Genomic DNA, 144,179 nt, shown 5'->3' on the forward strand with positions numbered 1-144,179 from the left:
CTCGTCTAGGTTCGTTTTTCGCACCATACGTAAGTTTCAAATTGCGCACCAACAAAAACAGCATTCTCGATGAATAAAAAAATTAACAAATATCATAGCTGTAAATACGGAATTTTATCAATTTTATATGCAGAGCACTTTCTATTCTCTAAATATTTTTACCGATCAGTTTTATTTTTATAATTACGTATGTTTTCGCTTCTTCTCGCGTAACTAGCGTAACTTTTTCTTGAGGTCAGCCACACTGGCGCATGTTCCTCGGGCGGCTACCAGAGGGCAGGGGGGTCGTATTTCTAAAAGTGTTCTGGGGCTCTCTGTTTCAAAGTACGACAATTTATATGGTCCAAAATGTCATATAACTACGTCGTGACGGCCCACAAGCCGACTGGCGTGTCTGCCTGCGCTACAGGTCAGTTAGAAAGCGCTCCATATCCTCGCGGCAGATTGAACGACTTTGCAGTGATGCTCGCCGTTGCGACCTCACTTGATTCGAGCACATGCCTCGAGTCTTGAGACCACATAACCGCATTGCATCGTTGTTGAACATGATTTATGCTTCAGATGCTCACAGTTACTTACAGTGAATATAACAGTCTCCTTGTGAGACTGGTTGGTGCTGATTCAGTGCCCACTGCAGCGTTGAAAACAACGCTTCACCACTGTTTAGCGATGTTTACTGCATACGACCCACCGGTATTTCGCGTCGCTCGGCGTTCTTTCTCTCTGCTCCGTCGCCTGCACGTGAGCAGTTGTTAAGCAGTGATGAATTATTTCGTGCCTGCTCTTGGTTTCCTGTTACAGCGCACCAGTCGAATGCAAGACAGTTAGCCGTCAGTTTGATATTAGCTGTGCTCTTTGCCTCAGACGCCACTGAAAACGAGCGGCGGGCGATGGACATGGTTTATTGATTGTTGCTGCACATTTGTCAGGCTATAGTTAATGTGATAAAATGAAACAAATTTGTTGTGGTGCTTGCTTTCAGTCAGGTGCATTAGGGGGACAATGTTTTGGACCGCCGGCGTAACGAGTGTGAATGTTTCGTTCTAGGCAACTTCACGTCACCGGATGACATCAACCTTATCCTCGCCAAAAACACTCGCCTTGAGATTTATGTCGTCTCCCCAGAGGGCCTCAGACCTGTCAAAGAGATCGGCATTTATGGGAGGATAAGTATTATGAAGCTTTTCAGACCGCCGGTAAGCGCTCTTGTCATTCGCATAACCCACCTGCACAGCTTGTGGAATTTACGTGGGTCTAACGTCTCGGGCGTTGCGTGTTGTCTAGGCAGGGAAGCTTAGTCGTAATTAAATCAAGCTGTGCGACCTTTTTCTTTGCACTAAGAGAATAGCTTATTCATAAGCATTATTGAGATAAACAAATGTTATTGTTGAATGGCCTGTGAAAATAAATGATTAGAAAGAAACACAGGCATTAGGTCTGTAGACGCTAAACATAACCATCTTAATATGAATTAAATGTTAAAAAAAAACCTTTTGTTTCAAAAGACATTCAGGCTTCTGCATTCATTCAACTATGCAATAAGCTTATCTACACACTTGTGTCATAATTGGTTCTTGCTGGGGTGATGGCTGCAGTGTCTAGCACACTTATGTGTTGTGCAAGCAGTTGTGGGGAAATTTATGGCCACTTTACTATGTGATATGTCATGTACTCTCTAGTCTTTGGCCTTCTCTTAACATGGCATTTTATTAATCATGTCACACCATTTAGCCCCGCAGCAACTCTTATCTACTACATCTGTTACATGGGCAGGCTAAGTGCGTTTTGACTTTGTCTTAATTCTTGCCTACCCCAGTTGATCGGTTAGGCCAAGAGCTTGAACACAGTTATTCCATTGTGGCAACTGCATGTGGTACTGTGGTTAGGTTTATGGAGCAAAAGGTGAAGAATGAACTGCTGTAAGTAACCAACTGCGGTAGCACATGGGCGTTTGGCTGCTGAGCTTATGGTCATGGGTTCAATCCCTGCCACATTCTCAAGGGGACAGAGTGCGAGAACACTCATGTACCAGTGGCGCACCGACGGGGGGGGGGGGGTTTCGGGGACCCCCCCCCCCCCCCTGAGGCTGACTTAAGCCCCCCGTTTTGTTTAACCCCTTTTCTTTCCTTGCGCATTTGAGTACTGCAACTAAGATGTAAGACGCGCAATCGTCTGCACACTCGCGAAAAGTGCATTTTTTGACAATTTCCCGTGAAGAAATTGAAATTAGTGCTGTTTTGATGGTATTGGCAAACTGTCAACCCCCCACTGGCAGAGATCCTGGGTGCGCTACTGTCGTGTACCGTGCATTGGGTGCATGTCAAAGAACCAGAAGTGGTTAAACTTAATCCGGAGTTCTCCACTACAGTGTGCTTCATATGAAATCAGATCGTGTGTGTGTGTGTTTTTTTTTTTGGCATGTAGAACCCAAAAATAAATTTTTAAAGCTGTAACTTCTTAGATGGTCATTGACAGCAGTTATCACTCTTTATCATGTGATCTGACCAGGTGAACCTTCGTTGAACCCTAAAAAATACTAGGTTCTCACGTAACTGGGTACAACCATGGTAGGCCGTAACTAAGGTCCAGTCTAAGTGCATTTAGGTAGACTGTGCGACTGGGGTATGCAGCCACCACATTGGCTCAGTGGCTATGGCATTGTGCCGCTGAGCACAAGGTTGCAGATTCTATTCCTGGATGTGGCGGCCGCATTCCAGTGGGTGTAGAGTGTAAAAACGCTTGTGGACCATACTTTAGGTACATGTTAAAGAACCCCAGGTAGTCAAAATTAATCTAGAGCCCTCCACTATATGACATTCCTGATAACCCACTGTGCAGTTGGGGGGGAGGGGGGGCAGCTGTAGTATAAAGGTACATGTAATGTAATGAGAAAAGTGTTCCCTTTTCTAAGGATGGTGCCAAGTTTGATAATATTTACTGAGGCAAGAAGTAACCTCTTTTCGGGTACAAGAAACAAAAATATAAATCTATGTGCACATGGATTAAGGCTTATAAAATTTGAATTCACAGTAAATAATAAAAATGTCGTTGATGCTTCGTACACTTGGAAGCATAGTAGCTGCATTATATATCAGGTGCAATGATTTTCGGTGCATACCTCTGCCCCCTGTTGTTCATTTCAGCTATCGTTTGTTAGTTGAGTGAAGTAAGAATGAAATGAAAGCTGCCTCATTCTTATATATCTGTTGTATACACCTTTTCTAAAGCACTTGCATACAAAACAACATATGTCCTTTCTTTTGCTGCATGACAATCTCATGCTAATTGAAAGTCAGGTGCAATAATGTTGCTTGTTTTTTGCATTTTTTTTTCCTGCAGGGAGAGAAGAAAGACCTACTGTTCTTTCTAACGGCAAAGTACAATGCGGCAATACTGGAGTGTGTCCAATATGGGGACAGCATCGAAATTATAACCAGAGCGCATGGCAACATTGCTGTGAGTTTCTTGTAGCATCTTCATCCTATGTAGCACGACAGGCAGGGCTCAAAATTTGCAACAACGTTTTGGCCATATTTGGTGCCCATAATAGGCTCAGTGGCTTTGTGGGTAACACGTGCCTTCATATTTTTCAGAAGTATGTGTAGCAGAAGCTTCACTCTTTACATGTGTGTTGCAGCAATGAATCACCACAACTGAATTATGGCAGCAGTTTACGAGTGTGAGCTTACTGACCCTGGGAAATTCCTATTAACTGCTTGGCCAGTGGCCTGCTCCTAAGTGGATATGCTATGTTACACCTGCAGTTGAAAGGATGCTCCATATCTGCCCCCTTGTGCATGAACAGTGCTGGCTAGCACTCTCAGGGCTAATCTTGGGCAAATACGAGGTGTGTTCAAAAAGAAACCGAACTTTTGATATAGCGCGCCAACCGGCAGAGGGAGTGCGCTGCGGCTACTGAGCGCATGTAGCGGCAGGTTTTGACAACAGACTGCCATTTGCCACGCTTCACTCTGACCGTTACTTGGCGAGCTGCAGCCGCTGAAGTGAGCACATGAACAAGCTGTTCTTCGGATTGGTGCCAAAGTGACAATGAAGAACAGCGTGTGTGTGTGAAGTTCTGCTACAAACTTGGGAAAACTTTCACTGAGACATTTCAGTTGCTTAGCCAAGCATACGGGGAGGACTGTATGAGTTGCACGCAGTGTTATGATTGGTTCAAGCGTTTTGAAGACGGAGGAATGTCGGTCGGTGGCGATCCCAAGCCTGGACAATCTTCCATATCCACAGATGATGACCACATCGAGAGAGTTCGAACTGTGATTCATGGAAATCGTCGTTTGACTGTTCGAGAAGTCGCTGACGAAGTGGGTATCAGTGTAGGATCATGTCATGAAATTTTGAGTAACAAACTTGGGATGCGTCATGTCAGTGCAAAATTCGTGCCGCGTTTGTGAACTGATGAGCAGAGGCAGACCCGTGTTGAAATCAGCCAGGAACTGCTCGCCGCTGCCAATAACGATGAAAACTTTCTTAAGAACATCATAACAGGCGATGTGACGTGTTTATGGCTATGATGTTGAAACGAAAGTGCAGTCATCGCAGTGGGTGGCCAAAGGTTCTCCTCGTCCAAAAAAAGCACTCATGAGCCGGTCACAAATGAAGGTGATGTTGGTTGTGTTTTTTTACTGCAAAGGCATTGTCCATCAGGAATTTGTGCCACATGGTCAGACGGTAAACAAAGAAGTTTACCAGGGAATCCTAGCACGTTTGAGAGATTCTGTGCGCAGTAAGAGGCCTGAATTGTGGGGAAATCAGGCTTGGATGTTGCATCACGACAATGCCCCGGCTCATGCGTCGCTCCTTGTCCACAGTTACTTAGCGGAACACCACACTCCTGTTGTGCCCCACCCACCATATTCTCTGGACCTAGCCCCAGGAGACTTTTTTTATTCCCCAAGCTGAAAACCACCTTGAAAGGACGTAGTTTTCAAACCGTAGAGGGGAGACCCAGGACAATGCGAGAAGAGACCTGCATGCCATTCCAGAAAGTGCGTTCCAGGAGTCTTTCCAAAAATGGAAGAAAAGATGGGAAGTAGAGGGGACTACTTTGAAGGGGACAGCACTTAAAATGTTCTACCATAAGCAGTAAAGGTGTTATAGCAAAAGTTCGGTTTCTTTTGGAACACACCTCGTACATAAATACCCATGAAAGTGGACAGGAGGATGGGCACTGCAATATTTATTGGTAAAGTACCGCACATGTAATGCAGAAGATGTGGGCTCAGCTCCTGCATACCTGTGGCAAGTTGTGTTTTCGTTGATTTTCATTTGCCTTTTTCTTATTATTTCCTTATTTCAATTAAACATAATTAATCTTGCTGGAAGTTCAATTGTCTGATTGCTGGCCACCTACCTTGCTTGCCAAGGGAAGTAGAATACCATGCTCAGATGACCTTAGGGTGTTTGTAGTATAAAACGAATATTCTGTAGCTGTTCTTAAGCTTGAAACTTGCAAAAGCACACCATGGACAGGATAGAAGCGAACGAGAAATGAATAACGAACATGGCGCTTACTGACCCGCTCAAATTCACACCCTGTTCTTAGGATGTTCTGGCATGGACCATCCTCTCAAACCAGCATAACTACAGTACATGTTGGCATGAACTCTGCTGTGCCAGCTGCTAATACTCGACTTTTCTTTTTTAGGACACATTCTCGAGGCCATCGGAGACGGGCAACATTGGCATCATAGACCCCGAGTGCCGAGTGATTGGCCTTCGACTGTACGATGGGCTCTTCAAGGTTATTCCTTTGGACAGAGACAATAGGGAACTGAAAGCCTTTAACATCAGGTTTGTCTCGTGATTAATTTAGAGTGTGTTGAATGCCCACAACATTCACTTCTTTATTTTGGCTCCTTGGTATCTGTGGAAACAAAATTCATTATTTCAGAGATTGCAGCTTTAAAGGGGTTATTTGGTGGTAACCTTAAACATTACAGAAACTGAAGTGAATTCTGTTCCTCTACATTTGAAACAACTAATTAACCCAATCATGCTTTCACATAGTTAGTTCCACATCAAGGAAAATTAGAACTTTAAAGGGCTCACCTTTATTTCTGGACATTTGTACGAAATAAGATATGTCCTTATTTAAAACTTCGTTACTATAGTAAATTGTTAATTAGTAATTAGTTTGCTAAACTATCCACAACTGAAAACTTGCTCCAGTGTATCAAAAACACTGCATAGGCTGTTCCCTGCATGCCATTAAGTTTCAGTTGCATAAAACAGAATTTTGAGGTATCATACTTGGTGTAGCAAATCTTATATGTTGGGCATTACAAGGTTAAAGGCACCAGGCACCAATGAAAACTTTCATAAGGAGCTTTCTTTTTGGATATGAAACTTGATAGCCACCGTGCTGATGTAGTGGCTTTGGTGTTGCGCTGCTGAGCCCAAGGGTGTCGGATCGAATCCCAACCGCAGCAGCCGCATTTCGATAGGGGCAAAATGTGAAAATGCCTGTGTAATGTGCATTGGGTGCACGTTAAAGAACCCTAGGTGGCTAAAATTAATCCGGAGTCCCCCACTACTGCATGTCTCAAAATCACATCATGGTTTTGGCATGCAAAACCCGAGAATTTAATTTTAATTTTTATGAACTTAATGGGAGAAGGGGTTTGTTACAAAAAATTACCTGTTCAAGTAACTTATTTACAAGTAATACAGTAATAAACATGCCCTCATTTTTCCCAGGCGTTTGTCATTGCAGAGAAAAAAGAATTGCCGTGCTGATGCATGATGGGCTTTATTTCTGAAAAACAAAGGCTTGCTAGATTCCTTGTGCATGTGTGTCACGACATTGTTTCAGTCTCGTGCGTTTATTTTGTGAGCACAGGTGCACTTCAACATTATTTGCGGCATAATGCCTCAGCCTAATGACCATGTGAAAACTTTTATAAAAACCACTCGGCTGTTTCTGCGCACCTTGTGCAGGATGGAAGAGCTAACGGTGCAAGACATGGAGTTCCTGCATGGCTGCAAGACGCCCACCATTGTGCTGCTGCACCAGGACAGCCAGGCACGTCACATGAAGACCTACGAGGTGTCGCTCAAGGACAAGGAGTTTGTGCGGGGCCCCTGGAAGCAGGACCATGTGGAGAGCGAGGCCACCCTGGTGATCGCTGTGCCAGAGCCCTTCTGCGGTGCGCTTGTCATTGGCCAGGAGTCCATCACCTATCACAATGGGGACCAGTACGTCGTCATCACACCACACCTCATCCGACAGAGCACCATTGTCTGCTATGGAAAGGTAGGCTGATGCTCCGATGGTTTGAGGCATTTCAAGACAGTCTGTGAAAGATGCATCTCTCGAGAATGGGAAGCCATGAGGGTAGGGGCAAACCTAACCTTTCAAACAAGGAAGCTACACTAGAGAGAGAGAGAGAGAGAGAAGCAAAAGCTAACCAAGGTCGAGCTGCACTAAAAAACCTACGGTTTTTTGCATATGGATGTCCTGTTTAGGGGATGGGCACCAGCAGGAAGGCTGCTAAACAAACTTCAAAAATGGAGTCTCTTTACTGAGCAAACTTGTGCTTGCAAAAGAAAAGTACATCTGGGAAGTCGCAGCAGCATTTCTGTTAAAACAATTGGCAGCCTTCATGGTGCTGGCGTTCAGCTCATTTAAAGCATCACTGCAGATTCTGGACCAACTGGCAGTCACGATGGCATGCAGTAGCTTTGCCACCGCAACATAATGCAAACAGGGCTGGAATAATGTAGTGATTCTATTCTAATGTTATTCCTTTTTGTACTTCAGTAGCCCACCTACATTATCACCGGGTTTGGCCTGTTGCGAGTCGTGGGTGATAAAAAAGGAATAGAATTAAGTGGAACATTCCTTATCTCACACAAATCATGTCGACGTCACTGTTCCAGTGTGTCCAGCTTACCAAATGTCACCGGGGCACAAAAGTGCACAGCTCGTTGCTACAAAAGTGTGTACAAAACAGGAACAGGAGGGCCAGCGAGTCAAATATGCATCAGCCAGTGGGAGTGCTCCCTGTGCAACGTGACAGCAGCAATGAATTCTGACTGTTTTACTTTTCGCTTACATCTAAGGCTTTTATTTTAGCATGGAGAAATATAGTGATGGAGGCTTCTAATTGCCTGAAGCTGCGATATCTCCTTTTTACTGTGGTACCAAGATGGTGGCACTGTGTCAACAGAAACATTAATGGAAAGCCCCTTGATTCATGTTGCAATGGCACCTCTTGAAACCCAGTTTCCTTACTTTATTTTTGTCAACAGCACACTTTAAAAGTGCAATTTTGTAAATTTCTATTGCATGTGACCTAGAGAAGCAGCTGAGGTTTCTGGAAAAAATAAATAAATGAAACAAATGGAGTGTTCCTTAGTGGGGTAGGCAGCATTTTCTTCTCCACTCACTACGGTGAGAACGCCGGCTTATCTAGTGGTAACTCAACAAAACACCCCCTCTCTTTGTTTCGGTATCGCCAATATTGCCAGGCAGACAGTGTTGGCCGTGAGGGTGGACGACAGTTATAACGTGGTAATGAATATAGCAAAGTAATTTAGGCTCCCTCTTCAACTTCGTTGAAGTTAAGTTTCACTTTATGTGCATGAAACCACCTGCCACTTTTTAAGTTTTCGTTTTCGGAACTTGTCAAGGTGGACGCTAATGGGTCCCGGTATCTGCTGGGCGACATGGCGGGTCGACTGTTCATGCTGCTGCTGGAGCGGGAGGACAAGATGGACGGCACCACGGCTGTCAAGGATCTCAAGCTGGAGTTCCTGGGGGAAATAACCATCGCAGAGTGCATCACCTACCTCGACAACGGCGTCGTGTATGTTGGATCCCGCCTTGGCGACTCACAGCTCATCAAGCTCAACTCGGAGCGCAATGACCAGGTATTTAGTCCTCTGCATGGTTGGGGTTTGGCAGGGAGCTGAGCAAAATGGAGCTAAGAAATCAGCAAAAAAAGCGAAAGCTTGCACTAGACCGTGCAAAGCTCAAGACACAGCGAAGCTGGCCGATTGATTGCGTCTCTTGGTTGTAGCTAGGTTATCTCTCTTTCTCTCGCTTTCTTTCTTTCTCTCTCTCTTTCTTTATTTCTCTCTCTCCTTTCTCTCTCTCTCTTGCTCTCATTTTCTCTCTCTCTTTCCCAACGGAAGTTGTGTTGCAATCGTCAGTACAATGCAACCATATGGTTCCCATAAATGCACGTTCTGCAAACGTAGGTGTATAGCGCAGTGGTTATGACACTTGCCTTTGGACAGTGGGTACCCGGGCTCGAATCCTGCCTTGCCAAAAACGTTCATTTTGTTTTATTTATTTATTTATTTCTCTTGGGCGGCGAGTGCAGACGCGCCAGGATGACGTCACGGCGCATGCGCTGTAGCGCGCAGCTGGTGGGAGATCCGCGGAGCTGTGTCTGTGTGGTGTCACCTGGTTGCCATGGCTACGGTGTGGCAGTTTCGTGCCACACGCACAAATTACGCCTGGCTTAAGCTGTGGAAGAATACGACAATGGTCGAGCCAATGCTGATGATGATAATTTCGTGGCACACGCACAAATTATGGCTGGCTTAAACAGCTTCGCTGTTAAAAAAATGGAGCTGGACAGGCCATTAAATCATAGGGCAGATAACCAGTGGACCATTAGAGTTAAAGAATATGTGCCAAGGCAAGGGAAGCGCAGTCGAGGATGGGAGAAAATTAAGTGCAGTGGTGAAATTGGGAAATTTGCAGGCACAAATTGGAATCAGCTACTGGAAGACGGGAGTAATTGGAGATTGCTGGGGGGAGGCCTTCGTCCTGCAGTGGGCTTAAATATAGGCTGCCGATGATAATAATTGGGGTAGTGTGCCCAGCTTAACATGCAGTCATACACTTCTACAAATGGTTGTTTATAATAAAATGAAGAGGCATTGAAGAGTTGTGAAGCATACCATGTGAAGCATACCTCTACTCTGGTGGTGGCTGCATAGGGCGCGGCTGTGCACGCAGGCTCTATCTTGAAAGTTATCTGCGATGGGGACAGAGTGCGCTGAGTGCTGATAACTTCATGTGCACTGGCTTCTTGCCACTTAGTTCGCGTTGAAGCGAGAGGCAGCACAAAGGTCAATTTGCTCGCTGTTGCTGCCGCACTACCTTAGTCCAGCGGTATGACAGTGTGCGCGGTCATCAAGTGAGATGTGTTCATGTTTGCTTGTTCGTGCGTGACACCATGCTTGTTAATTTAGTTAGCAAGTGAATGTTTACAAGTTTAAACGGTTGCTAAAACTACTGTCCTTACTTCGTACAGGTGTCTACTAATTTGCTATTGCAATTGATGATTCACCTTTCGGGAGAAACTGCCACTTTTTTAGAATAGCCATGGCTGCGCATGGCTGTCAGTGCAGCTGGGCGCATACATAGCTTGCGTGCCCTGTTTTAGAGATGATATGCTACGCGTGTAAAAAGTCCGCGGGCCAAAATGACATGGCATCAGCGTGTGCTGTCTTCCCGCGCATTTGGTACTGAAGATAGCCTAATTTCGAGTTTTGGAGACTCAAAGTGAGAGGCAGACGAAGCATTCGCTCCCCACTGCTGGCACTTTTCATGATACTGTCGTCCCACTGCAGGCGACACTATCAGCTGTTGGGGTGGAGTGGACGCGAAAGCATGGCTGGCTTTGCTTCTCCCGAGCGATGTGAAGATATTGTCGACACGGCACGAAACCAGTGTCTTTCGTTGCTGGCTCTCAAATTCAACAAAATGGATTTATTTCTTATTTAAATTTTGTTTTTCAAATTGCCTGATTATTCGGAAAATTTTGCGGCCCCTTCCGGTTTAAAAGAATCTATCGACGACTGTACTTACTTGCATAAAAATTAAATTTAAATGCAATGAAATTTCATTTCAATGAAGCAAATTGACGACCTTGCTGACTGATTAATCGAGGTTTAATTGTGTATTGAATTGTAGTCTATATCAAACAGTTGTAAAATCCCCATGGAAATGCCATGTAAAACTATGGCAATGTACTAAGCATACATTGAACTCTCGTTCACCGCCACAGTTGATATATTGAACGCTGTGCCCCTGCAAGTGCACTTCTAACGGTGACGAGATCACTTTGATTGCATCATCGGAAATATTAAACGCCGACAACTTTGAAACGGTACTCTTTTGGCAGATTCGGTCGAACAAGAGATTGAGTGTGAAGGGCAGTACATGCCAAGGAGGAAAACTGGGCAGCATGATCTCAGTCTTGCTTACTGCGTACAGTGGAACCTCGTTGATACGATTCTGCGTAATGCATTTTTCAGGATGATACTTTTTCTTTTTTTTTTCTTTCACGATAATACCATTTGGTTGGATAATACGTTGGATTATACGATTTTTGGATGGATACGCTTTATTTTCCGGTTCTCGTGAAGATCGTATGAATGAGATTTCACTGCATATGGAAGACTCATGCAAGCTGCAGCCATTCATTATTGGCAAGAGCAGATCGCCACTCTACTTCAAGAATGCGAAAGGCCTCCCGGTCCGATGCACTGTTCTACAAGAAAGCTTTGATGACGCTTGGAACTTTTCACTGAGTGGCACTGGCATGAGATGCCGAAGTGGAGATGCTGCGCCACTGGGTTTTCTTGTAGACAAGGGCTTTCTGCGAATGGCATTTTAGGATTTTGTGAGTGGCGAAAACTAATCCAACCCCAACCTCCATTTGTGAACGGATCTTTACATTACAGTTTGAATTTAACAAACAAAACCACCGTAATCCACATCTGCACTCGTGGAAAGACCCTTATTGCGGCAGCGGTGCACCAGACTCATCGCTGTGCAATTCACAGGTCTGTGCTGAACGCGTTTCATTCGTGCTTACATGGTCACAAGTGCAGTGGAAATGGGCAAGCTGAAAGCCACTTTTGAAACTAATCGCGTTTGTGTAGTAATGGCAGTCACTGACGCTGGGGCCGGAAGGGATGGGCAGAGAATAAAAGGATGTACCGGCCATGAGGTGTCGGAACGTTGAGCAAGAAGAGACGCGTGGACTTCTTAGGGCGTTCGAGAAGCGAGGATGACTGGTTACAACAGGAAGTCTATTCCGAAACCCGACACAACACTCTACCTGTCTCATTGACCATGTATTACGGTCAGCTGGATTAAACAGAGTATTGTTGGTATTGTAAGGGATACGCTGCCGGGCACGTTTACATGCGATTTACAGTACCAGTGCTCTGATAGCTGCGTGGCACATATCCATACAGGCTAGCTTGCTTATGGAGTGTGTCCATTTCTATCTTATCTTGAATAAAATGTGCAACGACCACTTCGTAGTGTGTGACGCGCACAGTGGTCTCCTGTCCCGTCAATACGTGCGCATGCTTTTAGGGTTTGCATTGCAATCAGTATATCAAGGACCATTCCACAGCGCGAGCGACTTGCAGTGTTTTGTGAGCAATAAATAAAATAAACTTTCGTGTGTTTGACACGGTTTTGGAGAAGCAAATCGATAAGTCCCCGCTTTTCACGATCTCGGGAAACTGTCAGAGACGTGCGGAGATCTCAGATTAACTTCAGGTAGGCATAATGTGTATTTCAAATTATTGATATATTGAACTATCTCGCGATTCCCTTCGAGTTCGATATATTTGGGATCGACTGTATTACTAATTATTGGATATAACAAAGTAAATCTAAGATATTTTTTTTTCTTATAACAGTTATTGGTTGGAGTGAAGATATTTTGTCAAATGCACCTTTGTTATAACGAGATTTGACTGTATAACGTTGGTATTTTTATATCTAATGTGACTTTGTTATAACAAGGTTGAACTGTAGTACAGTATAGACCACTTATAACGTAACCGCTTATAGTGCAGGACCAGATATACTGCGGTCTTTTCAGACTCCCGTTAATTTTCCCATAGCACTCCACGTATACACGTATCGCTTATAGTGCAGTTGCGGGAAACAAAATACTGGTTACAGTGCGGCTGCCTGGGAGTATGGAAGTCAGCGGAGACGGCGAACGCTCCCCTCAAACGGGCGCCCCAAGGAGTGCTCGAGGAAGAAAGAGAGACGAAGTGGAAGAGAAGGGCACGTGGTGCAAACGAACAGCCAGTGAGGCTGAAACCAGAATCTTCAGTGCGAGTCGTGAAATATCACGGCGCGCATAGCGAGAGAGGGCCACGAAACTGCCAACACCGGCCAACGCTCGCTTCACGATAACGGCAGTAAACGAAACTTCAGGGAGCGGGTGGCGCCGGCACAGCACGGCAAAGGGCGCACGCGGAGACCGTGGAATGTGAGGGAGGAGGGCAGCAGGGAAGCGTATTTTGCCTCGGCTACTCCGCCGCTTCGGTGGCTCCCCTCGCCCTCCCTCGTAGCTCCCACACTTTCGACTGTCACCGTGCGCACCTGCCGTCGTGCAGGCGCCGCCGCTCCAGCCGGCCCGGCGCCAGCTCCCCGTAGTTTCGTTTTCGGCGTTATCGGGAAGCGGGCGTTTGCCGGCGTGGGCAGTTTCGTTGGCCGGCCTGGGGCAGCGCCGCTGCTTCCCTCTGCGCTGTAGCCGCAGCGTGCAAGGTCAACACGTGACTAGAAAGTAGAGGAAGCATAAAGGAGAAAGAAGGGTTCACTGACATTTTCTACGCGTGGCTACGGTAGCGTGGCTGAGACGTCGGCACGTACATGCATGTTCCGGCGCAACGCAGAATCGGTGACCTTGCCGTTTGAGAGAAGGTGAAATTTCTGCCGCGTTTTTGTTTGTTTGTTTGTTTTGTTCACGCGCGACATTAAGGGGTCTCTCCTAAGCTTTTACTCTATGGCGGTGCCAGAGCAATGCCGGTCGGAGGCGCCGCCGCGTGAGTTGGTTCGAATTAACGAGATCCGACTGTAAATTGAATGCAAACGTTCTAGCTGCATTCCTCGACTGTCGCATACGCGTGGCGGCTCGGTGCACATGTTTTGCATATGTGCGGGCCTTGAAAATTGTTGCTTTGGTTATAGTGCGGTACCGCTTATAGTGCGGATATTCGCGATTCCGGCGACTTACGTTATAAGCGGTCTACACTGTATACTAGTTGCAACTTACTACTACTACTACTGCTGCTTTTACTTTCCTTGTTTCTTCGGCATATTTAATAAAAGAAGGATTTGATTGCAACTTTCCATCCTTCCGGCAATAATACAGGGTTCATACGTGGAGATCATGGAGGTGTTCACCAACTTGGGTCCCATCGTAGACATGTGCGTGGTGGACCTGGAGCGACAGGGGCAAGGCCAGCTGGTGACATGCTCAGGAGCCTTCAAGGAGGGCTCCCTGCGCATCATCCGCAATGGCATCGGCATCCATGAGCATGCCAGTATTGACCTGCCGGGCATCAAGGGCATGTGGCCCCTGCGGGTGGGGCCCCGCGCGGCACCCCAAGGTGGGGATGGCAAAGACCCTGGGGACAGCACCGAACGTGACAACACGCTTGTGCTTTCCTTTGTACGCCAGACCAGGTACGTTGTGCCAAGTCTGCCCCTGTAGTCAACTGCAGTGTTGGTCCACAAACGCTGCAATCTTAGGCCATAAATTCAAACATTCTTCTCTTTGTTTTTGTGCTAAATTGAAATGCTCTTGAAATGCTAGAGCTGTCTGTACAGTCATTTCTCTTGTTTAAATTTAGCCATAACACTACATACTATAGAGTAGTTTGGAAACTTGGTTTAACAGCCGATGGCAACATCTCCTCAGAGTGTCTTCGAAGTCATACAGTGGAAACCGGTCGACACGTTCCTTGCTTTTTCATTTCCCCAACTGCTACGTTGGGTTTTCGCGGTCCTTACCTAAATCCAAATGACTCCCGTGTATTATATACCCGTTTGATATGTCGCCATTCTGTAATGTTCCGCCATCTCACATTGCTTTTGAATGCAGCAGTCATGTAAATTCATCGGTGTAGAGAGAAATTTGCTCTCGCACCTTGCTACAAATATGATAAATGTATATGCCGCTATGACCGGTATATCTTAACAAGTGAGTGATACGTTGCAACATACTCGAAGTTTGCAATAAGAGACTGAGCTTGCACAGGCATATCAGGAGGAAACGTGCGCAGAGCATTTGTCAAAAACTTGTTGAAGCACCCGAGGGTATGTGCACGGGTTGAAACCTACTAGGGACCGAGTGCAGGGCTACGTTTTTTTGGGGCAGGCAAGGGTGCATAATCGCCAGTTCTCTTTAGTCAGCTTCACTGCAATAGAGCCGTGTTATGCGGGGAAGCATATGCAGAATATTGCGGTGAAGCATATGCGGTGAACATCGTACACGTCCCTTAATTATACCACGTGCGCATGTGCACTCCCTGATCACAGTATGTACGCCAAGACGTCTAATAACTATTGGCAGCCATTCACACCTGTTTCTGATGTTGCTGTGGTGATTTGCGGTGTTCCTGATTGTTACATTTCCCCTGCTGTTACATTTTTTTTTCTGCGACCTCATGAAAAACGTATTGAAGGGGTTCCATTGCATGTTCCATTCCATCGCCTTTAGCTGCAGTAGTGTTCAGCCGACCCCACTTGTAATGATCCCAGATATAACAAAGTGTTGATTGTAACAACCACATTTCACTGCACTTAAAATTTTCTGCCCCCCCCCCCCCCCCCCATGGAAACTACATCCTGATATTGTGAATATTTTAAAAAATGCCATACTATTACAAAGAACACTTCAACCCCAGTAAAAGGAGGCAGGATGCACGCAGAAGTTTCGAATCGCAGAGGCGTGGCTGAACTAGGCACAAGGCAGAACGCCACTTGCTATTCACAATACAGTTGCGAACATGGCGCAGTGCATACATTTAGGCCGACAATTACAGAAATACAACTTGAGTTACATTATTGCAGATGCGTTACTTTCTGGTGGCACGAAAATGGTCTTGTGCCACTGACTTTTTTTTTCTTTTTTTTCTTAGGGTTCTCATGCTGAGCGGTGAAGAAGTGGAAGAGACAGAGCTGGCTGGGTTCGACACGTCCCAACAGACTTTCTTCTGTGGCAATGTTCGCAACAAGCAGCTTATTCAGGTCTGTCTGTCTCTTCCTTGGGGCATCATCCTGAACTGAACATGACACACTGCATTATTGGAACTCATTGCTTGTCTGGCAAGAATGTCATATAATGTTTTTCAGTGATAGCCAACAGACTGAGCACTAGATGTAATATGGATCACCTGTGCCAGAATAAATGTATGCATGTGGCATCCCTTTTAATCAGTGCATTGTAGCACTATGGTGAAAAAAATTGAGCTCCTCAGATCCCTTTATTCTTGCTCATTGTATAGCAAGGGCCTCAACATTGGTAGCCTTGATGCTATGAGGTAGCGTACGGAGGGTTTCCTGGCCATTTGGCCTACGTTGAAAAGGGTGTTCCATATCTGCCAGCATGACTGTGAAGGGGTGCTTGCCAACACTCGGAAGGCTAATCTTGTACACATACGCAAATACCCAACAAAGTGGACTAGAGGATGGTCGTCACAGTAGTTCAATTAAATAATGAGCTGGAGGTGTAATGCGGAAGGTGTAGATTCAACTCCCACCTGCAGCAAGATATCTTTTTGTTCTCTTTCATTTCCCTTTTTCTTATTATTTCTAGATTTAAATTAAAGCATAAGAATTAATTTCCCAATGTTTTCTCTGGCTTCATTGTCTGTTATCTTTGTATGGTTATGCCGTATTTATTCGAATATAAGACGAGGTTTTTCCACAATTTTCAGCCTTGAAGTCAGCCCCCACCTTATACACGAATTTTGCCTTTAGGTGTGGCTTTACGGCAGCGCAAAATTCACCTGACAGTGTTGCTTTACGGCAGCCGTGATGCCGTGAAGCCGCACCTAAAGACAAAATTAGCTTATAACCCTCACTCTGCGTCTTGAAGCTCCCTCCTGCCCCCCCTCCTATTTCAAGGTCGCCATTTGGCATTTTAGCTGTGTAATGCAGTATTTCAGGCGATCTCCTCTGAATCTCGATAATCCGTCGGCTACTCTGTATCGCCTTTATATTGGTGTGTGTACGCACGTTTTTTTTTCTTGGTCCCCCCAGTTGTACCCTCGCCTTATAATCATGACCACCTTATAATCGAATAAATACGGTAACTAGCAAAAAGCCAGGCCCCTTGGATTTTCTTATTCCTGTCGCTCACGGTGATACTGACAGTGCCAACAATGGAGTTATTGTGATTGCTGTAATCGTGCAGGTCACTGCAGCAGCTGTACGTCTTGTGGACAGCCAGACCAAGCAGCTCCTGAATGAGTGGAAGCCACCAGGTGGACGTAACATTAGTGTTGTGACATGCAACCAGAGCCAAATAGTGTGCGCCGTTCGGAAGGAAGTGTTCTGCTTGGAAATCGGCGATGGCGTCCTGAATCAGATCAGGTATTCAGTGGGATCTGTATCTTTGTAGGGAGAAAGCTCGACTCGCATATGGGGGAAGGGATATTGGGGCCAACTCAGATTTCCTGTTAAAGCAATGCTGAAATGTTCTCTGTAGACTAGCTGAATTGAATTAAAACTGCGGCATTTTAGAGCTATATTTTGACTTGTAGTGTAGTGACTTTTAGAAGAGTAAGTGGAATTTTGATTTGTGGCCTTTTTTGTTTTACGAAAGTTGCAAAAAAAAAATTGGTAAAATTATGACTCGGAGTGTAGATCTCTGTAATGCTAGTCTAGAAACGGATATGATTCTGTAAGCTTTACCTGTTATATCGCCTAAAGAAAATAGGGTGCATGCATTAGATTACGGCTTACATGAAATTATTACAATATTTAGGCAAGCTTTACAGAAGCTTGCTCACAGATAGTTGTATATTTTGTTGTTGTGTATAATCAATTTTGCCTGCTTTAGATGTCGCAATAGATGCAGTTTACAGAATTATGATGTCATTTTTTATTGCAGAATTATAGGTCTATTCTTTATTTTTCTTTTATTAAAAATAATCTTCTGATTTTCAGCTAGTTTTGTAAAAAAATTGCTGACCCAATGTTAAAGCTTGTCCCAGCAATTGGCAGACTTAAACATTTTTTAAAGCAACAAGGGCACCTAACTGACCGAGCAATACGATTTTTTCGTTACTGCTTATACGAGGGCCCTTTGCCCCTATTTTATTAGCCAACATAAGGTACATACAGGTAATATATGTAGGGTAATATTACATATATTACCAGGTAATACTATTCTACCTACTTTACAACATTTTTCCACATAGTCCCCACACCGGTTCAGACATTTGTTCCATCGCAGCACTAAATTTGAGATGCCCATGTGGTGGCATTCAACCGGCTGACTGTGGAACCACCGTCGGACTGCTGTCTTGGCTGTCTTGGCACTTCTCAAAGGGAGACAGGGAGACACCGTTTCCCATACGTAGGCTGCATTTCTCTGTGGATTTCGATGGGTGTTTGTCCCTTGCTCCATAGAAAACAAATCACACTTCATTGCTCGTATGCCATGGAGGTGTAAAGCACAACCGCCATCTTCAACAAGTGACAGCAGCGCCGTGCCGCGGAGCTCTCGGCAGATAAGGCTTGACCAGTGTGATGATTTAGTTTTGTCCAAGAAATGTCCACTGCTGAGAGTGGATGTGTTGACTTTGCATTTACAGCCGTAATTTGGCTAAAAAAAAATAGGGGCAAAGACTTTCCGATTCGCCCTCGTATGAACGAGAGCACCTGAGGTAAAGCTTCTCTTTAAGGCACCTCACTGGTGGCAGTGAAAGCGTTAATAGTTGCTGGAAAGGTTGTCTTATGGCCTACTTCTAGGCTTGCTGCCTCTGATGCAAAATGGTTAACCTAGGTGTCAATGGTTTCTTATTTAGATGTACACAAAAGGGCAAGTCAACTACATGGCTCCTAGGATGGGTAGCCGGGCTAGTTGGTATTTCAACATTGGGAAACTATGGTGCTGGGACAATGAAACATGAAGAAAGAAAACATATAAGTGCTTGTATATGCCCTCTTTCTTTGTGTTTCGTTGTTCCAGCACTCTAGTTTCCCTGTGGTAAACGACTCCCTTGATAAAACCTTGATTGTGTCTTTTTGGGCTGCATGCATCTTTCACTCTAGCTAAACTTTGTTCTAATGAGGTACTCTCTAATGAAGTAATGTGTATTACCAAACTAAATATCCCATGAAACTTAATGAAGAACAAAATGTTTGATTTCTCTTATTAACAGAGTGGTAATATCCTGTCAGTAATATCCTGTCAGTAATATCCTGTCAGTGGATTTAACGAGCAATTTTTGTCCAAAACTAGAAGTGTCAGTCCACTTCACATCATGTAAATCGTTCAATTTGAAGCAGTTTTTAAGATCATGTAGGGCTGTTGGCAGATCATCACACTGTAGCTTGTTTCATTTGATCTGCATTCCATGAGGGCTATTCACATAGGTTAATTATCCAGGGCATCAGGGAAAGGGTTATTGAGGCATTGTATGTAGCAAGTGCATGCACAAAGACTCTGCAGCTAATCCCTCCCGAGCTGTGGAAATCGTTCGTAGCTTTTGAACGTGTGGCACTCTTAAAGGGGAGGGCTCCAAGTTTGTGTGCTTTTCACGAAGGTGTGGCGTCATTGTACATATTGCAGTGGGGAGGGAGACCTTGTGTGACCAGTCCTATGAATTTTGCTCATGCAAGTGAAAAAAAATAAATGACTTAGTTGTGAGGACATAATTCACAATAAAATTATGTACGCTGTATTCGGGCCTTATGTATTGCAGGATGACAGGCAGCATGAACTCGGACATTTGGCAATCCAACTTCTAACTTCAGTATCACTTCAGTGCACATGAAAACACCAAGGTCTGTCTTGAGGTAGCAGTTGCTGCTCATAAGGCATCGCTTCAGGTTGAAAATGTCATTGTGCATGTGTTTCGCTTGGGCATCTTTTGCACTGCTGTATTGTTTCTGGTTGACCGGCTGTGAGCTGGATGCCTGGTAATATATGATTTATTCTTGGTTGAGGTCGTGTTGAGGTCGTGTGAACAGTGGTTGAAGTGAGGTAACTGCACCACTATTTCGACTTTGTCGTTAACAAGGTTTAACGGTACTCCTCTCTGTTAGGTTGTTCCTTGACAATGTGATCTATGGGTAGAAGTGTGATGGATAATCATATACGGTTTGAACTGAATTGGGGCAAACAGCTTGATAACGGGACTTACGGGTAATAATGTGAGGGAATGTGATGGATAATTGTGTACTGTTCAAACTGAATTCGGGCAAATAGCTTGAAGCAAGCACCCTGCTTGTGGTTTGCAAGGATGATTGATGCTAATAGGATTAAATTAAGAATATCCTAGGTGCAGCACCGAATTATTGAATTCTAGCAGTAGATCCACTGGCAGTGTGTGTGCAGTGAAATGTTACTAGAAATGCACATTTGAAAAGCATTTAATCTTTTAAGGGTAAAAGTATTCTCAGGTAGAAAACGGAAGGCTGCATTGGGGGTAGGACCTGCTACTCCGTGCTGTAATACAGTATTATTCGTTTTATTACTTCCTGGTAGCACCAATCGCTGTGTCGCACAAAGGGTGAGGTCACAAAACATATTACATTTCGCTATGCTTCCTGGGTAAGTGTGATCAAGAGTATGACAGAATCCCGTCTGGTCAGGTAAGAGCATGTTGAGCAGAAAATTGGTTCGCTGACCAAGTAATAAAGTAATTTGCAGGTCCGACAAGCACACACCTTAGACAGGACAACAGAAGGTAGACATAAGGTTAGCGCCAGTCCTGTCTACCTGCTTTTGTCCCGTCTAAGGTGTGCATTTGTCAAACCTGCAAATATGAACCAACTAGTCAAGAAGCAGCACATCTTAGAAAAAGTATGCAATGTTTCTAGTTTCCTGTGGAACCCTTGTCCACAATCGGATCTGTTCACAATCAAAGACAGGGTTCCATAGGCAGCTCGAAATATCAAGACATTCTTTTTTTACTTAATTAGTGGCCCAATTTTCTGCTCAACTTCCTGGGTGTGTGTATCATAATGTGGTTCAAGCTGCATGGCATAGATGAGTTTCATGTTAGGTACTTCAAGCACTCATTATTAGCCCTCTTCGATTTGTCGTCCTGGACTGACCAGGACTGCCCGAGGCGTTGGATGCACAACATTCATTGGCTGAAAGCATCGCCTCGAGCAGTCCGGGACTGTGAGGGACGGATAATTGAAGAGGCCCATTGAATATGCCACAGTGTGCCAGTAGAGGAGGACAGAATTTGTAAAGTGGAGAATCTGTCCTTTTGCCACAGTAATGCAGAGCTGGAAAATGAGGTGGCCTGCCTGGACATTACACCCCTTACGGAGGGGGCTGAAAAGTCAACATTATGTGCGGTGGGCCTCTGGACGGACATTTCCATTCGCATCCTCAGTCTGCCCTCTCTTCAACAACTTCAGAAGGAGAACATTGGAGGCGGTGAGGGAATGTTCAGTAGATCCTTTACTCACTCTCTATGCTTGTTTTGCCACGTGAAGTGCAAACGCGGGGAAGGGTTCATCAGACTGTCTTGCTCATTGCAGAGATAGTGCTATTTGAACCGAGTTACAGATTCTGCTTTTAGCAACTCTGAGAGCTTGGTAAAAGTATGACACATTTGTGTTCAGACCAGATTCTCAGTGACGGTATAGAAGCGCGTGTGTGAATGAGCAATTCCGTCATGAAAGTATAATATGGACTCATGGACGAACAAAAATTCTCAGTTATTTGAAATTGTGCTCTAGTAAAAAAATGTTTGGTAACTTTGGGCATTGCTGAAATTTTATCCTGCATCCAGCTCATCACAGCTATGCCATGTGTGCCTGTATTGACAAAGCTTCTTTACCTTATTGTAGCACAAAAGAGTGTTTGTTTGTGGCCTGGTGTTTGGGCATTGCCCACACATGATGGCAGTTAGCACGAGAAGAGGATTGCCACAACGATAACCAAATGTGGGAAATGTTTACATGAAAAATCTTTTGTTAATATGGGCTTTGATATAGAGCACTTGGTCTCTAGATATTAAAAAAAATGAACATTCATTATTTATTTTACAAAGAAACAGCAGCTGTGTGTAACTGTTATGTGCCGTTCACATTCTCTAAACAACCATATGGGCAGGCAGTTGCCTAACACGGACATTCATCATGGCAACCATATTTGACTTCCACAGGTGTGTTGTCAGCTTTGTTCACTGTGCATGTTTAGTGAAATTATAATTGCAAAGTGCATTGTGTTGTTAGAAATTTTTCAGGACGGAAATCTCTGAACTACATTTGTGGGCATACAGATAAAGAATGCATGATTTCTCACCTGACACCTTTTTCTTGCTTGCTTGCTGTTACTGAAATATGTTTCTGGGTTTTGCCTAAAATCGCTGTGAAATTTTTAAAAAATGTGCATATTTATAGCAATCGTGCTTTGTCGTCACGCTTTTTCTATCGGATGAGGAATAATAAAGCTGTGGCAACGGTATCACAGTGTGCAGCTGTATTGGAAAATGCGTACTTGATTGTGATTGCTCTCTGTGATTTATAAACATCGTGATTGCATTGGGGTGGCCTGGCGCTCTTTCGCCATACCTGGCCCTTGCGCCATTAAACACCATACATCATCATCAGTTACAATATGATTTCAATGCTGTTTTCATAATTCCTTTTTTTGGTCAAATCTGTGGCTGTGCAGAGATAATCCCAAGGTCGATACTGATCACAACATTTGAAGCCATTCACTATCTCCTGTGTGCCCTTGGAGATGGCTCTTTATTCTACTTCCTACTTGATGCCACAACGGGTGCCCTTACGGACAGGAAAAAGGTGAGCAAAGAGCATTTCTTTTTAAGATGTTGCTAAAGCTCATGCAAATTTTACAGCAGCTTGTAACAACACTTGAGTGTGGTCTTTGCATGGCTCACAACTGCAAGTAAAATTCAAGGAAAGACAGTAACCTAAACATTTTGTATTGGCAGTCGTCCAGACCCCTTTGTTATAGCACATCATGTAATTTGCATTAATTGTTAAATGAGACTACAAATGTTGAGGGTGAAGGTTGTTATGAAGAGTCATGGGTCTATACACCAAGAATTCAGCTTGTAGCGTAGCAGGGTTTACACTGTAAGTGTATTATCTTCAGATGGTAGTTTGCATTCTTTTAGCTGCCGAGGGCTCCACAACCAGAAACTTCAAATAAGGAATTGGCAGAACATTAGTTCAAAGTTTCTTTTTTATCTGTTGCACACTGTTCATTAAGCAGATTTGAAATTCCCTAAGGTATTCCCTAAAAAAAGCATCTTCCGGAACGTTCATAGGTGGTGATGATCTGGCCGGCTGCCTTGTTAGAATAGTCTTCAGAAGTAGGGAAGTTTTTCTGGCCTTTGTGCCTTTCCACACACGCACACTCGTGTCGGCCACAGTGCAGGCTATGAGCAGTTTTTAAATTATGATATGTTTGCCACACTGGTATGTGGCACTGCCATCATTGTTTCATTAATGCAGTATCCTGCTGGCAAAACTCTAGTCGATGTTCTTTACGGTCATGCTGTTGCCGTTTGCAGGTTACCTTGGGCACACAGCCAACAGTCTTGAAGACGTTCAAATCGCTGTCAACGAGCAATGTGTTTGCCTGCTCTGACCGACCCACAGTAATCTATTCGAGCAATCACAAGCTGGTGTTTTCCAATGTGAATCTTAAGGAGGTCAATCACATGTGCCCTCTCAACTCTGAGGGTTATCCGGACAGGTGACTGGTGTTTAACTGACTTTGATATTGTTGTTCTTTGGCTTTGTGTTGTTTCACGCTTTTGTATAAGATCTGGGCCGTCTGCCTATATGTGGAAAAGCTTGCTTGTGGGGCCAATTTCAATATTGCAGAATACAAAGATCATAAAGGTAGTTCAGTGGCTCTCACAAGTGGCCGTGGTAATAACGTCTAAGAGGAGAAAGCAGAAATTTCAGTTTTTTTTTTTTTTTTTTGAAGCATGAATGATTGAATAATGATTATAATAATACTAATAGCATGAATAATAACTGTAGTATGGGCTTTGGCTAACATTTCACCTGATTATGTCAATTGGTCAGGGTGCGTACAGGTCCTTGAAATCCTTGAAAACCCTTGAAATTGAAAAGTGCGTTTTCAAGGCCCTTGAAAGTCCTGGAATTTTTTTTTCCTTCCTTGAAAATCCTTGAATTTCGTGAGCAGTGCACTCCGATATCGACATTGCGACCTCCTTTCTGTGGTAGATCGGCGTCGATCTGACAAACTCCAAATTTCAGAAACAATACGCCGTCGGGAGCACACATATGGTTCGGTGACCGCACGGAAAAAGTAAAAGGCTTCATCGCGTCAAACCGCAAACGGAGTGAGAGACCCCGTGCCGCGCTTCGCGGTGCTGGCTCGGCTGGCTGTGTTTACGCTGCTTTCCTCACCCTATCATTCGTTTCACTCCTTGCCCGTCAGTCTGCCTTGTCCCGCTTTCACTCTTGCGCGAGGTGAAGTTAGTGAAGCTAAAGAGAGCTACAGTCGAGCAACTTTACCACTGATTCTCAGTGCCTTTGGGTGGAGGTTTGTTGTAATAGTATTTATGATAATATAAGTGCAATAACATTACCGTATTTTCCATTCTATAAGTGGCACCGGTATATGAGACGCACCTGTTCTTTTGGTAAACGATTTAAAAAAGTTAGTGACGTTTCGCTGCGTGAACGCGGGTCACGCGCAAGCGTATAGGTGCCATATATTTCCACTCCAGGGGCATTTCTGCCGTTGTGGCTGCCGCTATGTTCCGTATAAAGTCTAATGGCGATAACATCGTCCCCGCGCGCCGTGTGCTGTATGTGTGAGTGAAAGCATACGACGGTGAGCCGAATCGCGCACAAGGGAGGAAAGCGGGAAGGCTGCCCGGGAGGGAGGAGGGGCTGCCTGTACTCTCGTAGCAACTGCGTAGTTTGCGCAGCGGCGCGCGCCTTATCTTGACAGCGATCTGCAGATGTGACGACTTCGGGGTCGATCGACTCGCGGTCGGCCTACAGCCGCTTGCGTTGCTGCTCCATCCTTCTCGCACGGCGCTCAGGAACTCGATCACAAGAAGAACCCGGCACCTCGATAGTGCGCACAGACCCCGTAGCAATTAAGTCAACCAGCGCGCTTCACGTGGCCATCAGATCCGATTTTGACGACAGTCTTTCCGAAAAAAAAAAAAAAAAACTTGTCTTATGCACCGGAAAATACGATATGCTGAATGTTTTGGAAATGTTAGGTGAACCAATCCAGTTAATACTGCAGAAGCCTGAGCAGCTGTTGTGAGTGTTCGCTGTGTTAACTTTTAATATTGCGGACTTGAGAAGTGATAAAGACAATGCATATTTTACAAAATTGCAATATACATCTATTTATTATAATTTAATGGATGTGTAGCAAGACTACACCGAATGGTTTGGAAATGTTCGGTAAACTCGCCCAGATAATACTGGAGAAGTCAGAGTAGCTGTTGAGAGCATTCATTGGTTTTGTGAACTTTTTTTTTTTTTTTTTGGTATTGTTGTGAACTTGCAAAGTGATCAAGGCTAGACATTATTAACATCATTGGGATATACATTTATTTCTTTTTGTTTTAGTGCAATAACCCTATGCTGAATGTTTTGAATAATTTTAATTGGTTCAATTTATCCAGCCTATACTAGAGAAATCTCAGCGGCTGTTGTAAGCGTTCATTTTGTTTTGTGATTTTATCAAGACTAGACATTTTTATTTTAATTGTGATACACATTTATTTATTGTAAGAGCAATAAAACTAATCATTTTTGGGAATGTTAGAGTAAAGAAATCCTACTTTGGATGCCGCTTTGAGTGCTTGAAAAACCTGTGACAGGTCCTGGAAAGTCCTGGAATATCCTTGAATTTTTGCCTTGGAAACATGTACGAACCCTGATTGGTGTTTCTGAATAGGAGCCTAATTGATGTCTCAATGTGGATTAAGTTATTCAGGCATTCAGTCTATGACTTGAATTTTTATGGGAGCAATGACCGATAAAATGCCGACAAATACTATCAACCAGTTGAAGCAAAACCTGATTGTTACAGTGTTGCAATTAACAGCCCTTTGATATATGTGAGGAGCAAGTATTATTTTTATGCTGCTGTTCAGAGCTTTGTAGTAATTCTTGCTGCAAACAGATGAGACAGGCTGTTAATGACATTGCACATTGTTTATATAGCAGACCTGCCACATCTAGCACAAAAATGTGCCAGACAGCTAGCATACACAAATATGACTGCTATTGTTAGCTCACAGAAGCATGTGTGTCTGTCTGACACTCTTGCAAGCATCTCCAAAAGCACTTCATGTGGAATATATGCGTCATAACAGAGTACTGATCTGACGTGTAGTACCACTAGGCATATTGCTTGTTAGATTTCGTGCCTAGTGCAGCATTTCTGAGTGCCTTATTTGTGTTCTATTACATCGATCGCTACTTATTACATCATTGCTTTCTTTGATTAAAGGTGCAAATCAAAGATAGGGAGCCATGTCTGCCATATGACATTCTGAAAGTGTAAATCCGGTTCTTGCATGACAACAGTTGGCCACCTCGAAAGCCACATCCACAGCCCATGATTGTAGACAGAATGTAATATTGCAGGATGGACATGTTGACAATGGATGATTTTGAAGCCGAACCATTCTTAGCCATTGTACGATTGTTGTGCAGGAAAGATGAGACTCTGCAGAAAGCTTGAGGGATCCCAACGCATTAGTGCAGCCAAATACTTGTTTTCTTGCATCAAACTAAAGATCTCTTGTCTCTCAGGAGTTGGCAAAGCTGAGAGAGTTGGTGTCTTTGGATGCTTCCAAAAAGCAGGATTAAAATCAGAAGTACTCAGAACTGATTGCTAAAGTCTTTCAAAGTGGTGGGAGTAGAAGGTCTTCCCTCAAACCTTTCCCTTAATTTCTGAAAAGGTAGCTGCAAGTGTAAGGCACATTTTGTGGTACCACTACTGAAGTAGCCATCCCATATAACCATTTGAAACTTCCTCACGCTGTAGTTCACTGTTACTTTTGAAATCTTGCTCCTCCATTTAGTATTACACAAAGTGCTGCTACTTTTATTTTCTTCTTTCTTTTGTGAAATTGCTTTGACCTTTGTAGCCTTATCCTGTTCTATAGTTGCTTGACCTGTTGCTGCTTTCATCCACAGCCTTGCCCTTGCCAATGACAACACCCTCCTTATTGGTACCATTGATGAGATTCAGAAGCTCCACATTCGAACTGTGCCTCTTGGGGAGCTGCCAAGGCAAGTTGCACCCCCCTTTTTGCATCTCATTTTTTCAATTTATTTTTATTTTTTGTTTTTTACAGGAGAGAAAAAATAGCACCCCGCTTCAAAACCATTGTCATGTTTACGGAGTGTTCTCTGTGTTTTGAAGCCACTGTCTTAACTCGTGAACATGGCCCCAAATACTGTTGGCAGTTTCACCCAAAGCATGAAGCATTGACAGCAATAGCAAGGGTTAGCATAGCACTGAGGCTCCTTGAATGGTGTTCTATCAAAATGCAGGGGCGACATGTTGGCACTATGGAACATGTGAGGTTATTGCTACTGCACAACAGAAACAGTGCCCTGGGATCTACCAGGCATTTCGCAATGTGGTCTGATGAGTGCTGCCAAAGGCATTGCAGGCGGCGTTGTGCATCTATTGTGCATGAAATGAGACCACCGGAACACCGTTCATGTTTGCCAGCAACCAATGAAAGTATTAGATAGCTTGGCTTGATGTTTACGGTTTACTTGATGTTTACTCAGCACGATGCTCATGCCAGCAGCTGATTGAACTGACTGTGACAGTGTGTCCACTTGGCTTCATCATTTTTGCTGCCAAACAGACTGCGTGTCGCTTGCATCTCTGGAAACTTAATGTGCTTATCAAACAAGGCACCAGCCTTCTCGCATCCACAGCGGATCATGTGACCTCCAATTCTTAGTGCTTGGGCTGCACACACGTCTTCAATACTAAGACAGCATTGTGGTAGTGGTGCTGACTGGGTGATTGTGCCTTGAGTGTCCATATAATTGCTGTCACAATAATTTGCAGTTGGTGGTAGGGCTTTATTCTATCAACTATGCTGTAGCTGTTGTTGCTTCTTTCAAGCATATTTGATATTTCATGAATGTTTGCCTATTGCAGAGCATAGTACAATGATATGGGCATAGTGCCATTAGCATTGATATGAGCATAGTGCCATTAGCATGGCTGTGAAAATTTGGATGTTCAAGTGAGCACTGCTTTGCTTTGAATTGGCTGTCTAGGGAGTCACTGTTTTATAGCCAGGTGTGGTGTTTGTGTCAATACCCGCTAAATAGGTACCTATTTATCCTTGTGAAAACAAGAAACAGGTTATGAACAGGCAAAAAACATGAAATCAACACCAAGCTGAAAGCGTCCCCCAAAAATAAGTCATGGCTACACCACTGTCAGGAGCAGAGTTGGAGTTTCACTGTTCTGGTCTATCCTTACCCAGTGGAACGGGCCACCTGTGCTATATGATTTGTGGAGCTTACAGTATCCACTTTACGATTTGAAGCTCTGAAAGTAGTACAGTTGAGCGCCTCTACAATGAAACGACCTGTATAACGAAGGAGTAATTCGGTCCCGGTTCTATTGCGAACTGTGTGGTGCGTGATCTTTACAATGAAGGGACCTGTATAACATGATTTCGGAGGCCCCAAGGACTTTATTATAAAGGCATTCGACTGTACATAGTTTCATTAAGGCTTTTGTGCTCCTGTGACTATGAAAAGCAGTATGATAAGAATTAAATTTAATGGTGTGCAAATATTCGTAAGTTCTAATATTCAATTTGAATCGGTTAGTATTCAGTTCGATTCGGAAAACACTTGTATTATTCAAAATATTACAATAGCAGATTGTTACGCCTCATGAGTTGCATTGTGTGCCACAATGGGGATAGACGATGGGTACGTGCTGGTAACAATGGCCATCTCAGCAGAGATGCTTGCACTTCTGAAGTCAGCCATGCCACTTGTGTATCGTAGCCACAAAGTTGTTTCAGGGGCTCAGCAGAATCAACATTTCTGATGGCACTCCCAATTTGATCGTTAGCACGACTTGATACTAAAACTAGATAAACACGGAGAGCGTAAAAGACGTGTCTTTGATATCAACGAGTTAGCTGCATGACGTAATGTAATCATAACGCTGTGGTCGCTAATGAATGTCGTCACCTTCTTAGTGAGCCGTAACAGTAGCTGTAAACAACACATGTAATATGCTTTTGTTACGGGCTATGGTTCAATTCACGTTTGGTGCTTAGTCAAACAGAGTACATTTCTCTGTTTCATTACATGTACATATCATGGAGCACATTGTGTGTGCTTTTGACTTTTTTGTCCGCCCTTAGCCAGCACAAGACGCCATGTCCAGATACGCAAGAAATATTGACGTATGGTGCAGCACAAACCATCCTTCATCGTTCAGAAGCATTAATGTCCTCACCTGCTTCTAAATAAGCAGCAAACTGAGCGAAATGCCAAATGCTGGTTTCCTTCTTTGCTACGAACTGGAAGTTTGAAGTTGTAGTTTATGTAATGCAATGTGAATTCACGCTGTCTTCAACACCATAGATCACATGCCACAGTTCACTCACCACCAGTCCTGTAGTAAAAACCTGAACCACAACTAAAATTAACCAACTCTTCTGCTGTCAAAGTAATGAGCGTAGAAGCTAAGCAGACCTTACGCTGATGCAGGGATTCTCACTAATTATCTCTGTCTGTAATATGCGCATGCACCGTGAGGACAAGTTGATAGTACTATGTGGCAATATCCATAGGGCAGCATAAAATGGACTACGCCAGACCAGTTTATGAACCGGTTCAGTGTTGTGAACCGTTATAAATTTTTATTACTCCGTACCGGAACTGAATGGGAACAAAATTGGAGCGTGCTCAACCCGAACTGAACCGATGTTTTTTTCTTTTAGACACCCTGTTTGAAACTACATTTAGTTAGCACTTCCTGTGTCACTGATGGTGCTCATATTTTTGTGCACAGGAGGATTGCTTACCAGGAAGCAACGCAGACGTTCGGGGTTATCACCATCCGCAACGATATCTTGGGCAGTAGTGGCCTAACACCTGTGAGGCCCAGTGCAAGCACACAGGCACAGAATGTTACCTACAGGTCCGTTCCTCTACTCTGTCTTTGCAAGGTCTCACAGTTGTAATTGTATTGGAGAAAGTTTTCTTCAATCCTTTTTCTGTGTCCAATTTTACATTAGCTCCTTTTCTTGTGTTTGTGTGTGTGCACTTTTGCGAGTCCTGTCTGCTGTTCCCTCTTACACTTTTTGCTAACTTGAAATGAATTGAGATCACATACTTACTGCATACTGGTGCAGCTCCAACATGAGCTCTGTGTTCAAGCCCGGAGCAGTGAGTACTGGCAATGACCAGCTTGGCCAAGAAGTTGAAGTTCACAATCTCCTCATCATCGACCAGCACACCTTCGAAGGTACATCTTTTCATGTGTACAAGGTTCTTCTTTTGTTCTAATTTTCTTTTGTTGTGTACCTTCCAAAAAGCTGTGATGTTGAAAGAACCAGTCCTTCTGCTACCATACTTGCTGGAATGGAATGCAGGATTTTAATGTGAACTTACCAGCTTGAAAAGGCATCTCATTATATTTTACATCATGTTACATCTATAATTCGTAAAGTTTTTCTTCCCGAGTTCATACTCGCCACATGGCAAGCTAAAGCACTAGGCGCAACTGATGATGAAAGCCAATTCCTCCACATCTTCGATCACAAATGCTCCCTGGTGGAAGATCAGCTTGAAAGCAGAGGTGCATCAATGTTTATATGTAGCTGCACAGCAAAACAGCCCATCCCACTATTGCACTGCATGGAAATGCAGCTTCATCTGCGTTAATGCAGCCAGCCCATTGCGCTAATGCAGCCAGCCCATCTGGCTGCTCTGCACAGTGCTCATGACCCTGTTAGTATGTACTACTAATGGCATGATAGGCAACTCGTTACTGCAATGTGTGCTTATCCAGACATGTAGATCTGTAAAATTTGACAGTGGGCTATAAAATTTGCGCAGAAATTTAAGTATCTGCTTGTAATTGAAGTAACTCGTTCTTTTATTGCAGTGTTACATGCCCACCAGTTCATGCAGACTGAGTATGCAATGAGCATCGTGTCGACTCGACTGGGGAACGACCCCAACACCTACTACGTTGTTGGAACGGCAAATGTGCTGCCTGACGAGTCAGACCCTAAGCAGGGTCGCATAATAGTCTTCCACTGGGTGGATGGTAAGTCGTGCTTGTGTATTGATGCTTTGCCAGATGTATTGTCGGTGCACGTGCGTTTATGCTTTAATTTCTTTTTCTTATTTCTTTAAATGTCTGTTATCAGCAGGGGTTCGAAATTCCTCTTATCATAATCATCCTTCCTTAAAGGGCCCCTAAATCACCTCCAATATTTTTTAAGCATTTCAAGTAAATACGTGCATTGAGTTCAGAATGCCGTCACAATCAGTGATGCCAAACGCTCCAGTACCCCCAGTGGTCGTCGTGATGTCACCAGGGTGCATCTGGTGATGTTACCAGGAGCAGACGATGTCGATTGGTCGAACAAGAACATACGACTTCCGGTTAGTCTGCTAGTAGGTACGCACGCTCCCTGCTCTTCCTCGTTGGGTTGCTCACTTGTGTGCACTTGCGAATTGGTAACTACAGCCCGCAACACAAGTGCCAACTTGCTCACGTTCCAACACAGTCGTGTGTAGCACTCTGATTAGCTGCGCAAACAGAATCCGACAGTGTTGGCCTTTGTAGACTTGCGCGCAACACAGGATCCATAGTGGCACGCTTTGCATGAGCGTGGCACCGACCATAGCGGAGCGCTGCGGTGTTCGTGGGCGCTACAAGATATTTTACTCGCACGTTGACTGTTCAATTTGAATTTGAATATTCGAGTATTTGCACACCCATACCTAAAGGAATTCCTGGAATATTTCTTTTGCTAGTCTTGCAAGTTTTTGTACATAAAGTTGCGCATCTTGCAGGATCTCGATGCTCACACCTGTATAAATGTGCAGGCAAACTGGAACAGGTAGCGGAGCAGGAGATCAAAGGAGCGCCTTACTCCATGCTGGAGTTCAACGGCAAGCTTCTGGCCTCTATCAACAGCACGGTGCGCCTGTTTGAATGGAATGCGGAAAGGGAGCTGCGGAACGAGTGCAGCCACTTCAACAACATCCTGGCACTCTACTTGCGTGCCAAGGGGGACTTTGTGCTCGTTGGCGATCTCATGCGATCCATGTCCTTGCTGGCGTACAAGCCCCTGGAGGGAAGCTTCGAGGAGGTACGACAACTGCTGTTTTGTCGTGTCTGTAGTGCCATGGTTTGAACTGAAAGCTCTTCTGCCCTTAGTTCGTGCAGCTTTTTCCATGAGAGTGGAATCCTTATTGCATTTTTTACAAAGTGAGTGAGTTACTGGTTCAATTCCTGGCTTCGTTTCCATGAAGATGGAATGCAAGAATGCTCGTGAGATTTAATTTAGGTGCACGTTAAAGAGCAGGGGTGGGACTCCTGCGGCAAACACAGAAAATTGACCAAAATTGCGCCAGAACGGCTTCAGCAGTGGCCGCGAACAGCGAGCCGATTCGTTCTCCGAAAAAGAGTGCAGCCATTCACATTATGCACAACCCGTGACGGCACCTCCCGCAGAGTTTCTCGTAATTTTCGCATTTGTAACACTGGACTTTTCAGCGCTTCCGGCAAGTGGCCGGCGCATGCGCAGCCACTGCCGGCTGTTGTCGGTGTTGTCGGAACGGCTAGCACAGGTGTGTTCAGAGTGTACTAGAATATGGTTTAGTGGGCAGAGTGGCACAGCGCTCCCTAGCTGAGATGAAAAATAACAAGTAGGCTGAGAGCGCTGTGAGTGAACTAGATATTTCGGAGGCACGCGCTGCAGTGGGTGAAGCTGGCGGGCGTCTGTGTCCCCAAAGCCGGTATAACATAAAACTATTCCAATCTGTTTTTATGCCCATATGGGTGAGGCATGAGCCATTTTGACCTATCACGAAGGGCTAATGGCAAATTTGGAATAAAACGCCGCAGTATCGCCTGAAAGACGAAGCATCGATTGCGATAGAAAATTAGTAGACAGCTATAAGAAGCAAGGATAATATTTTTATCGGCCGTATGAACTTATAAACATGTGTTCACTCAGTAAATTAACAAGCATGGTGTCACGCGTGCACATGCAAACATGAACACGTCTCACTGGATTACCGCAGAAACTGACTGTGAAAACGCTGGAGTGAGCAAGCGCGGCAGCAGCAGCGAGCGAACTCACCTTTGTGCTGCATTGCTTGAACGCGAACTAAGCGGCAAAAAACAGCACACGCGAAGCTATCAACACTCGCACTATGTCCCTATCGCAGATCGCTTGCAAGGTGAGGCCCGCGTGGTCGTGCCATGTGCAGCAGCCGCTGGAGTGGAACGAACCCCTCCCCCCGGTGCCTTGTGTGCGATTTCCTCCCTCGCGCGCGCGAGATTGAGCCGCCATCGTCGGCTCATCCTCATGCTTTCACTCGAACATACAGTGTACGGCGCGCGGCGATGATGTTATCGCCCCTGGACTTTGTGTGGAACAACACGGCGGCGCCAGAAATGCGCCTGAAGTGCCCATATATTGCAACAAAAACAGATTGGAATAGTTTTACATTATACCAGCCCTGGGTTGATTGCGGCTCTCTTGATCTGCGGTGACATATGGTGACAGAGAAATTATGTTACAGAATCGATCGGACCACATAATTTGACATTTTCCGCTATCATCATGAGCATAAGCGCAGAAATATATAGTTTGATTGTTGTGCAACTGATGTTTCCAGCTTTACAGGAAAGCATGTGCCGAGCGACCCGCTCTTCCATATTCTAGCACGCTATAGCTACAAATTGCGCTTCTACTACGAGCTTCCTGTTGGTTTATTCTGTGTTTCGTCGTGGTTTCGAAGTGCACTGCCCTATTCTATTATTCCACCAAAATTTAGATTGGCCTGCTCCAAACTGCTTCAAATTGAAATTTTATCAGCTCCAAATTGCTTCAAAATGAAATTTAGTCTGCTCCAAGCTGCTCTAAAATGCTATTTTGTCTGCTTCAAACTGCTCCAAAACGCATTTTGACCTGCTCCAGAAATTGTGCCAAAATTACTTTGGACAGTCCCACCCCTGAAAGAGCCCCAGGTGGTCAAGTTAATCTGAAGCCCTCAACTGCAGCATCCCTTATAACGCATTGTGCAATTTTAGGTATTAGTTTGACCCACAATTTAGAAGGTGAGTGGGTACATCTGAATGCTGATACGTATTGCACAGAGCCCTTGCTTATAGGCTTATAAGACTTATAGGCCTTTAAGACTACTGCTGTCTTCCTTTGTTTCTATGCATTTCAAAAATCATCTGATTTTTGTAATGTTTCTGCTTGTGATAGCCTTTCTGCTGCAGTAGTGTCTGTTGCACTGTGTATAAGGAACATTTCAAAGAAGAAAATCGTATCCTGCCCGTCCCTATGCTAAGGGTTACATGTCACATGAATGACCTACTTTTCTATCTTGTGAATGTAATCCAGGGCTGCATTCTGTAACCGATTCTTTTTATTTTAGTTTCATTTCCCCTTTAATCATTGGCTGGCATAACAACATGCCTTCATTATCACCAGTATCGGCCACACACTGTGATGGGCGACAAGAGGTGAATAGAATCATTGGAAAAGAATCCTTGCTTGATACGGCCCCAGATCTTTCAACTTCCTACATAATGACACATCTATTAGCAATGTTGGCCGACATACCGTATTTACTCGAATCTAGGCCGACTCCGATTCTAAGCCGACCCCAAAAAGTTCGAAGTCAGAAAAAAAAAAAAACTTACCTCGAATGTAGGCCGAACGATAAAGCAAGGACAGCATTCGCAAAATGAAACAGCATTTATTAAATATGAACATGCCGAGCTCATTCTATGTCACCATCGCTGCTAGCCTCGTCGCTATCTTCCTTGCTGGCATATTTAAACAGTGCGCTATATTCAGTACCATCCAGCGCATTAGAGATGCTACATTTTTGGAAGGAGCGCACGTTGCGGCGCACGCAGAAACCATCTCCCGTGGCCCCCTCCAACGACAGACCGATATCGAAGTTCCACCCGGCTTGAACGTTTGACGATGCCTCTACGGCTAGCACAACTACTGTATTTACTCGATTCTCACGCGCAGCCGTTTTCCGTGAGGAAAAAGTCCTTTACCAGTACCGCGCACCTCATGCTTTCAATCTGAAATTGGAAAAATAATTTCCTCCCGATGCACTGATGTTGCGATGAATTAAAAAAAAAAAAGTCGCAGTTTCGCCTGATAGGCGATGCATCAAATGCGGTAGCAAATTAGTAGACCGCTATTAACAAGCACGGTGTCACGCGCACTCAAGCTAACATGAACACATCTCGCTCGTTGACCGCGGAAACGAACTGTCAAAACGCTGGAGACGAAGCGCGCCTTCGTGCTAGCATGCCTCTCGCTTCAACGCGGTGAAAACACGGCGCGCGGCGGACTTTACCCGTCGCAGATTGCTTTCAAGATAGGGCCAAGGCGATCGTATCGCCGGAGTGGATCGTCGCAGATTACGTCCTGCTTCGGTCCACTGAAACCGTTCCGCATTGCTTTGCTGGCGAAAATCCTCTCCTTCTGGTTGCGCCAGTCCCGCTCGCAAGTTTCGGATTCTCCGAACGCCCGTGATGCGGCCCGATTTCCGTCCGTCTCCGCACAGATGATCACTTTCCTTTTAAATGCTGGCATCATGATGAACTCGGTACTTCATGCTGATAGATAGAACAGACGCTGAGAACGTGAAGACAAGACGGTAGACTATTGCCTAAGCACGTGTACTGCAGCACACGGAGGAAACTTCCGCATGCTACAGTAGCTAGGCTCGACGCGCGTGCGATGCGGCCATTCTGAAATGCTGACACAGATTTAGGGTCGTGTTGAAAGTGCGCGTTAGATTCGAGTAAATGCAGTATTCGTTTAGAAAGCGGCACTATAGTGGCATCGCCCATTTGGTGCCATTACGATAACGCCACACCGCGCGCCGATGCTGCACCATACCGATACTACCGATACGACGCAGGTCAAAATGGCGACATCGCTCATGCACTTCAGTTGGCTACTGGCGCGGCTAGTAGCGGCTGTGATACTGACTTTTCTAGATGGCGCTAACTATGCACCATATTTATCAGTTTCAGTTAAAAACTGGTGCGTTTTTTAAAATCCTCGAATCTAAGCCGACCCTAGAGTTTCGTATGTGATTATTTGAAAAAAAACTATCGGCCTAGATTCGAATAAATACGGTACATTTTAAAAGGTTTACTGCTTATAATTTGCTTCTTTTTTGTAAAAAATGGAAGCTAGCGCCATATCAGTTTAATATGTAGAAGGAAAGGGATTAATTATAAAATTGATTTGAAATAAACACGTGTCTTTTATGAAAAAATGTGCACCCTGTTTTACATCAGTTCGGCTGTTTATTGTTCGTTCTGGTCTTACAAATATTACTAAAGATTTTTACTGTAGAGTGCATTCCACATCAATAAGGACCTTAATGTTCCCACGCTGAGTGGCTGAACATTGTTATAAACACAATATTAGGATTTAGTTGCACTTAGTAATCTAGGATAGTGTGATAGAAACTGCAATATGTCTTAACCTAGTTGTCTGTTTTTCTTAAATGTATCTGCACCCCTTATATACATGAAAAATGGAAGGTCTGAAATTTTTTTGATTGATGCTGTAATAAGGCGTCTGAATGGGCTAAACTAAATTCCAGATTGCAAGAGACTATCAGACCAACTGGATGACCTCTGTGGAGATCTTGGATGATGACACTTTCCTCGGGGCAGAGTCTACGACAAATCTGTTTGTTTGCCAGAAGGACAGGTAAGATACTTCTACTGGTGAATGTGAAATTGAGTGCAATGTATCGTCTATACGTAGTGGCTTAGCCTAGCATTCCATCTTTGCCTATTTACAGTTACTGCTAGTTTTCACGCACCCTCTGTGTAGCAAAAGGCGTACTACTCTTGCTTGAAGGAAATGTGTGCTGACTTAGTGAAGCTTACTGAATATGTAGATTGCAATAAAGTAATCTTATTTCCTATTTGTGTTTGCTACAGTGCAATTTTCATATTATATTTGAGGCCGCTCTGTTTGCTGGGAATCAAAGGTGCTAGTTACTACAGAGAAACCTCGTTAATATGTAGCTGGCAGGAGCATGGCATAAGTATGCACTAAACCATAGCACGCACTAACCGGCAAATACACATTTGCATTCCTTTATTATGAATGCTGCTGCCAGCAATGAAATGCAACACCATAGTAAAAGTCACCTAAAATATGCACTAAGAGGTTTCTTTTTCCAAAGTGGTGAAAAACAATTCTGCCTCTTTCACAGTACTCTGCAACAGAGCATGGGCAGTGCCAAGTAGCATTTCAAAACTTTGAAAGAGAGCAAAGTGCAGTGACAGACCAGACAATGTATCAACTCGTCAAGCTTTCCCCAATTTGCGTGTGTGTGTTTGTATAACAATCTACTGAGTGAGAATTGGTACACCTTCTTCAAAACTTGCTGTCTCGTGGGACCAATCATTCTGTGCGATTTATGTGCAGTGTGTCAGTATTTGCTAAGCACACGCCATCCTTGTGCTGGGATGCTTGCGTGTTTGCTAGAATGTGTGGGTTTTTGCTGCCAGACAGCATTGCGTTTCGTGGGAGTGTCTCTACAGGGAGCTGTCTTTGTGCCTGCATCACTCCTGGCTATGTGCATGGTGCATTAGTGTAGCACGTAGCTTGTTGAGTCAAGACGGCGACTGCAGGCTCATTTAGTTTCTTCAAGTGATGCACACTTGGGCTGATCCCACTCAGAGGCAGCAGAGAACAGTGGTGTATTTGGATGATTGCCAGGGTTCTCCCCACAGCTCCAGTTTACCGCCCACCGCTCCGGTTGACTGGTCAAAGTTTCCAATATGAGAAAGAAAAGTGACGTAGAAGTTGAGACAATCGCACTTTTCTAGTGCACTGTCGACAAAAATTAGGTAGGAAATCTGGCATCGGGACGTGTCATCGCATTGCGAAGTACGGCTTTCCATTGAGGTAATGCCGCCATTCTGGAACCATCTTAAAGAGGAGAGATCTTACCTTCAAATAGCCAGGGTGCCATATTTCGCAGTGCAGAAATAAAATTGCCGCTGCGCGCTGTGTGCTGTTTGTGCGAGTTAAAGTGTATGAGGGTGAGCTGACGATGGCGGCTCAATCTTGCACGCGCAAGAGAGGAAAGCAGGGAGGAAGCTCGCTGTCCTCTGTCGCACACAAGTCACCGGGAAGGGGGCACCGACCTTGAAAGCAATCTGCGATGGGGACGGAGTGCGCCAAGTGCTGATAGCTTTGTGTGTGCTGTCCTAACCTAACCTAACTTTAGTTTGCATTAAAATGAGAGGCAGCATTAAGGTCAATTGCTGCTGCTGCTGCCGCGCTTCCTCACTCCAGCATTTTGACAGCGAGTTTCTGGTGTCATCGAGTGAGGTGTGTTCATGTATGCTTTTGAATGCGTGCCACCATGCTTGTTAATTTAGTTGGTAACCGAATGCTTACAAGTTTACACGGCCGATAAAACTACTATCTTTACTTCCTATAGCTGTCTACTAATTTGCTATCGCAATCGAAACTTCGCCTTTCAGCCGAAACTGCGACTTTTTGTGTTGGGTGTGACTTTATGTTTAGGTTCGACTGTATTGTAGATTTTTTGTCTGCTGATTGATGTCTGAGTATGCCCATCTCCACTGTGCATGCCATCAGTGCGGCCACGACCGATGAAGAGCGTCAGCACCTGCAGGAAGTAGGGCAGTTCCATCTTGGGGAGTTTGTCAACGTCTTCCGGCATGGTTCACTTGTTATGCAGCATCCTGGTGAAACGTCCTCGCCCACACAGGGCTCCGTGCTTTTTGGCACCATCCATGGTGCTATAGGTGGGTCTACATTCCTTTACATTTTTTCTGCCTGCCTATTTGCTTCTCTTTCTGTGATGTAATGTGATATGTTATGGCACACAGCACTGCTATGAAAACAAAAAGCCTGTAGTTGCAGGAGTTAAAGGAATGGTCAAATTTTAGGAATGAATTGAAGGTGAAAACACACACTGGTCTTGCTAGTTGCAAAAAAAATCTCTTTAGATCTGTGCTTAACCTTTTGTCTAAGCATATAACAGTTGAGCCTGACAGATGTGAATTCTGTCATTCCTGGCACTACCTGAGGCTTTGACAAATTTCAGTGCTTGCAGCTTTGCAGTAACAGAATAGCAGATCTATGCAAGCTCTTAGTAGGCTTGCATCAAGAGCAGTGCCAGCTGAAAGCAAACCCCCAAAGGCCCACAAAGATTTACAGATGCAATCTTTAACTGATGCTCCTCGGTGTGCCCCCTCTGATGGAGGACACAGATGACTACTAAATAGAAGACTGTGAAACTTTCGATCCTTTGCCAAAATACCATAGCTTCCAACATAACGGGAGCTCAGTTACCTGTGCAGTGCAGGGACTGCAATTAAATATGCTTGCGCATGCTTGTTGAGTGAGGGGCTGCTTATCAAACCAGTGCCCCCGCTTAGAAAGGTGGCAGGCATCCTACTCATTGTAAGCACATTTTTTTAAACAGATTTATTCATAACATAGTGCAGATTATGTTGATATCACTTGTATACTGAGATTTTGGTGGATGCTGAAGAACCCCTGGTTGTTAAAATTAATCCAGTGCCACTCACTACAGCATCCGACATAGCCAAAAATGGCCTAGGGATGTAAAACACCATCGCTCAATCAATGTCCTATTGGTACTTAGTGAATGAGTGTCCTCTGCTTTGCTGCAGAGTTGACGGAATGTGTTGAGATTGGGTCAACCTTGCTGATTTTCCTGTTTGACACTGGCTTGAGCTGTTTACATGTTACCTCAGAAAATGCAGAATGTTAGCTTGCACCTACCGGACATTCTGAGCTTAAGTTTCACATTGCTGTTTGGTGCTGTCTCTGAAATGTGTAACTAGCGTTGCTGTTTCTTTTTTGTCTTTAGGTCTTGTGGCCCAGCTGCCTTCAGACTTCTACAGCTTCCTTCTTGAGGTCCAAGAAAACCTTACAAAAGTGATCAAGAGTGTGGGAAAAATTGACCATGCCTTATATCCTTTTGCGGGTCTAAATTTAGCCCCTGGGATACATGGGAACAGGTTACTGGAATTGAAGTCATGCTGCATTTGGGCAGATAAGCATGTTGTTTTTCTTTAAAAAACTGCACAAGGGATGAGGAATATGCTTGCAATCCTCTGCTAACGTCACTTGTAACACTCACTTGCCCGGCACACATTTGGCTGCCATTTGTGCTATAAAGAGAACGACCCCTGTTTACATTTTGAGGGTAACTGCTGTGCAAAAACTGTTACAGGAATAAGTCCCAAATGGTCAGACTGCAAGTTTGAAATAATGTGCCTTGTTGGAATGAAGCACCAGTGCCTTAAAGGGGCTGCCACATCCTGGCTCCCACTAGAACTGTTTCTCTAGATCACTGTGGTAGCTAAAGGTATCCATGCTTCACCTTTTTTACACTGGCCACGACACAAAACTTTTGAACCTGAATTATGCATTTCACGTTAAGCCACACGTATCCCACAGCAAGCTGGTGAAATTCGAGTGCATTTGGTGTGATAGAAAGGTTGTATTTTAATTTTTCTATGTCGCAATTGAACCGCACAGCATTCTGGCTGACACCCTCGGAAACAGTTCCCTTGGGTAACGAAAGCCGGTCTCATAGTCCATGATTTGTGTGTACTGCAAACACCGGAAGTGATTGCAGGATCATGAAATATGTCATGGTCACCATGCATCGTTTTGTTTTTGCGTGCGTGTCTTGGCGATTTGCCGCATTTTTATTGTATGAGTGAAGGAATTCCGGGTACAATTCAACAGCAATGCCCTTGCTGCACCATTGGGTGCCAGAGTGTGTGGAGCAAGACGTTTTATGTCGTCTTGCACTGTTGCAAAGCAGACGACACAGTGGTGGCCTGTTATTTGCTGACATCACAGAGTCCGTGTCAAAATGACTGACACTGACGGTTGGAGGGGTTTCGAGGCAACAATTTCAAATCGAAATTTTGAGTTAAAATGTGCACCGAAAGCACGTTTTTTATTGGGCCCAATATGGCCCAATAACTATATTGGGCCCTCTGCTCTCAGTTACAATGATAAACTGTAAATAATCAGACAACCGTATCATGGTCTCTTTATTTAATGGCAGATGCTCACGCCCATGTGCTTTGTTCAATCACGCATGCTGTTTATAGTTGTGGGAGTCACAAGAACGAAATTCTTTCTCGTTATTAATCTAGCAACACAAGCTTTTCAAACAAGCGTAGAATGTAGCGACGCTACCGCTGCGCTAATTGCGCTGCACTGCGCCAAGACCCTGCTACATCCGGCTACATTTCAGCAAAATATGAATTATCTGCGCCCACCCTGCACCAAAAGGGTTGCTCAGTCTTTCGAAAATGGAATTAAGTCCTCAAGCGCCATTTCTCTGTGCAATGCAGTTGATCGAATACGGCATGGCGTGGACCAGCAGCTGCTGCGTAAACTCCGTAGTGGACCAAGTCAAGCCTCTACAATTAAGCCTGCTTCTTCTGTGGGCTATTATTTAATTTTGATACCTTCTATACCGCAGCTTGCGGGCAACTTAGGCAAATTGAATGATGAATATCTTGGAACAGAAGCATTCTTGAAGAATCAAACAATATAAAGTTCTCTTCGAATTCATCACTCAAGTTTTTAATATAGACAGGTGTACCATAAATCGTGAAATAAATATTTACTAGCTCTACTACTCGTTCACAAAAACTGTATCTGCCAAAGCAGATAAACTACCTATGCAAGCAACCATTTGCATAGATAGCATTAGTTTTATCAAAATTACCAGTAACTTAATGTTAAAGGGTTTCTATTGACACTTTTCGCAGCGATCCTGTGGGCGCTGCCATGTTTGATCACGTGGTGACGCGTCCATTGCTTGCCTCAACTGCCTCCGTTGCCTCCGTGTTTACAATGGATGTGTATGACACCAGTGCAGCTTAACAAACCTCTGTTTCGGGAGATATCGTAGACGGTAACTGGGTGGACGACACGCAGCTTTGGCCACAGTTTCAGAGAACATACAAAAGCGCTTTCGGAGCTGATTAAGCTATGTCCTAACGGTGCGAGCAGTGTATGTGGTGCTTCCTCTAAAAGTGGTGCTAAATATGTGTTCGAAGCTATCCAAACTTTCCGCTCGTGAATTGAATCAGGATTATATTGTTTTGGTCTTCGTTCTTTATTTGGCGAATACAGTAGAACCCCGCTGTTACGTTCCCGGGTGCTGCGTTTTCCCGGCTGTTCCGTCGTTTTCGGCCGGTCCCGGCACAGCTCCCATAGAACCCAATGCATTGGTAACCCCGCTGTTACGTCGCAACTGTGGGACCGTTCCCGCATCATACGTTGCGAACTGCCACACCGCGCCGGCCCGAGCGGCCATTTTGACTTTTTCATGTCGCTTGGCTTGGTTGCTTGACGATGGCATTGGCCGCCCAAAGTGCTGGGGGCGATATTTATTATGTATTTTCGGTTTCCGCCAGCAAAAGTATGGCCTTTGATATCCACTTTTGCTATCTAAAGATGATGTCTATGACGCGTTGCGGCCCTAAAATTGGTTTTGGCTCATAGATGTTCCATATAAAGTCCAAGGGCGATAACGCCGTCGCCGCGCGCCGTATGCTTTCTTTCGCGCGCGAGACGCAGTCGTCGGCTCCCCTCGCACGCTTTCACTCGCACATACAGCATACGTCGCCGCGCGCCGTATGCTGTATGTGCGAGTGAAAGCGTGCGAGGGAAGGCGCGCGGCCGTATGCTGAATGTGTGAGTGAAAGCGTGCGAGGGGAGCCGACGACCGCGTCTCGCGCGCGAAAGAAAAGCAGAGAGGAAGCGCGCCTCCTTCCGTTGCGCTCGAGGCACCAGCGAGGGAGCGAGTGGGGGGGGGGGGGGGGGGTAGCGGGCAGCGTTGCGCTCTGGCATCATACTGCGCGGCGGCGCGCGCGCGGTCCCGCGGGCCCTATCTTGAAAGTGATCTGCGTGGGGGTAGATTCCACGCAGTGTAGGTGCGTCGGCGGCTCGTAGCTTTGTGCGTGCTGCGTGTTCTCGGCGCTCAGTTAGGGTTGAAGCGATAGACAACAGCACGAAAGTCACTTCGCTCGCTTCTGCAGCGGCGCTTAACTGCGCGTGTTCGCGCTCATCGAGTGTAATGTGTTCATGTTTGCCTGTGGGCGCTGACACTGTTTGTTAATTAGTTAATAACCGAATGTTTAAAAGTTTATACAGACGATAAAACTACTATTCTTACTTTGTATAGCTCACCGCAATCGATACTTCGGCTGTCGGGCGAAACGACTTTTGTCGCACGTAAGAATTAAAATAATATTGTGTGCAGTTCAACACTACTCCCATTTCTCAATTTTTCCTGTTTCCTGGCTCTTGCGTTTCCCGGCTCTTAAGTTTTTTTTACGGTCCCGTGAAAAACGTAACAGCGGGGTTCTACTGTATATTGAAGCAGCGGCTTGTCATGTTTCTGACTCGGTAAGGTTTTTCGGTGCGGTCACTGATTATTTTCTGCCTAATCGCTCGTGGGTGTGCTCAGTTCCGTTAGATTTGTTCTTGCTGCGCACAAGGCTTGAAACGTAGTTATTCTGTACATTGTAATATCTTGTAGCAAAGATGTAGTATTATCGCTAGTAACTCGCTTACTCTTGTGGACCATCACGAAACATTCAGCTTCGACCATTCGTGCGCTATCGGTGTAGTACCGTCACTTATTGTGCGTATATAGTGTGCATATACAGTATAGACCACTTATAACGTAACTGTTTATAGTGCAGAACTGGCTACAACGCGGCCTTTTCCGACTCCCGTTTACCCTCCCATAGAACTCCATGTATTCGCATACTGCTTACAGTGCAGCCACACGAGACGAAATGCCGGTTATAATGCGGCTTCTGCGGGAGAATCTCGCCAACAAGGGCGGCAGCGAGCACGCTTCTCAACAAGGTGCATGCTCTCGGCCGGCGTTTGCATTTTTCAATGCAATCAAACTCTTGTTAATTCGGACTTATTTGGCCGCACATCGGTTACTTCAGACTACTTTTGGAGCTCGGTGAGTGGAGAGCGCTGCAAAATGTGCGACGCAAAAGAGCAAGAACGGTGCTAGTGTCCAATCGAAACGAAGCGGCAGAGTCCGCATCGCCACAGCCATCAGTTGAAATTGTACGTGAATGACAGCAATGCCGGAACGCTTCGAGCCTATTTGTGTCTTTAAAGCCTGTATTCTTGCGTTTACCGCTGCGCATAACGCCGCGTTGGCCGCGGGCTTTCATAACTGCGTAGTTGTCATCCACAATCGCGTCGATAGCGGCCGCGGTTTTCTCCGCAGCGGTTGCGGCGAACAGTAGTTTCGTTTTTACTCGGTACGCGCGTCGGCCGCGTGCCTAAAAAACTGCCTAGTCACCATCGATCATCGCATAGATAGCGACCGCGGTTTCAACTGCAGTTGTTGCAGTGTATGGTAGTTAATTCGTCCAGACTTGCTGCGTGCGTCCGGCGCGTGCCTTCAGCGCCGCACAGTCGCCGCTCATAATCGTGTCAATAATGGTCACGGTTTTTTCCGCAGCAGTTGCGGCAAACAGTAGTTTCGTTTTGACTCGGTGCAAAGCTGTCGAACTTGAAGAGCACCGGCTACATCGCGATTATGTTTCGAAAACGTAATCACGATGTGCCCGCGATAGTACAAAGCGTGACTACATGCTTGGTCTACATGTTTAAAATACGTGCAGGGCTTGAAAAAAATCGTTGTTTTGGTTATAGTGCGGTGCCACTTATAGTGCAGATATTCACGACTCCGGCGACTTACGTTATAAGCGGTCTACACTGTATTCAAGTGTGCGCCCATCCTCTTATTATTGACACGTTGGCGAAAGAGTGAGTAAGTTTCTGTGCCGGTTGGGGTAGATGTATGTAGATACTGTGCACGAAACTTACTATGACAGGAAGCGGCTCTACTGCCTTTATCATTGTTTAACGAGCGATACTTATTCTTGCCGACGCACCAGGGCTGAAGCCCTTTCTTTGTAGGTTAATGATACAACACTGGCGGATGAATATGTGAATATGTGTATCCTCGAGGAAAGCCGTACATCTCAGAAGTGCCGGAAACATGTACGGACAGTTGCAGCAGCGGTCCGCAAACTTGGCCCCACATATTGATTACATTCCTTAATATGCCAGTCACTATTTTTGCAGCCAACTACCGCACAGGTCTTCAATCCACATGATTCAAACCAGCATGAATGGAGCACAGTGCGCTAGCGAAAACTCAGTTGCATTTCCGACAGATAATCACACAGAAACAAGGTAGAAGCAGTAATGGTTTCGTATTCGTGCGCGGTCGCTGCGGTGAGGTATGGCGCGCCGCCGTAAGTGCCATCTCGTTTCTCTAGAACAAACTGCTTCGCGAAAAGGGTAAATAATCTGGAGATAACGGTGTTGCGAGAACAACGCAAAAAAATATATACAGTGTAGACCGCTTATAACGTAAGTCGCCGGAGTCGCGAATATCGCATCATAAGCGGTACTGCACTATAACCAAAGCAACAATTTTCAAGGCCCGCACATATGCAAAACATGTGCACTGAGCCGCCACGTGTATGCGACAGTCGAGGAATGCGGCTAGAATGTTTGGTAGACAGTCGAATCTCGTTAATTCGAACCAAATCACGCGGCGGCGCCTCCGACCGGCATTGCTCCGGCACCACTATAGAGTATGAAAGCTTAGGAGAGACCCCTCAAGGCTCAATGTCGCGCCCGAACAAAACAAAAAAAAAGAAAGAAAAAAAAAAACGCGGCGGAAATTTCACCCTCTCTCAAATAGCAAGGTCGCCGATTCTGCGTTGCGCCGGAACATGCGTGTACGTGCCGATGTCTCAACCACGCTACCGTAGCCACGTGTAGAAAATGTCAGCGAATCCTTTTTTCTCCTTTATGCTTCCTCTACTTTCTAGTCACGTGTTGACCTTGCACGCTGTGGCTACGGCGTAGAGGGAAGCAGCGGCGCTGTCCCAGGCCGGCCAACGAAACTGCCCCCGCCGGCAAACGCCCGCTTCCCGATAACGGCAGAAAATGAAACTTCGGGGAGCTGGCGCCGAGCCGGCTGGAGCGGCGGTGCCTGCACGGCGGCGCGCGCGCATGGTGACAGTCGATAGTGAGGGAGCTACGAGGGAGGGCGAGGGGAGCCACCGAAGCGGTGGAGTTGCCGAGGCGAAATCCGCTTCCCTGCCGCCCTCCTGCCTCACATTCCACGGCAGTCTCCGCGTGCGCCCTTCCCTGTGCTGTACCGGCGCCTCCCGTTCCCTGGATTTTCGTTTACTGCCATTATCGTGAAGCGTGCGTTGGATGGCGTTGGCAGTTTCGCGGCCCTCACTTGCATAGGCGCGCCGTGATATTTCACGACTCGCACTCTAGATTCTGGTTTCAGCCTCAGTGGCTGTTCGTTCGCACCACGTGCCCTTCTCCTCCACTTCGTCTCTCTTTCTTCCTCGAGCACTACTTGGGGCGCCCGTTTGAGGGGAGCGTTCGCCGTCTCCGCTGACTTCCGTACTCCCAGGCAGCCGCGCTGTAACCGGTATTTCGTTTCCCGTAACTGCACTGTAAGCGATACGTGTATACGTGGAGTGCTATGGGAAAATTAACGGGACTCTGAAAAGACAGTACTATATCCGGTCCTGCACTATAAGCGGTTACGTTATAAGTGGTCTATACTGTATACAGTGGAATCTCGATGATACGATCACGGCTAATACGAATTTCCGGATGATACAAATTTTTCTGAGGTCCCGGCCGAGCCCCATTACTTTGCAACGTGCTAGAGAACGGTTGCTACGAATCGATTTTCGACCCGCGTCGGTTGATACGAATAAACGCCGCCCCATCAACGGCCGCGAAAGAGAACAGCGCGCAGTCACGCGCGTTTTCCCTTTCTCTTTTGGTGCAGAGGCACGGACGCGGCGCCGGACAGTGCGGAAGCCGCGACTGGGCGCGAGAAGTTTGAAGCGGTGACGCTTTTGTGCTTTTCTTTTTGTCTCTTCGCTCGGCCCGGCGGTCGCCGCAGCAAGTGAAGGTTCGTGCGGTCAATCGCTTCTACGGAAACTGAGCGGCATAAGCACAGCGCTTACAAAGGTCAGAGCCGCGTGGAGATCGCTTTCAAGATACGGTGCGCGCGATAACACCGACAGCCGGCACAGGCGCAAAGTACAAGAACGCATTTGTTGGCAGAGTAGGAGCCGCCCCCCTCCCACTCCCTTCCTCCCACACTACCTTCCCGCTTTGCTCCTTTCGCGTTGGGAGATTGCGTCGCCAGCTACCCTTGCACTCGGTTGCAAGGTACGCATGCGGGGGGGGGGGGGGGGGGGGGTGCGACGCCGCAGCACAGCGTCGCCCCCCTCCCTCCCTCCCATACCCCCATGGCCTTTCGCGCAACGGAAGTCGCGTTTGCTCTCCGCTGTGCGTTCGTTGTCCGTGAAGGCGCGCGTCCCCCGTGTGCTTTCACTCGCACATACGGCGCGCGGTGACGACTTTATCGCCCTTGGACTCGTACTCCTCGTCTCATGCTCCTCCTCCGCATCGCCCTCGTTGATCTCCTCTTCCATCGGTGGGTGCACCTCGTGCTCGCTACCGCCCTTGTCGGCGAGATTTTCCCGCGGAAGCCGCAATTTTGTCTCACGCGGTTGCACTGTAATCGGTATGCGTATACATGAAGTTCTATGGGAGGGTAAACGGGAGTCGGAAAAGGCCGCGTTGTAGCCAGTTCTGCACTATACACGCTTAGGTTATAAGTGGTCTATACTGTAAATGCTTTTACGTACGTGTGCCTGAGTGAGTTCGCCTCTAGACTTTAATTTAGCTAGTTTTAATTGTGTTTCGATGATACGAATTTCGGCTAATACAAATTTTTTTCGTGACCCCGTGAGATTCGTATCATCGAGATTCCACTGTATACGTAGAGTTGCCAATTGCATTTAGGGAAGTGAAGAAGGAGAGTCCACCTGTTACATTAGCTTCTGCTGTATTATCAACATACCTTTTTTTTTTTTTTCGCAGAGTGCTTCGTGTTAATACATTTATACTAGCAGGGAGATCACACTGAAGGTTCTCAAAAGGCCTCTGAATCCTGCACGCAGCATGTCCAAGTGCTTCCGTTCTTTTCTAAACCAGTGAAGTGTTTTTTAAGCACATCTTAGGACAACACCGCTTCATCGCAGTCCAGGCAATGAAGGGGAGTCGGGGCCACTTTTAGGGCTTAGATTGAGTTTATGAACCTGCGAGAACTTACTGCTTTTACATCTCTTGCCACTGTAAAAGCTCCATATAATATAGTTTGCAATCGCTTTCATAAACCTGCTCTGGAAGTCCATTTTACGGCTCCAAAATGCATTTTTGACTGCTCCAAAAGCTGCTCTGAAATGACATGGGCCAGTAGTATCACTGAGAATGTTTTCATTAACTCGCATTTGAATAACGGTCCTCTCTGTCTTTCTGCCACTGTAGACTGATTGACACCGACCTACATACAGTTGAACGCCTTTATAAGGAAGTGCTTGGGGCCTCCGAAATCATTTGCTGTACAGGTCACTTCGTTGTAAAGGTCACGCACCGCACAGCTCACAATAGAACTGGGACAGAATTATTCCTTTGTTGTAAAAGTACTGAAAGTTGGGCGAGTTGGTAGCTATTCATCTTGAAACTGCAGCGCGCACACAAGAAATGAGGACAATAAGGCAATAACACAGCGCCTGTCTGTTACCTTCACCTTATTGTCCTCGTTTCTTGTGTGTGCGCTGCAGTTTCAAGATAAATGTTCCTTTGTTGTACGAGTCATTTCGTTGTAGAGGCACTCGATTGTATTATGTTGCTTTGTTTTGCCAGAAATCACCAGACTATTTATCTTTTAAAAAGTTAAGGCACATGAGTGAGTTGGCCCTGTGTCAAGGTATATGTGTTTTTGTTCTTGCATCATCGATGGAGAAACTTCCTTGACAGTTTTCTGTGCACCTGGCGGTCGTTTTCAACGGAGAGGAAGACAGAACAGGCGATAGGTTTTATCGATGGCGACCTCATCGAGAGCTTTCTTGACCTGAGTCGGGACAAGATGCAGGAGGTTGTTCAAGGAATTCAGGTGAGCTATTAGGTTAGAATGAGGCCGGCAATGTTCACTGTGCTGCTGTGATGTGAAATCTGCAACATCTCTTGACACCAGCTGCCCCGAACTGTTCTTGTTACTCATGCTGTGTTCGAATGAATGCAGAAAGCTCCGAGTCCAGAGAGCGTCTAAGGCAATTTAAAAACACTTTCTCTGGGCACATGGAATGACCTGAGCATCTTTATTGACTGGTTCATCTATATTGAATACAATCGAGCCCACTTATAACAATCCCAGATATATAACGGATCTGTCAGATCTAACAACCACATTTCAGTGCATCTATGATTTTCCGACTCTGCCTATTGAAACTGCTTCCAGATAAAACTAAAATTTTTTAAATCGCCGTACTCTTACAACGAACGCTTTGAACCCGGTCACGGTTAAAAGAGGGCACACGAGAAGTATCAAAGCACGGCAGTGCATGCCTTGCTCCAGTCCAACCATGACCATGATACGACCTTCGAGATAAGTGAGCAACTGCCACGCGCACATTTTGGAAGCTACGAAGAAGGTCACACACTTTCAAGGAATGCCTCCAGGGAGGAGGCGTACAGCATGGTGTGGGGTGTGCACTGCCGCATGCGCCGGTGCAATATCGGATGCCACAATGGCGTCACTCTCGTTTTTGCACAATTGTCCGTGTGGCGCCATGTGCATTTCGTCTGTTTCAACAATTTGGAAGGCCATCTATGTCCTTCCAGCATGGAAATGGGAGCCGCTCAAGCGTACCTGTTGACACGGCCCAAGTCGGCAAGAACACTTCACTACGCGCTGCTGCCATGCAATATTGCAAATGATCGGCGGTTCCTACGCCATTATCAGGAGATCAGGTTCAGCGGTGCTTTGTTTACACTTTGCCGATTGCTGATAACGGTTCGCAGTGACATTTTACATTTCGAACATTGAATTTTTTTGGCCCAAAGTGATACAGATAACGTAATTTTATGGCTCTTGGGTGGCTGACACACAGTCGTAATGCAAAACCATGATGTTGGAGACGTTCGCATAATGGCGGCATGCCACAGTAGTTTTCGAAGTTTACGCTTCCGGCCAGCTAGAACGCTTTGCTATCTTGTGCAGAATACAGTCGTGTCCTGCTGGTAGTAAAATATACCACAAGCTCTCGAATAAAAAATGGCGGCTGCACTCACAGTTTTGAAATGACAGGTGATCAGAACCGGGCGCCGTTTGGAAGAGCTATATGACGCTGCATATCATTCTTTAGATGGACGTTTCTGACGAAAGTTTGCAGCTCGGCATGAGAATGTACCGGGAACAAAAATGACACTGAAAATCTGGTTTTTGCACCAAAGTAGTGCCGAATTGTAACTGCTGATGCCAGCTTCAATGCAGTTAGTTTTGAGCGGTTTTAAGGGCTAGTTCATATATAATGAACTGCTCATATAACAAGCACTTTTCAAGGTTCTATTATGTTCATTACAAACGGGTTCAAGCTGTATACGTGACAGACTGTGCGAGTGTGCCTAAAAATGAGAGGTGTGTGTAATTAAGAGACTCTTAAACACAGACGTACAAGCTCTCCACATATCTGTAGAATCAATTATTGCAGTGTGATTAAGGTTGGAAGCAATGGGAGAGGTGATGCATGGGCTGAGTCACAAGCATGGGTGTTGGTCAGGTGCATTATTGGGGAATAGCGAGTTTCAGTAACTTGGCCCATTTTGAGCCTGTATGCAGTGCAAGAGAACTACTCGATGTGGTGGGTTTCAGCCTTGTACATATAGAGTACTGTGTATATACTTTCAAAAACGTGCTGGTGAATTGTAAGGTGAATTGTAAGATAGTAGTGTAAGGTGTAAGATAGTGTTGAAATTGTATTAAATTGCATTTTGTTTGTGGGCTTGCTGCAAGGTCACACAAGTTTGTTATGTTTTTGTCACATTTGTGTTCACTACCTCACAATCAATGGGTACTGAAAGTGATGTCCTTGAATATTCTCAGTTCAAATTGCTGCTTGCTGGTCTTAATCAAATGAAAGCTGCTATAAAAGGCACTGCTACTGCTTTAGTTCGTGGAAGTTCTACTTTGTGTACTTTTATTTGGGACTACGGGTGCTTGCATTTCGGTGCACGTGTAACATTGCTACCGTACTCACTTCACAAAAATATCTGGTCAAAGTTGATAGAGAGATTTGGTCATCTCTGGACAATGAGGATGATGTGGAAAAGGCTGAATGCTGTCTATGACACCATCTTTGTTTCTGCTTTGTCTGCACTGTTGCATAAAAATGATAGTGTTCTTGTTGGTCTTGCGGCATTATAATGAAATAATTACTAAACCGGGTTCTGGTAGTTGTCAGTTATGTATGTTTTCAAGATAACTTCATAGCCAGCCTCCCCCCTTTTCCCATTACAGTCTAATCTCGTTAATTCGAACACGCTTAATTCGAACTGCCGGTTTATTCGAATTGATGCTCTGGTCCCGTCGAAAGTTATGTGTATTTCAATGGACGAAAAACGCTCGGTAATTCGAACGCGAAAGCATTTGCGACGGTTAATTTGAACATACCGCGGACCGACAATGCTCTCAGCAGTGCGCCGAATAACGCGGCGGCGCCCCCGACCGGCATTGCCCCGACACCGCCATAGAGCAAAAGCTTAGGAGAGACTCCTTCATGCAGCGGCGGAAGCCCAGTCCGGCCAACGAACTGCCCACGCCAGCAAACGCTCGCTTCCCGATAACAGCAGAGAACGAAACTTCAGGGACCGGCCTAAGGGTACGGCCACGCTAGCGGCAAAAACGCGCGGCAACGCGTCATGCCACGGGCGGCAAAAGCGGCAGGAATCGGGGGTTTTGCGGCGTGCCACGCGAAATGGGTTCGAGACCCATTTCAGCGGCACATGCCGCGTGATGAAGAACCAACCAAGAGCAACGAGGGTGACGTCACGGAGCCATCACTACCGTACCGCGCCGGGTTTTCAATCGACGATCGTCGTCTCTCGCATAAAACAACCAGCGCTCGCGGTGTTGCTCACGTGTTTGGAGAGTGTGGGAGATCTTATCATACGGCGAGACGCGCGTGCCACGGTGGCCTCGCGGCAAGGCGTTGACGTGCACGTTATTTGCCGCTAGCGTGGCCGTACCCTAAGCTAGCGCCGGGCCGGCTAAACCGGTGGCGTCAGCACCCACGCCGGCAAACGCTCGCTTCCCGATGACGGCAGAAAACGAAACTTCAAGGAGGCTAGCTAATCTGCGCCGAACTGGCTGTACCGACGGTGCCAGCGGGCATGCACGGAGATAGTCGAAGGTGAGGGAGCTGCGAGGGACTTGAGAAAGAGGGCGAGGGGAGCCACTGAAGCGGCGGAGTTGCCGAGGCCAAATCCGCTTTCCTGCCGCCCTCCTTCAGGGACTTCAGGGAGCGGACGGTGCCGACATGGCGACGGGCGCGTGCGTGCGTTGCCATGTCAGTGCAACTCGCTAGGCGCTTGCGCGCCGCGAAATTTCACGACTCCCACCATTCGTTCATCTTGCTATGGTGCTCGAATACTTCAAAAATATGGCCTTCCGTTAATTCGAACTTCTTTTAATTCAAACAAATTTTCAGGCCCCTTCGAGGTCGAATTATCGAGATTCGACTCTTTGGTGCATGAATGCTCTGGAATAAATTTTGTCTCTGAAAACATCATTAAATGTATAAAAAGTGGCTGTCTCCTATCTTCATATTTGAAATCACATTTCATTTGATGAATGCTGTAGAACCTTATTCATACGTTTTGGAAAAAGACATAAGAAAAAACTAACTGGGAAAACATATGATCCAAAGTCACTAAAACATTTGGAAGACTCAACTGTAGTTCACATCTACGTAATGCGAAGTGTTCCACGAATTGCTGCAGCAGGAGACGCTGACAAGCGCCGATCTGGTGGGGTGCAAACGACCCTAGATATGTGTAGTTGTTTTTGCAGCTTCAGCAAGCTTACGTTCGTATTCATTAAATTGGGCCTGGATCAGCGGCTTCTTAGGGTGGAGCATTTTAGTGGGAAGTTTTCTCGTTGCCGCTTGGCGAAAGTAATTGCGGCACGAAATGCTGATGTGCGTGGAGCTTGTGGGCCCTGAGCGACCCGAGATGTGCATTGTCATTTCAAGGCGATGATGGGAAACCGAAACGAAATCGAGCTGTTGGGCAGCACCATTATACAATGCCAAGATGCCGCCAGAGCAAAACATGACGTTCACTTTGCGCCGCCTGCAGCAGAAGACAGCAGCATGTTTGAGTTATCGCCTCTTAAATGCATGAAGTATGCTTCCAATGGCACTATGCCACATGTGCTATGAAACAGATTGGGGAAGTTGCTTATCGCAGTGGGTTGGCGCCGATAGCTGGGAACGAGAACATGCAAAGACCCACGAGGAAATTTGCTAGTACCGAAATAAGAGAAAAAAAAAAAAAACGAGTGCATTGCGGCATTTTCATGTGACACGAGTGGGTGAGTACTGCAGGGAAGCTACCGTTGCAGGTGCCTACTGATCTCGAATCTGCGTGCCTCACACCTTTTCTTATTTACATGGGATCTAGTGGCCTGAAAACGTATCGTACGATTACAGTTTGTCAATCTACATAACGTTGGTGTCGAAAGATTGTGTTTATCGGGAATGTATTAACTGGTAAATAAGAAGCATGACTGTATTGGGTTACTTGTTGTGTTCTCGATTGCAAATGTTGGCGCCAGGAAATCGTACAAAACGGGGTCGTATCAACGAGATTCTACTGTACATAGTTATTTCTCCAGTGTTTTAATGCATTTCATTAGCTTACTTGTTTCTGAATGTTTGACAGTGCCTGAAGCAGCTTTTTGGTAGTATAGTACTACTTCATTTAGAGACCACTTCAGTGATAGCTTCTTCCTTGCTCACAGATGGATGACGGCAGTGGCATGAAGAGGGATGCTGGTGTGGACGACCTCATCAAAATCATTGAAGAGCTGAGCCGTATTCATTGAGAGTGTTTGTGTGCGTGTGTGTGTTGTTTTTCGGGTCTTTCCCACGAACTGCGTCATTTGCCGTCACTAGCTGCCATAGTACTTCCGTCATCACTATTCATCATTCTTAAAACACATCTGCGACCATTAGATCACACCTTCATTTTCTCTCCCTTGAAGCGTAATTTTTGCCTTTCTTCTTTTGAAGACCATTTTGTCCAAGCAGCTCAGTGCAGAAGAGTACTAGTTTGCTATAGGAGCATTTTGCGTCCAGTTTGTTCACCTGATGTTGCATATGCTGACCCGCAAAGGCAGGCTTGTCCACTGTTAAAAGGAACACATTGTTAGTAGTCCACTAATGATAACATGTTAGATATAACAAGAAAGCCAACCGACAGATTTTTTATTATTAATCAATTTGTTATAATTTCTGTTTATTCTTTTGTAAGTCAGTAAAACTTTTAAGCTATATTGAGCTATGTATTGACTAGGTGTTTCCTCTAATGGTGGGCAACCCTGTACTTTATAGTACCGTATCGGCTAGAAAACATCATCTGCAATCTCTGCATGGTCCTTTTGTTGGTCATGTGGTTTGCTAGGTTTCAAATGCAGTAAGGAAATCAGTAACAGAAAATATTTGTGGAATAAATTAGAGTGTTGACAGCCATTGCTACATAACTTGTGGAAGAAGATGAAGAGGCGATGCCACCATGCTGACAATTTCTGAAGTATGTGTCAAAGCAGTTACAAAAGGAGTTATTGAGGAAAATTGCGCAGTTTACCTCTCTTTTTGATGGGCATTTGACTGAAGAAGCTGCAGCAGCTGCCAGTTTTGTAGAAGTCTCGCTGGTACCATGCCAGTTCGCTTAATCGTAAAAGTTTCTGCTCCAAGTATGTCTAATGCAATTTTTAATTTCTGTGTGCACATCTCTTGAGCTTCATTTAGGCACTTTAAATGTGGTTGCTTGTGCACCTTCCCACCTGTTGGCCGTGTCACAGTGCATTGTGTCCACCTACAAGCACATCCCGGAACGATAAGGTTTCGTTCAAGATTGTCTTGTTCTTTTTTGAAGTGCTTTAAAACCCTAATTTTGTACTTTACTTGTGATTCAGCAGAAGGCGAGTTGTGTGGCTCCCTCTCTTGGACCATGGACGTACAGTGCATGAAAGCCTTGCATAGGTCGCTAGAACAGTGTGCAGCGGCAGTGGCTAACTAGGTTTGAAGTACTATTGGCCTCGTGTGCCACTGCAGTCGCACGTGGCATGAGCCTTGCCTCTGAAGCCTAGCAGCCACAATCGGGTATTAAATTTTTTGCTGAAGAGCAATGTGACACTCAAATGCTCTGCACAACACAGTTGTGGCTTGTGCTACTCTAGGTAAATTGCTTGCTCCCTGCTTTCTATTTTGTTGATGCTGTTTCCTCACTCTCATCATATGATTAGTGCAAAGATGTGGTGCTATTTTTAGATGCTTGTTTTTTAATGAAGAAATGCACAGTGCGCCCGATGTGCAAGATCTTTTTTAAAAATTGTGGCAAGGTGATTAAACTAAATTAACATAGCTTGCTTTGTTAATTGTGTAAGCAAAACTTGTGTAGGCAAGTTTTGTGAGTTTGTATAGCCAAGATCACACTCCCACTTGTGGTGATCCCAAATTTGAGAGAAATAGCTCACTGTTCCAAAGTTAGGCTGTGCTATATTTAAATTCTTGTTGTTATAGTTACAGCATGTATAAATGTTTTGTCATTGTTATTGTGTTTCTATTCCTAGAGCCAATAGAGAAGACGTGCTTAGCTGGACTTAGCACAAAGAGAAGCTTAGTGGACTTTTGTCCAAGTTGCTTCCATTTGTCTATTAACTAAAGGTCTCTGTTGGTGTCAGTAAGCATTATATATGTTGTTTTTTTCCTTCCTGTGAAATGAACATGCTGTTTAGGAAAATTATTTACTTAATAAAAACACCCATGGTAAAAGTTTGCCCCTATTTATTATTCCGCTCAGTTTTGACCGCAGATGAAATCTGCTGATGCATCCGCCTCCAGTCCAAGACTTCAGTTGCAGCTGCTGCAGTGTTCAGAAAAATCTTTAGCCATTCGTAGGTTAATATAAGGTTAACAGCACAAGCATTGTGCTTGTCTCCTTAAATATCGTGCAAGTCTGTATTATTCCGCTCAGTTTTGACTGCAGATGAATTCTGCTGATGCGTCCGCCTTATATCCAAGACATCAGTTGCAGCTGCTGCATTGTTCAGAAAAATGTTTCACCATTCTTAGGTTAATATAAGGCACAAGTTTTGTCCTTGTCTCTTCAAATATTGTGCTTCTCTGGTACTGCAAAGCATTCTGTGCCAGTGTTAAGCCTTGGCAGTACAAGTACTAAGAAAGGCGAATTTTGTGAAACGGGGGAACTTCTGTATTTCATGGAACTTCTGTATTTCGTATATCTATGCTGAAGAAAATTCTTTGTCATTGCGCACTGTATCACTGTCATAGTTGTTCAGTTCCATCACTGCCGAAAAAAATATATACCAGTTTGATTTTGACATTGAGAACAAATATTAATAATGGAGGGTAGAGATTTCGGCATGCTGGTAGTTCATGTTAAAATAAGAACAGTGCGAGAGATAGGGGACAAACGAAAGACACAAGGCACTGTGTGGGTCTTTCTTTGTCCCTGTCTCTCGCGCTGTTCTTATTTAAAATATGAGTAAGCTACATTTCTGTAGCAGCTGGAGCAAGTTATATGTTTAACATCGATTTCCTTTCATTTTAATGTTGCACTCAATTTTTTGTTTTTTCTATTTTGGCGTGCACTGTGCAGTGTATAATTTATGGCATGTTAGGCTTCACTTGGGCAAATGGATGCACAATGGTGTTGCATCATTGCGTGAGATCTTGGCTTTAATGATGTTTTAGTGAGCCCCATTCACCAGTCAAAGTAATGGCCTATCAAAATAAATTGCAAGGCATTAGTTTGGAATGCACACATGCTATGTATGAAGGTGCTGATTGGCGCAAAGCTGCAGTTATCCCATTTTGTAAACAAGAACATTTGTACAGATTTGTTTTCCAATTGTGCTTTTTATTCTTTCTGCTTGTGTTGTGTTCTCTTTTTTCAGCTTGCACAGACTTGTGGAGAGTTAAAGAATAAAGGTTTATATGTTGAAATAATTCAGATGAGTGTGTTGCCCTATCGCGATTGCTTATTACTTGTAGCCTTACATTTTGTAGCAGGACGGTAGCGCGCAGCCGTCTTTATGCGCTCTTTTTATTGTGCTGCTAATTGATTTGGAGGTGCAGCATTAGATGTTCCTTCTTGCATTTTCGTTTTGTTATGTCAGGGTACCAACAACTGCCTCAAAAGCAATTGCATTTATGTAGGTGAAGAAGCGGGCGGTACAAGTTCTGCTGCCAAGTAGCTCTTCGAGATGATCGCCGAATGTTGATGATGATTATGGTTTTCTACTCAGGCACATGGCCACAATAAGAGGTCGGTCAAGAAGCATGACCGCGTATTAATAATGATGATGATGGTTTCCATACAATGGCACATACCTAAGAAGCAGGCCATGCTCACAAGAGGAGATTGGCCAAGAAGTGGGCGGTACTAGCTGTGACAATGCCAACTAACTCCGAGATAATCAGCATGTGTTGATTATAATTTCCATACTGATCGACAAATACCCACAATGAATGATCAGCCAAGAAGTGTGTCCGCGTGTTGATTATGATGATGATTTCTATATTCTGGCACATATCCACAACAGGGAATTGGCAAGGAACATGTCCACGTGTTCATTATGATGATGATTTTTATACTATAGCACATACCCACAAGTGATGATCAGCCCAGCCAGAAGGGGGCCGGTGCAGTTAAAATAAATAAGAAAAAAATTTAGAAATATAAGGGCCAATTATACGATTTGTCACATTGCGTAACAAGGATGGGCGAGAGCACATGCGCATGTCGGTTTCCTTTTACACCAAAGACAAAGGATCGAAATGGAGATTTATAGTATTTTATGAACTGCTTCATGAAAGTTTTGCTTCACATAGTTTTCAACATGTGCGTTGGATCTGCATTAATTTTTTTTTTTTTTTTTTCATCCAGCTTTGTTGTCATACGAGGCCGCCCTGTTTTGCACAAGATATAGTGCCTGAAATTCAAAAGCAGTTTTAAAATGCACCGCTCAGCCTAGGGAACAGTAGGATCACTTAGTGAGAAAAGAGCACGCTCGATGGACAAGCGAGTGCAAAAATTGTCGGTCGTTTATTACGAACATACATACAGTTTTGTTATGGCAACCATAGCGCAGAAGTTTTCATTAGAGGAGCCAAGCTATTTTTCAGTACAAAGACTATCTTGCAGACAAAGACCCTATAGCACAGAGACACTTAAGCATCTTTCTAAAAGGGGAAAGCAACCTCAACGAAAATTGTAAACTCGGAATGCTAACAAGCATGAATAATCTGAGTGAAGGTTCTAGTACTCGCCGCCGTATTCAAGAACGCAACTTAAGTTGAAGCCCATGCTTGACTTGATCTGAGTGACGCGTGGCGTACCCGCCGCGGTGGCTTAGTTAGCTAAGGCGTTGCGCTGCTGAGCACGAGGTCGCGGGATCGAATCCCGGCCGCGGCGGCCGCATTTCGATGGAGGCGAAATGCAAAAACGCCCGTGTGCTTGCGTTGTAGTCCACGTTAAAGAACCCCAGGTGGTCAAAATTATAGCGGAGCCCTCCACTACAGCATGCCTCATAATCAGAACTGGGTTTGGCACGGAAAACCCAAGAAAGAAGACGCCTGGCGTGAACGTGCCCAGGACGTTCATTGCGTTTCCTCTCGCGCATTCACGACAGGCGTCATTTAAATCAAGTGAAGCATGGGCTTCAACTGAAGTTGTGTTCTCTGATACGGGCCTTACACCGCTCGCTGCGAGAACAGCTGGAGTTTGAAACCAAACGCCGGGTGTCCTCCCTCTCAAGGAAGCGCCGCTCCGAGCCAGAGAGTCGAAAGCTCCTATTGAACCTTTTCGGGCAGCAGTTTGTTTTAGAGAAACTAGATGGCGCTGACGGCGGCGCGCCATACCTCTCCTCAGCGACCGCGCACGAATACGAAACCATTACCGCTTCTACCTTGCTTCTGTGCGATCAGCCGTCGGAAATGCAACCGAGTTTTCGCTAACGCACTTTGCTCTATTCACTCTGGTTTGAATCCTGTGGATTGAAGGCGTATGCAGTAGTTGGCTGTAAAAATAGTCACTGGCATGTTAAGGAATAGAATGAATCTGTGTGGCCAAGTTCGCGGACCGCTGCTGCAACTGTCCGAACGTGTTACCGGCACTTCGTGATGTACGGCTTTCCTCGAGGATACAGAAATTTGCTCATCCGCCAGCCTTGTATCGCTAACCTTCAAAGAAAGGGCTTCATCCCCAGAACGTCGGCAAGAGTGAGTACCACTCGTTAAACTATGATAAAGGTAGTAGCGCCGCTTCCTGTCATAGTAAGTTTCGCGCACGTTATCTATACACATCTGTCCCAAATGGCAGAAAAACTTACGCCCACTCTATCGCCGACGTATCAAGGATAAGTAAATGGGCGCACACTTGAATATATGCGCACTGTATACGCACAATAAATGACGGACTGCACCTATGGCGCGCACGAATGGTCGAAGCTGAATGTTTCGTGACGGACCACAAGAGTAAGCGAGTTACTAGCTGTAATATATATTTGCTACAAGGTATTGCAATGTACAAAACAGCTACGTTTCAAGCATTGTGCGCAGCAAGAACAAATCTATCGGAACTGAGCACACCCGCGAGCGATTAGGCAGAAAATAATCAGATAGTGGCCGCACCGAGGAACTTCACTGAGTCAGAAACTGACAAGCCACTGCTTCAAAATATTTGCCGAATAAAGAACAAAGAGCAAAACACACTAATCCTGACTGAATTCATAATCGGAAAGCTTGGATAGCGTGGAATACATATGTAGCACCGCTTTTAGAACAAGCACCATATACTCTGCTCGCGCCGTTTGGACATAGCTTAATCAGCTCCGGAAGCGCTTTTGCATGTTCTCTGAAGCTGTGATCAAAGCTTCGTGTCGTCCACGTACCTAGTCACCGTCTACGATATCTCCGAAAACAGGTTTTCTAAGCCGCGCCGGCCTCGTACACTTCCATTGTAAATGAGGCGGCAACGGAGGCAGTTGACGCAAGCAATGGACGCGTCACCACGTGATCAAACATGGCAGCGCCCACGGGATCGCCGCGAAAAGGGTCAATAGTACTTGCGCCATGCAGCAACGCAACATAGTCGTGTACTGGTCGTTCACTTGGCGCGTGCGTGATGTTTGGAAACTGTGAAAAGAATTTCAAATACTGGTTAGCCGGGCTTGTTATGCGATGACATACTATTGCAAACAGCGCGATAAAAATTTCTCAACGCTGTAAGTGCGGGGAGCTGTTGCTGCCGGGAGTCCTATGGAAGCCGTCGCTCCCTGTTTGCAAGCGAAGGGGGCACCTTAGCAAAACTCTGAAAACTTGTTTTATTGCGATAGAAATTATAAGAACACTTCGGGCGAATTGCCGCCGTCTGCGTGATGTTCAGTATAAAGTCCAAGTACGATAACATCGCGGCCTCGCGCCCTATGCTGTCGGTGCAAGTGTAAGCGTGCGTGGGAATTTGGGGAATCTCTGCTGTGATCAAAGCTTCGTGTCGTCCACCTAGTCACCGTCTACGATATCTCCAAAAACAGAGGTTTTCTAAGCCGCGCCAGCGTCATACACTTCCATTGTAAACAAGGAGGCAGTTGAGGCAAGCAATGGACGCGTCAGCACATGATCAAACATGGCAGCGCACACCGGATCGCCGCGAAAAGGGTCAATACAGCACTTCCTGGTATTCATGCACTGAACATAGGCTACAGAAACAACTATGAACACTTACTCATCTTTGCATGAAAGTTCTTTTTCCTACGCGCTTCCCGTGACTCATTAAATCATTTTACATAGAAGTGAAGCCTTGTGAGGACAAAATTTCACTATGCTGGCAGTAAGCACTTCGGAGTGCTCGCTGCACCCTACACCATATGAAATCTGAGAGTTGCCCAACAGCATGACATCTACTATGCGGTTGCTACACAGCTTTTCCTGGCTAAAGAAAGTAGTGAACACATTCTCCAACTTTCTTACTGTTAAGAAAAGCACACGTGTCGGGTAAAGCAACCCTACTTTGTCACAAATAGCAGTGAACATATCGTCTTCGGATATCTCATTTGGTCCTTGCAGAAGCAAGTTTTTGCATTCTACACAGTCATTGCGAGCAATAAATTTGCGCGCTACATAACCAGCCATGTAGTGGATGAGCCAGTCATCACTCTTTTCTATGATGTAGTCACTCTGTTCAAAAGAAATACGATGTAGCTTGCGTTCTGCCAATGACAGTTACCCGACTCGATGAGTTTATCAATGTCAGTTTCTGCAGTGTGAGCATCACAAGCATTGAGCAAGGAACTGAGTGCCTCTTTAGTGTCAGCTTTTAAAATGAGAGGCAATTCACAACAATCAAAAACTGGGTGGGCGTCGGGTGGTTGTTTGATCCACAGGATTGTCTTACAATGCCGAAAAAGTTCTCTAAAGGATCCTGGCTTAAGCGAGACGTTATTAAATACTTGAAGCCTTGTGTGCCGAGGTAGTCCAATAGAGCAAGGGTGGTAGTAAGTGTGACCCTGAGACCGTCTGCCGTTGACACACTCAAGTATCCCCCTGCTCCATGTGGATGCTTCTCCCAGTGCGTCTAATGCTTTGTCCTTTCGGTGTAGGTTCCGTTCCCATTGTTTTCGTAGATTTTCATCCCTCAGCACCGCGAACAGTGACGGCCGCTCGCCTTTCGTCCATTGGTATCCTGTCTTGCACCCGGGAGCGAAGCAATGACGTTGACGCCTGCGGCCAGGCATTGTATCTGTCGTACCCCTTTTACACCGAAGAAAACGTGGGTTGCTTCTTTCGGCAAGCGAGGTCAGAGAGCACAGCAGCACAGCACAGCGACGCAAACAAAGCAAAAGCAACACACTGCCGCCGTGCAGGGAATGCCGAGCTTACAGCCCACGCTACCGCAGCGCCACCGCATACATCCGGGACCTGTCAACACTCGCCGCTTCACGCCATCGTATGGCGCGCGCCCTCTCCTGAACCCACTACCCCATACTTCTAGTACACTGTACCGATGGTGATATCTTCAGCGGCTGGTGCCCCGATCGCGTCACACAGAAGGACTACGTGATCTATAGTCTCCCCCGCTTTGCCACACACGGCACACTACACTGGAGACCTCGTCACTAATTCTTCTTTGGCGAGCTAGTGTGCGGAGGGCGCCGGCTCGTGCCTCGAAGAGCAGCTTGCTCCCTAAGGCGTTGTCCTAGAAGTCCACCGCAGAGATTTCCTGTTTGTGTTGGCGGTAGACGGCCAACGTCGACTTCGCCGCCATCGCCCGCTGCCCCTGCGCTGCCTCTTCACACTTCACTCGCTGCCGTGCCCGGTGCGCCCACGCCGCCAATGTGTCTGCACTTAGCGGACAGTTAAAAAACCCGTATTTCCTTTCGATGCGGTAAATACGTCTCACCCATGGCGTGCGCAGACAGGTCGCAGACAGGTAATCCAACACACGCCGCGCCCATCGTTCACGAGGCATACAGAGTAGTCGGCCGCGGTAAGCGATCTTGCTGATTGCCTCGCGCGCCTCAAAGATTGACCACTCTATGTCACCTTGTATGGCCACGTTGTACTGCCGCAGCGGCGCGCCGCCGGTTGGTGTGGCCCAACGTTACTAGATTTTTGTGTGGCCGCCCTGCCGCAGCCTCGTTTTGCCGCCAGCGGCGCGCCGCGCGCGTTTTGCTGCTGAACACCTCATACTTTTCTGTAAAGGGCTTAACCCTACAGTGCAAAGCAACGGGGTTGATTTTGTAGCGTTAGCTACACTGGCCTAGCCAAGCCCGTTTCGCGCGGCACATCAAGAGCCGTGCTGCGCATGCGCAAGGATCAGTGATGTCACACGGCTTGCGCACCGGAGCCACCGGAGCCGGCACCTCTCGCGCACTCCGCCGCCGCCGCGCGCGACTCACCGCCGCCGGTCTGCGCATTCCAGAGGAGTGACGTCGTAGCCGTGGTAGACGCACTGGCGCCGGCGCGCGCTCGCTGTGCAGTCGCCGTCTGACACTGCGCTGGAGCCGCTGCGTTTCTGACTGGCGTTTGCCAGTGTGGTATAGCCATGGAGAAGGAGAGCGCAAATGCTGCTCAACAGCGCAGAAGAACGGAGAAGCTTGACTCATAAGAATAATCTTATCTTAAGAATAATCTTAAGAATAAGCTAAGAATAATCAGCTGAACCTTTGTTAACGCTACGTATATCCTGGCATAGCCGAGCTAAGCCACTGCAACTTTTTTTCAACGCATTGGGTTTAGGGACAGTGAAGGCAAAATAGACTTTAAGCGGGTAGAAATAACCAGAGGTTATCTGATTGCTGGATAAAATCACGGCAGGGGTGAAATTTCACCCACCACAAAGTACAAAATATGTTAATAGTCATGGCTAGGTGGCGTATGCCACCGCCCGGTTTAAAGGGTTCAGCCTAATCCATCCATCCATCCATCCAGCCGCTAGTGTGTACGTGCCATTAGTCGTTCATACCGATTACACCGAACAGTGCGGTATCCTGGAGCAGCGAAGAGCTAGGCTTTGCGTGATACCTGCGTAACACGCAAAACAAATACTCTTATTGGCATAAAAAGTAACACGTAATTTTGTATAGGAGCATGAATACGCGTAGTCAAAGGCTTGCGCACGGTGGTGTAGGGTACCCTTGCGGGCTGTTTGGTATCCTGGTATCGCTATAGTGGCTAGATAGAGCTATCGCATCATGAAAAGAAAGATAACGCTTGAGGCGCACTCGACAAAGAAAAGGGAAACGACACGCGCAGCCGTGTGTGTGTGTGTGTGTGTGTGTGTGTGTGTGTGTGTGTGTGTGTGTGTGTGTGTGTGTGTGTGTGTGTGTGTGTGTGTGTGTGTGTGTGTGTGTGTGTGTGTGTGTGTGTGTGTGTGTGTGTGTGTGTGTGTGTCTCGTGCGTCCTTGGGTGCTGCTGTTTTTCGTGGTACAGTGGTGAAGTAAGTGCAAATCGCATGAAAAGGGACCAGACTCGGGGATGTACTGTTTGCCTGAGGTAATAACAAATCAGTGCGACCGCACAAAGGCGCTGGCCGAGAATCGGAGAGGTACTTGGCTTGCGCGCATCAACAGGAAGGACCTCAAGAATGGTTACCTGCAGAGAAACAGTCAAAACAAAATATCCGTCACAGCCTCCTTCATTTTCTGTCAGCAATCACATGAAATCGTTTTTATTTTCTTTTTTTTTTTTTTTTGCTATTCCTCACAACAGTTGTTCATTCTTGTGTTCGGCTGCAAAGCAAAGAAAAAAAATGTGGTGACTGAGCACCACAATTGCTGTTTGCAGTGTTGTTGGCTGACACGAAGCTGGTAATGATCATGCACAAGTCTTGAAAGCAGCTGTCGTGCTCCCGTTGCAGGTAATCCCAAGTAATTTAAGGAAAAGAACAGGGACTCAGGGGCAGTAAAAAATACAGTTCGGCAGTAGACACACTAAAGCTGCTTTCCTGTAACGGATAGCAGGGAAACAGGAGTGTTTTTTTTTCTTTTGCTTTCACTCTGCGTTGGCTCATTTCTGATCCAGATTGTGAAATTCGGTGTACGTTATCCCCGCTCGGCGACATCGCCGCGAGGCCGACGCGAGTTGAAGCTTCAATTTCACTTAGGCTGATGTATGTCGATCCTTTATGTGGTTATTGCTGTTTTTTTTTTATCACAGCTATGAAATGACGAGTGCATTCAGCTCACCTGGCTAAGCAAGACAACTCGCTTAGACGGCAACTTCTTCGCAATGGGGTTCCGGACCCATCCGCTCGTAAATACGTAGTTGTGCGAGTCGAGCGACTTGTAGCCTTCATCTGATCTAATGAAACATAACACTAGATAATTTATAATGTATTTTGTTGATAACACGAGATAATTTATAATGTCAACATGGGTAACCGGTGGTAGCAGGCTTGCATTAACAGCGGCTTGCGCTCCAACTGGTAGCCGATATGGATCCACGCCATCACATAGGGCGATTTTTTCTTTGTACCTGGCCCGCGTTGGTCCCACAAGTTCATCAAAGTATGCAGGACAAAGTCCTGCACAATTCTCCTTCACCATGCGCGCAAGGCAATTGATTAAAGCATACGCACAAAGCAAAACGATCCGCCGCACGGACGTAAACACAGCTCCGCTGCTCCGGCACCACGACGTATGTGCTCGGTAATGGCGGACGCAAAACCGGAAGGCAGGAACTGACGTCACGTGCAACTTATGTATAGGAAGCGCATGCTTCGCTATCCGAACAATGAGGCTGCGCAAAATAGAGCGACGGAATTGGAGAGACAAGGAGATGTGCTTCAATCTTTTGCCTGTGTCACGGGCGTCCTCAAAGGGAAATTGGGGGAAAGGGGGAGGAAGCAGGTGTAGACACAACTGCTGCTGACTAATGTCATAGAGCAAGTGATTAGAACAAAGAATATTCCCGTTGGATGGCGTGAAAGCAAGATGAATCTCATCTACAAAGGCAAAGGAGATAAGGATAAGACGAGCTCGTACAGGCCAGTTACAGTAACGTCGGTGATATATAGAATGGCAATGCAAGCCATAAAATTAGAACGGTCGAAGTGGGTGCAGGAAAACGGTATATTGGGGGAACTACAGAATGGGTTCAGGCCAGGCAGACGCTTAGAAGACAGTATGTTTGTACTAACTCAGTGCATAGAGATTTCAGTAGCTCAGAAAAGACCTTTATGGATAGCATTTCTAGATATTAAAGGAGCTTATGACAACGTAGACAGGGAATTGTTGTGGGATATTCTTCAATACGAAGGCATAGATGACGATTTCGTGGAGCTGCTGAGGGAGATATATCGAGACAACCAAGTACAAGTGGCATGGGAAGGCCGAAAAGGAAATGAAATGGTGGGAATTCACCAAGGATTGAAGCAAGGATGCCCTCTGTCACCATTGTTGTTCACGCTTTACGTCAAGAGCATAGAAAGACGACTGGAAAACAGCGAATTAGGTTTTGATTTATCCTACATGCGTAATGGACAAATGGTGCAACAGAAGGTCCCCGGACTGATGTACGCAGACGACATTGTGCTACTAGCGGACAATAAAAAAGATTTACAGACACTTGCGAATATCTGTGGGAATGCAGCGACAAATCTAGGCCTTAAGTTTAGCACAGAGAAATGAGGAATTATGATCTTTAATGAACACACGAGTAACTTCGTGGTGTCAATTCAACAGCAAGTAATACCCATAGTGAAGCAATATAAGTACCTCGGCGTACACATAAACGAACGAAAGAATTACTCAAGCAACCACCAAGATAATCTGAAAATAAAGGGGAAGCGGAATGCAGCAATAATGAAACACAGAGCACTGTGGGGCCACAATAAGTATGAGGTGGTGCGTGGAATCTGGAAAGGAGTAATGGTGCCAGCGCTAACATTCGCAAATGCCATTATATGCTTAAAATTGGATATATTGATGGGTTTGGAAGTTAACCAAAGATCAGTAGGCCGGTTGGCTTTGGGAGCACACGGTAATACGACAAATGAGGCAGTGCATGGTGACATGGGTTGGGCCTCTTTTGAAGTCAGAGAAGCACAAAGCAAAATTAGTTTTGAAGAAAGGCTCAGGAACATGGATGAAAATAAATGGGCGGCTAAAGTGCACAAGTATCTCTACATGAAAAGCGTGGACAGAGAATGGAGGAAGAGGTCAAGGAAGTTGGCAACTAAGTACAGGATAATCGAAACTGTAAATAGACAACCAGGGGTCATCAGAAAGAAAGTGAGAGAAATAGAGACCGTGAATTGGATGCAAAGAATGGAAACGAAAAGGACAATGGAGATTTACAAGAATGAGAAGAAAGAAATTAGAAGGGAAAATCTGTACGATAACACAAAAGGCAGTGCCTTGCTATTTGAGGCTCGAGCCGGTTGCCTAAGGACGAAAACATATCGGAACAAATATTCGGAACTAGATGAGACATGTGTATGCTGCAGTAAAGATCCAGAGACCACTCAGCACATCCTAATGGAATGCGACGGGATCCACCCAGCGAGAACCGTAGGTAACGTGCAACTCCCAGAAGCGCTTGGGTTTAAAGTGGAAGGAAACATAAACAGATCAGCCGGATCAGCAAGAGACGATTAGAGTACTGGTGGAAAAAAAGCAGGGAAAAGATGGATACGATCTGATCTCTTAAAATCATAGGCAGCGGTAAAAGGTAAATTTTTGAAAAAGAAAAATAATGAGAGGTATACAAAAATGCTAGATAAATAACATGTATAGTATACCTGATTAAATCAAGCAGGCTAGGTGACTATTTGTCGCCGCCCCGTTTCAAAGGGGATGCCAATAAATCAGCATCATCATCACAAGGCAATGATGTGTTCAGCCATCCCTTCTCTAAATAAAAGTCTTAATCCTTCATTCATTTTTAAACAAGCAGTAAAACTTTTTACAGTCGACTCCATTTAATTCGACCTCTGTTTCTTCGACTTCTTGCTTAATTAGAACACACTGCATAGTTTCGGCGAGAAGCCGTGCATTGTTATGGAAGGAAAACTCGCTTAGTTGGAAAGCGAAAGCATGCCGCTTGGGTTAGTTCGACTTCCACCTTTCCCACTTTGCTGCAGGAGTTTTGGTTCGAGTGCAAGCCGAACTAACGGCGTTGAGGGAGGCACACAAATCAGTCATTGTTGTGACCATAATCTGGAAGCTTGTTTACTAGAAGAGGGCGAATATCAAATTGTTCAAATACGAATAGTAAATATCGAATGGAACATCGAACAGTTGGAACATCGAAATAAGCTGCTAAAGGACATGTGTGCCGTAAACATATGTAAACGGGACCGTTGCAGGGAAGAAAGATCACTGTTTGTAAAACTGCTACGTGCCTAACTAGACTGCCAAAAACATTAAATGACGGACAACAAGCAAAATTAAATCACGGGTGGTCGCGTAGGCTTCTGCCGCGAAATAGAAAACAAAGCTGAGATTACCCATTTTGTTTCTGCATTGCTTCGAAAGCTTTTGTCGTTGTTCGCCTTCTGATAATTTGCAATACTTTGTTCAGCAGACGGAGAACAGTAACAAGACTTGAACAGTCGGTTGCTGCGAAATAGTTGGCTAGTTTTGGGCATTCGAAAATACCGAGTAATTAATTTTCGAATACTAATACGAATAGTTAGTGTCTAATATTAGATTCGTACTCGAAACTTCCGAATATTCGCGCACCCATATATTACTTACGCATGGTTCATTCCGTTTTACAATACACAATCTCTTATAACATTCTGTTCTCCTTTGTGACCGCTGGTAACTGGTGCTGCCGAAGTTTTGCGGCCCAAGCACCCCGCCCCCTACACCCCTTCTGTGAACAAGGTGGAAGGCCAGATCACTACTGTCCCCCGTAAATGACGCCTATGCCCACCGACCTCCACCGGTGGCCCTTCATGTGTGCAACGGTTCCTAAAAGCTTGAAAACACAATAAATTGATCAGACGGTGATACTTCTTCCCTAGGCATGAAAGCGTCTTATTTTTATCTTTTAGTTGTCGACGCTCCTTCCGCCCGTGAAGCCGTCAGTTCCTGCTTCCTTCGTGTCGTGTTCCACTCCCATATTCAGCAGTCTGCTTCGTCCGTTTAGCATGACGTCGTGTGACAATTACACTGGCCACTGAAATCAAAGAAAGATATTCTTCAGGATGTGAGAAAGGTGTTTTCAGCAGGAAATTGATCAGCGAGAAATATGGTGTGAAGAAAAGCACGTTTGCGACACTCGTAGGGAACGCTGAGAAAATTATTGAAGCCTGCAGTCGGGATCAGGCAGACAGCAAAATAAAACTTATGTGGACATAAGTGCATCCTTTGGTGTTAGAGGGTTTGCTGCCTTGAATTCGCGATGTGAGAAGCCGTAACCAACCCCTTAGTGGGCCAGTCCTTTGCGAAGGGAAAATGTGCTCTCTACGAAGCTCAACGTCCCCTACTAGTCACTTGTTCGAGCAGCTCGCTAGACATTACAGATGACTTCAAGCGATGAAAAAGATTTGAATTTGTTCATTTTGCGCAGTTTTTTTAACTCGACCTTTCGGATAATTCGACCAAATCTTGAGGTTCAATTAATGGGAGTCGACTGTACATACTTATAGCTTCCTTACACCCTGGGGGGCTTATCTTGTCCCCCAACTATAATTGTCATCGACCTTGCGTAGCATTTCCTTTATTTAGCGCTTTGCGCTCGCCAAAGTCATGTCGGGAACGTTACGTCACGCTGATTCACGCGTGCAGTTCGTGAACTAAAAGCACCGGACTCACAGCGTTATAAGAACGTAAAAGTGCGCAAGCTGCTTATTCTTCGAAAGAAGATAGGCCAAAATATTCCTGAGTGTAACCGCTACCTGATCTTGGAACACTAGCCATATTTGTTCCGGGCCAATCTCGCCTATAGGTCGGCCCGAAGACAGTTGCCTTGGGAGGCTGAAGTTTGTACATCGACACTGGCTATCGTTGGCCGACGTTCGGCCTCCAACATATATAGGGCAAGTCATGTTGGCCAGCCTGGACAGCACTATACGGGATAACCATGTTTAAGTGTCCCAGAATTTTCAAGAATCGCCTGTGGCATGGCATAATTCTTGTCCTTGAACTGGATTATTATTGCGATAGCAATTATATGGAGACTCCAAGCGGATTTCTGCCGTCGCCGTGAGGTTCCGTATAGAGTCCAGCGGCGATGAAATCGTCGCCGTGCGCCGTATGCTGTATGTGCGAGTGAAAGCGCGCGAGGGACGCGCGCTTTCACGGGAAGCAAACGCACGGTGGAGAGCAAACGCGACTTCTTCCGTCGCGCGAAAGGCCGTGGGGGGACAGGAGAGAACTAGGGGCAGCGACGTTTAGCTGCGGCACCAAATCCGTATTTATATAAAAACGTTGCGAGGCGACAAGGTGGTAAAGATTTCCGACGCTGCTCGACGAGTGTCCCGTTCTGATCTCGTCGGAAACCTCCGAGCCGCCTCCAAAGGCACCGGCAACAGTCACCAGCGCCGCGCGCGTTCGGTGAGAACGCGGGCAAAACGCCTAGGGCGCCAACAAGAGTTCTGCGCGTTGCTGGTGCTGCTGCATGTCCAAATTTATACAACTGATAAAACTACTATGCTTACTCCGTATAGCTCTCTACTAATTTGCTATCGCAATTGATGCTTCGCCTTTCGGGTGAAACTGTGACCTTGTTGAAGCTTAGTGGGCCTTCCTAATTTGGTTGCACCTTGACTATAGTGTAGCGTCATTAGCTCTCGGCGATATTTTTTTGCCGTTGTCGGGCGCCACTCCATGCCTGAAAATGTAGTGGACTGTAGGAGGATTTGGACTTACGGCCTTCAGCTTACTATACTATACTAAAAAAAAAAAAAAAAACCGCGCAGAACATTACTCGTCTAGGTATACAACACCATAATCCTCCAACTTCACTGCAGGATGACCCTAAATAAATGGTCATTGAAATATCATATGCGGCACAAACGTCACATATGATCGTACTCTACATCCGTTGTGAATAGTGCCACTGAGAGCCTCGTTGACTTCACGGATGTACTATCAGACTCGCTCTCACTTTGCGGTCAAAACTCTTGCGTGCGACTGAGACATTAAAAAAAGCGCAAATTACGCGTTCAAGCCTACGAGAAGATTCGTGCTTATTTATAAGTGCTTCTACGCACTAAATTAAACAAATGATGCCGTCTTCTAAATACACGTGCGAGACACGCACAGCCTTAGTAGATATACCCTTACATAATACGTCGAAGAGAAAAGAAATATGTAGAGTATAACATTACTAAAAGCGATCCGCGCAGCCCGTTTCTAAGGCGCGGTGTATACTCTCTACGTGCGTGCGGGAACATCCATCCGGCGATTTCTAAAATCAGCTGAAGTAGACATGCAGAATAACCAGTGTCTAACCGTGACACAGCGCTATTTTTTTCAGAACTCGCGAAATTCGAAAAGAAAGTCTTAGTTTAACGGAAACTCACGCGAACTATCTACATATCTCTGCGAAGAAAAACCACTGACGATATCCTTTCTCGAGCGTTCAGCTGTCACGTTTTCCTGAAAGCCAACATCAAATTAACTCGAAAAATTTATCTGCCTCTACCACGATCAGAAGAGACCAACACTGCCCTCTGCCTAACAGAACGTTCCTAAAACTCAAAGTTGTTCCAAAGTATGCTCAGAGAAATGAATAATAATTAATGCAGCTTACCAAACGTGCCTGGAAAGAGAAGCAGAAGTATAATGCCAAAAGGCTTATATAGTGCTTATATATATAGCCTATATATAGGCTATATAAAAGGCGTATATAGTTAAAGCAAATCCACGGAAAATAAACCAAATAGTTACTATAAGCGCATTTCTCGTGCTTTTTTTCGGTGTATTCATCACATCATCAATTAATAAGTGCCAGGAAAATTTAACTGTCGGTCGGTTACTGCACTGCACAGAAAAGAACAAACAAACAACGCACCGTGCAATGAACGAACGGAAGGGGAACTGAAGGGCGCGATTTTTGATTACCATAAGAGTCCGAGGAAAACATATAGGGGAGCCCACAATTTTCACATGACGCGTGCGACACTTTGCCAATTGAGCTCTGCGTACCATGGGGGAGGAGTATTGTTTACCAGAACTTAGATACTATTGAACGCCTTTTATTTGTCTATTGGGAATAGTTTCTTTTTTCGGGAGTACTGTAAGTGAACGTTAAATTAAAGAAGAATTAAAGCTTTTCGCACAAACCTGTGACTAAAAGGCCTTGCGGTAGCAATCTATTGGACTCCTAACGTCTTAGCGATGTAATACGCATGTCCTCCGCGGAACATCCGTACGTCTATAGGACATTCGTAAAAAAGTTCTGCGCATTGTCTACGGACAACCGTGAAACTGTCCCGTGCACGCAAGAGGTATTGCCAAATGCCGGATAAGCAGGAACAGACATCAGGGCAGACAAAAAAGGTATCTATTCGCGCGTGTTGTCCATTGAGCAATGTTTTAACTCTAGCAATAAAGTAAAATCTTCCTTGAAAGAAATTAGCAAGTATGTATCTATCACAGCCGTCTCAGTGGCAAGAGCGTGTAGCCCTTCGTAGAAATAGCTTCTCGGGCCATTGTTAAGTTCGGCGATCTCTGCCTTCGGTTATGCTTGCAGAAACGTTTCCATATGTTAGCAGAAATGGATAGTTTCCACGCTGTATAATAGGACGATAGGCCATTCAGAAACAGCATTGGGGGTCGACGCGTCAATGGTCGTTTACCCCCACGTGTAAAATGTTTTGAAGCGCACAATTGTTGCGAACTCTCATAACTCCTTCACAGAGGACAGTGGCCTGAATTCGCAGAGTGCCAGCCTGGATTCGAGAAGTGTGAAGTGTTAGAAAAAAAAAAAACATCAACCAAGGAACCCGGGAATTAATTAAAGTCCATAGAGTATCGATATTGAAAGAGAGATTTGTCACTGTGTCATCTGTATTGCTATCTGACGAAAAAATTGCATATTTATCTGCAAAAATATATATGACCAGTCATTTACCGCGCGCGGGAACAATTGGGTAAAGATGACCAAGCCCTGCCTCTTTTTATGTTCCTTTATGCCTTTGGCGATGCGTTCTAGCGTATTTAAATGTTTGTCTGTCGCAATAATAAATGAATTTATATTTATCGCAACGGTGTCGTTTTCCATATGTGCCTGTACCCGTGTCCGTGTCTTAAGCGCTGTGCCCGCCTGATTATGAATAACCAACTAGTCAATGCTTTCACGTTAATTTATCCCATATAGTCATTTTGATCTCAATATGTATATAGGGGCAGTACGTACAGCCTTTTATTCAGACTTAGAAATTCGGCGATGACATATATAGCGCGGCCCACAATGATGATTATACGCACAGACGATTAAGAGGAAAGACATACGGCTGATGACAATGTGCAGTTATAAGGAAAAAAGTGCATCCTAAACGCTCACTCTCTGTCTCCATATATATATATATATATATATATATATATATATATATATATATATATATATACAAATGAGAACGATGAAGTACGTTAAATGTGCGTACACTAATTTCCCCCCTTCGTGGAAGCGACCAAGCTGGCCGCAATCTAAAGATCCGCTGAACGGGGAATAAAGTCTTCATGCGGGAGACGTTAACAATTTCTGCACTACGGCGGTCGTCGTAGTGCAGAAATTGTTCCTTAGAAGCAGCACCAGATCGAAGAGGCGCAGTCTCGGCGTATCTTGTTAGATGGTCTACCGCAGTGACAATCCAACGGTGACCGGAGGGTGTCAACGGCAAGGGACCATATAAATCAATTCCAACGAATTCGAATGGCTCGGTCGGACATGGCAGAGGCTGGAGAAAACCGGCAGGAAAGGATGTGAAGCGTGCACGAGGCAACGTATTTGGTTACCGTTGTGGACAGTCCAGGCCAGAAGCAGCGGGTGTTGATGCGGTCGTAGGTCTTGTGGAAGCCTAAGTGGCCGGCGGCAACGTCATCGTCAAACGCTTTTAAATCTCGAAGACGAAGGCAGCGAGGTAGGACTGGGACCCACTTGTTACCCGTGGGATGATGAAGCACCGATGAAGCACCGCATCTTGAAGGCGAAATTGGCGAAGCGGTCATCGCAAGCGACTGTTGGGTGGTTTAGTTAAGCCGCGAAGGCGATCAATGAGAGTTCGGCAGTAGGAGTCTGCGCGCTGAAGGGAAGTGAAATCGGAGCGTGAAGAAAGCTGACCTTGATCCAGTGACGTTAGCGAGAGCTCGTATGAGGCAGGCGTTGCGTCATAGCGACGCGGTGGAGACGCGGAGTGCGCATGATCAAGAGAAGGCGAAAGCGGGCATCGAGACAGTGCGTCTGCGTCATGTTGACATTTGCCAGACCTGTACGTTATTGTGAATTCATATTCTTGTAAGCGCAGTATCCAGCGCCCCAGGCGTCCTGACATGTTCTTCATAGATGACAGCCAGCACAGAGCATGATGGTCGGTAACGATGGTGAAGTGCCGACCGTAGAGATATGGGCGAAACTTCTGAATGTACCAAACAATAGCCAGGCATTCCTGCTTTCTGATGGTGTAGTTCCGTTTAGACGGTGAGAGGGTCCGGCTGGCGTACGTCACAACCTGCTCTTTAGATGCGGGACCCCGTTGCAGGAGCACTGCTCGGTTGCTTTGTGCACTTGCGTCAGTGTGGAGTATAGTGGGCGCTCTCTCATCAAAGTGGCGAATCACCGGCCCTGAAGTGAGGTGTTTCTTAAGGGCTTGAAATGCTGACTCACAGTCTTCGGACCATGTGAAAGAGGCGCCGGTGACCAGTAGCTTATGTAGCGGAGCTGCTATTGTAGCAAAATTGCATGTAAAATGGCGAAAGTAAGATGCCAGGCCGAGAAAGCTGCGCAATGTTTTCTGATTCGATGGGCGATGGAATTGAATCACAGCAGCAATCTTCTGCAGGGTCTGGTTGGATGTTATTTTTTGAAACGACGTGACCCAGGACTTTGATGCTTCTGCTGGCGAATGTGCACTTTTTAGTATTAGTCTGGAGGCCAGCATTTGAAAGGCATTGGATGAATTCGTCTAATCTTTGCAGATGTTGGCTGAAGCTGGAATAAAAAACAACGATGTCATCCAGATAACAGGGGCAGGTCTTCCGTTTTAGGCCACGAAGCTCATACGTGGCTAGAACGTTGCAGAGGCCAAATATCATTACATTAAATTCATGAAGTCCGTCCGGCGTGGCGAAAGCGGTTTTCTCTTTGTCAGCCTCGTTCATGGGAATCTGCCAATATCCTGATAGCAGATCAATGCTGGAAAAATATTCCGATCCTTGTAGTGTGTCTCAGGCGTCGTTAATTCGAGGCATATGATACACATCCTTGCGTGTAATCTCATTGAGCGCTCGATAATCAATGCAAAAGCGAACGGACCCATCTTTTTTCTTCACCAGAACGACAGGAGAAGCCCAGGAACTGGATGAAGGTCGTATAATATTTCGTGCTAGCATGTCATCAACTTGTTCTTAAATGACCTTCCGTTCCGACTGCGAAACACGATATGGGCGACGGCGTATAAATGAAGAACCTTCGGTTTCGATACGGTGTGCAGCCACGGAAGTCTGGCCCAGTGCGGTGGCACAGCTATCAAAGCAATATTTGTGCTTAGCCAAAAGGGCGAGAAACGCTTCTGACTGGGTAGCCGTTAGGTCAGAACCAATTATGGCTCGCAGAGAAGAAGAATCCAAACCTGAGGCTGGTACTGGCGACGAAGGAGGGGAAAGCACTGCGACAGAGATCAGTGGAGGGCCGGTGAAGGTTGCCACGGTCATTCCTTTGGGCAACAATACAGGATCTGGGGTTGTGTTGTAGGCGAACAGAAGAGCTCGGCCACATGAAAACCGGACAAGACAAGGGGCGACTAGAATTCCTCTTGAAGTGCAGCGTGAAGAAGGGGTAACTAGTGTGTCTCCATGGGTTACCTGGCTGGATGTGACAGCTACAACGTGTTCGTGAGCAGGGTGCAGGACGTAGTCTGCAGCGACAGCCAAGGTCAAGATAGAGGGTGACGACTCCAAAATAGGTGCATCCGCTGTATCTGTGATGTGGACGACGTTCTCCCTATATGATATAACAGCGGAGGCAGAATGCAGGAAGTCCCAACCGAGAATAAGTTCATGGATGCACGCGGGTAGCACAATCATCTCAATGTGGTGACGAATGCAGTCGATCAAAACACGAGCCGTACATTGTCCGTGTGGGTGAATGAGTACGTTATTAGCGCCGCGCAATACGGGTCCAAGATAAGGCGTTCTGACTTTACGCAAGTTGGAATCAGCTAGCGCAAGAAAGGGGTAATTGGAGATCGCAGGGAGAGGCCTTCGTCCTGCAGTGGACATAAATATAGGCTGATGATGACTTAACGGAGCCGTTAGCACAAATCACTACGCAGAACGAAAACAGCGGCGCCGGTATCGACGAGCGCTTGCACAGGAACACCTTCGAGAGTTACAGACAGCATATTGACCGGGCAACAAGGAGGTATTTCCGTGTTCGACCGGACGCAGTTTTCCCTCCAAAAACTGCAATCCTTAGTTTTCCGAGTGTTGGTCAGCAAGGCGGAAGATGGGGCGAAGCGGTGATGCAGGGTGGCGGTAGGGCGAAGGAGAACGTCGTCTGACCAAACGGAAGCCCTGAGGTAGATGTGGAGACGCTGGAGGAGATGGAGAACGACGCTGGGTGAAAGCGGACGGACCTGGGTAGTAAAGATCGGGTCTTCGGATCCCGTCTCGCTCGAAATCGGCATAGCCTCAGCTTTCATCCAACTGGCGGCGACGGCAGTAACTCGATATGGGGCCCCGTATACCACAGTAAAAACAGACTGGACGAGGTGGACGCCACTGAAGATACGAAGGTGCAGCAGGTGCTCTGGTGCCCATAGAGACCAAATGGTCGCAGGTAAGGTCAGGAAGCCCAGATGGGACAGCGGTAGGTGGCATTGCAGCGACATCCGCGTATGTGGGCATCGGGAACGCTGCCGGTGCAACAGAGGTTGTCGGCGTCGTCATGGCTGCCAACTCCTGCTTCACAAGGTTGCGCAATTCGAACGTTGGGGATGGGGAGGAAGCAACAGTGGATCGTCCCTGTTGCTGTTCCTGAAGTTCTTGGCGAATAACAGCGCGGATAAGAGCACGAAAATCAGAGTGAGGTGGCAAGGGAAGGTCGCTGTCATGGTGAAGGACTGAAGCTCGTCCGAGCGCTGGCACATCGATGTAATTTCTTCAACTGAGGTAGGATTGTGAACAGCTAAGGCGTTGAATGCGATGGAACCAATGCCTTTAAGAATGTGGCGAATGCGTTCGGCTTCCGTCATTCCAATGTTGGCGCGGCGGCATAGAGCCAGGACATCTCCGATGTACGAAGTATATGACTCATGTGAAACTTGGACACGCGCATCGAGCTTCTGTTTGGCGACTTCTGAACGGCCAGATGAAGACGCGAAGATCTGCCTCAAGCTTGTGGTAAAATCTGACTAGTCAGCAATGTCAGATTCGTGGTTAAAATACCACGCTTTCGCAATGGCATCAGATAGAAGACGACGTTCTGCAAGAACGGCCCAGGCTCAAGCACGAAGAAAAAAGAACAGGGCTTATGATGGCTATATACAATGAGAACGATGAAGTATGTAATAGCTTACTATATATATATATATATATATATATATATATATTGTAAGGGGTTTATTAGTGATCGGAGCAGCGCAGCGTCGCCAGTCAAACGAGCCACAGCTTTCAAGCACGAGCGCCGTTGCGAGCCAAAGCGCTGGACCCACTAGCGTCTGGGCAGACTAGAGCTGAACCCACTAGCGTCTCTCTTCGCTACAATTACCCTGGGAGTGATAAGGGAGCCGTCTGGCGACCTAACAGCTCGTCAGGATGACAGGATCGTCGTATGGCTTGAGCCGGTCGACGTGGACAATGTCTCGCCCACGACGGCGCTGGTCCGAAGATGGTTGAACTGGTTCAATAACAAAATTCACGGGAGATGCGCGTTCGACGACGCGGTAAGGGGCTTCATATTTCGGTAGTAGTTTCGATGAGAGGCCAGGGGCGGTGAACGGGACAGAGAGCCACACAAGCGCGCCAGGAAGCAAGGTGACCGCGGAAGTGGAGTCGCCGCGAGTACTCTTCTGGCGCTCTTGGTCGTTGAAAGTAAAGGCACGTGCGAGGTCACGACATTCTTCAGCATGCCGTGCTGTGGCAGAAATAGGTGAGCCCTCGGAAGCATCCGGCCGGTAAGGTAAAATTGTGTCGATGGTATGCGACGGGTGCCGACCGTATAGTAAGAAAAAGGGCGAAAACCCAGTGGTGCTCTGAGTAGCGGTGTTGTACGCGTAGGTGACGAAGGGCAGAATGGCGTCCCAGTTCGTGTGGTCGGAGGCGACGTACATTAAAAGCATGTCGCCGAGCGTGCGGTTGAAGCGTTCTGTGAGGCCATTGGTTTGTGGGTGGTGCGCCGTAGTTGTGCGATGAATAACGTGGCACTCTTTAAGATTGGCTTCAACCGCTTCCGACAGGAAGACACGTCCGCGATCACTGAGCAATTCCTGGGGTGGACCATGCCGCAGGATGAATTGGCGAAGCAGGAATGAGGCAACATCGCGCGCTGTAGCTGCTGGGAGAGCGGTGGTTTCGGCGTATCGTGTTAGGTGATCTACTGCCACAATAGCCCAGCGGTTACCAGCCGACGTCAAGGGAAGTGGCCCATACAAATCAATTCCAACACGCCCGAACGGCCGGGTAGGGCAGGGTAGAGGCTGCAGACCAGCCGGTGAGAGCTGGGGTGGAGATTTACGGCGCTGGCAGTCGGGGCAGGAGCGAACGAACTGTTGAACGTACTTGTACATGCCCCGCCAGTAGTAGCGCTGTCGAAGGCGCTGGTAGGTTTTGAAAACTCCCGAGTGTGCGCACTGTGGGTCGGTGTGAAAGGATGCACAGATTTCGGAGCGCAGACTGCGAGGAACTACTAACAACCACTGCCGGCCGTCTGCGGCATAACTGCGTCGGTGAAGCAGGTTGTCGCGAACCGCGAAATGGCGAGCCTGACGACGCAACGTACGAGTGGTTGACTGTGGTGATGGGTCAGCAAGCAAGTCTCTAATCTAGGCAATCCAGGGGTCCTGGCGCTGCTCGGAAGCGATAGCCTAAAGGTCGATTGTAGAAACAGCTAGCTGGGAGAGTGAGCAGCAGGTATTCTCATCAGGCAATGGAGAGCGTGATAGGGCGTCGGCATCAGAATGTTGGCGTCCGTTGCGGTACAGCACGCGGATATCGTAGTCCTGCAGGCGAAGTGCCCAGCGGGCAAGACGACCTGAAGGATCCTTCAAAGATGACAGCCAACATAGTGCATGGTGTTCTGTGGTCGGGGCACAGTGAAGACGTCGGCGTAAGTGAGAGGCCCACCTTGAGGGAAGGAGTGGGGCCTGGCGACGACTTCCGCGTAGCTTAGTGGTGCAGCCGGAGAGATCTGTTGGGGCCTGGCGACGACTTCTGCGTAGCGGAGAGGTGCAGCCACAGGAACATGGTGGTGGCGCTCAGGCATTATCTCATTGAGTTCGTGCGCAATGGTGCGGCGGAGCGCGGGTGCAAAACTTGACGTCGGCTCTTGCACGGGTGGCGGTTGTGCAAAGGACATCAAGGAGAGCTGGCGCGCAATTTCCTCGCGCACGAACGCTTTCATTTCTGTCATCAACGCTGACTGCTCAGAATTGGCCGACAAGCCAGCGAGGTGTTCGTCGCGGGATGGAGGGCGACGGGTCAACGACCGCTGCCTGCGTAGCTCCTCGTAACTTTGGCACAGTGTAATGATCTCTGCCACAGTCCGAGGAGTTTTGGCAAGCAGCATGTTGAAGGCATCGTCTTCTATGCCTTTCATGACGTTCCTGATCTTATCAGACTCCGACATGGTCGCGTTCACTTTCTTGCATAAGTCCAGGATGTCTTCGATATAGCTTGTGAATGATTCACCGACTTGCTGAGCTCGTTCCCGCAAACGCTGTTCGGCGCGCAGCATACGAACAGCAGGGCGACCAAAAACATCCACAAAAGAAGTCTTGAAGGCTGACCATGTCCGAAAATCGGTTTCATGGTTGTTGTACCAAAAGCTGGCCACACCGGCTAGGTAGAAGAGCAAGCACGTTGCTGAGCTTAGCTGTCTCGTCCCATTTATTGTGGGCGCTTACCCGCTCGTAGGTCGTTAGCCAATCCTCAACGTCGGTGTCATCTGCGCCTGTGAAGATAGCAGGGTCCCTGTGGCGAGGCACACCAGAGCAAGGTGCCGGTGCAGAGGGAGGCACTTGTTGGGAGGCTTATTCAGGCATGGTCGAAGGTACGGTGCGGTATCGAAGTTCCAGGTTGCAGGTTTTGAGGACGCAGCACGCTCCACCAATTGTAAGGGGTTTATTAGTGATCGGAGCAGCGCAGCGTCGACAGTCAAACGAGCCACAGCTTTCAAGCACGAGCGCCGTTGCGAGCCAAAGCGCTGGACCCACTAGCGTCTGGGCAGACTAGAGCTGGACCCACTAGCGTGCCCTAGCTAACGTTAGCCGCGTTGTTCAAAGAAAAAAAAAAGTCTTAAAGAACCATGGTGCAAGATACGATTACAAGACATACGGTGTTCGGTCGTCAGAGGTCTGAAGACCGAACACCGTAGATGTCGTGTAATCGTATCTTGCATCGTGTTTGCACCGTGGCTAACGTTAGCTGGGACACCCTGTGTTTGTGCGGGCGTGGGCGTGCGTGCGCGCGCACGCACACACGGACCCCGGGCACATCGATCTCTCCCACGTTTTAACGCGAGAGTGTCAAGGGCCCCGTGTCGCTGACAATCCTGCGTTGGCGTCCACGGCCACGAAAATAATCCTGAACCACCCCTACCACGCAGGCCCTCTGCGTGGCGCAAAGGCGCTGGTGCACTAATTGAATTTCTCAAAGTAAAATGCGTCGGAAAATTTGGAAAGTACGACTTAACCACAACCTACAGGTATGATAGCGTCGGATTGTAATTTGAATATATGAGAAAACATAATTGCATTACGCGGAAACTCAAACACAAACCCCTTTTCCAGCATTTCTGCCGCATGGATGATGGATGGATGGATGCTATGAGCGTCCCCTTTGAAACGGGGTGGTGGGTTGCGCCACCAAGCTCTTCTTATTATTTTGCCTAATGTCCTACCTTTATTTTTGAGAAACAAACAGATGAAAGAATTTCAGGCATCAACCTTTTTGAACCATTACTGGGAACTCTGCCATTCAAAGCTGCGCGCGCCCCGGTCGGCGTTCCTTGCAAACGCACCATCGAGATGGCGCTCGCCTCCGCGGCAGCGACGGCAGCGGGACGCCGAGGCGAAGGTGCAGAAAAAAGAAAGCTGCAGTTGCCAGGAAGTCTGACAAACAGTCAGGGATCTTTGAGTGCTACCGCGTTCCACTCTTACAGGTGAAGCTTAAGTGTCCTCCGATTTTTTTTTCGCCAGTACTCTAAGCGCCTCTTGCTTATTTCGACCGCTGACTAGTTAACGCTTCCCATCAGCTTTGGATCCCAGCACTTCTGGAAGGGGAAAATTCCCTACGGTCCTTGCCGAGTGAAAATCCTGGCATTCCATTACAATGCGTTGAGTCGTCTCCGGATTTTCGCTGCAGTAGACACATGCTTTATCTTGTTGCGAATATTTGCATCTGTATATTTTGTCCTCAGACAGCCAGTTCGGGCCTCAGATAGCAAGGCACTGCCCCTTTGTATTCTCGTACAAATTTTCTCACCTGATTTCTTGCTTGGAGTCCATGGAAATCTCCATGGACTTTCTTGCTCCATCTCTTGCAGCCAATTTACCGTCGCTGTTTCTCTCGTTTTCTTTTTCATGAATGAATCCGGGTTGTCTATTTACTCACTGAATTACTCTGTACTTGGTTGCCAACTTTCTGGACTCTTCCTCTATTGCGTTTCCACGCTTTTGAGGTACAGACATTTGTGCAATTTAGCCGCCCATTCCTTTTCATTCATGTTCCCGAGTCTATCTTCAATGTTAATTTTATTCTACTCATGTCATCCTGCACTGTCTCACTTGTGGCATTACCGTGGGCGCCTAATGCCAATCGGCCCGCCGTTAACTTCCAACCCTGACAAGATTTCTTAATTAAAGCACAGACTCGCATTTGGGAACGTTAGCACTAGGCACTATTACTTTCTTCCAATTTCGTCACAGAACCTCATATTTCGCTCTATAAATTTAATATAACTTCGTTTTGCTTTCCTTTCATCCCCAGATTTGCTTGTCTTTCCTTCGTTTATGTAGGCACCGATATTGCTTTACTATAAGTATGACTTCCCGAATAATTTGCCTTATCTTATTTTCTGAGTTATTTACTGATAAATCAGTAGACATACGACGCAGAATAGGTTTCAGACCAGACTCGAACTAGTGTAAAGAATAAAGTATTTGCGTGATGACACATCTCGTAGGCAAATATGACACAAGATGATTCGGACTAGAGGCTTCACGAGAAGTTAAATATGCCCGCCTTAAGAATTGCTGAATGTTGACTTTGCCAAATCAGAGCATGGACCGTTGGGCATGATTATGCTGGGCTCACGCAATATTTCGCGATAAAGAATGGCTCTTCCACACACAGATGTGGACGTATATCTGCCTTCTCATAATTACATGATTCATATTTAGATATCGAGGTGTTTAATCCGGAGGACTATGTGCTTTCAAGTGAGCGTGAACGTCTTGAATGGACTCGGGAGTTCTGACATCATTGCTTCATCTGATAGCGGGGTTTATTTCTGTTTGGTTTGTTGATTTAAGTTGACAATAAAGAAGATTCATGATGGTACAATCAGTGTGCCCAGCTGCGACATGTTATACGCCCTACAGTTTATACGCCCTACAGTTATACGCCCTACAGTTCCAGCGCGCGCGCGCGCTGGAAGCACTATATTACAGAAGCGGGCTTGTCCTTGCAAAGAACGTTACTGTGGTGAAACCAGCTTTGGAGGACGTCGGTGGCTCGATTGACTACGACGTTCTACTGCTGTGCACAACGCCGTGGGTTTGATTCGCAGCAGCAGTTGGTGGGAACCAAATGCAGAAATACTCGTGTACTTATATTTGAATGAGACTTTTACACGGTATACAGAAAAAGAAACCTCGGTGATTAGAATTACAATTACTTCATTAAAAATGTAATTGATCACATTTACCAATTACTGACCCATCAAAGTAACTGAATAAGTACTCAATAGTAATCAATTCCTTCTGCGTTAATTTTCTGCGAATTTTTGCGTAGATAAAATAAACATAAAGAGTGGGTGTGGCCCTTTCAGTGGCCCTCTGCAGCCCTTCATACATTGCTTGTCTGCACTAACAATTGCATTATATATATATATATATATATATATATATATATATATATATATATATATATATATATATATATATGGTCATCGTCCCTCGTTGTTTGTTGTGAAGACATCAGCAGTGACACTGAAAACTTGCTCGAGGAGGAAAAAGAGGGGTCAGCTCGATGTACGCGCTGGGTGGTTGGGAGGCGTTGTAACGTATACTGATCTTGCGCACAATACTGTGGTTACTCAGTACTGGGTCCTCTATGAAGCGCAGCACTTCATTGTTGCTTGGACTTGGAGGAGACGCTCCCTGTAGGGCCAATGAAAAACTGAAAAAAAAATCGTCCATATATGCTTTCCTGGCACTTTCATCCCAAGTAGCCATCGATATCGAGCCATACTAGCACCTGCTCAATTCATCGGCCAACATCTCGTGGAGCGTACTGTCCCCATGGGTTTGCCTGTCTGAACATGCGCATTCACGAGGTTGCTGCGTGGCATGCTTTCGGGGCGTTCTGCTGTAGTTTTCGCCAAATTCAGGTTATCAACGTTGCGTCGCTCGTTACAACTTGTCTCGTCAATAAGATAACTGGTCACAGGTAATTGGTAACTGAAAAAAAAATTCGCAGTTTCGCCCGAAAGGCGAAGCATCAATTGCGATAGCAAATTAGTAGAGAGCTATAAGGAGTGGGGCTAGTAGTTTTATCGGCTGCATAAACTTGACACATTCGCTTACTAACTTAATTAACAAGCGTGGTGTCAGCGCGCACAAGCAAACATGTATAGATCACACTCGATGACCGCAGACAACCACTATCAAAACGCTGGCGTAGGGAAGCGCGGCCGCCGCAACGAGCGCAGGTTCGTGCGGTCTATCGCTCCAACAGAAAATGATGGCAGAAGAGAAGCCAGAGCTCAGGCGATTAATTCCAAAATGCAGCGGTTGGAGGGAGTCCTATACGTGGATGAGTCCCTCGTCAAGGGCAGCAGCAAAGCAGCGGCGGTGGTAACCAACGGGGAACGGTTGATAAACAGCGCTGCAGTCAACACCAGAGAGTCAGCGACAGCAGAAGAGGAAGTGGCCATAGCCCTGGCGCTCGTCCAACCGGGCGCCAGGGTAGTGGTTACCGACTCCAAAAGAGCTTACGGCGGCGGCAGGAAAGTGGTGATATCCTCAGAGGCAGTCGCAATATTAACGAGGAAAAGGGCACCGGAGCGAGCCGCAGAGCTCGTATGGGTGCCTTCCCACAAAGAGGTAGCCGGCAACGTCATAGCCGATTACCATGCCCGAGCGATGACCCTCCGGGCAGGGCAGGACGCCGACACCACCAACCTGGCGCTCACGTACGGAGAGATTACCTCCGAGTATAGGGAGGATCGGCGCACCTTCCCCGAGCCGCACCGCACCCTGAGCAGGGAACAACCAACAATCATCAGGCGCATTCAGGCGGGTTCACTTACCCACCCTGCCCTGATGAATAAATTCTACCCAGAAACCGAAGAGGGCATTTGTCCATTTTGCAAAAACAACACAGGCACCCTCGCACACATTCTGATGGAGTGCACTTCGCTCAAATCCCCTATACCCCCCTTCCTCCCTCCGTCCCCCACTACCCCACCCCATGAGCGATGGGAGACCTTACGGTCCAGCCCCGCGCTGTCGATCCAGCTCGCGCTGGCGGCTAGGGGCCAGGAGCTGCTGGCCGTATATGGGTCCCGAAACCAGGGAACCACCCCGTCCGACGTCTGGGAAGACGCCGTCATTTGAGCTCAATAAATGTTTTTTTTCTCTCTCTCTCAACGGAAACTGAGCGGCGAAAGCACAGCGCATACAAAGGTCAGAGCCGTGTCAAAATCGCTTGCAAGATACGGTGCGCGCGACAACACCGACAGCCCGTGCCGGCGCAAAGTACAAGAACGCATTTGTTGGCAGAGTAGAAGCCCCCCCCCCCCCTCCTCCCTCCCACGCTGCCTTCCCGCGTTGCTCCTTTCGCATGGGAGATTGCGTCGCCAGCTCCCCTTGCGCCCGGTTGCACGATACGCATTTTCTGCCGCAGCACAGCGTCGCCCCCTCTCTCCCTCCCTCCCATACTCCCACGGCCTTTCGCGCGACGGAAGTCGCGTTTGCTCTCCGCCATGCGCTCGCTCTCCGTGATAGCGCGCGTCCGCCGCACGCCTTCACTCGCACATACGGCGTGCGGCGACGATTTTATCGCTCTTGGACTTTATATGAAACCTCACGGCGACGGCGACGGCAGAAATCCGCTTGAAGTGTCCATATAATTGCTATCGCAATAAAAAGTAATCGACTTACAGCGAGCGTTACCGAGTAAACAAAGTAATCGTTAAATGACAAGAATTTACAGATTATATAACTGATTACAAGTAATTAATTACCTGTAATTTATTACGTACACGTCTTATTTAAATGCACAAAACCCAGCTGATCTCAACTAGTTCCGAGTCCGCCACTGCGGCGTCTCTCATAGTCCCAGTCTTGTTTGCAACATTAAATGGGCACTAAAAGGAAGAATAATTTTAGTTGTGTTAACAAACATACCTTCTACTATACCAGTGAAGTCACTCTTACCGCAAGAGGAGGCGCGTTGAGTCACAAAAGAAGCAAATAAACGATGGACGGGTGGCGGCGCCGCCGTAATGTTCCCGCACCTGCTCCCAGTGACGTCATAGGTTTTGATGGCGTCTGTTCAGGCCTAGTTAAATTTTTTTATCGGTAGTGGGCGACTGCACTTTATTTCTAAAAGAGCCAAAGACTAAACATGTGTCAGGAACTTTTACGAAGCCACAAGCAATTTAAGATGTCAGACTGACGTACCGGCGCTGGGATGTAGGCGCGGAATTAAAAATGTCGCAGTTTCGCCCGAAAGGCGAAGCATCAATTGCGATAGCAAATTAGTAGAGCGCTATTCGGAATAGGGATAGTAGTTTTATCGGCTGCATAAACTTTGACACATTGGCTTACTAACTGAATTAACAATCGTGGTGTCAGCGCGCACAAGCAAACATGAATAGATCACACTGAATGACCGCAGCGAACGACTGTCAAAACGCTGGGAGCAAGAGCAGGTTCGCGCGGTCTATCGCTTCAACGGGAATTGAGCGGCGAATGCACAGCGCATACAATGGTCAGAGCCGTGTGGAGACAAGAGACGCTGCGGGCGACCGGCACCGCCGGGCAAAGGGCAGAGAAGAAGTTGTTGGCAGAGGAGAAGCTGCCCCCCCCCTCCCCCCTCTTCCCGTTTCTTGCTTTCGCGTGGGAGATTGAGTGGCAAGATACGCCTTTGGTGCTGGAGCACAGCGCCGCCCCGCCTCCCTCCCTCCCATACCCCGACGGCCTTTCGCGCAACGGTCGCGTTTGCTTTCCGCCATGCGTTCGCTCTCCGTGATAGCGCGCGGGGGAGTTCGCCCTCCGTGATAGCGCGCGTCCCCCGCGCGCTTTCGCTCGCGCATACGGCGCACGGCGACGATTTTATCGCCCTTGGAATCTATACGGAACCTCACGGCGACGGCGACGCCGACGGCAGAAATCCGGTTGTAGTGTCCATATAATTGCTATCGCAATAAAATGAAATGATGAATTAAAGGGGAAGGTTGATGGCCTGTAATGTCCGATAGCTGTCAGTTTGTCACTGTTTCCTGCACTGCTGCCGGTTTTACGTCTTAACTCAGAGAGAAAATGTAAGCCAGGAAAATTACTACGCCATGGTAAGTTAATAGCAAATTAATATATAGGTACATTAAATGACATTAGCAACATGTGTATGTATATATTCAGATTTTCTTCATCAGGCATCGCAAAAAAGTGTAGCTTCCTTTCTGAGAGAAAAAAAATAAAATGCCGTCCGCCAAAGAGCAATCTTCTCATATTATTCCCGCAATGTTAGGTCCTATTGGCTGTCGTAAGTTTCGCGGCACGCCATGCACGGCTGCGCTGTCCTTTTATGACGCAGACGCGGCGCATTCACGCTCGCACCATCTTCTACACAATGGCGGCCACAGTTCTGTGGCGCTTAATTGACACTTACAATCTCTTGAAGTGACCTCCAGCCCGCCTTCCCGCGGCTTTGTGCAACTGCGTTTCGACGCCACATGGCGAAGCGGCTAGTCGCTTTGTGCCGGGCCTGCTGGTGTGGTTATAGTACAGACGTCCGATTGTGGTTCTTTGAGCTCTGGTGACCTAAATGCTAGGCTTTAAAGCACGCCGTGTCACTGGGCGGTGTCAGGAATATCTTTCTCCGTCTATGGTACCCCCCCCCCCACGCACACACACACACCCACACCTTCCTTTTTCTTTTCTTTTCTTTCTTTTTTTTTTTGCTCGTCGCTCATAAGATTGGTGTCGCAAAAGCAGTGCCTCGATTACAATCGACATTGCCTTCCGTGATACAAATGGCTCTATCAGGCAATCAAACGTTTTCCTAGTCGCAGATTACCACAGTCAATACCGAGAACGCAACATAATGAAGTAACTTCATACAAAGCCAGCTGCCACGGGCGAAAAAAGCTCTTTTTGCATCGCTATATACACGTATGCACCGTATATTGTATTATCACTATACTACGATTCACCTCGCCGAGTCCGAATACCAATGGTTCAGGTGAATTCTCCTCGCTTATGGTAGCGGTCAGCCTCATTGTATTTGTGTTCACGCGTATATACGTGATGATCATTGTCAGATTATGTCCGAGGTCGGGGGATCGAATCCCGGCCACGGCGGCCGCATTTCGATGGGGGCGAAATGCGAAAACACCCGTGTACTTAGATTTAGGTGCACGTTAAAGAACCCCAGGTGGTCCAAATTTCCGGAGTTACCCACTACGGCGTGCCTCATAATCAGATCTTGGTTATGGCACGTGAAATCCCATACTTTTTTTTTTCAGCTTATGTCCGCTGAAGGACGAAGGCCTCTCCCAGCTATATCCATTTACTCGTCCTGCGTAAACCGACAGCATCTTATCCCATTAACATCCTGTTAACGTGGTCATAAATATTTGAAACGTTTCAAGCAGAAGTAGCAGTGCTTCACGGTAAAGTAATGTGTACGGACAATGCCCATGAGCTCGTGCACTGCTAACTTGGCGTAAACAAACTTTCTTTTATTGCAACGTTCTTTTTTTTTTCGCACAACTGTAAGACCTGACTAGAGCAAACAACTATACACAGTCTTTTCTTGTATTTTTTCAATCGCTGAATTCTCTCATTTAGCACCAGCGTGAAAGTCAACAGGCTGTTTCGATTGCCTGAGCGTAGATTTTAACCGTTGGTCATAATTCTGGCGTGCGCCGTGCACCTCTGAAGCGTCTCTTGACTCCAGCGTTCACTTGCCGCTGCTTTACACTATACTTACCCTTTTAACTGTAGAGTTATGTGTTGTACTATGCAGGTTCACAACGGACGTACAAATGCCCGCACACACGTATGCACCAACGTTGTGGTTGCGCAGACACACACTCTGCGTCGTGGTGTTGGGTTCAGGGAGCTGCGGCCCATGCCCCCTCCCTTGTTCTCACCGTATTCACTTCATCGCGCTTTACACAAGTACGCGCGCACCTCGCTCACGTAGCTATTGTGATGGGTACCTTGTCTCTCAGTTCCAGGTCGCGCGGAAGTGGGTGAAAGAAGCTGTACATGAGCCTGTAGTGGGCCACTTCGTCCGGCAGTGCCATGACCGAGTCGAGAAATTCCTGGATGTAGCGCTTGCGCCGCTGTGCCAATGACTCGTCGCTCTCGGAGCTGAACACCGTGCCCCGCGAGAGCGGACAAAAGTCGTAATCGGGAAACTTCTTGCTCATCTTGCTGTACAGCTCGAGGAACTGCTTGTAGGTGCGCACCACCTGACTGGGTAGGCGGGAACTCGCGCGTCACCGCGACCACGTACACGTAGTAACGCTCCGGGTGGTAGCGCAGTCGGATCCCTTCGACGCGCAGCCGCACGATGCGCCCTTCGGCGGCGACGCTGAAGTCGCGGGGGTTGAACGACAGTTTCAGCGCGCACTCGCCTCTCGTGGCCGCCCCGAGCACGGCGAGGTTGTGGATGAAGAAGTTGAAGCTGGTCGCCAGGGTCATGACGCTCTCGCGGATGCGTTTCTCGAAGTGCCTCGCCGCCTGTTCGTCGGTCGCGTCGAGCGACATGGACCGGTGCAGGTAGGCGAGCGCGTCACGGTCGACGTCGACCATGCCGGAGTACTTCATGATGCTGAAGAGCGCCAGCAGGAGGTTGGAGTTTCGACGAATCACGTTGTAGGCCTCGCAACAGAGTCGCACAAAGTGGGCCTCGCCGGCGTTCCGGCGTATGACGTACACCATGTCCGGCGTGAGCGCGACCGGGGCTCGGTCCCTTTTGATTCCTCCCAGTGTCTCGGCGCGTCCCAGCACCTTGGAGAAGTCAATGTGCAGCATGTGGCCAGATGTGGAGAGGAGGATGTTGTCGTTGTGCCGGTCGCCCACACCGAGCACGTACGTGGCCACGCAGCAGCCAGCGCAAGACTTGATGAAGTTGTCTACTGCCGCCTGGTACTGAGCGCGAGACGGGTTGTGCTTCCAGAACCAGTCGGTGATGGTGCGGTTGTTGAAGGCCCCTGTAACACCGGAGTGTGCTGTCTGTATGGCCCGGAGCGTGGAAACGTCGCGGACGGCCTCCACAAAACCATGATTTTCGCCTGTCGCGATACATTTAAAAGTCAGCATCTTCATATCCATGCCGCTTTCCAGCCACAGCTTGTCCATCAGTCGGATAACGCTAAGCATGAGCATGTCCTGACGTAGGTCGTCGCCCGCCTTGTAGATGACCTCGATCTTCTCTGCTGCCTCTTCGGATGACCTGAAGACGAGCTTGAAGGGCAGGGTCTTTGAGGGAAATATGCAACACGTGTCGATATCGATGGACTCGACGCTTATAGCGGGGTCTAGAGGTAACCGCAACTTGAGGGTCTTTAAGGATTCGTTCAGCTTGGACAAGTCTCGGCGCATCACTTCCTGCTTTTGGCTGTCGCTGGCGTCTTTGATATTGCGTGCCGTCTCCGCTAGCATGTCGTCGATTATGACCTGCGTGAGTAAGCTGGCTGAGACCTTCTCCCCGGCGATGAAAAATAGCGCCTTTCGCATGACCAACGCCCTGTGACGCATAAGTGGCTCGTTTAATCATTCCCGTGAGCCACCAGAACAGCTGGTGCGCGAGCCGGACACTCTGTCGCGCCCTTTGCAGCAGAAAGACAGCCAAGAACGAATCGTCCCACGTCTGGAACCTTAGAGACTCTACCAGCTGAGCCAAGTAGAGAGACAGTTCGTCACTGCCGACACTTTGCAGGGAGCGCACGGCGTACTTGCGCACTAGGCTGTCGGGGAATGTTGGGGAGAGAAGCGTAAGCGCCTCCTCGGGGCTTAGCGGACACCAAGCTCGCACCAGCATGTACGTCTCGTCGATGTTTGCGGCGTTCCAACAGGCAGGGTGTCGCAGTAAGTGCGGCAACAGGCTCGGAAAGTCACAGAGGTAGTGGCGGTAGTGCCATACCATGTCGCGAACGCTTTGGGGCAGCGGCTGGGAGACGTCGTTCACCGTCAGGTCGAGAAGAGTCCTTTGTATGTCCGCACTGAGACTGTGGAAGGGTTTCTTTATTGCTTCTTGAGGTTCACGCGATATGGATTTTGAAAGCGCAGCCGGGTTTCTGACGTAGGGCAAACTGACGTGCAGGTAACCTTTGTCCCGCTCGCTGGCACAGGCTGGTCCACGCGGTGACACCGTCTCGGACGACCACAGACCCAGGAGGAACTCGCCGCCGTTGAAGTGATCCCTGTCAGCGAAGACGTTCAGTGCGGTCCAACCGAGTACCTGGTCAACGCCTTCTCGGTGCCCTATTAGAGTCATGTACAGTTTCGTCTCGCGGGGCAGCGATCGGATCGTCGCGGTCTTAAATACCACCCGTTCGTCGAAGTTTACGCACTGGAAAAACTTTTGGGTCACGCACACCTTGCGCGTCGCCTGGTGGCTGAGCAGGCGTTCGCCGTACGTGAGCGCACAGTCTACCGTGAAGGTGTCGTACTCGTGGAGCCACCACTTTTGGAGCTGCGTCGCCATTTCGATCCGGGGTCCGAACAGCTCGTTGCTGTCGACCGCGTAGTCGTAAGTCCTCCGGTACACCCTATCGTCGAGGAAATCCACCGCGAACTCGACGAGACGCCTTTCCGAGTGCATGTCTAGGAACCTCGCCAGCGCCATTTCGATGTCCTCGACGAAGCGGCCGACCAGGAACGCCTTTCTCGTGGCGTCCACTGCGTCTCTGTTATCGAACACGATTTCACGCAAGAAGTTTATGAGGTTCACTGTCGACCTGTGCACGTCTCCGGTTTCTGTCTCTCCCACCAGCACGCACAGATCCACCACCGCCCTCCTGACCTCTTCAGCAGAAGCCAGGAGGTCACCGCCATTCCCCGCCGCGGACGTTGGTGATTTCTGGGCGTCGGCGATCAAGCGGTCTGCCGCGTTTTCGAAATTGATAACTCGTTCCCTGACGTCTTCATAGCCGATGTAGTTGCCGGAAGACGATTCGCCGCCGCCGCCGCCTACGTCCAAGTCGCACTCTTCACAAGTCACCAGCGTCCACGGTCGCTGCACGGCGTCCAGGCTTATCAACGTCAGCCAAGCTGTTTTTCCTAGTCGACGGCAGGCGCAGATGTATTCGTAGTCACTAAGAACAGTTTCGTTGGAGAGGTACTCGTCTAGGCCTGTCACCTTAAAGACGAACGAGCCCTTAGAGTCTCCCAGGAAAGGTTTGAGGCTGTCCACCAGGTAGCCGACCCGAGTAGCGGCGGGACACGTGAACGACACCGGCTTGTGAAGATCCTCCGCAAATATCTTGAGCTTCACGTCAAACGTTTCATCGGAGTTATTCTGCAACGTCGGACTGATGAGCAGGCCGGCGTACGGGCTGTCGTCTGGCTCCACCTGGGTATACGACACGACAATGGTTTAATTACAAGCCACGTTTTTTAAAACCATGACACATATGATGTAAGATGCGTGACGTAATTTTAATACAGTTTACTTCTTAAGGCTAGGTTGACACTGTAACCCTTAAGAAACGAATATACCGGTAGTATATATACCAAGAAATGCTGGCGAACAAATGTGTAACAACTCACGACCTTACCTAGCGCTGTTATTCACGGAATCGACTAACCTGCGACCAACCAAATGTGCTGTACAAATATATAACGTCCAGACTTCTGCTCCCTTCTACCAGTCTTTCACTAAGATTATTAGATTGTATGGCCTTTAGATTACTTTACTTACAGTAAGTCAGCTAGGCAGAAACACCCAAAGTAGAATAAAAAAAAAGGCAGACAGACAGAATGCACGCCAGTAAGTAGTACCGTTCTCAATGACACGATGTAGCTTGTTTATAAGAAGTAATATTCTCAAAGGAAAGCTTCAACACAAAAACTCGCATGTCAGGTCCGAGTAAGAGAGAGAGAAAACTTTTTTTGAAATGTGGAGATTCCTGCCGTCGTGCGTATAACCGCGCCTAAATTTTCTATAGCTTGTCAAACAAGCCAATGTTGCCAAGATAAACAAAAAGTTCAAAGCCTGATGCCGCTTGAGAGTGCAAGGCATGGATCCTTAGGCTTTTCCTCGGCGTTAGTAGTACACGTTAAAGAACGACACTTTCCACATAGATGGCCCCTCATAGTCTCAATGAAGTGTGGTCATGAAAGCCAAATTATTATTTTTAATTTATCTTTATTACTTCGCATTCATCACTACGCTTACGTCCTACCGTAGTGTTCATTTTCCCGAGCCGCATCGCGACCCTCCGCTCCACATTAGGCGACCCTCTTGCCACCACGGAGCGATCGTAACTCACAACTCGGAAAGCACTACCACGGTTGATTCAGTGTCAGCGAGATTGTAGTACCAAACTTTTTTCCGATAACCGTAATAACATTCGTCGTGTGAGCTCACCTGCGAAACGAGCTTCTCGAGCTTTTCCAGCAGCTTCCGGCTGTGGTGGTTGGGCCGTTTCCGGATCAGCCGGCCAGGAATGAACCGGAACCGGTGCGAAGGAGCGGTCGTCACTTCCGGGTTTAGGCTCATGATGGCGCGAACCCTCGGAACCACCTTGAACCTCCGGCGAGCTGCGCAGCAGATACGAACACAATAAATTTTGCTTAAGGCCGCAAAGCTTACTCTTACGCGAAAGAAAAGCTGCGATGCCCAATCTTCTATGTCCTACTGTCACTTGTGACCGCCATCTTTGTCAGTTGCCCGGTCCGCTAGAGCGACATACAGCCGAACGCCTCTATAACGGAGTGCTTGGGGCTTCCGAAATAATTCGTTATACAGGTCACTTCGTTGTAAAGGTCGCGCACCGCAACGTTCACAATAGAACCGGGACAGAATTATTCCTTTGTTCTACAGGTCATTTCGTTGTATAGAGGCGCTCTACTGTATACTGTTCCCACAATTTACCCGCCTCGGCAGCAAACGGCTTCTGGTATTATTGCAAAATTTATGGTTCGTGTTTCAAAAACGAGGTGAGATGATGCAAAAAGCGAAGTGTCAAGGAGTCCTAGCCTTTGTCATGATATTCTTCAGGAATCCTGCAAGTAACTCCCGTTGCTATTCGCGGAATGAGAACAGACAGAGCCTGTGATCTTGTCGCTGTTATTCCTCCTTTTCAACCAGCTGTACTATATCTTTCTGTTACGCGGTTGCTTTTATGTGTTTGTTTATTGCACTTCGCCCCGTCGGTCAGCCACTCGTTCGCCAAGGTGTTGGCGCCTCGTAGAGGCGTCGTCTACTCCTTTGATCTGAAGTGCAATGCAGAGATGAACACACAGATAAGAAGAAAGTCATTGCGATACAAAAAGCGCTCAGTAACGGCATCCTGCGAGATGATCAGAAGTCGTGGCACATAATTCACACGTTCACAAGCTGGAACAGAATTCTAATGCAGTCCGTGTGAAAAATTAAAAAAGGTGAAAAAGAATGTTAACGTAAGACCACCACAATATATTATTATTATTATTATTATTATTATTATTATTATTATTATTATTATTATTATTATTATTATTATTATTATTATTATTATTATTATTATTATTATTATTATTATTACCGGACTTTATCCGGGAAGAGGTAGCGCGTCAGCTTTCATTGCTGCCTCTCACGCACGAGCCTTCGCAGTCTTTGGCTCCGGACCTTCAACACGTCATTCGGACCCAGGTTGCTGAGGCCCTCCCGCCTGTGACTCACCAACCACCCGTCACTGCGCCACTTACCTACGCTTCCGTCGCGGCTCGACCCCCTCAACATCCTGCGCCGTATGCTCGACCTGCGATGCCGACCCATGCCTGGCCGACGACCGCGAATGCTGCGCCGCTCGCCTTCGCGAGACCTTCGGCTCCGTTCCTCCGCCGCCCCGACGCGTGGCGAACGCCAGACAATAGGCCCATCTGCTTCGCCTGTGGTGTCGCTGGACACGTCGCCCGCCACTGTCGCCGATGTCCACCTTCGCCATTTGACGTCATTGGCAGGCCTGTCCCTTCCTCTGCCCGGTCGCCTCCAAGGTACGTCTCTGACGATCAGCCAGCCTATGCTAACCGCCGGTCCCTATCTCCGCGACGACGCTCCCTATCACCCATGCGTCGCCGACCTCCTACGGAGGAGGGAAACCGATCGCTGCAGTTCCGGAGGCAAGAGCTGCATGCGCGTCGAACTGCCCAAGGCCTCCATCTATTTCGCCGCAAAACATTATCGACGTCGACGTTGAAGGAACCGCCGCATTAGCGCTTATTGACACGGGGGCCGCTGTTTCGGTTATCTGCGAAAACCTATGCCGCAAGATCAAAAAAGTGACCACGTCGCTCTCGGGACTAATGCTCCGCACTGCCAGCTCACAGTGCATTGCGCCTTCAGCTGTTTGCACCGCACGTGTCGCTATTCAAGGTGAACATTATGTCATCGAGTTTTTCGTGCTGCCGTCATGCTCCCACGACGTTATTCTCGGATGGGACTTCCTTTCACGTCATCGCGCCGTCATAGACTGCTCCCGTGCAGAAGTGGCCCTTACGCCATTGCAAACCTCTCTTTCGGTGGATAATCATCCCGACGCTCACAAACTGGTGGTTGCTGCGGACACAGATATTGCCCCTGAAACGTCGACCCTTGTGCCTCTGTCCTGTACGGCCGCCCCTGACGGAACTGTTCTGTTTGCCCCATCGGAGGTACTTCTCCGCCGTCGCGGCCTACGACTGCCGTTTGCTGTACTTACGGTTGAATCGGGTGCTACTACTATGTTTGTTTCCAACTGGCTCCCATCCTCCGTTACATTACTTCGTGGAGAATCTTTGGGTCACATTCAAGGTGCCGATCTCCTGCGCTCCCTCGAGTTTGCAGAGGACCAACCCCATCTTGAACTGAATGCCATGACATCACCTGTGCCCAAACCTTCGGGTCCAGACAGTTTCCACCCTTCTATTGCTGCCGATCTACCGTCAACACAACGCAGCGAACTTCTGGCCCTTCTTCGAGACTTCCGCTCCTCCTTCGATTGCGCTCAACCATCTTTAGGTCGTACAACAAGCGTCACACACCACATTGACACCGGTTCCCATGCGCCCTTACGCCAACGACCATATCGAGTTTCAGCGGCAGAACGGCGTATTATCAACGAACAAGTGGATGATATGCTTACGCGTGGTGTCATTCAGCCATCCCAGAGCCCCTGGTCTTCTCCTGTTGTACTTGTGCGCAAAAAGGATGGCTCTATCAGATTCTGTGTTGACTACCGCCGCCTCAATAAGATAACTCGGAAGGATGTATACCCGTTGCCCCGCATCGATGATGCTCTCGATTGTTTGCAAGGGGCAGAATATTTCTCGTCACTGGATTTGCGCTCGGGTTACTGGCAGGTTCCAATGGCCGACCCTGACCGACCTAAGACGGCTTTTGTCACCACTGACGGACTGTATGAGTTTAACGTGATGCCGTTCGGATTGTGCAACGCCCCAGCTACTTTCGAACGGATGATGGATAACATCCTTCGTGGCTACAAGTGGAATACCTGCCTCTGCTACCTTGACGACATCGTCATTTTTTCTCGCGATTTTCCAACTCACCTTGTTCGTCTTCGTGCGATTCTCACGTGCCTCACCTCTGCTGGCCTTCAACTTAACATAAAGAAGTGCCACTTTGCTGCACGCCAGCTGACGATACTAGGCCACGTCGTCTGCAAGGAGGGAGTTCTTCCGGACCCCGCGAAGCTCCGTGCCGTAGCCGAATATCCCAAGCCCAATTCCTTGAAAACGCTTAGAAGTTTCATTGGGCTGTGCTCGTATTTTCGTCGATTTGTGCGCGACTTTGCTACCATCATCGCGCCTCTTACCAACCTTCTGACCGCCTCTAACGGCCTGTCTGCTTGGTCAACAGAATGCGACGAATCTTTTCGAACGCTACGGCGCTTACTAACATCGCCACCAATACTCCGTCACTTTGACCCTAATGCGCCTACGGAGATCCATACTGACGCCAGTGGTGTTGGCCTTGGTGCGGTATTGGCTCAAAAAACACCAGGATACCAAGAATACGTCGTTGCCTACGCGAGTCGCACGCTCAAGAAAGCCGAGTGTAACTATTCTGTCACTGAGAAAGAGTGCCTCGCTATAATTTGGGCTTTGGCTAAGTTTCGTCCGTACCTTTATGGCCGCCCTTTTGACGTCGTCACGGACCATCATGCTCTATGCTGGCTCTCGTCGCTGAAAGATCCCTCGGGACGCCTCGGTCGTTGGGCGCTTCGCCTGCAAGATTACAACATCCGTGTTGTGTACCGATCCGGCCGCAAACACTCGGACGCTGATGCACTGTCCCGCTCGCCGCTAGCGTCTGACACGGCTTCTCCGTCAGCCTCTTCGGCTCCCTTGTCGCCTATTGACTTTGCAGACATGTCGTCGGAGCAACGCAAGGATGCGTGGATTTGTCAACTCCTTGACTTTCTCACTGACACATCCACTTATCCCGCCCCAAGAACTCTGCGTCGCCAAGCCGCCCATTTCACTATTCGCGACGATCTCCTTTATCGCCGGAATTACGCGTCTGATGGCCGGAGGTGGCTTCTAGTGGTACCTCGCCACATGCGCACGGACATATGCGCTGCTTTCCACGCTGACCCACAAAGCGCTCACGCCGGCGTTCTCAAGACCTACAATCGCTTGCGGCAGCGATTCTACTGGCGCGGAATGTATGCATTTGTGTGCAAGTACATACGTGCTTGCACTGCCTGTCAGCGGCGCAAGACTCCACCTCAACGCCCGGCCGGTACGCTTCAGCCTCTCCCTTGCCCGGCCCGTCCATTCGACCGCGTCGGTATCGACTTATACGGCCCGCTTCCCTCGACCACCTCTGGGAATAGGTGGATAATTGTCGGCGTGGACCACCTCACGCGTTACGCCGAGACTGCAGCTTTGCCTACAGCCACAGCAAGAGACGTTGCGTTTTTCATCTTACGCAACTTCGTACTGCGCCACGGTGCTCCCCGTGAGCTTTTAAGCGACAGGGGACGTGTTTTCCTGTCAGATGCTATTGAAGCCTTGCTCGTGCAGTGTAACATCGTTCATCGCATGACCAGTGCATATCATCCGCAAACTAATGGCCTCACTGAGCGATTTAATCGCACTCTGGGGGATATGCTGACGATGTACACGGCGTCAGACCAGACAAATTGGGACACCGTCCTTCCATTCATCACATATGCGTACAACACTGCTACGCACGCGACTACAGGATTCTCGCCGTTCTTCCTCTTGTACGGCCGTGAGCCATCATGCACGCTGGACACTATGCTTCCCTACACACCTGACTCATCTGAGTACGCTGCAATTTCTGATGTCGCCAAGTACGCCGAAGATTGTCGACAGTTGGCCCGTTCATTGACAACCGAGGACCAAGGTCACCAGAAGCTCAGGCACGACACCGACCGATCTCTCACTACTTTCGCGACCGGTGCCCTAGTTTGGCTTTGGATTCCTCCGAGTACGCCTGGCCTTTCGTCTAAATTATTGGCCCGCTATCATGGGCCCTACCGCATCCGCGCTCGGACATCTCCAGTCAATTATGACGTTGAGCCTTTGACACCGTCTCAAGACTTACGTCGTCGTGGTCGAGAAATCGTTCACGTGAGTCGCCTCAAGCCCTATTATGACCCCTCTATACTGACAACGCCTTAAGTCGCCAGGATGGCTACGCTACTTCCCGGGGGCCAATGTAATGAAGAAGACAAGACGACGACGAAGCAGTCAGCAAGCAAGCCACAGTGTCAGTGCTAACCACGCGCCCCGAGCTTGCGCTTGCCCGGATTTTGGCTGCTGGTCGCCTCGCCGCTTCTTGACGTTCGCCTGACGTTTCTCGCATTCCTTGACGTTTACACGTGAATAAATCGCTTTGCATTATTATTATTATTATTTGTTTTATACACATATACACACAAGGACACGAAGGAAATAAGGAGGGAGCAAGCTGACAACCGCCACCGAGAGGGGCACAACGCCTGCCTACTCTTTCAGGAGAAGAGAATAGAGGAAATGAAACTAGGTGGAAAGAAAAGAGGAAACAAAGAAATGACGGAGACACAGACAGAACAAAGCAAAAACACAAACAACGTCTATAAACAGGAGGCCAAGGCAGTATCCTTCATAAATGTTAGCAGGGCTCGATAGGCCTGGTCACGTCGAGCAGCCCACCCCCTTGGAAAGAGGCAATCGTCAAGGGTCGCACGTTGCAGACCAATAAGTCTATATTCCTTAATTAGCAATGCGCGCTTCGCAACAAATGCGGGACACTAAAACGAGATGTTCAAGTGTCTCACAGGAGCCACAAAACGTACACGACGGGCTGTCCACACTTCCTTGTCGGTATAGGCGTTCGCGCACCAACACAGATCCAACCCTTAACTTATGTAACAGTGCTCTAGCTCGACCGCGAACACGGGGAGGGAACGATCCGTCTGCAACACGCTGGTCTGGGTGCTGCTTTAGGAGGTGTCGGCGTATTAGAAGACGAGCGTTTTCAGAGATATATACAGGAAATGTCAGGGCAGTCACATTCGTGGTGGGCACAACTTGAAGCGAGGCGATCAGCCTCTTCATTTCCAGCGATGCCCACGTGCGTGGGTATCCACTGGACAATGAGGGACACTCTACGCGAAGTAATTTTGCCGGCAGATTCTTGGATACTGCATAAAATTGGCCTATCGGCATCTTGTGTCAGTCTGCTGAGGGCAGCATAGGAGTCTGTAAGAATGACGACCTTCAATGCGTTTAATTTTTCGTGTACGTACTTCAGAGCAACACCAATCGCTGTCAGTTCTGCAGTTGTTGATGAGGTTGGATGTAGTATTCTAAACACCCGTCTGATGTCAGTCGAAGAGCAGAAGAAAGCTGCAGAAGCGCCTTGGGCATCGCTGCGCACAGATGCGTCCGTGAATACTTTAATATAATCTCCAAATGTTTCAGATAGGTGGGACTGGGCCAATTGGAATAGTGCCGGAACAGGCTGGCTAGACTATTTGCGTATTTCGGGAATTGACAGATAAATGGGGAAGGAACATTTGGTGTGCTTTTTCGGAGTTATGAATGAAATAGTGTCCTATGAACTGCGAGTAATGTCCGCAAACAATGCCGCTATTTTCCCCGTGCGAGAGAACGGGCGCTGATTCAATAAGTCTGGCAGAAAGTCTCGTCAAATGCTCATACAAATTACTCCGTGGCCTGCCAGTTGCTTTAATTCAGAAAGCTCACTGCGGTGGAGTGGCGTTTATTGTATAGCTCTCCTGCGTGTCCCCACAAAGTCGCAGGTTCCATTCCACGCCGCAGAAGCCTCATTTTTACGGCGCTGGAACGTCAAGACGATCGTATGCTGAAATGTCAGAGTTAGCGTCAAGGGTCCTCGAATCGACGAAAATTAACCGTATATCATAACAGTCGAAGTGTAGCTTTGAGACACTGAAACCTCGTCGCTTGTTTTTATTGCTGTATACATTAAGCGCAGAAAAGAAACACTTGCAATTCAATATGTCCACCCTATCGCAAACGTTTTCGGAAGCATGAAAAGTGTTAGAAAAATATTTTTTTTTCTTACCACTTTCGCCAGGAAAGTAATGCTGGGTAGCTACAACTACCCAGCGTTGTTTTCAATTACGCAAAGCGTTACGACCTGGACCGACGAGCTTGAGTAAGACGAACAGCTATGCGTCTGACCAACACCAGCTAGATAGCACAAGGCCTACGCACTCCGATCTATGACGTAATGCTACCTGGCTCGAAATTTCCATTGCCAAGGCTGGCGTGACGAAAGCGGTGACGTCAAAATCACTGTTGCTTACGCGGGAGCATCCCCATTAGAGTCTATGGCAGTCGGGTAACAGGTAGCATGACGTCATAGATCGGAGTGCATACGCCTTGCGCTATCTAGGTGGTGTCGGTCTGACGCGAGCGTGTGTGTGACGACAGCACCAAGAAGACGCGTGACGTAGATCGTGTGACGCCGACGGTATGATCTCTTCTTACGGACGTTCGACGAGAGCCAATTGCCACTTCCGTAGGCCTCTTCAGATCTACTGCGTGGGACTGTGATGTAAGGCATGAATGACACGACATGCCATAGCAGGGGACACGTGCGTTTCCTTGTGTAGCCAGCGTGCGTTTCATTTGTGTAGCCAGCTCGAAAGAAGCGCGGTATATCCTCTTATTTCTCAACTTTTCAACTTTCGAAGCAGAAAACCTTTAGATTTCTAAATTTTGGCGTTTAAAGTGCCAAAATCGCAATCTGCAGTTGTGAGGCACGCCGTAGTCAGGGACTGCGGATTAATTTTGACCACCTGGGGTTCTTTAACGGGGCACGCTATGCACGGTATACACGAGCATTTTTGCATTCCACCCTCATTGGAATTGAGCCGCTGAGGCCGGGGTCGAAATTTTTTCGTCATCTTCCTTGAGCAATTAAGGCAAACATGCAATCGTACAAAAAAAAAAAAAAACTCGCCCAAATTTCAGATCTCCGATTACCCCTGTCCTGCGCCATTCAAATCAATCCTGCAGGCTGCAAATTTCCTAGTCTCATGCCTAATCCTCCTCTTAATCACCAGCCGCCCTCAACTGCTTTTGCCTCTCATTGGCGGTCATTATTTTGCTCCAATAGACAAATGGTTATCCAATCTACTCATTACATGGCCGACGCTAGTCTAGTTATCCCGCTTAATTTCTATCAATAGATCAGGGAGCCGCGTTTGTTGTTCAATATACGGGGTGATCAATTTATTTTTATTGAATTGAGTTTATTTGCAACAATGTTGCGGGAGACCACGAAAAAAGTTGATCAAACAGCTTAAGAGGACTTGGCCACCCTGCACACAAGTCGGCATAACGGTCGCTGCAACAAGAAAAATACTATGCATTGTACATGACTCACGTACAGACAAAGCGTACTTGCCCATGTCGCGTGTGAGAAACTTATACAAACAATATTTTCGATAAACAGCGAAATGAAAAAAAAAGAATAAATCTGCAAGAGTTCGCACAAACGTCAAAAGAGTTTATGGTAAAGACGTTAGTCCCATGCAGTAACACTCTCCGTAGTTCTTTGAATGAAATTTGTGAGATGTCAAAGAGGTGTTCTTTACTAACTGCATTTAGTAATGTGGGTAGCGAGAACTGTTGCATGTGTTTGCCATAATTTGTGTGATATTTTTATGGAATTTTGAAAAATCGCCTGTGAAAAATAGCATAATTTCGGTCCTTGAGCTGGATTATTCGAAGAGGCGGTCATTACTAGCACGATAAATCGAAACATTTATTTGACTAATTAACATAAATAAACTAATTAACTGCTTAATTGATTACTTTTTAGCTCACATTGCAATTTACGCATTGTAGCCAGTGAGATTGCAAGAACTATCCACTTGAAGTGAATTTCCAGCATGACACAAGTTTCGAGATATTTCCCAAAGTGTGGGACGAAATACGTGGGTGTTGCATTTACTTTTGTGGTCCAATGCATAAAAGAGCGTTTTGTTAAACAAGTGGAACAAGAGTGCAGTTTTACGGCAAGTTTGATGGCGCCTGTCTCCAGACTGGCGTCATTCTGAAAATGCATTCCAAGTGCATACGCCTTGAAAGCTCACCGGTTACAATTCGTAAATTGCAATGTGTGCCGTAAAGTGAAAAATTAATCAGTTTTTTTTAATTAGTTGAATAAGTTTTTCGAATTAGCGTGCTAATAAAGTCCGCTTTTTCGAATAATTAAGCTCACCGACAAGAATCACACACACACACACACACACACACACACACACACACACACACACACACACACACACACACACACACACACACACACACACACACACACACACACACACACACACACACACACACACACACGCACGCACGCACACACACGCACACACACACACACACACACACACACACACACACACACACACACACACGCACACACACACACACACGCACACACACACACACACACACACACATTTTGTGTACTAGCTAGAATCCCTAATCTACTCGCCCTATCTTATCGAAATTGTTGTGGCGGGCGTGGCTGCGAGCATATGTCTGTTTCAACCACAAGCGCCCTTGGCACGCCGCGTATCTTTTACCAATATAAGAAAGCCAGTGTTCTTCGGATAAGGCGGATTCATGCTTTGATAACATGCCTTTCTTTTTTTCTCGCACTTGGCCTACATACTGCAATGTTTGTATAGTGCTTATGTCAACCGTTGTACAGAAGGTCATCCAATGGGTCTTTGACCCTGCATGCACCTTAGGAACGAGCTCTCTTTAATGCATGTTTCATCACATGTACGTTTTTCTGTTATCCATAAAGCTCCATTGTCTGAGTGGTTGCTTGAAACGCACGAACAAGGGGCGTGCATGGATCGAGTAATGGGATACTTAGAAACAAAAGCCGTATAATGTCGCCCAGCTGCGCTATAGATAGAAGTCACTAAAGAAGTCTTGAAGCGGTCACAAAACGGATTTGTTTCATTGAATTGCCTCATCTAAGCGAAGACGCGGACTCACAAACTCCAGAACCCGTTCATATGAGGTCTAGTTATGTGGAAAAGAATGGAAAGCATTACCACAAGAAATTGTCAGTGTAAGTGACCTCGGCAAAAAGAGAGAATCCGTTCGCCGCGAATGAACAGCTGCGCTACTGGTATTTTCAGTATGTTCGGTTTTTCTTTTAGCTTCGCGGCATCAGTTTCAGCATAAGGAAACTATATGAATACTGGGATTCGGTGTAGCGTTAAATATTGATTTTGCTCGATTCTATTCTCTATATATGATATACCGTTCACGACTGGCCGACTTCTGTGATAGCGAGGAGGGAGTGCTGCACCGGCCAATGACAAAGCGCGAAAAAGAATAGCATTGAAAAAAAATATTTACATTTTCGGGGTCATATGCACTAGAGTGCATTGCGGACTGATATTTAATCCTGACAACATGCGAAAAGAACATAGCACGCGTGTGGAAATAGTGATTTCTTAGAATCAATCTGAATCTTCTATAAGAGTGATTCCTATCGAATGTCGAATGGAGTGACGAAGGTTTCCTTCTTTCAAAAAGTTATAAATAAAGAAAGTCTGAGCTGTGTTGATGCAAATGAAGCTGACCTATATCCTTGAAAGCCAGTAATAGCATTTATAGGCGGCTGGAAATGAAAGCGATACGGGCAGTACGTGAATGAGAAAAGTCGACGGTTACCGCGACATTTTTGGCCGTGACAGTTGAAATTTTAGAACGAGAGAAATTACACGCATTCACGAAAAAAAAACGCAGTGGTTCACAAACTGACGTAATACCTTCCATATATTACCAGTAAACAATAATGAACGTATCGAAGCCTCGAACCACGGCACGGTGGCCCCGCCAGCGTTCAGACTCCGTGTCACGAACAAGTCGCTGGACCCGACCGGTCGCACCCATTACACGGGCGGGTCCGCAACAACGTACCGATTGTTATGGACGTATGCTGGTCTATCCACATCTGTGATAGATGCCTTCATGGGCCACGAAGCTCAGTCCTTACTTTCAACGACTGGCTGCCACGCCACAGTTTGGCTGCCACACCTACTGAGGTGCAAGGCAATTGGTAGATTTACTGTATAGACACCCCCACTGGAAACCACTGGAAACCACTGGAAACCACAACACTTTTAAACCACTTTTTAAACCACTTTTAAAAAGCTTGTGAGTTTTTTATATGTATAATAAATGTATCGTTCTCTAGCGAAGTTCGTGTTTGAACGAGGAAAAAAAAATCACCTCGTACTCAAAACCTCGACTATAGTCGCCAAACCTCTGTAAAACAACTGTCACCGAACAGGAATTGCCAGTGTTGTTTGAACATCCGCTTTGCTGAACTTAAAGCGCTGCTGACTGCCTTCGAATTTTGCTCGTAGCTCGGGGCAGTGTTTCGTTTCATTTTCATTTGGCGAGTTGCCGAGCAGTTGTTGCCGTCAGTTACGCGTGACTTTTCCAGCAACTCGATCGTTGCCGAGTTCGTCTACCCAATGTGAGTGTCACGTTTGCCGGTCTGCTGCTCTCCGCACAGACAAGTCTGCGTCAGAAAAAAAAATGTTTAAGTGTTAGGTTCACAGCAAGCCTAGCCAAACCACATTGTTATTAAATGTGACGACGATATCACATCCACGAAGATACCTATGAGGCATGCGGCTGCCTCTTCTCTCTCATACAAATGTCACAGTGTTAAATGAAACAGAATAAAACTTTCAAAATAATAAACTACCAAAATATTGGAATGAGCTTTCCTACATATTACATCATGCTCGGCCAACGACGATATAGAAACAATGAAGCGAGGCCACTGGGGAGAGACGAAAGACGTCAGAGCACGCAGAATAAAGCATTTAGTCTCTTGTCAAGCTCCTTGCGCGCTTGCACTGGCTTCACCACGACATATTTTCGAGAGCTACTTATTGATAAATATGCATACGCTGTTAACACCCCACTTAACTCATGCGCATAAACTTCACACATGCAGCATTACATCGCCAAAGAGGGTGCATCGCGCCGAGAACTCGGGAACCGAATTCATTAAGCTTTTCATTCGTAAGTTGCTCTTTTCCATTGGCCAGCCTCCTTCGCTAATGATGTCCGGCATCCCGATTGGTCACCATCTGCTCTTACGAACGATTTTTAGCGTAAGAACATTTTTGTGAATATGGGCCTAGCTCTGTCGGAAGGCAATCCGTAAGGTATCTGTTCCTTTATTCATGGATACTTTTTTCTACGAATAAACGTCGCCCCTCGTATATATAATTGGTCTCCTGTTGAAATGACGCTTACTACAGATATACGCAGTTTTCAGGAATCGTATGTGTTCTGTATACGCAGGAAAGAGCCCATCGGCGTTGCTAACCGCTCTTGTCGGTGCTGAAGGGCCCGCAGTATATAGTGAGATCACCGACCACGCGAGAGAATTGAACTGAAGAGCTAGGCCAGTGCGATATCGCGATGCACTGAGCGAGCACTCGCCCTTCCATACTCGTCACTGCATGTTTGCTAGTCGCTCCGAGTTGATTTAGCAATTAGCATACAAGCATGCAGCACATAGTCGGTTCACTTATTCAAGTTTTTGTCTTTGTATAAAAGGCGGCGCGATAGCTGTTCAAGTAGCCCCCATAATAAGGGCGTATTCAAGCTTTAAATCTTCAGTGGGATTAGATGGTCAATGGGATTATAGATGTGGCCACATTAAGGCTACAAACATGCATGCAGCAGCGCAACTTATTCGCGCGCCGGTTGTTACACGCTCCGGCTCATTCCCATGGATACAGTTCACTTCATCAAAGCAGTATCTTTGCTAACGGTGGTGTCCGCCAATCAGGGATCGAATTCTCAGAGCGGGCCACAAGTGAAAAACGGTTAACTATTGGCTGGTATTTCGTGCTCTTACCGGTCACAAAAGCATCCAGCGCGAAAGGCGTATATACCGCAGCCAATCACTACAGCTCGCGCCCTCCTTCTATACGTATACACCTCCTATTAGCTGAATGTGGCATTAACTTCCACAACGATGCGCTGTAATATTGGAACGAGCATATACATGTATATATACAGACGCTCCGCGCAGGAAGCTTAGCGATATCCTTGCTAAGCGGGCAAATAACCAGCCCACCTGAAACGATCGAATGCGCGCGCGATGCTTACCATTGCGTCGCGTCATGCCTGTCGTCGCCGTCTTGAATGAACGCGTGGTTCGTCGTCGAACACTTCTCCTAATCCGTGTAGCAGCACTTAACACTGTATGGCGCTTTCATACGTCCAGTGGTAAGGGCGCGCATTAAAGCGAGCAACCGTTCATCCTCGTACGCGCACATAAGGATGCTCTCCGCGGTCGTGGTAGTCGCCGCTTCGCCGCTGCCGCAGACAGGCCGACCGCGCCGATCGAGGAACCGCGTGCCGACGACAGACAATGCGCGCTGATAAGGAAGCGGTTGCCGTTATCGCGGCTCTAGCTTTTCTTACCCCTCTCGGTGATAAAGCTGCGCCGCCGCGTAACTGGTGGACTCGGCTGTCGAGGAAGAGGGACGCCGTGGACGCGACAGGGCGGGGTGAAAGGGTTGAAGGCATATTTCAAAAAATATGATATGGACGCGACAGGGGGCGGGGTGAAAGGGTTGAAGGGATATTTCATAAAAGATGATATCGAATTGGCGTATAATACGTGAACACTCCCTGTCAGCGTCTGCTGCTAGTTCCTCATTGCGCGACGCGGTGCAGAGGCACCTGAAGTTTCAAGAGCGGTCGTCAGAGATATAAGTCGCCTTGGATGAATCATCCCTAACGGCGGCACAAGTTGTCTTTTGTTCCGCTTTCGCTTCGTTGCCATTCATGGGGAATATATTCAGGTAAATGCAGATACAACGTTCCTCAAATTACTTATCATTTCAATTAAAGAAAGTTCGTTTCCTCCGTGCTTTCATTCGTTACGGTGCGTTGGCTTTATATGGTTGCTACTTCAATAAAATGTAGCATATACCTAATTACCCTGCTTCTCGCTCACACCTTCTACAAGTGGGCAGAATGGCCGGGAAATAGTGAAGTTCTGTCTCATTGGTGAGTGCCGGGACACTTTTTTTTTCTTCTTTTTCTAATGAAAGTCAAGACGCCAGTCGCAACCCGAGGCAAAATTACAAGCGCAATATCAAGGAATTAACCAATTAATCAATCAATAGGTCTGTGATTCAGTCAGTCAGCGAGTCATGCAATCAGTCGATGAATTGAGGTGATACTTGCCACCATGTACGTACTACGGCTTGGTGGATAAGAACGTGTAGTATAGAGTGTCATACGTGAAATTCACTTTTCCGTCCCTTCCTCGACCAGTTAGAATTATGGATAGCTCAGAACCGAACTACCGAGTACACTCTCCACGACACAAACTCTTTATTTAAGGGGTATACAGGCGTGTTCTTTCGGTTCACGGGTGAAAAACATACGAAATGTGGCCGCCTACGCAGCTTCAGTTACAAGTGAGCCGCGCAAGTGCTGTGGTCGTATATCAGCGTCGACGTGGTATATTGAAACTTACGAAGTAGTATACCTATGCTTCTACGATCCATATATACCATAGATCCCTGCTGGACTTCACTGAACATAAAGGACTATACGTGTATTGCATACCGTGTGTCCCAGCTAACGTTAGCCAAGCTATTTAAAGAAAAAAAAACAAGAAAACGAAAAAGCACGGTGTAAGGTACAATTATAAGACCTACGGTCTTCGGTCGCCAGAGGTCGTGCAGAACTCTGATGACCTTAGCTCTCTTCTTGCAGGATATTCAGCTTGTGACATTTGTTCTTATCCTATCCTTCATTTTGTTTTTCATTATCACGTGACTTTTCAATATAGTGACCGTCACCACTGAAGGGGGACTGACTTCTTCATTTAGTTTCTTTTTCGTTGCTTTTAACAGGTTGCCAGGAGACATAGGAGGTCCATTTTTATGTTTTAGAAAAAAAAAACGGAATCGACTTTCATTTCAATAATATTAAAATGAGAGTCATATGCCAGCTCGAACGATATCAGACCCTTGTGAGGGAGGGAAGTCTGTTATACTTCGGCCACGCCGCGTGGGCGAAAAGGTAGTAAAGGTTAATGTTGAAATCGGAAGGGGACGAGGTCAAGAGGTCTATACGACTTCGTCGAGGTTAATTTTAGTGCTATAGCACTAAACTATATAGCTCGCAGAGTCTTAGCTCTCGGCCGTCAGAGGCGGCCGCGACATGTTAAACGTGTAACGTGTTTCGTATACGAAGCCCACGAAAGGATTCTTCCAATTCTGTTGCCAGAAAGGGACGCATACAATGGTGAATACACGATCATATATGCACGGAGTCGCGCGGAAAGGCAAGCTAACAAGCGAATTTGAATGGGGCAAACAGTAAGGGAGGGGCACACAAATTAAGAGCCCCTCAGACACGCGCAAGAAACTGCGCCGTCAGAAATTCGGATTGTTTGCACGATGCCGACAGCTCCCCTGCTGCTTTTGTAAACAGGTTTTCGTCTTGCGAGTTTAACGTCAGGGAGTCTTGGCGGTGCTTTAAAAAAAAGGAGCCTTTATTTATGGATGCCGAGTGTTTAGAACGAAGCGGGCATATTCAGTTTTTTTTTTTTTTTTTTGCGATTTCGCTGAGGGCTCCGAGTATCCGCTGTTTTGATAAGGTGTAAAGAAAAAGAAAGGAAATCTTTCTGAACGAGCGTGCGACATGCCTCTGAACATTTGCATTTAGATGGATTTGCCGTGCATATGCCGTGACTTCTGCACGAGTTCCCGTTTTATGGGTCGCATAAATGCGGCTTTGAGTTTCGCCTTTTGTTTGTGAGCGCTGCGGATGTGTCGCCTGTTGCTCCCATGTTGTATGTACGACGCGTCGAATGACCCACCCTTTAGAGACGACGGCCGTGTCCGTTTTCTTTTGCCTCGCGAAAGTGCACACGCAAACAAGTTTGCATCCTGCCGCGCTTCTGTTATGCGCGCTTTGCGTCAAGGGTGTACGCGAAACGCGATTCCGTTTACCGCGAACGTTAGGTGTAAACAGGCGGAGTTGCGCGTAACGTCACGCCACCGTCTGCTTGTCGATTGTTTCACGCTGAACGCTAACAATGCGGTGTTCACATATACCACGATGCGCTTCGCTCACTCCACCTGTTGTGTACAGTTTGTGCTGCTTCGCTTTTAGAGGTCCACCAACTTATATGACCGCCTGCGACAAACTGAAGAATTTACGCTTCTTCGTGTATCTGAGTGCATACCGTGAACTTCTACCCCCTTCTCATCTTTCCGTCCCCTTTACCGCTCCCCCAGTACAGGATAGCCAACCGGGCTTAGCCTGGTTAAGCTTCTTGCATTTCTCTTGTCACGTGTTTCTTTCTTTTCCTCTCTTATTAGGCAGCTTATACCAACCTCGCTTGAAACGAAATCATGGTTATTGCCTACAGTTTTTCGTGATTTAAGGCATTTTGTAACAAGCCCTTGGAGGGCCGTCCGCTTACGACCACCAGACTGCCGGGGCAGTTATATAAGAATAAATCGCGGCTTTTGTAACGGATTAACCGCTAGACGAAGTGCGTATCAAAGAAGGCGCAGTGAAAGGTCTGCAAGATTGCAAATTCATTAGTTTGCGGACAAGACTGTTCGGTGAACAAGCAGAGGGTAGTGGCGGAGAAGGAATGATGACCGTGAGGCTGTTTCAAAGTTGAAACCTTGTGTAGCAGCTGTCATCCTGCGTTGTGCAAATTGCACGCAGAGTACAGCCACCAGCTGTATAGGCAGCTCTACAGGCTGTCAAAGGCAGCCGTGATATCAAGCAAGCGATAAGTTAAACGCGTAAAGGAGCAAAGTCTGCGGCGAAAAAGTATAACTCTTATCCGCCACCACATATTCTCCTTGTATAGGATAACGCGCGGCGCTCATATATAGGGACACCTCGGCGAAGGCGAACGTTGTTGCCAGAGTCATAGTTGGGAAGACGCATAGTTAAATAGACCCCATTACCCGATTCCGAAAAAGAGGGGAAATACAATTGATTGTACTCCTTGTTGACGCACTCAAACGTTTTTTTGAGGGTACATGCAACTTAGTCTATAGCGAGAGCGTTTAGAACACGACATATGATGCTTTAAATCTCTGCACACGGTTTTGTTTGTGGGCGCTTGCTTGATAATTATTTTTTTCTTGCTCTTTTCTGAAAAAAAAAGCAACCACATATATGATCCGGGATAATGTTATGATTCTATTGCAATTATTTTTCTTTCCACCCTTGGTTAGTAGTCGGAGCGGCGCTCCGTCTACGTTGTCAGGGCGATTGGCCGGCCGTGAGCGGCGGATTATAAGCATGGAATAGAATCAAGCGAAAGGAATCGCTGCGTTATACCAGCCATGGATTTCGTTCGAAAGCGTTACTAGTCACAGTGAAGCGGATTTTGAAAGGAGGCTGCCGGTCTTTGTCACAGCCCCCCAGTTAGGCACATTATTTTCCCTTATAGTGCTCATGTATGGCTCTCTTCCTTCGTCGACAGCCTGCCGTTAACTGCCACACGCGAAGAGCGCTATCAGCGGGAAAAGACGCTTACCTCGCTCTCAGGGTGTCTCGCCGCCGTTTCCGGCGGGGTAGAGCGTGAAGCCGTGAACCGGAATGGTCCTCTTACATTCCGATGACCACTACGCTGGGAGGCCTTGCGGTCAGTGCGGGAAATGTGCTTGCAGAGGAACGGTATGTCCGCGTAATCCTATCGCCGAAGGTGCGTAACGGCGAAGCTGCACATTGAAGTCCTCGCAGAGCGACTGCGTCTCACGATCACGTGCGCAGCAAAGGATATCTATCAAAACAAAAAACAAGAAAGTTTATAACGAGCGTTGCGCCTGATGTTTCCTCTGGAGTGCGAAGTTTCGTGTATCGGATAGCGCGGCTGAAAGCCGGACGTTCTTGGCAGCGCGTATCCAGGAGCTCGCAGTGGGCTGAACGGTGGGTAAACACCAGGCGAGGATAAACACAAACTCTTCGTCGAGGGTGACTAAGAAAAAAAAAACACGAGAAATACCGCGCACGTGCGTGCAACCGTGCGCGCTCACTCCGGTCGTCGACAAAGCTATCCGACAGTTAAGATGTTGCGCTCCCTAGAAGAGTGGATGTCGAAGACGTCGGCTGCACCTTAGCCCATTCAAAATCATCTCGTCGAGAAAAGCTGCGTCGACACTCTGGCAGTCCAAGTATGTCCGAACACGGCCTATCCTACATGTCTCTTCGAAAGCCTGGTTCATTCATGCATAGGATACACCGATTCGGCAGTCGATATCCCCGGTCCTCGACGTTAAGAGGAGTGACTGCACCAGATATCCAAAGCGGCTTAGCTGAGACAGTCGCTTCGACAATCTTGGAACCGGTGGTAATCACAATTGGAAGCAAACAACACGATAGATGTCCACTTGTGGCGCTTCTATCACATTCGCTGCATGCGGTCAGCTCACGTGCAAAAGCTGTTTAGTCATCCAACACGCAGCGGACACACTCTGTTCCCTTGGAATGACGTAAACTTCTCCTGGAAGCGCCCAGCTGGCCCCGAATTTGCGTAACGTGGTGCAGCAGCACCGGCAATCTCGCGGAGCAGAACGCGGTGGGCGCAGGCCGCGCGCAAGGTAAACACGTGGACTTGCAACAGCGGGCCACAACGGCGGCGCCACACACGGCTCCCTCGGCTTCGCGCGCATTCGGCCCTGGAGCTTATCCGCGTCCGAGTGGGGCACGGCGTCACGCACGCGCCCGGCCCGCCGCGCGAATCGGAGGAAACGGAAACGGAAGCGGCGACGCGGAGACTCGGAGGGGCGGGCACCAAGAAAACAGGGAGAGGTGAGCGGTGGAGAGGAGGAAGCAACGGTAAGCTGATACGTGGAGCGAAGGCGAAGCGTCTTCACAAGTTCACAGATGAACGAGAAGGGAATGGGAAGGGGGGTGGGGGTCGCATCTCCGCTGGTAAGTGGGGCTCATTTATTTTTTCCTTTCCCTCAATACGCCTTAGCGCCGTCCTCTGTCAATAAAATTCGTTCGTTCATCACTAAACAATGAAGGAGGGGGGGGGGGGGGGGAGGCTACGTGTTTGCTAAATATAGAGTGTGCGAAACCAGAGCATAACTATTTTAATGGCTTGTAGTGGAAACGCATTCTACCGGGAGTAACACGTAGGGCAGAAACTTGGAGGTGAACAAGGAAGCTTGAGAACTAAATAAGAACCTCGCAACGAACAATGAAACGAAAAATGATAGGAGTGACGTTAAAAGACAGGAAGGCAGTGGTACGTATTAGGGAGCCGAAACAGAGGTCGCCGATGCTTTAATTGAGATTGAAATGAAGAAATGGAATTGTATAGGTCAGGTAATGCGTAGAGAAGGCAACCGGTGGTCTATGATGCCAAGGAGAGGGAAGCGCAGTCCAGGACGGCAGAGAGCTGGTTGGTGTGATGAAATCCGACGCAAGACAGGAGTAATTGGATTGCTGGGAGAAGCCTTGCTCCTGTCGACGTAATTAGGATGATGATGATGATTGTAAATGCAGGGAATAAGACTTGAAATAAGGCAATAAAATGTGATCGAGATAGTAAGGGCCTTGCTGGTGGCTATATCGAAGAGTGGCTAGTCAGCACATCTACAACAAATTCGTGCACTATCAACGACACGTGTCTGAGGGTGCAAAAGATGGATAAAGATGAGAAATTGAGACTAGTACAGCCAAATTTGTCTGCGTGCATTAACATAGTATGCACGTGCAAGTCACAAACTTACCTAATAACATACGGTGTGTGTGTGTGTGTGTGTGTGTGTGTGTGTGTGTGTGTGTGTGTGTGTGTGTGTGTGTGTGTGTGTGTGTGTGTGTGTGTGTGTGTGTGTGTGTGTGTGTGTGTGTGTGTGTGTGTGTGTGTGTGTGTGCGCGTCAACAAATCGTCACAATTAACGCTTGTTGTACTACAACTACTTGACGATGTAAGAAAGAAAGCGGCGAATCATCGCCTGTTTCGCCAGCTGCACAGAGATACAAAATATGCATACAGGCGCTTTCTCTCTCTCCTTCTCTTTCTTTCTTTCTTTCTCATAATGTCACAAATGCCTCCCCATGTGAAAGGGACCAGCAGCAACAAACACTTTTTTACGCAAGTATTTGTTGCATGCTGCCAGTTGTGAAATTTCTGCATATTGCAAAAACCGTGAAAATGTCAGCATGCAGGCAGTGTAGAGCATTGGAAAAGTAAGCGAAATTATGTATAACTAATCGTCGTCTGTTGCCTAATTATGACACGTGCTGAGCATTCACTCGATGTGCCAGTTTGCAAGGAAGGTCTTGTTACTTGAATTCGTAACTGGCAACTGGCATTCCGGGCAAAGTGAGGTTGTAGAATAGGGACTATTATTCACACACACACACACACACACAAAAAAATATTTTTACTCTGGAACAGAGTTCGTCAGAGCAGACGCAAGCCAATCGCCATGTTAGACATGTTAGCAAACATCTATTACTAATGAAAAGCTTTGTAAATTCGGCCCCTGGCTCTCTAGTAGAAAAAAAAAAAGCTGTTATTTACTCAACTTTCCAGCTATAGCTCAGATGCGCAGTGCGGAACCCGTATTTACGTGTTCCGCGAGCAGGAAAGCCAACTTGGCTGTCTTCTTCCTGCATGACACCTCTCCATACTAAAGGTAAGCGCGAGCTCCTTGTCTCGCCAACTTCGTGTTTTCCGCTCAAAAAAGGCCCACGACAGCCAAGCGAGCAAGGGAAGCCAGTCGTCGTGCACGAACAGCTGGCAGCAACAAAACCGCATTCACCGGAACTGCTCCTCCTTCCCTGACGACGCAGTTCTTCGTCGCAGGTCGGCGACGCTGTTGTCCCTGCGCGGACAGCGTGCTTCCGCACTGGACGCGGTTACGCACCGGTCAACGGAGACTACGGCGGCACGAGCGCACGGCGGAGCTGGCATTGCAGCGTGGCGTGGTACTGAGGTACTACACCGGATTCGACCGCGGCGACGCTCGGCACCCTAAAGTTCACTTTCCAAAGTTGCACGCTCGGCGACGCCGTGTGCGCGCACGTGCAAAAGTGACGGAACCCGCGCGTCCGGTTGCCGCGGAATCAGCCAAGCCGGACGCCGCGGAGCCGACCGGCCAAGCGAACCGATGCTCGCAATGTTAACGCCGCTAGCCCGGTGGCTGCAACGTTCTCCTTCCACGCGCTCCCGAGGAGGAGGCACGGCGGACAGCGCGCCTTCGCGCTTGACTTGTTGCGCCACTGGGCACAGGAAATTGCATTCATTCGGAGGCATTCAAGACAGCCAGCCGCGCGGCATGTACCGCGCGAGTTGCCCCCTCACGCCTCCTCGACAGCCACCCGCCGCCAAACCGAATCCCCACCCACCACCCCCGTGTATATACTTCCACCGGCTTCATTCTACGAGCAGTCTGAATGCCCGCCACAATGCTGCTGCTACCACGGCGATGGGAGCCGCTTGAAAGGAGATCCGCTCGTTGTGTGACGCGGCCGTGGCTCGTACGATGTTTATGGAGACTCATTGCAGCCTTTCTTATTGCTATTCTTTTTTTATATTTCCTTCCTCCTTGTATTTTTTTCTTTTTATTTCTTCGCCAGTCTGGGCCTCGTCAGTTGGTGCGCTTATGCATTTTGCTAGCTATAGTGGGGCGCCAGGGAGCACTTGTTTGCGGTCGGGGGCGAGCTCCGCGCGCGCGCGCGCGCCGCGTCGTGTATTTTTGATTGGGCTACTTTTGTAAACTTATTTATGAGTCGTTTCTCAAACGGAGGCCACTCTTGGGCGAATCGGGGCGCAAGGCGCGTCTGCCTGCCCTGGCTCTGTTTGGAGCCCAGCGGGGCTCTTAAGAGCTTCTCTTCTCCGAAGTCCTTTCCCAATGATGAGACGTATATGTGCGAAGCGCACACATGGGCTCGCTTCCACGTGATGCACATGAAATGTCAATGCAATGTAAATTTGTACAGTTTATAAAGCGAAGGTTTTGTTTGTCTGTTCCCCTTCGGGTGCTGGCCGCTGCTGGCCGTTGCTGGCCGCTGCCTGGTGGCCGCTGTCTTGCACGAATTGCCTGTACCGGACATAGCGCAAACAAGCACCGGATATATTGCAAACCGAGGCTGCCCGGGGAGGCAAGTGATGTGTGAGAGCGGACGTGAGCTCCAACAGAAAAACTTCGTCTTCGTCATTTTATGGCCTTCATTTCATCGTGATCTTCCTTCGTTGTCATCGCACCGTCATCAAGTGCATGTTGAGCAAAGCTTTCCCCGGTGAAAAAACGTGTCCAACTTGACCGTGTGCTATATACTTGCAAATGGTGGGTGTGCGTCAAAAACTTTTTTATTTATAGAAGTCCTGAGGCTCGACTCTTTCAAACCGAGGCGGGCCGCACCCACGACGCACCGTTAGGCCCAGCCCTTCAGCGGCATCGTGGGCCCTCTGGACAGCCCGCAGCTGATCTTGAAATGATGAACTCTGTAGCATCTTCTTCCAATGTTCTTCAGCATTGGTGATAGTCGCAGGGCAACCCTCGAGCATGTGTCTGATGCCAATGATGCCATTGCACGCATGACAATCTTTCTTGATCTCCCTTCCTGAATAAATTTTATCAGGGTGGTACGGCGTGGGATAAGTTCCTGTTTGTAATAGTCGCCGTGAAACTGTCTGAGCCCTGTTCAGCTTTGAATGTGGCAATGGAAATTGTCTGCGCCCTAGATAGTAGTGTTTAGTAATCTCGTTATGGTCGCTAAACAAACTTAAAATCGCCGTTCTTTTGTAACATCAATGAAATAAAGCTTCGCTTAAACCGATTCCCACTGTTTTCATTGTTTTCAAAGAACGAGTGAATTTCCTTTATGTGACTGTCTGAGAAAAAGAGAGAGATAATTCATAAGAAGCACTTTAATAACCTCCGCTATACTTAGATGGACAATAAAGAGAAGAATAAGATGAGCTCTATGGCTAAGATAACCGTTCCACAGTAGACAGCACCAAGAAAGCCACTCTCGCGTCACTGGTGAAGAGGCTTGGTAAGTGCTGAGCACGAGATCGCTGGATCGAATCCCGGCCGCGGCGGCCGCATTTCGATGGAGGCGAAATGCAGAAAACGCCAGTGTGCTTGCGTTGTAGTGCACGTTAAAGAACCCCAGGTGGTCAACATTAATCCAGAGCCCTCCACTACGGCGTGCCTCATAATCAGAACTGGTTTTGGCACGGAAAACCGCAGAAAGAAGAAGAAAGCAGAAAAAAAAATATCGTCGGATCTTCCACTCCGTGAAGATGGATAACCAGCGAAGCTGAAACGTGCGGCCCCGGTGTTTATCACTTGGTTAATCCCGAGGGTTTATTAAAGTATTCCTCAATTATGAGGTTACACACACGTTCGGCTGTGGCGGGAGAGAACGACGTCACTGACGGTATGCCCGCAGTCCGGCGTTGTCGCTTGCGTTCGATGTCTCGAGTTTGCTCGGCGGCGTGGTTAGCAGCATTCGCCCGCCGTTGTCGCTTGCGATTCTTCGAAATTAATTTGCTTCAAAATTAAATCTGTCCGTTAAATAAGACAATGAATGGCTCATACCCCCTTAAGCGATGGCCCATACCCCCGTAAACGCGGCCTCCCCATTACGACGACAGAAGAGAAGTGAAATTCTACGCTAGAATGATGAGCGGTAACGCAGCCAGCTGTAGAAGAAAACGACAACGACGAACGCGAGAGCAGTGGCACGAGCGGGTGCCGAGCCCGAGCACGAGCTCAACCCTAGGGGCGCCAACGAGCAAGATGCGGGAGAAGGCGACGACGCTTGAGCCAATGCTTATTATGATAGTTTTCTGTAGACAGGCGATTTCGCCTAGCCATAGACGATTTCGCCTAGACATATATGTATAAAGCTTCACTTTTTAAAAAAAAGAATGTTGATCCTTTTGTCTTCTTCTTTTTTTTTTTTTTGCTTCTCTTTTTTCAAAAACAACGTATAACCTCGGTATTAACGAAAATAAAGTGTTGGAAGAATACTTCATCAAGCTAAACAAAAGAAAGCTAGGTGTATAAAGCTGGTGCGTAACCCGGTGCGTAGACGTTGTTGTGTTGTTTAGTAAAGACAGTTTACGTACATGGTCTTAGGGGGAGAGGGCTAAAGGCAATACTAGTGCCTGAGAGGCCAATCCACCCGATGTAACGATCGTGTCCTTCAAAATATTATTTGCCGCAAAAACAGCCGAAAACTCAAAGGAAATCCTGTACGCCCTCATTCACACAGCAGGAAGTTTTCCCGCTAGCAAGTACAACAGGACAGGTCTCTTCTACAGCGTCACGGGTCCCGCCTGCAGTGCACTAGATAACCAGCAGCAAGGCGAATAACGCGGGTTGCCGTGAACGTGAGACGCAGGGCGCGCATAAGCACCACCAAAAATGCGTCGGGCTTCAGAGAAAGAGGAAGAAAAGGAGATGGAGTTCGTGACGTAAGCGTCACGTGGGCTCTTCGCTCCGATATTGGGAGAAGGCTGGGGAGAAACAGGAGGGATGTCACTCGCGGGCGCTGGTGAGGAGGGTAACTGTTCGGCACCTCAAACCATATCGCCGTTTAACACTTCATTGGCTTCTAGCTCCGCCATTATTAAGGGGACACTAAACAAAGGCACTAAATCTGTTTAGATTGATAAGGCAGATTCGTTCAAAACTCTACCTCTCTCAATTTCACGTTGAAAGGTTTTATTTTTGTTAGACGAAATAAAAGTCAAACTTCAAAACTCTGAATTTTGCGCTGAAACCACTGCGCGTGTGACGTCAGGCACTTCAATTCATTCTCTCTTATTTGGGTCGTTGTGACGACGCAAACGTTCTACATACTTGCTAAGTTCAGTCCTGTGCTCCTGTGGCCGAGGGCACGTTCGCCCAAACGTGGAAGCGCAAATCAGAAAAAATAACGGTCACATTTAAAACTCAGGGGTGCATTTTATCTAAGTTTGCTCTCGTAAGTTAGGTGCTTACGCTCTCGCTTCTTCAGCCTTAACTAACGAGGATGAAATTTCGGGATTCTTTTCAGAAGAGCTCTCGCTTGTGCGAGCTTTGCCTCAGTAGTTTTTCCTTCATTGCCACACAAAGTGGTCCGCGAGCATAGGGAAAGGCAAGGTGAGTGTTAGTGAGATCGCGCCTGCCGTTTGTTTTGGAAACATAGGACTCCGCCCTGCCTCCTTTGTTTACAAATGGTGTTGTGCATCTATAGTTTAATGTGAGCATCAGACTGAGAGCTTATATACGACATACGCAGTCGATCAAAAATCGTTACGAAAATTACGAACACGACAGAAGACACGCCTTCCCATTTTTATTCGTTTAATAAACAAACAACATACACGCACCACGTCAACGTGAAACACCACGAAAACGTCAACAAAGTTGATTGCCCGCGAGTGCGCCATTGTACGGCAGAATGGCGAGTCATGCAGCTACTCGAAACCAAATAAGAATTAACGGGTATAGTCAATCTTAACAATTATGCATATACAGAGCACACGTTGCAATCTATGGGAAGCGTAGCCAGAGTGAAGCGGTTAATTTATTGCTATAAAGCTCTTCATCTTCTGCAACGTGTTTTTTCAGCATAGCGATTACGTCCCTCTATACACGGAAAGACGCGGAGGTCCACACCATACTACCCACGTGACCGCGCATTGTACCGTATCGATCCAGTTTTAATTACACCCTTTTCGGGATCGGCACAGTTCACTATCGCACTGCCTCCAAGATTGGGTCACTTTATTCAGAGAGAAGCCGACCGAGCAAACGTGCCGAACTCGGTGGTGGAAGGCACAGGATGTTCCGCTGTAACTAAGGAATTATCCGCTTACATGCGTGTACTGCATTGAGGATATATATATATATATATATGAACGAGATGAAAGGGAACCGAGGGGCCTGATTTTTATTAAACATATCATAGGTCAAGAGCCACGAATGGATTAATCAACTCCGGGCTGTCCAGAAGGCCCACGATGCGGCGGTGAGGCTTGGCCTTCCCGTTCCAACGTGGGAGCGGCCCGCAGTCTTGCCCCTATAAAAACGGGGTGAAAATTCTTCAGGACCTAAATAGATGTTACCACCACCACCACCACCATCATATCATAGGTATATCACACACACACACACACACACACACACACACACACACACACACACACACACACACACCACACACACACACACACACCACACACACACACACACACACACACACACACACACACACACACACACACACACACACACACACACACACACACACACACACACACACACACACACACACACACACACACACACACACACACACACACACACACACACACACACACACACCACACACACACACACACACACACACACACACACACACACACACACACACACACACACACACACACACACACACACACACACACACACACACACACACACACACACACACACACACACACACACACACACACACACACACACACACACACACACACACACACACACACACACACACACACACACACACACACACACACACACACACACACACACACACACACACACACACACACACACACACACACACACACACACACACACACACACACACACACACACACACACACACACACACACACACACACACACACACACACACACACACACACACACACATCTATAAGTATGTATGTATGTATGTATGTATGTATGTATGTATGTATGTATGTATGTAGTATGTATGTATGTATGTATGTATGTATGTATGTACTATCGGTGTCAAATGAAACGCGAACAGCGAAGCGCCTAATGGAAGGTATAGTGTGCGCCGTGCAGTCGTCACCATTGAGAGGCGCGAACATCCGGTTTGACCGCACTGCGAGATGATGCTCCCCCCTTTCGTTTATTTTTGGCTCTCCTTTATTTCAAAGCGACAAACGAAAATCAAAGAAAACAGAAGATAAAATATCACAGCTTAGGGCAAGTATTATCGCCAAGCGCAACGAAATCGTATGTTCTATCGGCGTCAAATGAAACTCGAACAATGGTGCGCATGGAACAGTTTAGGCAGTCATCGTTATTGCGCCGTCATCTTTTGTCGCTTTCAAATAAAAGACGACCAGAAAGGAAACGAAAATATTGCAGTATAGGGGGAACATATCTTCACGCAGTGCAGTCAAACCGGATGTGTGCTCCGCTCCTGTCGATGGTGATGACTGGACGGCGCGCACTATACCTTCCGGTAGGCGCTCCGCTGTTCGCGTTTCATTTGACGCCGATAGTACGTATGTAAGTATGTATGTATTGAAAGAAGACACATCAGATATACGGGATGCCAGTGTATATTACCTTGGAGTGGCACAAAACTCGGGTATAAGTGCGAGATCGCAGCAAATTTAACGACACAGACAGAGCAGACTCGTGGGGTATGCGTTGTATAGAGACCCTCTATATAGTAAGACCAGAGTGACCAGCCGCCTCTCCGCTGCCAAGGACACACACTGACAAGGACGAGGCAGACTGCGCACGTCTTGTCTGCCTCGTCCTTGTCAGTGTGTGTTAGTGCAGTTAAAAAATTATACCATATATGTGTATCAACCAGGACGTAATGAGGACAGTCTGGCGACGAAACCAAATTACTCTTCCCAAGGCCGCGAGCCGTCTCTGCTTCAAGTGTACATGTATATACGAAGACGCGGACTCCAGGGGCGGCGTATGTGGCGCATTTAGCCAAAGGCTCGCACAGCGCCTCGGTCTCGTTTAGAGTAGCCGCGCGCGCGCGCTATTTATTTACCGCCGATGCGCCGAGAGCTAAGTTCAGCCGCCGCTATCGCCCGTCGACTCTTTCTCTTTCTATTTTCCGTTTATTTATTTTTTTTCGGTCTGGCGCAGCAGTGCGTCATCCTGGCGACGAGAAACACGCAGCCTTCTCCGTGCGGTCGACGCTTTGGCTGATGCTGCTGTCTTTGTGTATGTAACGTTTCTCGAAACGTTCGGAGCTGTAACGGAGCCAGAAAAATCACACGAACGTTGTTACATCATACGAAAACAAAATCTGAACCTCTCTGCGGCGAAATTCAGAGAACCCCCAGAACCGTTTTTAAAAAGTTCGCAACGCTTGCGACGCATTAATTAAAGCCTCCCGTACACGGTTAATTGAAAGGCTGGACATGAACTTTGGCCCCTTGAGGCTTTACTAGCAGGAAACTATGTCACTACGAGAGCACATTACATTCCTGCCGAGACATCGAAATGTGGCCGTGGTGGTCTGGAAACGAACCGGCGACCTCGTGTTCAGCGGGTCGCAGGCGGTGAATCACCGTAGCCGCGGTCTGCTCTTGCCCCTTGCCTCAATGTTGCGCGAATGCATGGCGTAGAAATGTGGACGGGGGAGAAGAGTGTTCTCTTGCAATATTACCATACGATACTTGTGCACAGCTTGAATTCCGACAAAGCCTGTCAAGCCGCCCCAGTACCCTTGTCCCCTTTTGTTTGTTTATTACTTTTTGTAATATTATGATCGGCCACGCGCTACCAAGTAACAGTCAAGACATACACAACTTTGGCGATTCTCGTCTTCCATTTTTCGGTTCAGTCGTCGTCATCGTCGTCAGCGTGACTACTGCTATTATTATTATGCAGTTGCTACATGTATTAGCTACATGTATAGTTGCTACATGTAGCAACTACATGGCACGTAGTTGCTTTTTCCCGGTCTCCTCGGGGAACTATGCGAGGCCCGCTGCTTATATTTTGTTATACAGCATGAAACATGTTTTACGGGACGAATTATAAATGTTTAATCTCTGTAGCGTAGTTACAGCCTTTGAATAAAGTTACTTATTCAAGCTTTCCAGAGTGTCATACGCGTCATTCGCGACTGATTCCAAGAGTCCTAAAACATTTGTACAAGACCCAAAGTTCGAACTAGGGGAAATGTTAAACCAAGAATAGGCGGAACGGTAAGTGTAATAATGTGTCGGAACTGCTCCTAACAAGAAGCGTTTGGTAATAATTACTGAACCCTTGTTTTGTATTTGTATTTTCGCTCGTCATACGAGTATTTCAGTTGGTTTCTCCGCTGTACTCGATGAACTAAGCAAGCCACCTTGTTTATATTTGGCAAAAATAACGAATGCATTACGATTGATGTGTACGCAGAGTTAAAAGGGTGTGGTTATTTGTGGCGCGTACGCGAGAGCTTTGCGGAGCGTGTTTAATGCGTTTTACGAGCGGTTCCAGATTTAGCCCGCTGCCCTGGTATAACTACAAATGCAACCAAGATCAAGTTGACTGAACAAAAGGGGAACGCTACAGCGAACTTGTGTGAAAAGTTATATGCATGTGGATCAAATAGAGCCTTCGTCACTCATTCAACAAGTGCTTGAAAAACATTATATGGACATTTTACGCCATGTTTACCAGTGTCCCGAAGGAACTCTACGCTACACAAAGTCTTTATTCAGCGAAAATAAGGAGCACGTTATTGGTTGGGTAGGCAAAAATTCAAATTGTTTGGATTAGTTACTGCTTGCGCAATAAGCTACGTATAAAAGTGAACGTTATGAATGTTTTTCGAGCGGCGCAAAAGTTAGTCAGCTACCTATGGCATAACTACAAAAGACACCAAAATCAAATTTAGCGAACATGTGTGAAACGCTACGACGAGTTTGTCTGCGAAGGAAAATGCACGTGGATCAAATACAACCTTTGTAAAAAAAAAGAACAAAAATATTGGCAAGTGCGAAAAACGTGTTATATGGCCAGTTTATACGCTATGTTTCCCAGTGTTCTAAGAGAGCTCTACGCTATTGAAAATGTATAGTTGGCGAAAATAAGGTGCACAAAATTTGGCACGCAACTTGGCATTAATACAGATTACACCAAGGTGCTTCTTTGCAAAAAATGGGCGGACCACTATGACAAATCTGTGCGCGAAGTTAAGTACGTGCGGAATGAATACAGCTTTTACAAAACATTCTTTAAGCAAGTGTTTGAAAGTGCCACGCTGCCATTATCAGCTACGTTTCTCACTGTCCCGAGATAACCTTGAGTTACAAAATGCTTATATTTAGTAGAAGTGGGAGGAATATTATGTGCTCTGTTTCGCAAACTTCTCAGGTTACTGACGTAATTAGGAGAGTTACAAATAATTACTGACCCCCTTTCCTCCTTTTTATTTTCGTGCGCTATACGAGATTCTCCCGGTGTCCTCGGGGAACTAAACGAGACACCTTCATTATGTTTGGTGAAAGTAAGGACCAGGTAAGGAGTGATGTGTAGTCAAAGTTTAAAGTGCGTGGGTTAATTGCGCCCTTTTAAATAATGTTTTTAACGTATACAAGCGTACCCGAGCGTTATGAGCACTTTGAGAGTGCGCCTAATTCGCGGGCCGATGTTCTGTTGAAGTAAAATTTTTGTGGACTTCCATTTGGAAAAATCCCTTAACAACTGCTAGAAAGCGTTATATGCGCGAAAATTTCAAACGGCTATTCATATACGGGCAACGCTTTAAAGTACGAGATTTAATTACGTGCAACTGAACTTCGTATTGCAACTGCCCGAAAGAAACAGCTTCGCTGGAAATATTGTGATTTTGCAAGTTCGCAATAGACTGTTGTCATTTTTTTTTTCCTGTGGCGGTGAAGAACGTGACGTGCTAAGGGCGTGGTCGATATTAAATGTAAATGCCCGTCGCGACCTGTGTCGGAGTCCTGTATTTTCTTTGATACGCAATACTAAATTATAATAATATAAAAGTTACCTTTCGTATGTCTAATTCGAACATACAACTGCTTATATGCGCGTTTTTAGTTATTTTTGTTTCTCACGTTGCGTTAAACCGGCTCCACATCGGAGGTCCTCTGGGAGTTTGTTACTAGCAATTATAAAACAAAACTTACGTTATGTATACATTTATAAAATACATTAGACAGTGGACCCAAGGCTCTGGGCCCCCAAGCCGGGTTGCGTTTGATCTCTATATATGGTGATTGTAAAGGAGGAAAGAGACGCTTAATTCTGCAGCCCTTCAGGGAGCACGGCGCAGAACGCGCGTTTGTTCGACGCCGTGCGTTCGCTTTCCGTGAAAGCGCATGTCCCTCGCGCCCTTTCACTCGCACATACAGCGTCCGGCGCGCGGCGACGATTTCATCGCCGTTGACGTCATACGGAACCTCATGGCGACGGCGACGGCGACAGCGACGGCGACGCCGACGGCAGAAATCCGCTTTGGAGTGTCCATATAATTGCTATCGCAATAAAAGGGCAAGTGAAAACGAACAGAATGAATATTTGAGCAAAAAGAGCAAACAATAAAATGTCATAAACCTAATCGCTTTGCTAGTACTACGAATTAAGTAAACTATTTTAAGCCAAGCAAAGCCAATCGCAGTCAAGTGTTCTTAAATGTTTTTTTTTTTGTGATTCACTGCAAAACGGTGATTACACCTGTGTAAAATGGCAAAAATCAGTGGAAGTTTGCTCTGCGATCATCTGCTGTACGCTTTGAGTTAGCTGACATCATGGATCTATTTCTACCGTTGCCAGAAGCGATTTACCGACGACATGGCCGGCGCCAGTATACGTCTCGCAAAGGTTGCGTATTGACCGCAGCGAAAATGTTTTCTTCGTACCCTCTGAAAGATTTTTCTCAACTTGTGGCCACCGCTTAACGTCCAGAAAAGGGTTCTTTGCGAGCACTTCACGCAATATACAGATGTCATTTTCTGCTGTGTAGTGCGAGCGCGCGCATGTAACTCTCGGATGGATGGATGGATGGATGGATGGATGGATGGATGGATGGATGGATGGACTGGACGGACGTACGGACGGACGGACGGACGGACGGACGGACGGACGAAAAACTTTATTAGAGTCATTTAGGGCGCGGAGCAGTCGTGCTTACCGCCTAAGAGGCTTTGGATTGCTGCGGCTCGTACGGCTCTCCTGGCTAGTGCACCAAGTTGGGCTAGTTGGTTGAAGTTCATATTGGAAAGATTTTAACTGCGCTAGAAACAAGGACAAAGGAGGACGAAAAAGACACCATGTGAAAAAAAAAGTTGTCGCAGTTTCACCTGAAAGGCGAAGCATCAATTGCGATAGCAAACTTGTAGAGAGCTATACGGAGTAATGATATTAGCTTTATCAGCTGTATAAACTTGGAGATGCAGCAGCATCGGCAACACGCAGAACTGTTGTCGACGCCATCGGCGTTTTGCCCGCGTTCGCTCAAAATGCGTGCGGCGTTGGTGACTGTAGCCGGAGCCTCTGATACAAAATAGGCACTTGGTGCCGCAGCTAAACGTCGCCTCCCTTCTCTCCCCCTCCCCCACGGCCTCTCGCGCGTCGGAAGAAGGCGCGTTTGCTCTACATATATGGTGATTGTAAAGGAGAAAAGAGACGCCTACTTCTGCAGCCCTTAAGCGAGCACGGCGCAGAACGCGCGTTTGTTCTCCGCCGTGCGTTCACTCCCCGTGAAAGACGCGCCCCTCGCGCCCTTTCACTCGCACATACAGCGTTCGGCGCGCGGCGATGATTTTATCTCCAAATGACGTCATACGGAACCTCACGGCGACGGCGACGGCGACGCCGATGACAGAAATCTGCTTTTTTGAGCTTGTACTATGACTACCGAGAAGCCGCTAACCCTGGTTCACCTCCTGTTCTTCGAGTCTCGCTACAGTAGACATGCGAGGTTGTGTCTGTCTCTCTAGTGCAAGAATACGAGCTGCCAGTTGGCCCATCGTTTGCTGCATAGTCATGATAGCGCTCTGCATACGCTCCAGCAGTACTTCGAACCGCCGCCATTGAATATCGAATGAGTCGCGTAATCCAGCTTCGCGTTGTTACTTAGCTTCGCTTACATCTCTCACTAGCTGTGATAAGCTGGCAGTGGGCAAATTATTGTGCAGCCCCGTGTTTTGCGGCTCTTTCATACGGTTCTCTTGGACGAAAGTTTTCTTTATCTCTGGTGAATTTGTCGTGCCCTGACATTTGACCTCGGTATCTTTCCTTCTCAGCTGTGTTAAGGTGCCTTTGGGCAAAGGTTGCCTTGTAGAGGCTTTTTGGCGCTCTTTCGAGTGTGCCTGCGCATCAAGAACTTCCTTTGGTAATTTCTGAACATCTGTATTATCTTTTTTCTCGGATTCCGCGACTTCGAATGACGTATATTTGTTAGCGTGTGTCTCAGTCTTAGTTCTGGCAATTGCCTGGCGGCGTGTGAGTGACGGCTGCACAGCTTGTTCGCGACAAATGAGTAGTTCGCGTTTGTAGTGTGGGCAGCTGGGATCGCCCGTAATATGTTCACCTTGGCAATGTAGACAGCGTGGTTTCGTAGCGGTGCAGATTTCGCCTGCAGTGTGTGTTCCTCCGCATCTGCCACATCGTGCTTCATGTGGGCAAATGTTCGCCTTGTGACCAATCCTTTGACAGTGCGAACACAAGATAGGTGTCGGGCGAAAAGGTTGGACTTGATGCGCAATATACTCCATGCGTACGTGACGCGGGAGCTTATTTCCGGCAAACACCACGAGAACAGTCTGCTTTGTTTTACCAAGCCGGTAGGCATTCAAAATTTTTGGCCCACCTTGCAGGGGGCGAATTGTAGCTCGAATGTCTTCGTCAGTAAATTCTGTGCTTACGCCATATATGACGCCTTTGATCGCGTCTCTCGGAGGAGTCACGTAGGCTTGCACTAGAACAGGGCCGAGTTTCTCTATCTTTAGAAATGGTTGCGTTTCTACATCTGCAGGAATATCCACGGCAATGACGTTTGCGCGAAGCTGTTTGCGGATGGTGGCCTGCGGATGGTGGCGCTGTTTCTGTGGCTTTCTTGGCCTGCGCAGGGTCCTTTTCAGTGCGCGTTTGGCTGGTAATCTTAATTTCTTGATCCGAATCTGAGCCGCATTGCAGAGCGTCCTCTGCAAAGCCACGCTTCCAGTGTCGATCGCGCACGTGCTTATCAGCGTCCCGCGGTCGCGGCCGTTTTCCTTGCCTCCACGTTTGCTGTTCCATGTCCCAATCGGCAGGGTCATTGGAGTCATCAGCGAGAATAGAAAAAGGGTTTTCTGCTTGCCTTTGCAGTTGAGTCATTTCGACAGCGTCAGCCCAGGAACGCGGCGTGAGCGGGGGTCACTGAGTCGTCGATGTTGGGTCAGGGATTGTAGGCCCAACATGGCTGCTACCTGCCGCATCGCTGGTGGTGATATCCAGAGCGCCTGGTCGATTCTCCATGCCCCCTTGGGGGCACAGATAGTCTCGTTAGCTGCCTCTAGACTTCCGGTGGCTGTTTTGGAGGTTCCTCTGGGTCCTGAGTCTCTGCCTCGCCGTAAATTTCAAAAGACACACGGAGCTGAATTGCGCTCATGCAAGTTGATTCACGTTCTCACTGAGAGTTTTGCCCTAAGGTTAATACCTCCCGAGTATAATCATTAATATGGACTAATCGTACAGGTAAGCCGAATGCCAAAATTATTGCGACTTGCTCCGTAGAATTGCCAACAACATATATTTGGCTGCATCCTCATCTGAGTCCATGGGGATGTTTTTCAACCTTGGCTAAATTTACCTGGGACACGTGTATATGTGGGTGTCGTAGCTATTAAACATTTGACATGGAGCCGTTTATTATGAAGAGCTAATAAAAATTACGAAATGTGCTTTATTGCCTGAAAGTATATTTCATATCACCTCCTGTTATCGGCCTTTGATCGTAGGACAATTTTCTGCTTGTGGAGAAATCGGCCACACAATATTTCCTATTTCAAATCGCTCACTCCTAAACTTCACCGGCTATATTAAAAAAAAAAAAAGTTGCATTACCTTTTGCACAATTCCATATGATTATAGCTTCACATTTTGCAAACACGTTGCAGTTTATTTATTCAAACAACAACGAGAAAAGTGCTACCTGTATATGTATTCTGATTGTGCTATTTTATTGAACACTGGAAAAGTGACGTGTGTTTTTAAAATGTGCTACCGGCCCAGAGGCGCAAAAATATTTTGTTCGCAATAAGGCCCGTGGAAATCGGTGTGGATTTCCGGGCCATGTCGTCCGGTCTGGTCATGGGAGCTTTGCGACCTCGTACCAGTAAGCAGCAAATTGCTTTGCCTGCAACAAAAGGAGCGAAAACGAATAAAATGCTTAACGAAAGTATTTACTTACATCAACTAAGTTTAATGCGAAGGCCATGTGAATAACTGACAGGGCTTTTATGAGCTCCGTCATCAGCTTCTACACGGCTAACAATGATACTTATCTGCTACTCGCGACCGTAGGCTGTGCCCCGCTAATGTACGTGTTCGATGTCTTTCAGTGTACACGTTTCGTTTTTCATGGAAAACCTTCTGAATACGCAAAACATTGGTCAATGCGTCGCCATTACGGAAGAAACAATAGTTAGACGGCACATGTGACAGGCGGCCTGTGCTTTCGCAGCTCACTGTAGGCTTGTTCTGTTGCCTGTGCTACACTTTAACAAGAAGGAATTCTTAACTATGCTAATAAATATGTAGATGTTCTTAACAGGGACTCTTACCAGCAGCGCATAAATTGTACAGCCTATAAGAAACTTCCGTTGTTGTTAATTCTTTTCCACAGAACAGAGAGAGAGGACAGAAGAAAGGGGAAAGACAGGGAGGTTAACCAGAGGGAAAGATCCGGTTTGCTACCCTACGCTGGGGAGAGAGGGAAGGGGGAGGTAAGGTAACAGGAAAGTAGAGAGAGAGAAAGAAATGGAGCACAAATGCAAAGATAGTTCTCAACGAGATGTACCAGTCGCGGCTGACTTATCTCTGGCATCTATGTAATGCGGTAACGGCTAAGCACAGCAGCTTCAACTTCGAGCGCACGCTGAATGCTGCCGGGCGTCACAAAGGCTTGCTCCTCAGCATGTATACGCACCTTTAAGGAGCACTGTTAACGTTCTGGTTAAATACGTGATTGTATCCTAATTATGCATCCTATACCAGCAGTGAATAAATTATGCACTCTACAATGAACATTCATCGTTGCTAAATTAATTCTCTCCCACGTAGCAAATCCAAAGGGAGAGAGAGAGAGAGAGGGAAGGAAAGAGAAAAACAGGGAAGTTAACTAGACTTTGTCTAGTTTGCTGCCCCACACGTGGGGTAGTGAAAGAGAGAGAGAGAGAGAAGACGTGAGTTCAGATCAATCGCACGCACTAGATAAGGTGCAGCGTGTCTAAATCGGCTGTACAAACACTGCAAATGCGAAAGGCGTTCCCAAAGAGATGCACCAGTCGACTCTCAGTTACTTATCTCTCTGGTCTCACTAATGCGTTACGTGATAAATGTACCCGCTTCAACTTTGAGCGCACGCAAAGCACTACTAGCGCCACTAACACGAAGGTAACTAATTTCCTCGCCAGACTATTCTATATAGGCTTCCGAACATTAATATTCAAACCTGACAAGTGCGCATCGTCTATTACAAGGAAAAAATAATTGGTGTAGTTTCCAGTGACTGTCATCGCGCTGCTGCCTGCGAAACGCTGCCGGGAAGCATTTAAAATCTTCAGCACAAGAAGTTAACTAATGTTTTCGTGTAGCGTAGTATTGTACAGCGGTCTCAAGAGCGAGAAATACTATGTACAATTACTTCGGCTTATGCTTCTTTGTTTATTTCGTTACACGTATATATAAGAACGCTTGGAGTTAAGACAGATTCTTGGGCACGCACACCCTTTAATAACTTCTCGGTGCTCTGGATATCGCCCGCAAAAAAGGGCTTCTCCTCACAACGTCCCTTGATGCGGAGAAGCCAACTTTGGAGAACTTTTTTTTTTTTTTTTCAGCGAATCACACACAGGGAACTTTCTGCAGAGCGTCGCCAATATAATGTAGCTCAAAAGTTTCAAAACCCCTGGGCGTGACTAAATCTGATGTGAATCCGCGTACTGTAGTCCCAGTACAAATTTCCTTTTTGTAAAGCCGCGGAAATCGAGGACACTGTTTTGCACACTCTTGAACTTGTGAGCAGCACACTATAGAACGGAAATTCGGGCATGTTGGTTATAACGGCACGTAAAACGAGGGACGTAACATGTGTGTTCCTTTATTGTTATGACCTATTGCTTTACACCCTGTGGCATGGTCAGTCAATAGATTCTGTCGCTGGCGGAGGGACTTTAAACTCTTGCCGAAAGTTATATGATATGTACCCCTAAGTTAAAACCTGCACAAGCTATAGGAGCGAGGCCGGACTTACTCCGTTAATGTAGTTCTGGAGACGAGTGTTCTCGTTCTGCGCATGCGGCGCGCTGCCCGCGCAGTTGATGGGCATCAGCAGCGTGTTGCGGCACACGTGGTTATGCAACGCCGGAACAGCACCGTTGGTACCTCCTTCGCAGGTCAGGTCGGGCTCCACACCGTGCACTGCGTGTCACAAAGACGTAGTAGTTTAAAACTACTGCGTCAGGCGTGCTACGCGTGACGCCTACGCTTAAAAGGACGTTCCGCTTTCGCCTCATTGACCGTAAGCGGTGCTAGCTAACACTCCCAGAGCTAATTTTGTACACGTACGCAAACACCCAAATAAAGTGGTCAGGATAATGACCGCCGCAACGCCATTATCTCAACGTTTTAATTAAGCATAACAATTAATTTACGCTGTGCCCTTTTCGGGCTTCATCGTCTATTTCTTTATATAAACGTGCGACGAACAAAAGAAAAAGATCGAGCGCCTCAGATCACCTTATTCTTGTCGCTTGTTGAAAACTCGGTAAGGTCCGTAGCCCAGATGAAAAGGAATTAAAAAAAAAGCTGCTAATGCCATTTATATCTGATGGCTATAATGAAAACAACAAGGACCTCAGCGCAAGAATCAGATGTGCCTGACCGTGGTTTGAATTTTGGAATATGTCCCGTGTTGCCAACGAGTTTGAGGAAGACACGTCGCATGCTTTTCAAATGGGAAGCAAGGCCCTTCTTTCGCTACAAAGCTTAGTGTGGCGACGGTATTGCTTGCAGCAGTCGCGTGTCCTGTTGCCGTCATTCTTATTACTGCCATTCATATCAGTAGCCAGAATAAAGAGCTAAAAATGGCACAGGGTTGACAATGAAGCTAAATTGCTCTTCGTTCGTTAGTCGTGAGGAAGTAGATGAGGAAGGAGGAAAGAAAGAGAGAAGGCAGGGATGTTAACCAGAAGTGTGTCCGGGAGGAAGTAGAGGTATACGTTAATCGAATGACCTACAAGATTTCACATTGTATCAGGCACGCTGTCAAAAAAATTTCGCCGCATCAAAGCAAACGTGTGACAGATTTTGTAGATGCTCCCTCCGTGAGATTGTTTTCACTTGCACAACCTACGTACGCCGAACGGCTGTGATTATGGCAGCTTCTCAGCGCAACTTTTTTTATTCGGTGTATTTGATGCGCAGAGGTGATAACAGTCCGTAAGTTCATGTCAACAAGACAGAGAGAAAAAGAATGAAAGTCAGAGAGGCTTACTAGGATTGCGCTCGGTTTGCTACCTTTTTGTAAACACAGTACACTGCAATCAGAGAGGGGAAAACAAGCGTTGCAAAGATGAGAGTGGGAAACAAACGAGAATAAGTTGGTGAACGTGCACACGTGATATATATCATGCAATTTCAAGCAGTTTAGTTGATACTAAGAATCACAGCTGGGGCCCTATAACGTAAAACTATTCCAGTCTGTTTTTATTCCAATCTCCTGACGTCAAATTTATGTAACTGCCGACGCAAGCATCGGGCGCTGACCGGCATGCGTTGTCTTAACAGCCCAATCAAACGCTCTCCTCGATTATAGGAGGTCATTTTTGTTTGCTTTCAAAACGAATAACATTCCCTACATTGAGCGGCTTTTCTTATCTAATTGGCTGGTAAAAGGCATGGACCACGCTCAAGTGTAGAAGGTTTCGACGAGGCCGAGCCAGCGCAGTGAAAATAGATAACCGGATGAGGAAGGTGTGGCCGGCGTCTGCGATTGGTCTGCTTCCCCTTACTTAGCTTGCGGTGGCTCGTCGAAAATCGCAGCGGCGTGCAACGGAAGGTTAAGAATTCCGCTAAAACGGATCCTCAGCACAGAACAGTTGGCAGAGCGATGTCGTATAAGTGCCGAAAAGCCTCGATAAGTTATACTGCCACGCAAAACAATAAAAAAAGAGATATTTAAAAATCTTGCGCTTGTGTAGTTCAAACGGTGCTCAAATCCTGCGCTTAATGTAGCTCCAATCCTGCTCAAATTCTGCGCTTGTGTAGTTCAAATCCAGCGCTAATGCAGCTCCACTAACGTGAAACCTGGGGAAGTGCGAAGCAGTGATGCGCCGGTGTTTCCTTATGTTATCCTTGTGCTAATCTTGCACAAGTGACGGACGTAGACGGACGCACACTCACAGACCAGAGGACGCAATCTATAGTTTCGTTGCAACAGCAAATGTTGAACGCCGCACTATCTGTCATACTGAAAAAGCACAGGTGAGCATCACCTAAAGCGACATGCAACCGCAAGCTACACAGGCTCCACAACGCCAGCATCCTGACTGCAGTTGAAGTTGCAACAAATAGCTGAGCAAATGTTATAATAGAGAGTTGCTTCGAATCTCATACTTGCAATGTAATGTGGCCATTCCGGCGATATTTGTGTCAGTCTTCTGGGATCATCGTGTAATCTCACCGTGTTTAACTGCAGCCGCAGCAGCCTTGAAGTGCGGCGCCTTTGGGTCCGTGAACCAAGTGGAAGGGCTGTGTGACATCGTCACCCTGCGTGAGTGCGCGCACAAATTCGAGCACCTATAGATCCCTCCACTTCACCTGTGCATGTCACACTTTTGAGAGCAGGGTGGGCCCGTTTCTCGCTCGAATTATTTTCTGCTAGACAAAAGGGAGAAAGTTCAATACTATCTGGACCAATTAGCCAGAAGCTGAAGGCTTGATATGGTATACTCCAGGTACTGCCACAACCGTCTCACGACATATACAATGACCGGGATATTCCCGTAAGCTTTCACGCTAGAGAAACAAAAAATAAATAAGCCCGCGCTTTTGACAGAATCATTTATAATAAACTTATACTGACGTTGTCTTATGCCACAAATAATAGAAGACGCTCCAGAAAACAGCAGCCCTCGTGGCGAAATCTTGTGGCACTATGATCAATCATAATGTGCTAAAATTTAAAGGTAGGTGTATGCTTGTGCTTGACAAATTGGTTCTACGGAAATTTTCAAGGTAGAGGAAGTTTCATGAAAGTAAAGAAATGAAAAAAAAATGTTATGCACCCAACAGTACCACAAAGACACAAAGAAAACCCACAAGGGTCGCTCAGAAAAAAAAAAAAGCACCACAGCTAATGAAAAATGTGTCCTGGTCCGAGGACCGAACCCGGGCCAACACATTTTCTATCATCTGGGCTAACAAGAAGGACAGCAAGGTCGCAAGGTGAAGCCAGCAACTAGAAGCACGGGGACACTGAATACGAGAAACAATTTCGACGGTGTTCATAGCGTACACATGCTATGCAGAGAAGCGCTATTTCACCTTCTGCCGGTCCGTTATTTCCCGTTATTTTCCGTAGGCGATGTGAGCGTCATTGAAAGGAACCGTTACCAACTCGCCCAAGCTTCAACACTTGCACGACAAATCAGTTCTGCGTAAATCCGCGAGGTGTAAGAAGTTTCACGAAGGGGAAGAACTGTCATCCACCCAACAGTACCACGAAGCTACAACTGAGCTTGATTTTGAGAATCGTTCTCTTGGGAAAAGCAAAACATTTATAAATCTAAAGCTTCCATCGGGAGTTATACGCCACTGAAATGGATAAGCAGAGAAATGGATTATGCGTAGCCACTGCGAAAATAGTTGTGCATTTCACAAGACAGTTCTGAACTTCACCAGAGGACTGGCTGTTAATGCCCGCACCTTCCTGTATTCCGAGATACATTATCTCTAGTAGATGATGTACGACTTGCTAAAACCATTCGTTTTAAGCCATCGCTGGCAGGTTTGTTACAATATGTTGAGTAGAGAACGTTCACAGGGTAATGGACAGCAAAGTAAATAAAAATATCTATTGTGGTTGCTATTGGGGCACCTGGTAAGGTACACCACTATGGGTGTCGTTTCTGCTGCGATACGTTAACGCAATCATTTAATTGTTAGTTATTGTAGCGACGCTGTCTTTGCTAACCCTCCTGGACTTTCCTGGCCGTGGCTGCTGCTGCTCTCTTGGCGAATAGCGCACATGCAGGACAGCACTACCACACTTACTATCCTTACAGGTGTCCTGGCTGCTAGCCTTATTTTCTACGGAATTACGAAATGATAAAACATATTGTACCTAAATGTCCTCCTTGCAACAAATGTGCTAATTGCAAGCAAATTCCGTTAGTAAACCAAACCTTTCTATTATTACTTTCCTATAGCGTTTGGGGTGTGGCGCATCTGCTTGGCAGATGTGTCGCCGAGTTAATTATAATTTACTATTGCGCTATCTCCAGGAGTGGTTATTCAGGACTGGATACAGCGTCATAGCAAAGGGGGCCAGTCCCCGAGACAGTATAATGCGCGGTCACGTGGTTCACGTGGGGGTCTCCGCGTTTGGTCGTCTTCACTGACAGGCAGGTGATCATTATGGTGCGAAACGCTGCGCAGAATACAATCAGTTGCATGGCATTCCTTTAGCCGCTTCACGAAAGCTTCGTTTGTCAGATTAGAACATGTGGTTAAATCTGCATAATAATTTTAAGCATGAAGTGCTTTTAGTTCCCGTTGTCGGCGACCTTCATGTGACCTTGAGCCAAAAGCTAGAGCCGTTATCCGGGCACTCAAACGAGAACATCCGGGCATCGTTGCGAGAACGAAACGAGATCATCCGGGCGACCAGTCAAAACTTAAGAAAGTGTGGTCCAACCCTTTGCACAGGACCGCATTACACACGCTAGTTACTGCCCAAACGAGTTACAAAAAATGTTGCTTCCTATTTCTTCCTAATGTTTGTTCATAATATCACTGAGGCTGTAACTTCTATAGATATATATATGGTACTCTGAAGTTTTATTTGTCATATCCAATAGCGACGTTCAAAAGGCAGATACAGGGCACCATACACTTGATTGGCATCTTTTGGCGCGGAGACAGAGTTGCCTGCGCTCTTTTGAACGCCAGAGGTCCATGAGTTGGCCGCACACTTGCAGCCGACCACTTCGACGCGACAAGAAGAAAAAGTAGCGCGACAGACGATGAGCGCGCTGCACTGTTGGAAGAAGAAACTCGGTTGAAGGCGGCGGCACCACAGGTAGCAAAATACGCCATATGATATCCATTTCAAGCTTACATGTACCCTAGATTACGGGAGAGCCAGAATTTTTTTTTTCCAAGCCTGAAAGAAAGCCCGCGAAAGACGAAAATTTCAGTGACAATTTCGCTCTGATTACAATAACGGAGAAGTTCATTAATTAATAATAACCAATTATATAATTAGGTGAAATGCAAAAAAATATAGTCTAACTTGCCCCAAGCGACGGCAAACAACATTACCGCGGTTCTGTCCAGATATACGTGGTACTTGCACATTTTTTTCAAATTTTGGCACCAGTTACGTGGGACACATGGTATTTAGGGAAGATAGTAGGGACCAGCTAGGGCAACATAAGCGCCGTGATCACGATACGCCCAGCGTGAGGCGCTCTTTCTATTTCTCTCACTTGAGGCGGTTCGGGCTGTTTCGTTTGGCGAAGCGTTGCTCGAGGTGTTTCGTGACGCACTCCTTCAGCTTTTCCGGCTGCTGGTCGGGAACTGTGCGGATGGAGAATTTGCCGAGCACGTGGGTCGGTACCATCTGCGGCTCGCCGGGATCCGAGTAAGCGCCCGAGATTCCTGCGTGCAGGACGTTTACGAAATACACGTTCGTAGACATCAGCACTCCCGGACAAAGTCACCCCCCCCCCCCCCCCAGGTCACTCCCGAGTTCTAAAATAGAGAGAAAGAGGGAGAAAGAGAGAAATGAGTTTATTTACAGAGAGGCAGTGAGGTCGGCCTGCGCTGGATTGCTACTCTGCACTGGCAAAGAGAGATGGGAAAGAAGGGGGAGCGATCATGAAAAAAATATATTCTAGGATTTTGCGTGTCAAAACACCGATCTGATTATGAGGCAAGTCGTATTGAGGTGCTCCTGAATAATTTTATCCAGTTAGGGTGTCTTTGACATAGACCTAAATCTAAGCAAAGGGTGGTTGTTCTTGCATTTCGCCCCAAATTGCGGCCGCCGCGGCCGGGCTCGAACCCTCAACCTCGAGCTCAGCAGCGCAACGCGATAGCCAATAAACCACGTGCAATAAACTACCGCTGCAGGTATAGGTGACGATGAAGAGAAGGCGGTGCGTATATACAAGTCCGGTACATTGTGACCGTGAGTCAAGGCCAGACCTATATATATATAAGAAAATACTATATGCCCTGAACCATAGTCCTGTTTGTTCCTATATGATTTATATAGGAACAAACAGGGGGATTATGGAACAGGGCATATATGATTTCCCGATGGGGAGTGGCTTGTAAATAGGCGAGAGCTGCCGTAATAATCAAGGCTATGCTGTGTGCGTTAGGCGAAGCAGCCAAAACAAGGTCGTCAGATAGTGGCCTGCTGTCGACGTGCAATCGGGGAGGCAAGCTTCTATCGTTCTCGCGTGTACACTGGGCAAACTAAATATGTTGCCCAGGTATGCATGCGGGCACCCATATATACGTTCACGTGCAATCATAAACCATTTCGAAAAGAAGTGCTCACTAGACTGAAATCATGACCTCAAGAAATCACCTGCTTGCATTGTCGTACCGTATATATTTTATTGTAATGCAAATGTGTTATTGGAAAAGGGAATCGAGCTTGTCGCGATAGAGCGTGACCAGGAGCATGCACCCTCTTTTGGTGGCTATATTCCCTTACTGGTGATCCGATTCAATCCCACAATTACAACGTACGCCCTAAAGTGAACAATTAAGAAGCTATTAATGAAAGTTTACTGATTAGTTATCCGAACATTGCCATTTCCCGTGTGAGTATAGCGCGCCCGCCTCTTCGGGTCGATATGCAAAATTTCGTAAGCAGGCTTTTCCACACACATGAACTTCCCCAACCGATATGGCTGCACTGCCGCTAGTAGCATTGTTAAAGATGAGAAGCATGTTTTGAAAGCTTCAACGCTTAAACACGGCGGGCGGCAGGAAGGATATCAGCAGCCCGCACGTTGACACTTTCTAGCACAATTCTAGCCCGAGGTACGCCAGCTTGGATAGGCAAATGGAGGCATGTAGAGAAGCGCACTTGCGTGTAATGTATATCGTTTAAACGCGCTATCTCCAACAGGTTATCTTTAAAGAGCCTGTTCGGCCCAAAATGAAGAACAGCAAGTTATATGCTAACCCAAAGCTTCTTGCAGTCTTTTATTGTATGAACAACGACGGGTGCGCGAAAGGCAGGTAACTTAATTGCAGCGCTAGCAATGGTCGAGTCCTCAGCGTCTCTGTACTTACCGTGCAGAGAGAGGCACGGCAGACGCCAGCGGTGCACCAGGGTTTCGAGCTTGTCTTCGTGGGCGAGTCTCGAGACACCCGTTTCCCAACGGTACTCGTTCTGTTCGAGAGAGAACGCAGTGGCGCTTGTAACCAAATGCGAAATAATTTAAAATATGCGAGTCCAGGAGAAAAGTTGCGGAACAGGAGTTCACTGTTCGCTAACCGCTCTTATGACAGATGAGGGCCCACATGGCTCGCCGAACATAACCTCACCAGGTAAAGGCTCCGCGAATAAAATATCGCCAATTATTAATCGAGACCAAAAGTGTTTTTTTTCCTTTAACCATAAAAAAACTACGCGCATTGAGCGTCTTTGGTGATTTCAATCAGCTTTGAATGTAGAATTTCACAATCAGTAAATTCAACTGCTCAATCTTTATTGAATACATGTAGTAATAGCATTGAATATATGGTGTGCATTTTTACTCAGAAGGACCGGTGCAAGAGATGGTAGTTTCCCGGAGACTTACAACAGCCAACACAGTCAAATTTTACTCAACCGACCGAAAACTTACCAAGCAAAACTTAACATAATCCAACCTAACGCAACCCAGCCAAACCTAACGTGAAGCAGCATACCCAATAACATTTGAAAGATTAAAAATTGCAGGACGCTTAAACTTCGCCTTTAAGAGTGGAACGCGATAGCGTTATCGGGCCCCGTTCGCATCGGATTTTTGTTTCAGTGGGCTTCACCGCAACATATAACGTGGGAAAGCCAGCTTACAAACAAAGACCAAGCTTACATCGATCCCCTAAAGTAGGCTTCACTGTTAAACTGAAATGCATTGCTGGGAAGACGTTTTTCTAGGGGAAATATAAGTAGTCTTAAACTAAAATGTGAAGGCCCTAGCATCTTTTTTTGTTACTTTATTAATTGTTCGCTATTGCCGCGACGAGCGCGCGTGTCCAAAACGCATTAGGCAGGCGAAGTCCCAATTTGACCTGTCGAGAATGCGAGCGCCATCTGGATAGCATTTTCGCGAGTAAATTACCCGAGCGCACCGTGTTGATATGGTAGAAATGCTGGAAAAGGAGTTTGTGTTTGAGTTTCCTCGTGACAGAATTATGTTTTCTCGTACATTCAAATTACAATCCGACGCCACTATGTCTGTAGGTTGTGGTTAAGTCATACATAACCGTTTTTCTGCCGAATTTCACTTGAGAAATTCAATTTTTATTCACCAAAACCCTGCACCACGTGGAGGGCCTGCACGGTCGGGGTGGTTCGGGATGATTTTTTCCGCCACGGACGCCGACATCCACGCCGACACCGAATTTTCTGCGACACGGGGCCCTTACGCTATCGCGTTAAAATGACCTCGTCCTGTGAATTGGTATGTCACAACATAACATTCCTTCGGTGAGAATTCCGCCGGGGCCGCATAAAAGAGGCGAGCTTTAGCTGCGTTATTGCGCCGATGTGGGCTACTTTTACTTGCTATAGCAATTTATATTTAATGTTTCACTGGCTCGGTAAGCCTCTTGTGTCAAGCCTCTTGCGTGTCATACGTTCCTCCGAAGTGTGTAACCACATAAATTTTTAAACGTGATAGCAAGTTATACTTTGTATTTATACTGGTTCGTGCCGTCTCGTCTGAAGTGCCTCATGTGTCATATGTCTAATCACGCATAGTTAACAAACACACACGCACGCACACGCACACACACACACACACATGCACACACATACACGCACACACACACACGCGCGCGCCGAAACACACACAGAGACAAAGCGGTAAAAGTTGTAAAAGACGCACATCATCATCATCATCATCATCATCATCATCATCATCATCATCTACATCAGCTTATATTTATGTCCACTGCCGGACGAAGGCCTCTCCCTGCGATCTCCAATTACCCCTGTCTTGCGCTAGCTGATTCCAACTTGCGCCTGCAAATTTCCTAACTTTATCACCCCACCTAGTTTTCTGCCGTCCTCGACTGCGCTTCTCTTCTCTTGGTATCCATTCCGAGACTCTAATGGTCCACAGATAATCCATCCTACGCATTACATGGCCTGCCCAGCACCATTTCTTCCGCTTAATGTCAACTAGAATATCGGCTATCCCCGTTTGTTCTCTGATCCACACCGCTCTCTTCCTGTCGCTTAACGTTAAGCCTAACATTTTTCGTTCCATCGCTCTTTGTGCGGTCCTTAACTTGTTCTCGAGCTTCTTTGTTAAACTCCAAAAGTTTCTGCCCCATATATTAGCACTGGTAGAATGCAATGATTATACACTTTTCTTTTCAACGACAGTGGTAAGCTCCCAGTCAGGATTTTGCAATGCCTACCGTATGCACTCCAACCCAATTTTATTCTTCTGTAAATTTCTTTCTCATGATCAGGGTCCCCTGTGAGTAATTAACCTAGATAAACGTACTCCTTTACAGACTCTAAAGGCTGCGTGGTGATCCTGAATTCTTGTTCCCTTGCCAGGCTATTGAACATAATTTTTGACTTCTGCATATTGATCTTCAACCCCACTCTTACACTTTCTCGATTCATGTCCTTAATCATTTGCTGTAATTCGTCCCCATTATTGCTGAATAGGAGAATGTTATCTACAAACCGAAGGTTGCCGAGATATTCGCCGTTGATCCTCACTCCTAAGCCTTCCCAGTCTGAGCTTGAATACTTCTTCTAAGCATGCAGTGAATAGCATTGGAGAGATTGTGTCTCCTTGCCTGACCCCTTTCTTGATAGGAGGAATAAGGATTATAAACAGGGATAAGGTGCCTCAGAAAGGCTGGCCAACGTTTCGATAGGAGGACCTATCTTCGTCAAAGGCCTCCTATCGGTCCTCCTATCGGTCCTCCTATCGAAACGTTGGCCAGCCTTTCTGAGGCACCTTATCCCTGTTTATAATCCTTATTCCTCGTGTGCTACTCCATTAGTCAGCCATCTTTTTTTGATTTTGGATTTCCCTTTCTTGATAGGTAACTTTGTACTTTTCTTGTGGAGAACCACGGTTGCTGTGCAATCCTTATAGATATTTGTCAATATATTCACGTATGCCTCCTGTACTCCTTGATTACGAAATGCCTCTATGGGCCGTATTCTGAAACGTTCCACTTCGGCGATCTTTCGCCTAGGCGAAAGTCGCGTTCAATAAGTCAACCGGCTGCTTACCCGTGACGTCAGCATGCACTACCAACACGCCCACTCGAACGCTTTGCAAAACACACGAGAGGGCGCACCATGCGAGTGCAGAGCGGCTCGGGTGTGTTGTTTTAGAATGTATCGGCCGCAGTACGACACAGGCGTGTTCGTTTATTCAATACATGTCGGGAGCACCCACTGACACCGTGACGTCAAAGTGACGTACACCGGAACTACTAGGTGGCGCGGACTATTTTTCCGGTTTTGCTCAACCAGCCAATCGGCGCGCGCCTGAAAGCGAAAAAAGAAATTTCGCCCAAATGGAACGCTTCAGAATACGGCCCTATATGACTGCTGGTATCTCTACTGAATCAAATGCTTTTTCATAATATATGAAAGCCATATAGAGAGATTGATTGTACTCCGCAGATTTCCCTATTACCTGATTAATGACATAGATATGATCCGTCGTAGAATATCCCTTCCTGAAGCCAGCCTGTTCTCTTTTTTTTCTGTGCTCACGAGGGTTTCGACGGGAATTCAGGGCGCAGACTCTTTTACCAAGCGTATCACCTCTGAAGGAAGCTGAACGCCAGGCCAGGGTACGCTTGTACCCATTTGAACCAGTGGGTGCCCGGCGGCGGTGGGAATCGAACTCACAACCTCCCGCAGCCGAGGCGGGCGCTCTACCACTAGACGCACATATATGCCCATAAATCACAGATACCACAGCGGTCATTCTCCGAGTACCTGGTGGACGGCCAAGTCGCATCTGCGCCTTCCCTTGATAAGTTATTCATTGCGCGCCTAAAGCTTGCGGTTGTCGAGCAAGATCACGTACGTCAGCGGCACCGGGTCCGAAAGAGAGACCTGGACTTGCTATCTGGGCCGCGATTTTGTAGCGATGACTTATGACTTATTCCATACTAGTCTTATCATCCACCGTTCACGGCCGGCTGATCCTGTTGATAAGGCGAGCGGACCGTCGCTCTGACCACTGAAAGCGCGATAAGCGCGAAAAGGCATTATTACCGGAAAGGCATCGCTACAAAATCCCGACCCTATAATGCCATTTCAATCGCAGTCTTATGCGAAGAGCCTTGAGATTATTATTTTTTTTTTCGTGGGCCATTTATTACGTGTATCGTTAATAAACGTCACCCACTGCTGACGAACCTGCCAAGCATTTCTGTGCTGCGGTACGTATACAAAGATATTCCCGTCGCGGAAGTGTGTACATGAATGCAACGGCCTGCGTCTTACGAGATTGAAGTCCACGCGACGGTAGAGTTCGCGTTCTTCGTCCGTCACGGGGCGCACGTCGTCGTAGATGCCAGGCACCGTTATGTTCCCCGTGGCGTCCACCAGGCTGTCGAGCAGGTCTACAAGGTCGGACATGGCCTCGTGCCTGAGAAAAAGTAGGACGCGGACAGCCTACGGCTGTTATCCGGCAAAAAGAACGATAAAAACTCGCAGATATCAATCACGCGCATGGTGCATGCACTTCCGGAATACCCGGCGCGTGTAGCCTTTACACGGATTAAAAGCGCAGCAAGACATTGTACTTAAAAAGTGTGCAGTTTGGTATATCCCGTTCGGTCGCACGACGGTCGCGGGATCGAATCCCGGTCACGGCGGCCGCATTTCAATGGAGGCGAAATGCGAAAGCACCCGTGTACTTAGATTTATGTGCACGTTGAAGAACCCCAGGTGGTTCAAATTATTCCGCTGTCCCCCACTACGGCATGCCTCATAATCTGATCGTGGTTTTGGCCCGTAAAACCCCATAATTTTCTTGAACAGCGCAGCTGTTTAAGCCGACCGTAATTTGTGCCGCGAGCCGCAAAAACTCGCCGAGCTATGACGTCACTGAGTTGCCTAGCAACCCCATACCCGCTGTGCAATAGCTTCCGCAAGACTCTGCGCCTAGACATTGCGCGCAGCGCGTCTGCTCCGCTTGTCATAAGCGTTCCGTGTAGCAGGTGTGAAAGCGGGGTTGCGCATAGTGTGCGGGTGGTAGCAGCAGCCATGGGGACACCGAGGAAGAACCGCACTCCCGAGGAAGAGGCCGCTTTTCAGGAATCACGCCGCTTGGCCAAGCAAAAATACAATCGCCGGCGTCGAGCTGATCTTGCACAGAGAGCCGAGGAAGCCTTAGCCAAGCGACGGGGCAGAGTCTAAGAAGTACCTCGCTTCTCCTAGCTCCGGCAACGCTCCTCCGCCGCCGTGCCAGCGATGGCGTCACTGCGGGTTGCATAGCGCAGCTTGCAACACCGACACCGCGTTCCAATGCCAGCACCACGTTCTACCGCATTGCAATGCCGACACCGCGTTCCAGCAGACCCACTTCGTCAATGCGGACGCCTAGCAATCACTCACCCAGCTTCCCACAGCCATGTCATTGCTTCGCGTCGCAATTCTTGCTTTGTTTAGTCATGACAACACTTCGTGAAGCTTGGCCATGGCGTCACACTGATTATAAAGATCACCCAACTCTCGTAGACTTCGCAATGAGTAAATGTAACATGGGACGGCCGAACAAGTGCAAGATTCCCGAAGAAGAAGCCGCTCAGCTGGAAGCTCGTCATGCCGCAGCCGAGAACGAATGCGGCGATTGCCTGCTAATCCAGAGTTTTGCGCCGAAGCCGCTGCTGCTAAACACGTCAAGGCTAGTAAAACCTGGAAGAAACTAGGTCGATCACCAGCTCCGCTGTTTATCCAGCCTTGCACCACTAGTGCAAACTGGCCATTTTTTTTTATCACTTTCGCTGTATGTAGAACTGCGAAGAAACGGAAGTACCCCTTTCTCTTTCTTCCCCTTTTCCTCTTTGTACCCCTATCGGCACGAGTGTGCAACT

General features: G+C 47.1%; 3 protein-coding genes across 5 annotated transcripts in view; 1 reads left to right on the top strand and 2 right to left on the bottom strand.

Moving 5' to 3' along the window:
• Window positions 1-265: 265 nt before the first annotated feature.
• On the top strand, window positions 266-57,537 carry LOC119450348 (DNA damage-binding protein 1-like). The gene is made up of 22 exons (XM_037713782.2): window positions 266-409; window positions 1,048-1,196; window positions 3,340-3,456; window positions 5,669-5,814; window positions 6,961-7,276; window positions 8,656-8,895; window positions 14,172-14,485; window positions 15,943-16,051; window positions 17,220-17,398; window positions 21,265-21,428; window positions 22,674-22,804; window positions 23,542-23,726; window positions 27,182-27,277; window positions 30,057-30,185; window positions 30,400-30,512; window positions 31,155-31,319; window positions 32,108-32,373; window positions 36,890-36,999; window positions 38,914-39,083; window positions 40,178-40,280; window positions 49,273-49,396; window positions 54,302-57,537. Exons 1-22 carry the CDS (start codon window positions 349-351, stop codon window positions 54,383-54,385), a joined length of 3,471 nt encoding a protein of 1,156 aa, XP_037569710.1. The 5' UTR covers window positions 266-348; the 3' UTR covers window positions 54,386-57,537.
• A 30,877-nt stretch (window positions 57,538-88,414) lies between these two features.
• Window positions 88,415-106,994, bottom strand: LOC119450349 (phosphatidylinositol 4-phosphate 3-kinase C2 domain-containing subunit alpha-like). Its single transcript, XM_037713783.2, is given in 5 exon segments — window positions 88,415-89,345; window positions 89,347-90,648; window positions 90,650-92,452; window positions 93,470-93,642; window positions 106,762-106,994. Coding segments are annotated over 5 exon segments (3,573 nt in total). The 5' UTR covers window positions 106,778-106,994; the 3' UTR covers window positions 88,415-89,066.
• A 21,544-nt stretch (window positions 106,995-128,538) lies between these two features.
• Window positions 128,539-144,179, bottom strand: part of LOC119450350 (cytosolic non-specific dipeptidase) — a 24,446-nt gene continuing 8,805 nt past the window's right edge. For 2 of the 3 annotated variants that reach the window (XM_049665818.1, XM_037713784.2), the window contains 6 exons: window positions 142,585-142,729; window positions 138,171-138,270; window positions 136,343-136,514; window positions 133,315-133,400; window positions 130,885-131,051; window positions 128,591-128,766 (listed from right to left, as the gene is read on the bottom strand). In XM_049665818.1, the coding sequence (XP_049521775.1) occupies window positions 128,719-128,766; window positions 130,885-131,051; window positions 133,315-133,400; window positions 136,343-136,514; window positions 138,171-138,270; window positions 142,585-142,729 (718 nt within the window). In that variant the 3' untranslated portion in view covers window positions 128,591-128,718. Of the gene's footprint in view, window positions 128,767-130,884; window positions 131,052-133,314; window positions 133,401-136,342; window positions 136,515-138,170; window positions 138,271-142,584; window positions 142,730-144,179 lie in introns of all 3 variants that reach the window. The other variant, XM_049665817.1, reaches the window with a different exon arrangement.

This window comes from Dermacentor silvarum, chromosome 4, assembly GCF_013339745.2.
Source record: "Dermacentor silvarum isolate Dsil-2018 chromosome 4, BIME_Dsil_1.4, whole genome shotgun sequence".
Taxonomy (NCBI): Eukaryota; Metazoa; Arthropoda; class Arachnida; order Ixodida; family Ixodidae; genus Dermacentor; species Dermacentor silvarum.

Coding starts and splice junctions, on each gene's coding strand:
- LOC119450348 (XM_037713782.2), top strand. CDS start 349: ATGTCATATAACTACGTCGTGACGGCCCACAAGCCGACTGGCGTGTCT. Junction 410..1,047: donor CGTGTCTGCCTGCGCTACAG/GTCAGTTAGAAA, acceptor GTTTCGTTCTAG/GCAACTTCACGTCACCGGAT. Junction 30,513..31,154: donor CGACCAGCACACCTTCGAAG/GTACATCTTTTC, acceptor CTTTTATTGCAG/TGTTACATGCCCACCAGTTC.